Consider the following 127,500-nt stretch of genomic DNA (forward strand, 5'->3'; position numbering starts at 1 on the left):
ATATATATATATATATATATATATATATATATATATATATATATATATATATATATATATATATATATATATATATATATATATATATATATATATATATATATATATATATATATATATATATATATACAATATATATTAATAGTATTGTATTCGTATATTGAACAAAGTACTTACATACGTACAAGTTTATATGTATTTAGTATATATTATATGGTTTTTCGTGAGTATACTGAAAAATTATACAAGGGCCCAAAGCAGCCGTTTACTCAGCTTTGAGAATAGATGTTTGATTTCATGACAAATAAGGAAACACTGCGTCAAGAAAAGGTGATTCAGTTGGCTAGGCCATGTACTTCGCATTCCTCTTGAGAGCCTCAATCAATCTTGTTTCTTTTACAAGGCATCAGGTTCCCGCCTCCAAGGACACCCGCTGCTAATAATTCTTCGGCAGTTCTCGTCTGAACTTCGGGACGCGGCCTGACTTGGGAGGATGCAAGCGAGCTGGTAGCCGGCAGAGGAGCTAGGAGGCATTTTGTGGTCTCTATTTATTATAAGTGAGTAAGTGTGAATCGGGTAAATCTAATAAAAAAACCATATTTTTTTAGTACGTGTTAGGTCCTTTTAAGGTCATTTATTTTCGATAGTTATCTGCGTTCTACAAAAAATTACCTAAATACGTGAATTAAATGAAAGCAAATGAAATATGGTCATCTATACCCTATCATCTGATGAAGTTATGGCATATAAAATCTGTAACTTTGCTTATATTAGGTTTGAAAAAACATGTCTGTGCATGTGTGAATATTTACCTGCGTTTTAATAGAAAAACAATTTTTATCAAACGCGCGAACATCTTCAAAAATGCAAATATTTCTCTGAAATAATTTACGTTTTCATTTCTGAGTTTTCCACAAAAAACAGTTTTCTTTCTCCCATTGTAGACCTGTGGTTAAACAATCAGAACTGTAAACATGTTTACTGCATCCAAGAAGGCAATATGAAATAAAGTATCACGCGTATACAATTTTCTCAAGGCGAGCGACGTAAGCTGGTATATAAAATGAACGTAAGTCAATTTGGTTTATTTTATTCATAAGAGGTAAAGCAAAACATAACATTTTATATAGCCGGAGGTTGATATAAACGTCAGTTATATTTTTACAACAACACTTAACGTTTTGTTAGTGTAACGAGAACCATGACGCTGCAGGTAAAAAAAAACCCTTAGAAATTATTCATAAATTTCAGTGAATAATAATGCATCTATACTTAAGTACGAAAGTGGATAATTTTATTTTTAAATACATGTTGAATTGAAACATAGTAGGGTTGTAAGAAAAATGTAAGAAAGCTATTCGGTAAACGTGAATATTCGAAAAAATAGTACATTCCCCGATTTCTTAAAAAAAACTTTAAAAAAATAATAAATGTAATTGTCCGCCTCCGTAGTGTAATGCTCAGCACGCTCGGTTACCGTACTGGATGTCCGAAGTTCGATTTCCGGGGGGGGGGGGTCAGACAAAATTAAGTGATTTATTCACTCTAATATTTATTCAATATTATTACTCCGGACTGGTACCTGAAGCGGAGGGCTGATAACCATTCCTTCATGTGTTAACGATTAAGATAACACTGAGCCCATACGATGAAGTGCCCTATGCACCGGGTGTGGATGAGGGGTAAAAAAGCTCATAGTTATGTTTTATCTAATAGATAATATTTTAACTATTTGTTAGTAACTTTATAAATTAGTAATAAATATAATAGTAATTAAATGAATAGCTCATTTATGTTTGTAGCATTTAAAAATGAAAAAAAAACGATTATTTTGTAAAAAATAGTAATTATTAAAAAGGTATATTCACAATTGAATTGAAAGAACGAGCTAGTAGAGAAAATATAAAATTCAAGGCGTAAAACTGAAATTGGATTTTCAAATAATTTAATTCCAAACTTTGGCCGTAACTACGCACCACGTTTACGGACCAGGAATTCTTGAACAAAGAACTAGGCGTACACCTACGCTTTTGACTAAAACATATCCCGAAAATGAAGGATTTCCGTAATAAAAGTGTGATTCCGTCAATAGCTGGTCCTAAATTAAACCTACCCGCGGTGAATGGGTAGACCCCGGATAAGTTGAGGGTCTGGAATAAGTAATAAAACGAACCAACTTTGGGGTCACTTTTCATAAACAATGGCCACTCTTTCCACGCAAGTGTCAACTTATCGGGTTATCTGACATCTAATATTTGTTCTAAAGTATCAACCCTGCTTTTGTAATGTATCAAACACTGTGCGAGTTTAGAGATACGCTGGACTGTAAAAAAATAAATGGCATTGTTTAAAAGGGTATTATTATGTAATATGGAAGTAGCTGCTAAAGTGTAATGTACGTATCTGACAATTCGAAAAACATCCTACAAGGTAAAAAGTTTTAAATATAATTATCACATTTTAATGCTGAATAACGAAAAAAAAATAGTTATCATTAATTAGAAATAAAAAAGCACTATCGTTTCTTTGCAACAAATTTTTTAAAGATTTTAAGTAACCATTTTTTTGTTTTTTTTTTTACAATAGATGCATTGATCTGTTTATTAATTTTCTCAAGCAACATTACAAAAAAACACTATTGATTTTAATAAACAATTGATTTTTTTACATTTTTATTTCCATAGATGCATTGAATTGTTTATTTATTATGTCACGCAACACGACAAAAACAAACTTTATGTAATTTTCATAACACAAATAGAATATATAAAAAAATGAAAAATAAAGCAGCGTTGTTTGTGAAAATGTCGTCTTTCCTAGAAAAACAAGATTGAGATTTGTAGGTTTTTTCTGAAAGTCTTTTCTTAGAAAAATATTTAAAAACATAAAAATTATGTATTTTTTTTAACAAGAAATACACACAATATATAGTTAGAAAAAAAAAAACAATTAAAATATAATAACTTTTCAAAGGAAAGGACGTAAAAGTAGCTAAATTTTTAGAGGAATATATATGAAGAAAAATATAAAAAATATTAAAAGAGACTGATTTCGAATTAATTTTTTTAAAGTTTACATTAACGATAAGACAGTTTTCTTTTAAACTAACCTTGGAGTTCCATCGGTATCGCTATAGACTTCGAGAAGGAATTGTTGAGGAAGGCCCCCATCAAAACCAGCTTCGCAAGCTATTTCCGCTATTCCATGTGTCAGGTTACTGAGGGTGCAGTTTCCTACTGGCTGCGGTTTTCCTAGGAAAAATATTTTATTTTAATGTCAAGAGCGGGGTTAGTACTAAAAGTTATCTTCAATTCGATAACTGTTGATATTTACCTGCAGCCACCATTTGAAACATACAAGGAACAGATTGATGTCCAATATCATTCATCGCTGTACACGAGAGAGTCCCATAATCTAGGTCAGCTGTAGGGGTATAACTGCAAAGAAAAAAAATCAACGAAAATTAGTTAGGAATAAGTTTATTATTTTTATGTATGTAAATTGTTCGATAGGCTTTCATATGATTGTATTTAGAAAATTTAATTTTCATTTTTAAAATATATACGTAGTGCAAATGTTTTGAATAAAATTTTGTTTATCTGCATGTACAATAAAAATCAAGTACCTACCCTTAAAAATCTAGCGTAATACAATAATTAAGATACAGCGCTAAAAATGGTTTAATGTATAGAATTAACTCGTAAAAAATTTTGCCGTATCAAAAGCTTTCTCATCGGCTTCTGAATATTTTTCTACATGACTGACTGCTTAGAGAGTTGATGAAATCAATTGGAAAAAATATAACTTTCTGAACAATAAAAAACTATTAAAAGAAAATAACGATTTGAGACACCTTAAACTTATTTTTTTAGAAAAAAAAGTTTATTTATATTTAATCTATTTCATTTACAATATTTATTGACTTCGTATTGTATGAAATATAAAAGTGAATCACTTTTATAATACCACTTTTATATTTTCACCTGTTGATGAGAATATCTGTAGTTCTCGAAACTAGTCGTGTTTACATTAATAAACGAAAAAATAGTCCCATCTAAGTTTTTTATTTTATCTTATTTTATAAGCAAATATTTTTGATAGATATTGTAAAATATAAGTAGATATTGTTCATGAATTGACAATTACGTGTAGTCACTGAGGATTTAAATGATTAAGGCATTATTAATATTAGACCCCAGATGTACGACTTTCTTATTAACAGAGTAATGTTAAATAAATTCAAGCTTAAGTATTGAAATTGCTAGACTAGAAAAAAAATTATTACCCCAGTATGCTTGAACTGCCGTTAGACGAGAATTTTTCTGGTCCGACGTTGAGCGTTTCTCCAGAATTGTTGAACTTCCACTTGAAGGCTCTCGCGGGAGGATCAGCATCGACGTCACAGAATACTAGAACCTTTTCCCCTCTCGCTGCTCCAACTGCTACTGAACCAGTTTTCTTGCACACTGGAGCAACTGCATAAAAAATATTGAAATAAAAATAATGAAACAGCCCTAATTCATAATTCACAACATTTTGAACTTTCCCACATTTTCAGGCGTCTTCTGAAAAACTTCGGGCTGTAAAAGAATTCGGGAAAAATCTTACATACATTTTTAAGGGTTTCTGCTTAGTAAAAAGCTTGCTCAACTCAACCATATGTGAGAGAACGTCTCAGTTAAAGGATATACGAGTTCCGAAATTTGAGTAGGAGGCAATCATGGGTAGAATGGTGAATGTTACACGTATATGAAGGGATTGCTTATTAAATCAGCCTATGAAAGATCGTAAGCCCTATAAATAACCAGATATAAGTATGATTTTTCATTAGTATTTAGATAGCAATTAAAATTTTAATTGTTATTTTTTTATGAATGTCTTGTGCAGAAATATACTCGTAAGGTAAAATATTGAATTATTTTCACGGTAGCTGTTTTATTGTACCACAAAGTATCTGCAAAAAATATTGAAGAAAACTTAATAATACACTTGAAATATAAATGTCCAAAAAATATACATATTTATGGGTTTATTCTGTTCACGTTGAGATATGGATTCATTTATAATAATTTTATATAAAATACCATTACACTTTTTGCTTTATAATTGTATGAAAAAAACTACGATGTACATTTTAAACAATTTGAAGTTGAGAATGTTGGAAAATATTTTTATAAACCGCGCTAAGCTTCGGAGGAAAACAAACCTTTTAAATATCCAATTTGAGCACTTTTCCTGAACTAATGACTTGGCGCGTTGTGCACCGTGGGAAGCAATGGTTAATGGGAAGGCAGTCACTAATGACCCAGCTTGAATGCCTTTACTGGGGGATGAATATTTCCATACAATATTCACACATTAGGCGTACATATATAAAAATACTTTAAATTTAATTATCTCCTTTTTTCAATGAAATATCCCGAAAATATTTTTTATTATAGATTTAAGATTTAAAAAAAATATTGGTACCTTATTATTTAACTGGTTTGTAACCGTTTAACAATTATAAAAAGCTTTCGTGATCAGTTACTTTATTTTATTTTTTTAACTCTTTATTCCAGCTTGACTAAGTGGTGGGTGCAATACTTAGCCAGCCATATATGTTTTACAACATTTTATTTATACTTTAAATAAGTTATTTATATTTAAAAAAGAATTTTATAACTTTAAGCCTTTAACAATATTAATATTATTTATTAAATCTGATACTGGATTATTCACCCTACGGATGAGATGTCTATTCAAAGGTATCTCAACATGATATGAGACATGTATTGTTCTTCCCTTTTTTCACGTATCAAAAACCTTTATGTAAGGATCTGTGATCATTGGATAATTACAGGTTCCAAGAATTAATGCAATATAGATGTTCAATAATTGGGAGAACGGTGAACGTTACAACGTGTATAAAGTGATAGCTTAAACCCACCAAATGCCAGGTCGTAAGCCCTGGGATGTTCCGTCGTCTTTCGTATAAAAAGGGAAGAGACAAAGAGTGTGTGCAAAGACAGATTAATGTTGCATTATATTTTATCTGCCTACCCCTGCGGTAAGTTAGTTATTACATGTTTGTTTTTAGGTTTCTTGTTTAATAAGTACTAAGTAATTTTTTTACATATAATACATGTTTCAGGTGTAATTAGTTATTTTATGTATTAATTGTTTAAAAAATACATAAACATTAATACTGAAAAAACAAATGTTTAAAAATACCATAACTAGGCGAGACAATTATCACAATATTAATTCTTATATGTTTTTTTAACAAAAAACATATAAGAATTAATATTAGTAGACTCTGTGTTTGATTTGACAATTCATACGTAAATTAAAATGGAGTTCTACAAATTCAACGCCAAAATAAATTATTAGTTATTATAAAAAAAATCTGGTTGGTTACTTTTTTATTCTTCAAATATTTTAAATTTGGTTGATCAATGGAAGAAGGGTTATTTGTAAAAAGGTTTCTACTTACACTTGACTCTGAGGTGCAGTTCATTGCTGACTGTCTCCCCTTCTGGATTGGTGGCGGAGCAGGAATACCTTCCCGCGCTGTGCCTCGCTACGCGCTGCAGTACAAGACTTTGGTTACTGCGGACGACGCGGGCTGATACGTTGTGATTTAAGAGAACACCCTATAACAAATAGAAAAAACAAAATATTTTGAGTGTGTTCAAATCTTTGTTCACAAATCTGGGTTTGTCCACTTAGGAAATATATATTATGATAACTATTGACATATATTGATATCTATTGACATATATTGATATCTCAAAAAAAATGACGGAGGACATTGGAGATCATGAATTGTTTCGGCAGTCATTTTGAGGTTATATTTATCCATTTTCAATATGAATTTTACTTGGTCTATAACAATATTCCTTACAATCTAAAATGACACGTATTTTGATGCATTTCGCATCATACAGTGTTGGAAAATGATGCTTAATTTATCGAAACATGAGTGAAAATAGATTATGAGAAATACAATAGTAATATTTACTATTTCATTAAATATTTATATTCAGATCAATCAGAACCTAAAATCTGGCGGTGTCAAAAGTCTGCGTAATCGGAGGGCATGTATGACTAGATGTATGGATGTGAAGGAGGCGAGGAGTGTATGTCAGGACAGAAGAGTGTGGCGTTCCATCCTCTCTACCTACCCCTGCGGGGAAACGGCGTGATGGTAGTAGTAGTAGTAATATTTACCATATAAAATTTAAATTAAAAAAATGTATGTATGTATTTACAAGGCTTACGATCTGTCACAGGATGGTTAGGTCATCATTATAAACATGCACAACATTTACCGTTATACCTATGTTTGACAACCACACTACTCAAATTTCGGAAGTTATGTTTATGCTTCAATCAAAAATATCTGACGCATGCTACTTCTTTAGCACCATCTATGACTAATGAGTAAGTTTTAAGTACAAAAAAATATAGTTAAGATTCTTTCTGCATAATTTAACATACAAGGAGACACCTAAAAATAAATATATATGTTTTTTTAAATATATATTAAAAAATATATGTGACCGATTACCGAAATCGTTGTTAAAAGTGTTCAAATATTTGATCTCAAACTCCAAAAAGGAGTTTGTTCCAAGGGTTTGTATCAATTTTTTTTATTGATGTCTCAACATATGTGAAAAAGAAAATGGAACTCTGGGCATTTACTGACATGAGTCGTAAGCCCTGTATCTAAAATTAAATAGGTTTTATCATATTTTCAATAAAAAATATTTGAATTTTTCAAATTTATTTTTCACTTCCATTTTGATATGCAAATACAAAAAGCGCAGGAAAGTAGGTAAGAGGAAAATCACGCAGAGAATTAGCGCGTCGAGTCACGTCCGCGTTAGGTAAAGTCCTGGGAAACGGTAATGAGAATCTGTGCTAAACGGTGAAGCGAATGATAAATTATTAAACGGGAAAACAGCTCTTATTGCCTTTCTCAGTGAACATTCAGTGTGCATGCCCTAGCATGTTCCATGCATTAGCTAGTTGAAGTACCGCAGGGATTTAAATATTGCCTCAATTGGCTTTGTGTTCCGCCCGCATTTTAACAGGAATACGAAATGGCTTTAAACCATGTTTTCAATATAGTGATTCAAGTGTTTAATACTTTGAAAAGTTGTTATGGATATGTCAAGTATGAAAAATCACATAACAAAAGCAAATATGCAGGTACTTTTTGACATTTCAACGTAAATGAAAATGAAAATGGAATTGAATGGTAACAGAAGCAGAAGAAAACCGAGGAAACTTGGCATGATCAAGTATTTCAAATACTTTAAAGTGGTCAGGTCAGGAATTGGAATAATCGGCGGGTATGTATTTTGTCCGCCTCCGTAGTGTAATGGCCAGCACGGTCGATACCCATACTGGAGGTCCCGGGTTCAACTCCCAGGGGGGTCAAATAAATATAAGTGATTTTTTCACTCTTATATTTATTCAATATAACCCTTCACTCGTACCTAAAGCGGAGGGCTGATTTCATTTCCTTCATGTGTAAATGATCAAGATTACACCGCGTTTATATGATGCAGTGCCCTATGCACCATAGGGTGCGGATAAGGGTTTTTGGAGATAAATGAGGAGATGCATAAATGTGGAAGAGGCAAAGATTATTTGCATCGACAGATTGGTGTGGCATTCTATTATCTCTGCCTACTCCTGCGGAGAAGGGGCGTGATAGTTAGTTGAGAAAAATATTGCAAAAATTTCGACAATTACCATTAGTTATTATTCCAAACATGTCAAAAATATAAGGCAATGAATGAATAAATTATTTTAACCAGCATGCTCAGTGAAAATTTTCATTTGAACAATTATTAATAATTCAATTTGAAAATATTAAAGAGTGATATAAATTAGTGAGTGTTCCGAACGTGGTAACAAGAGAATGAACTGTTTAATAATAAATTTTATTTTTTACCACTGAAACTGATTGTAAAGAACTGATATAACGAACATTATTTTCATATTTTATACAGCACATAGTGTAGAGGTTAGCGTGTTTGGCAATTAAGCTGCATCCTCAGGTTTGATGCCCACGGGTTATTAAAATAAATGTAAAATAATTTATCTTTCGCCGTAGTACTTATATAATATTATCCTGGACTGGTACTTGAAGTGCAGGGCTGATCACATTTCTTTCGTGTGGTTAATGATTAAGATAACAATGTGTGTGTACGAAGCAGTGCCCTATGCACCATTGGAATAAGAACGTTCATGTCATTGTTTTAAGAAGGAAATTTATAAAACACATTCATTGAATATTAAATGATGTTAACAAATTGTAAAGAACGAGTAATTTTTTTTAAATTTACTTTTTTCCGTGTTAAGTACAAAATAAACTACTACTACTATTACGAGACTACGCAGACTTTTGACACCGCCAGATTTTAGGTTTTGATTGATCTGATCGTGCCAAGTCTTTTTCGGTCGTCCTCGTACTGTTAATTATTTAAAAAAATAAAATTATTAAATAAAATTGATATTAGTAATGTTAGTAAATAACCACTCACCGACTACTTCTGTCTACCGGTTTCGAGACGTACCCGTCTCTTCGTCAGGACAAACACTACAATTTAACAATCATGCGAACAACACTACACCACACCCACTTAGTACTATTCACATACACTATCACTACACATGCAAAACATGCAGAGCGAGTTGTTAGTCCCACCATGCTTTTGGGAAACTTTCCCAAAAGCATGGTGGGACTAACAACTCGCTCTGCATGTTTTGCATGTGTAGTGATAGTGTATGTGAATAGTACTAAGTGGGTGTGGTGTAGTGTTGTTCGCATGATTGTTAAATTGTAGTGTTTGTCCTGACGAAGAGACGGGTACGTCTCGAAACCGGTAGACAGAAGTAGTCGGTGAGTGGTTATTTACTAACATTACTAATATCAATTAAAATGTTTGACCACAAAGTAAATGCTTTGAATATAAATAATTATTAAATAAATATAAAAAATTTAAAAAATTACACTTTTTTCAATGGTAATATTTTTTTTACATGTTAAAGGATATAATAAAAGTGTTTAAGTGAACATATTAAATAAAAAAACCTTTTTATTAAGTTCTTATAATAATCTGTTAGTCTGATAATAGTGTTGGAGACCATGAGATGCAATAATACATCTCATGGTTTTAGCTTACAAAATTAGAGTCTTAAAATTTTTAGATAACTAAACTAACCATTCCGAATTCCAGTATTATGGATGTCTATCGTGGGTAAAGTGATGAATATTTTAAAAAAATTAAACGTTTTTAATAAACAACTTAATGAGTTTAATTTTTATTCACGACTGAATTTGAAAACTTACAGATGTTTTCATCTACAGGTGAAAATTAAAAGTACTTAACATTTTTTTTAAAAATTAAACTCTTGTAATTTATTAAAAAAAAAATCAACATGTCATTCCACAAAGTTAATGCCGAATTAATAAAAAGTGATGAATGTTACACGTATATACATAAGATTATAAACTTACACCGATAAAAAAGTGATTTTTAGTCTTACATAAGTATAATTAAAATGTAACTTTGTTTAAAAATTACTTTAAATATTTTATTATAACTTAAATATAATGTCCACCGGTTTCTAAGCTAACCGCTTCTTTATCAAGACTGATTAATAAGTGTTGATAAAAACCGGTAGACATTATATTTAAGTTATAATAAAATATTTATCGTGATTTTAAAACAAAGTTACATGTTAATTTTAAAATAGAAAATCACAAAGTTAGTGCTTAAAACATAAATTATACTAACATAAGTGCTCATAATATATACAAACGTATAGGAATACCAGTCCGAATTCAAATATAAGCATAAATATTATAACAACTTGAATTCTAAAAATTACATTATTTTTATCGGTTTTGTATCAAACCAGGGCTCAATTAAAATTTACTTGTACGAAACATGTTCAGATTATCACACTAAACGGACAGTCATTATTTACCGGAAAATGAGCGGTTAAGCGACGTGCATATTGTAATGTTCGTTATTCGTCCGGCAATATGTATCTGTCGCACGTGTCGTGCCATCGAGGAGCACGCGATTCATGTCGGATTTAAGTCATAAGCGACAGTCACAATATCGGGCAGTTTACATTTTTATCGGCGATTCATGTCAGAGTACTATTACATTAACATTAGCAGAACATTCAATTTGCAGACACGAAGCTCTATAGCGAATAATGACACTTGAATCGACATGCGCAAAATTCATATTTTTTTTAAACTTTACTTATATTTCGCATATTTTCTGTTTTGGTGATATGTACATAGATATTTAGTCATCTGATAAAACGTATTTAAAATAATGTGATTAAAACCTCGATTCCTTTTTCCTATGTATTAAGACTCCATTTTGTACCCATGTAGCGCAATAGTAGTATAGCAGATGGACGCGTTGTATTACTTTATCGGTAATTTCAAACGAAAGGTAAGTGAGGCAATTCTGAGGTTCTAATTTTTTCTATACCTTAAAATGAAATAATATTTTTATTTTGCATGTATTAACCCGTAAAACCTCTATAAAAGAGGCTTCCCAGTAGGTAAGAAACTATGAATAGGGAATGTTGATGTTAAAATACGTCACTTACACTCGGACCATTATTTTTATAAATAATGAAATATTTGTGTTAGTAAAATTACAGAAATATTAAAAAGTTGAATAGTTTTTGTACTCCTTTGCGGCTCCATATGAAAAAAATACAAACAGTAGGTAGTGGTATAGTGGGAACGATCATAGAACTTCTGGCTTTGAGTTCTCAGTATTAACCAGGATAAAAAACTCGATTTTTAAATGGAAAATTGATTTTGTCAGGAATCGAACCCTCTATTCTTGCACTAACCTCCTCTTTACGCTAAAGCAGCCTGCTTGTTAGCCATTAGGCTATTGAAAGGCATCTTACCGCAGAATTTAAAAAACTTTTTATTTACATAACATACAAATAATAAAATACAATACAATAAAGAAAAAAGGACCAAGACGGACCATTATATATTTTGAATTTATTGAAGAAATGAACCCACGACGTCAGTTTTGAGTCGAGCGTTTACACTACCCACTAGCCAAGGCGTTTGCCGCGAAGTAAAGTGGTAGAATATGTTTGACGAGATACAGATAGTGAAAAAGAAGTAGTTCGAGGTGAAAGATATTACTGTTTTATGAAGAAAAAAGTATCTGAAAAAATATAAAAATATGTGTGTATCCGCAGAAAGAATTTTTAAGCCGCGAGATAAAAATACAACGCATAATTAACACGCCAGTAAAATAGCACGTTCGGGTTCCCATGAGCTTATGGCACACATGACGTGATGATGTAAGAGTGACGCCATAATTTGGGATTATAAGGGTGGCTATAGGTGGGGAAGGTGTAGAAAGTGGGTAGTTTAGTAGGCCAAGCTGTACACGGCGAATTATGTAGAATCAATATCGTAACAATACGCTTAAAATCGCGTGTTTTTGTCACACTTAGTTTACACGTCTCGAATTATTTTTCGATTAGTTTGTTTTAAAATTATGGGGCATTATAATATCACTCTTTTGCGTTCAAATTAATTTTAAAAAAATCAATGAACTCCCCAAAAAGTACATATTTTAGTAGTTTTTACCAGGTTTTAGAAAACATGATAAAATATTTTTTAAAAAGAGTTTACATCATAATAACTAACATCTTCCGTTAGTTGTACGAGTATAAGCTTCGTATTCTTTATTTACAATGCGAGAATATAAACGTCACGTTAATATAAATATTGTAAATATTTTAGACATTTATGTTTGTATATATATGTATATATATATATATATATATATATATATATATATATATATATATATATATATATATATATATATATATATATATATATATATTATATATATGTATATATAAATATATTAATATATATATATATATATATATATATATATATATATATATATATATATATATATATATATATATATATATATATATATAATATATATATATATATATATATATATATATATATATATATACTATATAAACATTTCAACCGTTTACAAAACTAAGTTGTTTACTCACAAAGAAAAACAAGTTTGAGCGTTATTTTCATGAAGTCTTCACATTTTCTTCAGGAAATATTACAGAACGTGGTGTAAATATTTTCATGAGAAGCTCAGAAAATTCAAAATCGCCATTCCCACTCGTATATTGAATCAGCTGAATTCTTATGATCAAATTCTACAAAGTGGCGGAATTGTTGGCTCGAAGGTCGCATCGGGGACTGGATGCAGCAGTAACGAACCATGATACTCGCGGATCCCACACGTTATTAGGAACTCGAACCGACATGTGGGGGCTAACACAATGTAGACTTGTGTTCGTGCATTAGTGACTGAAGAGTGGAGTCAGCAGAAATATTTTCGACTTAAACGATACATATCTCATTTTGATATGCTACTTTCGGCGAGTTTGTTGGGAAATTGATAAATTTAATACTTTACACATAATGTTTTATTTTACTATGTGAATTGACAAAATATTGTACCCTCAGATTAGTCAGCTAATAATGATAATAAATTGAGTGAAATTAACAAAAATATGTATGGCGTTTCTCATGTATGTGATTATACTCAAGGATTCGGACCTCCTAATAAAAGAGTTTCTGCTCAATAAAAAGATTATTTTCATCTAAGAGATTTCTCTAATGATGTTCTAGTAATTCAAGAACAATGTTTCGAAATTGGATTGTATATATAAAACTTCCAAGAATTTTAGTAGTGTGTTTGTTAATAATGGGTAGAATTGGTGAATTTTACACGTGAACAAAATATGTCATTATTATAAAAAAAATATAATTTTCCAAAATTGCAGTTGAAGATAAATACACTTATTAGAAACAGTAATAACATAAACTTACAAACTAGTCGTCACTTCTCCACGGAGATAGGGACAGAGAATAGAATGCGGTACTAATCCGTCTTTGCATATCTTCGCTTCTTTCACATTTATGCATCTCCTCAAACATACCCGCCGATTTTTTCGACTCCTGATCTGACCACTTTCAAGTATTTGGAAATCTTAATCATGCATAAAAAAAGCTTAAACCGCAATAACATAACAAAAATAAATACTCATGGGTAGAGATCGTTTTTTTTTCGAAATTCTGTTTTTAAAAAATCGACAGAATCATACATTGTGAATTTAAATAGAGCTATCCCTTGTGGGTTGGTTAAAATTTTATAGTTGTTAAAACAGTATGCACGAATACACCAAAACATTAAAATGAATATTAAATTTAACACATTAATCTTGTACAATTTTATTCCGTGTACGATATCAGTCAAATAGCTTTTTTATTCCTGATTATTATGAATCTCATGAAATTACCCATAAATTAAGAATTCCATATTTCCATTCATTTTGCAAAAGAAACTAAAGTGATGCCACCACGCTGAATCTAACCAAATGTGTTTTGTTCACTTTAGCTGGCCTTATAAAAAATGATAAAAAATAATATTTGTATAACAAATTAAAAAATATATAAATAATTTATCAAAATATGGAAAATAAATTTAATGTTTGTAATAATCATATACAGATATTGCCCATTTCTCAATGTTTGATTCGTACTACGTATTTTTTTTAAGGAAAAAAATTATTTAGAACAATTTTATAGCGATAATCTGTCAATGTGCTCAAATTTGTTAAAATAAAAAAGTTCATGTTTATTGAATCAGGATCACAACGTATCATTATTTTGTTTTTTTTTACTCTATCATAAATCGTAAAACGATACAGCACACGCCAACTACTAGAGAATAACAGGCTAGGCTAGAACAACATGTCCGTTCGGCTTATAGATTTGAAATTTAAATCACAGTACGAAATTTAGAATAGTGATTTGGAATACAAAAGAGCTTGTGATGGATACAAAAATACTAGAAATTCGCAGTACGTTTTTCCTTATAGGGTGGATCATAAATATCTACCACATTTAATACTTAACACAACTAATTAAAAATTACTGTTTAAAGATATTATGAGTTTTATTCAATAATTTCAATAAAATTCTTAATATAATTTATATTTGAAGCATTAACTTTGTGATTTTCCATTTTATAATTAAAATGTTACTTTGTTTTGAAAATCACTATAAATGTTTTCTTATAACTTAATTATAATGTCTACCGGTTTCGAAGCTAACCGCTTCTTTATCAAGACTGATTAATACTATATATTAATCAGTCTTGAATACGATAGTATTAATCAGTCTGGATAAAGAAGCGGTTAGCTTCGAAACCGGTAGACATTATAATTAAGTTATAATAAAATATTTATAGTGATTTTAAAACAAAGTTACATTTGAATTTTAAAATTCTTTGTATACATATTATTTGTAACAATCGGCGGGTATGTATGAGGAGATGCATGAACGTGGAAGAGGCGAAGAATGTTTGTAAAGACAGGGTGGTGTGGCGTTCTATCTCTGCCTACCCCTGCGGAGAAGCGCATATATATTTTTAACTACGTAATCAATTGACATGTTATTTCTGGAGGTAACAGAGAGATTTATTAGCAAACAGAATTTCTCGAGGTATCAAAAATACTTTGTCACTTAATTGCGTACAAGAGATTACAAATATACCCAAAGCATAATATTTTTGGGAGTAAACGCATCTACCTTCTGAATTGCCGAGCCTAGAGACGGCCTAGAAATCGACTGCTGCAAGAATGGATTTCCTAAATGTGTGGCGATCTTACATCCGATAGCTGTAACTCCATTCTGTTAAAAATATGAATAAAGTACAGTTGATATGTCCGCCTTCGTAGTGTAATGGTCAGCACGCTCGGCTACCGTTCTGGAGGTCCCGGGTTCGATTCCCAGGGGGGTCAAATAAATATAAGTGATTTTTTCACTCTCATATTTATTCCATATTACCCTGGACTGGTACCTGAAGCGGAAGGCTGATCACCTTTTCTTCATGTGTTAACGATCAAGATAACACTGCTTTTATACGATGCAGTGCCCTATGAACCACTGGTGTGCGGTTAAGGGTTTGAATGAATTATATGAAAGCTGAGTATTTCCAGAGAAACGAGTAGACTAGATAAGTTTTCCATCTTATACCTGTAATATCTTTATAAAAAATGCTAATATCTTAGAAAGTGGTGCAACAAGATTTAAGAAATGGATCGTTTGGATACGAAAAATAATTTTATTCATATTATTTCACCAGGAGCACATAAAAAGCAGTGGATGTGAAAGCTGAGTGTTTCCAGATATACGAGTAGACTAGATAAGTTTCCTTATACCTGTAATATCTGGTGCCCGTCTAGAATAGCGCTTGTTCCCCGGCACCCTGAGGAGAATTATTGGTCTAGGGATGAATGAATAAATTGATGCCACCGCGGGGCGTGTTCCGTTGCAGTGCTCTCTGCACTTGACAGCTTATAAAAATTTAATGCGAAGCTCTGTGGTGGCCTGCACCGGAATAACAAAGACAACTGGGGACTTATTATACTTGAGAGATTCATTTAAAAATCTATTAATTTAAAAATGAAACTTTCAGGCGTTTTCTAGTGTGTGAAATAATTCGGAAAATGATCTGAAATGCATTATTTAAGGTTTTTGCTAACTGCAAGCATTGATATTGCTTATGAAGTTTATTTGAACAAAAAATTGAGTGTTAAGTCTTGCAATGTGTGTTAAATTTTAGTCACACGATTGTTAATAATCGATATAATGGTGAATGTTTAACGTTTGTGTAAAATATCACTTTAAAAATTTAATTACAGGTCGTAGGTCTTGGTGATTTCAGACTTATATTTTCTTCTTGATTCAGTTTTTCATCCATATTGAATCGAAATCATAATTATGCATACATTTAAAAAATAAATAATGTTGTTATTCAGTCACATTTTTAAAAATCTTAAATACATAATTCTGTTGAATGATGTATATAAATATGAAATAAAAATTATATTATAATTAAAATATGTAAGTTCTATTGAAGTTACATAGGTATGCCAATTTTCAAAAGAAGAAAAATTCAATCTTGAAAAAAAATATGCGTCAACTATCAATACTTAAATCTGTATATAAATTTCCACTAAAATTTTAGTTAACTGGTTGCGGAAGATCACATGGTGATGAATATTTTATATAATTCTTGAAAAATTGATTTGGACATATAGTGTTTTTTGCATGCTAGTCTAGTGATTGTCTTGAAACAGGTAGACTACAATCTTGGTGAGTGGTTATATACTAATATTACTTAAGTATTGCAATATTAAATATAATAAAATATTCAATATTAAGCATTAATATAATTTATTATACTAAATATTGTAAAAATAACGCTTTAAGTATTTAAATAATATGTTAATGGTTTTAATTTAATCCTGATCAAAAAATGAAACCAGGATAATGTGATGACAATGACTCACGTCTTTTACGAATTGAACAATTGTTATCGAAAACACACTTTATAGAAATTATTAGAAAACCGTTAAGTTGAAGCTTCGAAACAAATTTAGCGTTGATTGGAAAATCCTCTTAGCTTATTAGAAACAATAATATAAGCGAAGAACGGGGGCATTCACAGCCTTAAAAATAATTTCATCTTACCAAACTTATTTCGCGCGGCAGGAATACAAGTTGTGGGAAGTGCTTTGATTAAGGCCAATTAAAAGTTTTGTTTATACACGGAGGAAGCAATATAATTTTTAAAAACACAAGGTTAATTACCTTCTAGTTGCTGTTTTGCACAAACTTTTGAAAGCCATTTTCAAAGCAAACTTTCAATAAACACACTTACCTACCAGTAAGAACTGGCATTCTTTATAAGTAATTGACTAAACTCAAGTGTTCAACACAAGTTTGGTATTATATCTTTAGCGTAATATTAAACAATTATGTTATACAAAATTGTAAAAGGAAGTTAATTTTGATTTATCCTTTCAAAAAAAGATCAAAAGTTTGTATAAAGTGCTTGATATTCTTTACATTGTTTTAAACAAAAATAATTGAAATCTTTTAGAAATAGGATTTTTTTTCTTTAGCCTTCAGTCCCCTACTGCTAGATATAGGTTTCTTCCTTATCCTTTCAATTTTTACAGTGTGTTCTGTTTGCATACAGTTTTTACCCATCACAGCAGCTATGTCATCGAACCATCTATTTTGAGGTCTTTCGACGTCTTTTTTACTCTCGCAAGGTCTCCATCATAAAATTTTACGGGTCCATCTTGTCGAATTTTGTCTTGCTAAATGTCCTGCCTATTGCTACTTGAATCTTGCTACGCAATCTATTTATTTATATTTTTTATTTATAAATATATATAATTAAGAAATAATGAGTTTTTCTTTTATTCTGTAGAATTAAAAATCGTGTTTTGGTTTGTATTAGGAATTTTACAAATTAAATGCCGATTCAGAATACACAAGTTTTTTTGTTGTTATACAAAACATCCCCGATTACAAAAAAAAATAAAAATCCCTGGTAAACCTGTAAACGTATTGCTATTCTCCGTCTTTTCTTACTCTTAGAATGGACGGCCCTAATTACCACCTCTTCTCAGGGTAATTTTTTTAGGTTTAAAAAAGAGCTAGGTTTACAATGCACCTGTTTCAAGACCTCCCTCGTTAGCACTACATAATAGCAAGTTTTCCTAAGTACGTTATAATATTAAAATGATGATCTACGTTCACAGTATTTCATATTTAACAAAGTGCTTCCTAGCGATAAAAATTCAACATATAAACATTATTTATAGTAATTGATAATAAAAATTTCATAATTTTGAGAATAATTCAAAATTATATCATGAATTTTTTAAATTATAAACGTTTAAAAAAAAGGTTTCGTCGAGATAAAATCATTAATTTGTTATGAAAAATGACTTCTATAGACCGCATTTTTTTTATTTTACAATAAAAGAATAAGGTGAAATCTATTTTAAATACAATATTCCAAATTTATTTATTTTATACACAATACTTCTGAATATATGTAATATTTTGAGTAATGTACACTTTTTTCTTTTCAACTTCATCAAATGAAATGTGTCACATTTTTAATCATACCATCTGAACATAAAAATGACTTCTATAATTGGAAATAATCCAGATTTGTGAACAAATATTTCGACACACTCAAAATGTTGTCCGAAATTTTAATTAAGTTTACTTTTATCAAGTTTATTAAAAAAAAAACAAAAAAAAACTAACACATTCACTTTTAAAATATTAAGAGATTTAGCAATTATTTAAAGATACGATAATGTGCGAATGTATTTATGCATAACAGCATTTTTAAAATTCAAGAATATTAACTTTCTTTCAAAAGTTTGATCCGATGACTTTTAGACACTAGCTCGAAATGTCAAGCGGATAGGGCGTCATAGCTAATAAAATACTTTTAAGTTAGCCATTGTTCGTTCTACGTGCGTGTCTCAGTGCTTTGGGCCAATATATAGAAGCAATAGGTTTTTACACATCTGTAAAGTATTGATAAATCTCAGGCCTAGATGTATCACCAGAAAGGTTTGCCAACGAATTGGAAACACGCGTATCTATAATAAGAAAATATATTTACATTTCTTAGATAAAAAGAAAAGGAAAAGTCGTAGTGTAAATTCGGAAATAATATGAAATCGTGAAAACCGTAGAGGAAATGAAATTATAAAGTATGTAAATTATAATGTAGAAAACAATAACATTATAATTGTTAAAGAATGTTTTAATATTCAGTTGTAGCCAATTTTTATCTGGCTGTATGGTGTAGTAGTCAGTACGCTCGGCTACCTTACTGAAGGTCCCGGAATCGATTCCCAGGGGGGTTCAAATAAATGTAAGTGATCATTTACTCTAATATTTATTCAATATTACTCTGGACTGGTACCTGAAGCGGAGGGTTGATCACCTTTTCTTCATGTTTTTACAACAAGATTACACTTCGTTATATGATTCAGTACCCTATGCATCATTGGGGTGCGGATGAGGGTTTGAGTAAAAATAAGTTTTTTTTAAACAATTACTTGTTTCGATTTTTTTTGTGAAAACTTAATAAATATTTTCATGTTATTTGTTGTTTCGGCATTCACGTTGAGGTAAGACATGATTACTTTTTTTTGGTAAAACACTTGATTTTTTACCACTTAATTATTACATATTTAACGACTAGATTTGGAAGGTACAGATGCTTCCGAATTTTGTTTGAATTCAAATTTAGTTTATATTCAAACCCGTAGGTAGAAGCACCTGTAGCTTCTAAAACTAGTCGTTAAAATATAATACTCAGGTGGTAAAAGCAAGCGTTTTATTTATATTTAATTTATAAATATTTTCCATGTAAACTTGTTACGAAAAGGCGGTTTGACGACCGTGGATGTCGATACATCCCGGGGGCTAGTTAGTAGGGCCATACAGGGGTGTTAGTATTCCTAGTCCTATTGATAGTTTACCCATAATGGTCCCTAATAAGCGCTACACATTGCCATTTCGTAAACAATAGACGCCCGATGCTATCTCGTCAATTTATTTGAAAGCTCATTAATTCAATTTATTGGACAAAACGAGAGTCAAAGGCGTCACGTGTGCGCGGAATAACGGCGATTGGCGAATTATCAGCCGCCGATAATCATTGATACATTGTTATTGGCTAATCTTATCGAACCAATGTCGGAATAAGTGTTGCGCCATCAATTCTCCCTCGTGACACGTCCCTTGTCGGATACAAAATTAAATCGCCCGTCGCTCGTACTCTGTCGCATTGTGTCCTAACATGATTTAGCACTCGCAAATATACTAAATGTGACAAAATCGCCAACGGATGACTAATCCGTTCTACGAATCGTTTGACTGGACCGCTTTTATTTTAATGAGCAAAAGACTCTTGATAAAATAGATAACATACAATTCTTGAATTTTCATTCAGACACTGGAGTTTTAATTTGAATACCTTACGGATCAATAAAGAAGTGTGTATTTATTAGTGTCATTTTTATTTATTGTTTCGGCATTAACTTTGTGGTAAGACATGTTACAATGATTAAAGAAAACACTTGTTTTTTACCACTTGAGTTTTATTATAGACTACATGTTTCAGAAGTTAAACTTCCATCATTCAGGTCTGTATAATAACTAAAATATAAAATATAAAATTGTTCTATAAATAAGGAGAGGGGAAAGTAAAGGGAAAGGGTTAGTCAAGGGGCGGAGTTTGAAAACAAAGGAAAAATGGAAAGCAACGGGGAAGAATTTTGAAACAATATATTATTTAATTAATTATTATTAGAATTAAGGTTTTTTTGGATTTCTAAATTTTCAAGATAATTCATAATTTGGCCTTTATATGGAACAAGGTGTAATAATTTTAATTTATGAGAGTGAAATGAGTGATTAGTATCTATTATGTGATTTGCAAATTAAATAAATTTCCATTTTTCCTTTGTTTTCAAACTCCGCCCCTTGACTAACCCTTTCCCTTTACTTTCCCCTCTCCTTATTTAAAGAACTATTTTATATTTTAGTTATTATACAGACCTGAATGATGGAAGTTTAACTTCTGAAACATGTAGTCTTTAATAAAACTCAAGTGGTAAAAAACAAGTGTTTTCTTTAATCATTTTATTAGTGTCAATGTTCACCATTCTGCCCATTGTTATACTCGTATATCCTTATTTCAACATTTTTAGAAAGATGAATATAAGCTATGGCGTAGATTTTCTTTCATATGTTAGCATTAGATTTCATATGTTACCATTGTTTTCTTTCATATGTTATTTTAATATAAGAGGAAGTTCGGTTGATGGTGCTTATAGCTTTCTTCAATTAAACATGTAGGCGAGATTCATTAAAAATAATTTCATATACATTTTTGAGGAAAAAAAACATTTGTAGAATATAATAACATTTCAATTTTTTGATATTTATAATTGGACTATTTAATAACACTCATGTACAAAGTGATTACTTAGCTAGCTAATTGTCAAGTTTTAAGCACTTAGAAGTTAGAAGTTAGAAGCAAGTTTTAAGCTCAGACTTCCATCTTCTTTCGTATGAAAAACGATGGATGTTTCGTATCAGTGAAGATACTTTAAATATTAACACCTCCTCTGCGATGGTGGGTCTGATCAGACCCACCATCGCGGAAAATTATTAATTACTTAATAGGTAATTTTTTTACGTCGTTTTCCTTCAGTGTAATCGTTCTTCAAACAATTACCTACAAATTGAGATATAAACAAAAATTATCGGACCAGATTCGAATGAGTTATTTAAAAAAAAAGAACAAATAAAAGATCAAAAATCATATTGAGTAAGGTCAGTTGTTCGCTATCAATGTGTTAGTGTGCCGTCTGCCGTGCCCTCGAACTCCCCAAAACAAAAGCAAACATTGTCAATCTTTGGCGATTGATTCTGTGTATTGTTTTTTTTACATTCGTTTTAAACTGATTTATTTGTTTACTTGTATGAAAAATACTAAGGATCACGTTTAAAAAAGTGTAATTATTACATAAGTTGTTAATATTTTCATAAATTGATTCGGCAGTTACTTTTTGGTAAAATCTAACCATTTTTAATTTAAGTTTTACTTAGAAAATACCACAAATAGTGGTAATATATAGTATATAATAGATTTATGTATATATACAACACCGACATACACAAAGTTACTAACTTCAAAACTTCACAATAAACTGTTTTATGTTTGAACAATTTCTAGTTTTTAAAAAAAAAATCTTTACGACACTTTACCACAATGAATGGCAGGAAAAAAATAAATATCTCATAACGAGATTGGACGACTTTTGGACAGTTCTAAAATTGAAAGAAAAGTGAGAAAGTAGTGTAGATGACAGTGATTTAGAATTCAAAAACCTTAGATACAGAATTTTAAAGTGAAACAGAAAACTTGATTTTGTAAGAAATATCAGTAAGTGATGAAGACATCGATTTTAACAAGAAAAGTAGCGATTGTCTTCTGATTTTTTGATAATAATTTACTTGTCAATATTAAAATTAAATTTGTTACCTATTATGTCTAACGAACTTGTATATAAAAATAATTTATACCCAAAAATTAGTTTTATTTAGTACCGTACAAAATTATATTCATAATTTCTAAGACCCGCAAATCTATGTAAGAAATGGCGAACATTAAATGAATATTTACACCATTTTGGGCAATTCTGTTTATATTTTTCAATGAAAAATTTACCATTTTCACTGTATTTAAAATAAATTTTAATTGCATTATGGACAAAAATTTATCTTGAATTATGAACTCAAGTCAAAATCCCAGAATCATTTTGTGGTTTTTGGAGCTAACCGCCACGTTTTATATTTGAAGATAACAAATAAAAGTTAAAAATTCTATCTTTTATGATGTTGACTTAAAATATAGTTAAAAAATTAAAAACACAAATTATTTGAATTCAGTAAAAATAAACATGTTTACAACCACTGCTTCATGCCGATCATGCCTCACGCGGATGCGACATGCTACGCGGTGGTAGTTAGCAGCTGCGCTCGGTCGAGTTCGCATGTAAAATGAAGCGCTTGGATAATTTAAATTCAAAACTATCAAAAACTTGAAAATTCTCATACAAAACTTATGACACATTATCCTATTGCTATGTAGCCTATTTTGATTAATATATAAAATATAAAAACCCGACAAAAAACGTCTAAAAGGCGATTTCTGTACTGGGTCAGATCAGACCCACCACCGCTGGGCGCGTTTTGTTTGAGGGCATCGCGCTTTAGGTGTTAATCACATCATTACCAAAGTATTTTTTATTGATCTCAGGGAAATTTCATACATGAAGTCATTATATACGACTGTGCGAGTACTGGTGCACAAATTTGAGTGTCCTAATCATTTAAGCATTTTTTATATTTCTCCTTCTTTACTAACAGCATATAAAATGTTTATTCTTAACATTCGATTTTTCATTCTTCAGAGACCAAGTTTATGGTAAATCATTTGGTTAGTTTAATCATTTGTATTCATATATAACAAAAAAAAGTCTAATACAAAAAAGGCCAGTACAACTTAAATACATGAAATCTTTAATTTTCAATAATAAATGGACAAGAAAAGAAAAACGGTTTGTTACTTTATCAACCAGACAGAGAATAAGGTACCTTTTCAATACCTTATAAAATAGAGATAATTTGAGATTTTCAAAAGCATCGGAAAAAAACTCAAACAGATAAAAAGGTATTTATTTCCTCAGGATTCCATTGACAACAAGGGATAAGATAAGATCAAAGAATCATAATAAGATTTATTTCAAATGTTAAATTTTCAGAATTCTAAGGCGAAAATAAACAGAAATCCACCATCAAGGCGAAATGGGAAAGGAAAACAAACAAAAAAAAATCCAAAAATATGATCCAAATAAAAATCAAACTGTACAAAGTTATTTTTTTATTTGAGAGAAAAATATTCACAAATGAAAATGGTTTGCTAATGTATAATAGGGAAGAGTTGGAACCTTAAAGTTACTCCACAAAGTGTGTTTCTCGATATAAGTATATTTTTATAGCAACCAGAAAAATGTAGATTTTTATCATATTGCAACGGTTTTACTTAAATAAAGATCAAATTTAAACCGTTCACTCGAAAAATATATTTAATTAAAAAAGTATTGAACAAAATGCGAAACAGAGAAATCAGATTTTTAAATGAGACTAAATATCTTAGATTGTATAATTTTTTAACATTTCATCAAAGATGAAGAAGAATATGGAAATCTGGGCATTTACGGGGCTGACGACCGTCAAAGTATAATTTTAATTAAAAACCGTCAAAGTATGATTATAATTAAAACATTTAGAGTGTGTTCAAATACTTGTTCATTACATTATTATTATTATTAAAATTATTATTAATAATATGAAAATAACTCCTGTAATTGGAGATAATCCAGATTTTGTGAACAAGTATTTGGACACACTCAAAATGTTGTAAATAAATTATCTGGTCAAATTATAAGCTTAAATAATAAAAATGAAAATGGTAATTTCTGGCGTTTCTCATGTGTGTGATTGTAATCCAGGATTTGGACCTCACATACTAATATATATTTCTCTAGTGCATACTAATATATGTCTCTAATACACCAATAGATGTCTCTAGTGAAGTTCTAGTGATTCAAGAACAAGGTTTCTAAATTGGTTCATATATATGGAAATTTCAAGAATTTGAGTAGTGTGGTTGTCAATAATGGGTAGAATTGGTGAATGTTACACGTGTGTAAAGTGATCACTTAAACCAGCCTATGGCAATTGTCAGCCCCGTAAATGCCCAGTCTTCCATGTTCATCTTCATCTTTGATGAGATGTCAAAAAATAATATTCATTATTTTCATTTCATTTTGTAATTTAATTATTTTTATGACGGACTTAAATAGGCATGTATTCGTATTTACCCGCGTAATAGCGTAGAAATAATGTTTGTGAAATGTGCATATATGCATTATGTACAAATACCCGAGTTTATTAATTGCACTAGAACAAAAAATGTTCTTATCTTCTTCATCTTTGATGAGATGTCAAAAAATAAAAAATATTATAATTAAAGTAATAATTGGAGATAATTTAGATTTGTGAACAAGTATTTGGACACACTCAAAATTAACAATTGTCATTTTTCGAAGCAAAGTATGCTGGGTACTATAAAGTATTTTTATTATTTAAAATTTATAATAGTAGGTCGTGAATAAAAGTTTTATAAACCTGTGACTAAGTTTCTAAACACGAGGTTTGTGAAGTTTTGTCATGTAAACCTTTTTCAGTGAATACACTTAAAAAAAAGTGATAAATAAAATTACTAAAACAAATTTGTTATTAATTAGTTTAAAGACATATTATTATTATAAATACATAAAACAATTAATGTAAAACATATCAGTTATGCGTTCTAAGAAAGCTGTCGGATAGTAAAAACATATTTAATATCATAAAAGTAGGTACTTCTAATTATCTACAAAAAAAACTAGTATGATAAATGGCAATTTCACTTCATTAATCGCGATGAACACAATTTAAGTTGAATTTATAAATAATCCAAAACGAAATGTTCGCATTTAATTTATGTACAAATACTTAATATACCATATTTAAAACTACATACCTTCCCTTAAAAAAGAAACTCGTATCTCGTCAAACGATTATTGTTAGCGGAATATACAATGCGCGGTGTGTATGTCTTCAAGCGTACAATTATAGATTTCCCAAAGACGAACCGGAAACACGGTGGCGCCTCCATATTATGATTTTACTATCTACTTCCCTTTCCGGTTGAACCGACCGAACCGAATTTGTTATACTCTGCGGAGCTGCATACGTAAATAGGAATCGGTCGTATAAATCTCTGCCATACTAACTGCAAACGTGTGTATACTGAGTATGGCAGTGATATAGTATGTCATGTTTCGGTTCATATTTTCACATTGGTACCAGTAGAAATTTTTAATATTCTCATCATATACCAAGTTTAAATGTGATTCATGTTTTTGGCGTTCGTCATAAATATTCTCAATATTATTAACATTTAAAGCATTTAATTTGTGGTTAGTCATTTTTACTTATTTTTTTTTACAAAAATGTTAATAATATTAGTATATAACCACTCACCGAGATTTTAATGTCTACCGGTTAACCAGCCAAGGGTAAACATGCGCTCGTAACGCATGTTTGTGCTGAAACCTTAAGTGCATGTTGTTCTTCGGATCGACCAAAAATTGCACGTGTTGAATATTTTGTGAAGTTTTAAGTAACTTATCTGCAGTAATCTATTCGCCTCCGTATTGTAGTGGTTGTATAATGTGCTGGAGGTCCCGGGTTCGATTCCCAGAGGGATCAAAATAAATCCAAATGAATTTTTTGACTTCAATATTGATATAATGTTACCCTGGACTGGTACGTGAAGCGCAGAGATAATTATATTTCCTTCGTGTATTTAACAATTAAGATAAAACGTATATTTTATACGATGCAGTGCCCTATGCACTATCGGGTGCAGATAAGGGGGTCAGATTAGATGTCTATACGACCACAGGAATGCAACCTCGAGTGCTCTAGCCATTATTCTTCTTCTGAATTCATGGTACATACACGCTTTTCTCCTTCTTATGAAATCCAAATATCTGGAGCGCTAGACCGATCACTCTACTTTCGTAAACTGATGATCAAGTGCGTAGATTGGATGATTTATCCTATGCACCATTATTGGTGTATTAGATACATTATTTCCACCTCCGTAGTGTAGTGATCAGAGCGTTTGTAAGCCGTATTGGAGGTCCCGGGTTCGATTCCTACGGGGGTCAAAATACGTTCGGTTGTTTTTCACTCTCAAATTTGTATCACCTTGCCCCATGCAATTAACAATCAAGATATTACTGCGTCACAACGATTCAGTGCCCTATGCACTATTGGGTGCAGATAAGGGTTAAAAAAGATACCTTAAAATGATAATTTGATTATCTTGCTTAATGTTTTGAAATCGATTCTTGAGAGGAATATAGAAGGATTTTTCTGAATATTTTCTTAAGCCATTAGATTAACCGTATAAATATATCAAGTAGCGAAAAGGGGATATTGAAGAGTTTACGTTTTCAAAATATCGTAAATACAGTTACAAATCGTTAAAGCTATCATCAAAGGATACTCGATAATCGGTACTAAAATACGGAGATTAAAGGAGCATCTCTCAAAATGATTATTGACACAAACGAACATAACTATAAAAGCGGAGTGTATTTTTATCAGCAATTCTATCACTTTACAACTTCGGCTACATTTTTTATGCCTTTCCCTTCCGCCCCCGAAATAAAACCTCAAGCTAAACGTAAACCCAAAAAAGATTACGCAACTTTAATAACACGGCAATAGCTTTACGATTTCTTGAAACACAACTTTCAGGGCGAAGTAAACTTATTAAGCGGTTTCAACTTTAAATAAAACTCTAAGTTGATATTATGATAGGCTTTCTAATAAAAGTTTTTTTTTGGAGGAGAACTTGTAAAAAGTTTAGTAGAGGAGATGGAGAGGCTTTCTTTCAAATGATTGCCGAAGCGCAAATATGGAACAAAAGTCTTACATAAATCAAATCATCTCATAATAAGTTGAACATTTATCATTTCAACGATAAATGTGTACCGGGAAATAATAAATTTAGTAAAATTGTGTACCGGGAAAATTATTTTGTTATCAATAAAATTATTAACATAAAAAAACGTTTTTTGAATTTTTTTTGCAGATACTTTGTGGCACATTTTATAAACTTTATAAAATAAAACAACTTTGTTTTAACCACTTTTTATTGGTACACTTTTTTAACCGGTTTCGACAAGAACCTTGTCATCCTCAGGATTAACTATAACCTAACTATGAGTATTTCAATGTTTTAAAATTAGTACATAAGCCCTAAGGATGTCAAGGTTCTTGTCGAAACCGGTTGGAAAAAGAGTACCAATAAAAAGTGGTTAAAACAAAGTTGTTCTATTTTATAAAGTTTATAAAAAAATTCATAAATTTTTATTGAACCGATCGTAAACGAAGGGGTTGTTGACAATAGATATGGATGTTTGTAAATTTATAGGTCAGCCTACGACCGGTTGGTGACTGGTTAAAGTGATTATATACTATATGTTATAGGTGTCTCAACTTAAAACGATTCATCTACCGTTTGAAAACGAAAGAAGCTGGAAGTCTGAGGGCTGACTACCAGGAATTTTGCTGGCTTAATCACTTTAAAGTAAATATGAAACTAAATTATGGAAATTATGGAACATCTTTATTGCATTAATTTTTAAAGATGTATAACTGCAATATGGATGTTCAATGTCAGAATCGTGAACGTTACGTGTATAAAGTGATATCTTAAGCGAAACAGATGCCAGGTCGTAAGCCCTGGGGTGCTAAAACTTTCATTTTCACAAATTAAAATAATATTAACTTGTTGGGTAAAGTTTGATTGTTTTAACTAAATGTTTATGTACGTACATTTCCTTCAGTTATTTTATTTATTGTTTTAGCATTCACTTTGTGGTAAGGCATGACACCTTTTTTATCACTTGAGTTTATTTTATTATGACGACTAGTTTCGGAAGCTATACTTCAAACTTCAGGTCTAAATATAAACTTAAACAAAATAAATAATTATGTGTTCTATAAATAAGGAGAGCAGTAAGTTAGGGGGAAGGGGGTTAGTCAAGGGGGTGGAGTTTGAAAATAATGGAAAAATTAAGACGGAAGCATAGCTTCCGAAACTAATCGTCTTAATTAAATAATTTCAAGTGGTAAAAACAAGTGCTTTTTATTTATTATTAGATTAAAACCAATATTTTTAGCTTTTCCACTTTTTTATGTGACCAGCGACCGGGTTTCGTCGTTACCGACATCATCAGACCAGTCTGATGATGTCGGTAACGACGAAACCCGGTCGCTGGTTAAATAAAAAAGTGGAAAAGCTAAACATATTGGTTTTAATCTAATAATAAATTAAAAATGCAATTCCATCACGAAGTGTCAGTGGATAATATAAATCTATTATACAAGTGCTTTTCTTTAACACTTTAATTCAGTTGTTGATGTTGTAAATATAAGCTTTTCAGAGATAAATTATTAATTACGCAATAAGGGTAGGTGTTTTGTGAAATATTTCTTTGTTTTGCATGTTTTGTGATACTTATAATATAATCGTTTTTATTTTATCTTAATTTTTAACATACAGTGATAAAAAATTGTATTTTTTACGATATTCAAGAGGTAGACTTACTCCCAAAACATAATTAATATATGTCATCAAATTTTATGGTAACTACACAGAAGTACTCCTAATGTCACGAAATATTGTCATTATGTTTGGGTTTCGGACATGCAAGATTCAGTCAAGGTAACATCAACATATCAATCGTATGCACATCAAAATCATTTACCAATCAGAATTGATGGATAAATTTCAATCATTTTTATACTAGCAAGTGAAAACGAAAAACGTCCTTCAATGTGCCGGTAGCGGTAAAAACGATTAAGCCGATATTTTCGATTGACAGGGTAGCTAGAAAATACCAATTTTCTATTTATTGATGAAAAGACAGTATGGCATTGTTTGATGGGGTGGAACTTATAATAACATACTGAAGTCTGTGAAAATAATCCAGAGAACAGTAATTGAAGTAATTTTGAAGAAAAAAAATATTTCCAACAAAATTATTATCGACAAAATTTTAATTCCCAAACCGAATTTCACCGTTTATATAGAAACCGTTTTGAAGAAAAAAATAAATTTTCAATTATTAAAGTGTGACAAATATTTGAATTTAAAAAAGCTTATCTCCAAAATTCCAAAATGGTTTTGCAACTCCAAAATGTCGTACTAAACAATTTCATATTTTTTAAAAAATATTTAGGAATTAAACACTTCAATAAACCCTTAAGTAATAAAAAAATAGATAAATAAAAAATTCTTAAGAAAAAAATTAATGCCCATTACGTGTAAATCTTAAAAAAATAAATAAAAGAAAAAGAGAAAGACTATAATACCATTAGTCAAATTAAACAATAAACCTTAAGTGTAAGTCACTTTCCAAGCCCAAGAGCTAAGTCTTTTTTTGGAGAGGCACAGCGAAACTAAAATTATAAGTTTGTCATTTGAAAAATGTATAGAAATTGTGTCAAATTGTATTTAAAAATATAACTTTATTAAATAAATTAAAATAATAAAAAAGAGAGAGAGAAAGAGTCGCTTACGTTATGCATCCAGTGCAGCTTTCTCCAGGGTGGGTTGGAGTGCACGTGGCACTCGAAGTACACGTCATCGCCTTCCTTTATGTCTCCAGCTGAGAGGGTGCTGCCCAGTCCGAGGCTCACCACTGGTGGATCTACCAATATTAAAGATGAATTAGTAATATCATAAATTGAGCACGATAACATAAAATTAAACCTGAATTGGGTGTTTCGCTCTGAGAAACACGAACGTATGCATTTAACATATCGCTCAATCCTTTCAAGAACGTCTTAAATCAAAAATCAACAATTTTCAGTTGAGCATGTTTTGGGAATGCCCAGAAAATGTACTATATCCCAGCAAAAGAGGCATATTTTGAACTTAATATTTACCCGCTACAGGGCAGAAAGTGTTGTTTTTGTATTTTGAAGAAAAGGTATTGTTTAATTATTTTTTTAAATATACTAAATATTTTTTAAATGGAGAAAAAACCTTCAGGTTTTACCTTAAAAGATCTGTTGCACAGTAAAAAGTTCAATAAGTGGCTTGATATTTATTTTTAATACAATGTATTATATTTTTAAACTTTAAAAACGTTATCCTGAAAAATCAAGTTTTTCGATTTATGACGTTCTTGAAAGGAGTGAGTGATATGTAACTTATTTAGGATTTTTTAAGGAAAAGTAATATACATATATTAATTGAGGAAATATTAAATTACATTAAAAATTTACTTGATTTATTAGTAAAAAAAATATTTTTAAGATGATATGTATTATATATACAATAAATTCATCATTATTTGTTCCTTTTTATCTTATATATCTCGAAAAAAAAATCTTTTTATGAATAATTTTTTCATGCAAATTTTATTTGGTAGGTACGCCCGTTGAACATATTTTTTTGCATTATTTCAAGGAATAAATTATGAGTAAAAAAAAAAACAAAGAAAAGCAGATGATTAAAATAACTAGTTGATGTATGATACTAAAATTTATGAGTTGTATTAAAAAAAATTCCGTACTACTCGTACGAGTACAAAAGGGTTTATCATGAGTATTCTTTAGTCTGTTTTAAGTTTTTGGGTCGTCGTTTAGTTTTTATGAGTCTCCGTTAAATATGAATTAAGTATTTTTTCTTCTAAAAATAAAACAAGAAGTCCATAAAAAAGAACAGATTGTTAAGTTTTTTTTTATTTATATTCATTTGTTTTATTTTTCAGCTTTATTGCTCCAAATTTACAGTTATAATTTCAAGTCAATATTATATAGGGCAGAGAATATTTTGTTCAATACTGCTTATACAATACCGTAGATATTATTTCAGTTTTATTTTTGAGCAGTTGAATAGATTATGAGACTCTCGAGTATCGGAAAATAATCATGTCAATCAAAAAAAGCTCATAAATATTTTGTACTCACAGACAACGCTGATGCTCCAACTGGTCTCCAGAAATAGTCCTGTCACATTAGGGTTCTCAGCTCGACAGGTTATTGGTTTTCCATCATCTTCTGTTGTTGGAACGAAGCTAAGTTCACTGATAGTAATGTTATCCTGTGTTTCTTCCTGCGAAAAATATTAAAATTTTGAGTGTTTTTTTTAACACTTTCTTGCACATTTTATTAACTGTATAAAAAAGTTAACTCAAGGTATGTCTGTTTTTTTTACACTTTCTGGCACATTTTTTTAACTTTATAAAAAAAAGTTTACTCAAGGTATGTTGTAAATCACTTCTATTATTGTTGCTGTTTGTCCAAACGGTTACGATATGCATCTTGCCTTCTTCAGAAAAGGATATGCACTAAACTCAATACAGAGAAATATTTATAGTCAGTAGTGATTTTTTTTTACTAAAATTAAGGCGGTTAAAAACAAAGTTTTTTAAAATTATATTTTATAACGTTTAATTTAATAAAATAATGAAGGATAGTTTTCACAATGAGTAAATGCGTATTTTACTGTCATACAGTATGTATGATACTTAAATATGCATTGATAATAATTGAACGAACATTGCTCTCATTGTATTTTTTGCAGTACAAAGTATTATATGAAAATAAAAGAGGAAGGAAGTCAAGTAACGAATGAGTTAGGGGTCCAAATATATGTAGATTACACTGTATCAGACCTTTTTTGAACGTCGTGCAATTTTTACATGACATATCGTAAAAACAATTGTGATAAGGGAAGTCAATTATTGATATTGTTCTAGATATTTAGTAAAATCTTTATATTTAATATTAAATTATCGCTCGTTTTAAATTAATAAGAAAATAAAAGAAGATAACATAATTCAGTTCTTATAATCTAATAAAATATATATATATATATATATATATATATATATATATATATATATATATATATATATATATATATATATATATATATATATATATATATATATATATATTTATTTATATATATATATATATATATATATATATATATATATATATATATATATATATATATATATATATATATATATATATATATATATATATATATATATATATATATATATATATATATATATATATATATATATATATAATATATATATATATATATATATATATATATATATATATATATATATATATATATATATATATATATATATATATATATATATATACTTATATATATATATATATATATATATATATATATATATATATATATATATATATATATATAATATAATTATGACTGTTAAACCTATTTTTTTATCTTTTCTTTTTTTAATGATTTCTGGCTCCATGAAAATGATTGCTTACTTATTTGGAATATACAAAATATTTAATATATTCCCTACAAAAAGCACTCTGGGTTATTGGTCACCATTTACAAAGTGGAGTTCAATTTTCAATGCATTATTTATTAATGTAGTGAATTGGTATTACAAATAAAAGTGAATTTCCCAGAAATATAAATAATACAATTATTGATGTATTTACGTTATTATTAGTATTTCAATTACAAAGCTGTCAAACTGATATTTCAACCAAGCACAAACAATGGACGAGATTCTCTAATTGGGTGGGTTGATTGATTGTTACTGGAAAGTATTATATTTCCGTTGTAACTCAAATTTCTGAATGCCAAAATTACATCAGATAACTAATTATTTTTATGATAGAAATAGGATTCATTTTTTAATTAAAATCGGTTTTGGATATGGATTTATATGAATTCTTAAAATGGTAATGATTTTTTAGATCATAAAAATAAATAAAATAATGCCCAAATTCTCAATTTCTGTAGGAATGAATTTTTTATAAAAAAATGTGAAAAATACAACACAAACAACCAAACTGGTTTGTATAATTTCTAGGAATCTCACTTGTGACTAACTCACATGGAATCTCGTAAGTTTCGCAGTTATACATATATACCCGAGAATGCTACGTTGGCTTCCTGAAAAAATGTTTTATTTTACATTATTACGGTGTTTTAAAAAAAATATCACCGATATTTTGTTTATTACATTAAAAAAAAGATAATTTAAAAACACGTTTTTAATCATGAAAAATAGATCCTTCTCCCTCTCTCTCTCTTTCGGTTGAATGTGTTCTATAAAAAAAACTAAATAACCAGTGGAAAAACGGGTACGTATTCCTAATTTTTAATTCTATTTCATAAGAATTTGTCCTCAAAAACAGGTATGAAAATCGTTTTTTTTTTAAACTTCGTAATTGATTACGTTATTGACAAATTGTCACAATAAAGGAACTGACATCTTTATGTACAGGGTATTGCAAAATCAGCGATATCATACGAATGGATATTATAGTGACATATTATGGGGGCTGTCCAGTACAATCGTGACTCTTTTGTTATTTGGAGGATCAGAACACCACCCTGTACAGTCCCCGGTGTGGGGAAGATATATCATTTTGGGATACACAATTTTTCAATATTCAATGTAAATGCTGGATGGCGCCAACAAGCGGAAACGTGCGTGTTTTGCGTCGTTTCATGCGAATTAAATGGATCATACTGCGAACGGATCCGTCGTCATTATTCGATTCCAGTTGTGTGGGTAACGGATTCGATTTCCGTAGTCAGAAATAATTCAGCAAAATATCGCGTACATTTCCTTTCGTTATTTATAAAACATCTTATTTGTCATTTTTGTGTGAACTTTCTGCTGTCATCGATACCGTTTTTTTTTACCAAAATAAATTGCTGTAATGGAAGAAACATACTCTAAGGATTGTGTTTTGATCTGTATTTTTATACATAAAAATAAAACACTTGTTTAACACACCTTTAAATTTATTTATTTAACAACTTCCTTTGAGAACTTCCCTCGAGATGTTCTGGAAGCTAATAGTTTTTGCATTCATAAACTCAAAAGTGATCTAGTACAAATATTTTATTTTTATTTAAATCATTATATTATTCAATAAAAATAATTCCAAATTAATAAATAATAAAATAGACCGCTGATGTGAACTCATATACGAAAATGATAAATATATGATATCTAGGAGATCCACACATTTGAGAAGTGTGGATGTCAATCATGTATAGGTGGAATTGGTCAAAACCCTGTAAAATTCCAGACTTCCGTATTCTTCTTTTTCTATGTTGAGATGTCGAAAATGTAAAAATAACTCCTGAGTGGTGGCAATCCAGATTTGTGAAAAAGTATTTTGACAAACTCAAAAATGTTGTAAAAATAATTTTTAAAATAAGTAAAAAAAATTAAACGAATTTTTCTTATTTTTTAAGGAATCGTTCATTTTTCTTTTCCTGAGAAGCCACAAATAAAATCCTTATGTCTTTGAAAATAATGGACGAAAATTAATAATGTTAAAGAAATATGTATGTGTGTATTTTTCGCTAGACGATCACAAAGGCAGGATTATTTTAAAGTGCCCTAGATTACGTTCAATTTGTATTCACTCTGTACTTCAACACGACAACCAATCACCTCAATTCTATTTTTACATTCAACAATCGTTTTGTTACGTCACACGATCAGGGTCGCACAGTTACATAGGGCTGTTCCATTTGTAGTGACTGTGGACTGAGAGATTGGGCAATATTCCATTTGTAGTGACAGGGTGAGGGGTTCCAACGCCAATGACATAAATCCAATAGCTTCGGTCTTGGTGATTGAATATAGTGGTATCGGCGTAAATTGGAATGAGCATTTAACGCGTGTCAAAGGAAAATTTCTGGATACGTACAGAATACTTAGATAGGTATGCACGTATTACAAGTATAAACTATTTAGGAAAACTAAGAGTTTTCCAATGAATAAATACGAATTAAATTATTTATCCTGGAAATATTTTAACCACAAATTCATCAATATAACCGCATATATTGAATTTATTCTTAATAAAATCCACGTATTTGTTTATCCAAATATCTTCTTCTTCTTCTTCTTTTTGTAAATCCTAGGGATCTGTCTGTGCCTCCGCATGCCGCTCTTGGGATGTTGACTCCCACATGTCTTTCCATCTTTTTGGAGGTCTACCTGGGGGTCTTCGTCCTTCAGGGTTGCCTTGGAGGGCGATACGTAGAAACCTGTCTTCTGACATTCTGTTTTTATGTTCCTTCCAGTATCGCCTTCGTTGTCCCTACCTCACGATATCTTCCGTCTTACACATACTCCGGATGTCGGTATTTCTTACTCGGTCTTGCAATGTGTTTCCGGTTATGGATCGGAGAGTCTTCATCTCGGAGGTTCAAAGTCGAGATTTTGTTCTGGAAGTATCTGCTCTTGCCTCAATCCCATAAGTGGCTATTGGTCGAACACATGTTTAGTTTTTTTTGTTTTTACTTTTTATTCACATGTGTTTTTTCCTCCACACCGAGTTTCTGAGGCATCCTGATATAGTCCAAATATGATACAAACATATGTGTGAAAATAAATATATTATATATTTCTTTGAAATCAAAGATGTACACAAACAAGTTTATTTTACCTTCATAAAAGAAATCTACGGTTTATTTATGATAAAAGATTAAATGAGAGTTAGATTTCAGTTTTGTTCTAAGATTTTTTTGTGGAACTGCATTTTATATAATGAAATGACAACATGTATACAGTTTTTTTCCACATATATTTTATTTGACTAGTGACCGGTTTTCGTCGTAATCGATATAAACAGACTAGTGGTGTCAGTAATGGTCCCAGTCTGATGATGTCAGTAACGTCGGAACTTGACACTGATAAATAAAATAAATCTGAAAAAACTAAATACTTAATAAAATATATGAATATTTAATGAGAGTGATATTGTATTAATATAATATTACAGGTAATTTATCATATGCTTCCATTTATTTATGTACAAAATCTAATGGTGAATTTTATTTAAATAAACAAAAGTATGGTATAATTATCACCGCTGATTTTCGTTTGCGAATTACTTGATTTTTACTTGTTCATTTGAATTCTGAGGTCATGATTGTAATTTCCGATTTTCGTACTTGTGTGACAGTTGTAAAGTTGAAAATAACTTTTGTTCTAAACAATTATTTATAATGAAAGTCTCCAAGCAATGCGTAAATAAGTTAAATGAGTAATTTAATATAAAAATGTGTAGTCAGTAAGTATGTTTAAAATGTGAGTAAGTATGTTTAACGATTAGTTAAAAATTATTCAAAATTTTCAAATTTGTAAAACAACTAAAATACCTTGGTATCTGAAATGGATCTTTAATGACATATAAATCACGGCCATTCCGAAAACTAATCTTATTAAAATATTGACAGTTTGCAAACCGCACGATTTCCGAAAATTGACGCCTGAAACCGCATGTTTTATTTAGCAAAAAAATATTTTTAATAATATAAGTTATTCATAGCAGATTTATATTATTCACTGACACTTCGTGATGGAATTGTATTTTTAATATATAATTAGATTAAAACCAATATTTTTAGCTTTTCCACTTTATTTTTAATTGACCAGCGACCGGGTTTCGTCGTTACCGACATCATCATCCAGTCTGATGATGTCGGTAACGACGAAACCCGGTCGCTGGTCAAATAAAAATAAAGTGGAAAAGCTAAAAATATTAGTTTTCAACTAATAATATATTATTCATAGCATTTTGAGTGTATCCAAATTCTTGTCCACAAATTTCGGTTTCTCCACTAAAGATTTATTTTGCACACTGGAGGATTTTGCATATAAGTAAAAAGGACTCTACTTAATAAAAGCTTTCTTAATCAAATCATAGAGGTCTGTTGTGAACTCAATCACGGAATTTCATAAGATGGATCGTAAAAGTACATGTGTATGACTTTTAAAAAAATTGGGTTGTGTAGTTATCAATCATGGGGAAAGAATGATAAATGTTACACGTGTATAAAGTGATCACTTAACCAGCCTATGACTAGTCGCAAGCCCTGTAAATGACCAAAATTCCATATTCTTTTTCATCTATGTTGAAATGTCAAAAATAATATCTGTTTTTGTAAAAATTATAATTTTAGCACGTTTGTCTATAGTAATCTTTCTATCTGTAATGAAATAATTAGTTGCGCATTTCTAATGGACTTATATTACATATAATTTTTGACATATCATCAAAGATGAAGAAGAATATGGAAGTCTGGGGATTTACGGGGCTGACGACCGTCATGCGTTTCACGTGTGTAAAGTGGTCACTTAAACCAGTCTATGACAATCGTCAGCCCCGTAAATGCCCAGACTTCCATAGACTTCTTCATCTTTGATGAGATGCCGGAAATAATATGAAAATAACTCCTGTAATTGTAGATAATCCAGATTTTGTAGGTTATGTATTTGGCCATACTCGAAATGTTGTAAAATTAAATAAATTGATCATTGAAATGTAATAAAACTTATAAAACTGTTTTAATTTAATTTTATTATTTTGTATCGATTTGAATTTGTTGAAAAGAAACGATTGAAGCGTTAATATCATCGTACAAAAATGATGGTATACCCTTGGAAAGGATTTACAAACTTGAAGCTTTTTCTTTCAAATAAGTTATATAAAGCTTTGTGTTTGAATTCGGAATATTATCAACCAATGAACGGATCCTTTTGCTATAAATAATTATTGACCTATAAATATATTTTATATCGTTCACATGCCCAGCGTGTGGTGATATTTTTATAAGGGTCAGATAGTGAGAGCCCTTTTCTTTCGACACATTTATCTCTGAGTAAATCATTGATTAAACGGCAGAAAGGTGCACAGGAACATGTTATTTATAGTGACATATAAATTCGACGCTGTAAAAATACGAGCTACTTGATAAAGGAGGAAATAATATATCTGGGTTGAGAGCTTTAAAATATTTTACGTTCATATCCCTTCATGATATTCACCAAAATCTGATTCCGTTTTATTTGAACTTCAATAAAACTTTACACAGGGATCGGTTAATTTTACATTTTGAAAAATACGTGTTTTAAAATATCACGTTGACGACGAATGTTGACTAACGTTAATTTTGTTATTTTTACGTGACCTACTGCCTGAAAAGAATTAACTAGGATGTAAGTTTATAAAAGTTTGATTTTTAATAATATATTTAATTTAATTGCATTAAATTTTGGTTCGAGAGAAATCTAATCCAAAACCTCATACATATTGATACAATAGTATCAACAGGTTACGTCTAAACACTTTTCACGTGTAAAATAAAGATGGTACACTAAAAAATAATAATTTAAATTGACTAAATTATTTAAAATTACAGAATCATATTTTGCCATTAATCACCATTGAAATATTAGCAGGGTTGACATAGTGCGTGATATTAACTAAGTGGACGAAATTACCACTGTGTGTGTGTGTGTGTGTGTGTGTGTGTGTGTGTGTGTGTGTGTGTGTGTGTATGTGTGTGTGTTAGTGTGTTTTAGTGTGTGTTTGTGTTTGTTAGGAATAAATAAAGAAATAATATTTTTATTCGTTAAATATACGCCAAAATATAAGAATCTGAGATGGTAAAATACAAATATTAAAATATCGTGAAAATGTAGATGATAGTGACAAAAAATATTATTTGTATTCCTCTGTCTTTCCCTATTCGTTTTTCTCAATCTCAAGGAGATTTTCATTCCCAATACATTATTTCATATCATATTAACATTCACAATCCTTAGTGAATTCTCGTTTATTTTTATGAAGATGTAAGGTTTTTCAATCCCATTGTATTGAATAAAAAGAAACGGGATCCCTCGAATACAAAAGAGATAAGAATATCTAAATAATATTATGATCAACGAAAAAGGTTTTTTATTGGTTTCACATGGAAGATCTAAAAACTTAAATGTTTTTAAGCATAGGATAATTCAATAGGATTTTAAAAGTGGTAACTTATGCGTTATCCAATAATTGAAGCCAAGACAGCAGATGGTAGTTTTACTTCATCCATATTCTAAACCAAAAAAAAACAAACAAAAAACTTTTCTTAGCAAACAATCCGCCGGCAGAAACGTAAGGATATCAGGCATGATACTATAATATTGATGGAAAATGTAACAACCTTTTTTATTAAGCCCAATAAAGGAAAATTGTGACGTACATGTCGCGTGAGTTGATCAGAAGTGAATAAAGAAAATATCCATTTGACATGTATATTGAGCAACATTTTACAATAATCAGACGTTATATTTTTATAATGAAATATTGCGGGGAAATTAATTACAGGCAACTCGAAAATTTACAAAGCTAAAATAAAACGAGTCTTTTAATCATTTATGGAACAATCGTTCAATTTCTAATTGCTTTGATATTTTTGACGCGTGCTGTAAAATTTCTACCCATTCATAAATTTTCCTTCATTACATACAATATGGTTGATATAACAATTCTGAAATACAGTTTACTTTACTATTTTATACATGTTATTTATAGATTTGATATTAACTACGTATAACAAAATGGTTAAAAAATTTGAATTTTTTGATGTTGGCACGACTTGTTTTGATAAGTATAGGTTTTCTTACAAGCGGGTGAAGTTAGATATTTAAAGAGTTTTTATTTTCATGTGTTAATAAGATCATCTGTGGTTCCTAAAATAATCGATTCTACATCTAATTAACGTAAATTCATCTTTAAAAAAAGTTTTATTTACATTGCGTTGCATCTTGTTTTATATATTCAATCTAAATAGTAAGATAACATGCATATCGTGAGCCTGATTTAAAATGGCGACCAAATCAGTCCATGTAATTTTCATATAAACTTTTTAACATGTTCAAAGGCTTTTATTTTTTTTAACTAAGTATTTTTTGTTGTTGTTAGATTTACCCAACGTTAATTTAAGAAATTAAAGGAATTACTTATGCCATTTTTTATTGATATCTCAATGATCGGAACAATTTAGTTCATAATTACCGTGTCTTTTCCACACAGTTGTGGTGCGCAGTGGTAAGAGTGAACTAAATGAAATGTATCTGGTAAACATAAAAAAATACAAACAGTAACACGGACTGTCCAACCATTGGATAAAGTACCGATAGATTCAACCCTAGATTGCGGTAATATTAATGAAAAAAATAATGTGTAGTTCGAATTTTTTTAATATTTTGAAACAAAAAACTACCGTAGTTTTATTATAAAAATTTCATAGAATATCATTGCTTGAATGATTATCAAGTAATCGAGTGAAATGTATCATTAATTGATTCGGCAGTCACAATGTGGTAAAATCTATCCATTTTTAAAATTATTTTTTTTAGTAAAACATTGTTGTGTTTACTGAGTAAAACTAAAATTAAGAGTAAAACGTTTTTTTAGGGGGATTTTAAATCCCTCTCGTAAAGGGTAGGAAAACAACTATATGCACTCATTTATGTTTTGATTTGAGTTGCGCTCGATCATCAAATGTTTAAAGATTTTTTTTGATAAAATGAGGATATCAATGAATTTCTTGAATGTTTTCCGCAGATACTTTGTGGCACATTTTATAAACTTTATAAAATTAAATAACTTATTTATAATCATTCTTTTAATTTTAAAAATGGTTTTGAAATACCACATTCTAATAAAAAGGTAAACTCCTTAATTTAGAGATTTTATAATTTAAAAAAAAAACTTTAATATTATTAAAAATTAATTAAATTTAAGTAACAATCCTATTTTTGATATTTTTCCAATTTCTGTTCCTAAAATTTCTGCGCAGTAGGTTTTTGTGTGTATTCTCTACTTTACGTATGCGTGCGCAGCTTCATACAGTTTATGGGTGATTCCATTAGTTGTTATTTGGGGTTGCTATGCAATGAATAATAAAAATAACATTTAGGGTTTTTACGGAGTGTGTGGAAGTTTTTGGTGAGAGTATTTTAATGTTTTTTAATTAAAATGAACCCTGATGATGACAAGGTTCTTGTCGAAACCGGTAGGTTAAATTGTATTAATAAAAAAGTGGTTAAAACTTAGTTATTTAATTTTATAAAATTTCAATTAAAATGAAATTGTAGATAATTTTATTATTTTTTCTTACCGTAGATCGCTTGAGCTGCCTTTTGCCTTTATACCACGTTATGATGGCAGGTGGTCTGGTGCCCGTAGAGCGACACGTAACCGAGTACCGCTTCTCCGCTACTAACGGTTGTGTCAATTTGTCTATCTCCACGGTAAGGGGTTTCACTGTTCAGAAACAAATCCAATTAAAATATCGAATAAAAACTGCATAAATATTGGTATAGTGCACTTTTATTCAAGGATAAATTGTTTTTAATTATTTCAGTATTTCATTGGATCATATCTATTTTTCAAATCAAATTTAAAACACATGGAAATATTTATAAAAATAAAAGAAATCGTGAACTTGTTATATTAACAAACAAATCTTATTCTCAGCTAATAGTGCATAGTGCACTTAATCGTAAATAAGCAATATTATCTTGATAGTTAAAAACGACGAAGAAAAATAATCAGCCTTGCGCTTTGGGTACAAGTTTAGGGTAGTATTAAATAAATATGAGTTAAAAATCACTTATATTCATTTCGATTTCCCTGGAATTTGAACCTAACCTAACATGATAACCAAACGCGGTAGTTACTATATATCATAATTTATTTGTTATACACACGACTTAAGTGATGCAATTGAAAATAAACTAATCATCTCACTGCTTCCATACGGATAGGCAGATATAATAGAATGCCTCACCACTCCTCATACATATACGCCGATTATTCCGAATCCTGATCTGACCACTTTCAAGTATTTGAAATACTTGGTCGTACCTCGGTTTTTCTCTGCTCTTGTTTCCTACTACGTCCATCTCATAAATTTTATTAAGAGAAATTAAATATAAAAGAGCTTTGAAAAGATTTCTGAAATAAAACATGAATCGGAGAAATTCAATAAATTTTCTAGATTTTTTTTTATACTTCATCCCTCGCATTTCAAGCTTAATTATTGATGAGAAATATTTTGAAAAAGCTTACGATAAATATCCAGGACAAACGACGTCTCTCGGGGTTCCACAAGGATGCTGTTTATGGCCTGGCAGGTAAATATAGATCCGAAGTCTTGCCTCCCAATAGCCGGCCACGAGAGTCTATTTTCTATGACGTCGCCAGTATTATGTTCATATTCTTCATCGACCAGGACTCCGTTGACCAGCCATCGGACTGTGGGCTCGGGGCGACCTGCGCAAAAATAAAGAGGTTTTACGATTTTTATAGATATCTACTTAAAATAATCATTTTCGTAGTAATTTTTTTTTATTTCGTAATTTATCCTCTACCATATCGTAGTCGTACAGGAGAAGGTGACCAACTAACAAAACGTAAAATGTTCAGGAGGGCCATTTAAGTCACTTTTGCTTGGCAAGAAAAGAAAATCAATGCAGTTAGTCATTTTTAATAAGTCAATAAATTGTACTTTGAAGTTTAAAATACTTTGGGATTTTTTTTCAGGGCAACATTGAGCTAATAAGATATCAAATAGTCGATGATCACGTTTTTGTAAAAAATGCACTTGGTCACTTTCTCCTGTATGACTACGATATATGTATATCTATATGTATCTTCTGTATAAACATATATAAAATAATAAATATTCAATTTGTTTCTTCAAGACATTAATTTTTTAATCAAGATCTACAATAATTAAATTATGCAATAATTCAATTTGATAATCATTTTCTAACAAGCTATACCTGGTGTTACTGTGGCTCAATCTGGTTAAGTCGAAAATAAAGCACCCCTATAATTTGTTTTATAATTTATATTTTTTATTATTATTATGAGGTCAAGGGATCTTGCATCCCTTATATTACTGCGACCATATTAGGTCTATCGTGACCTCTCTCTGTATTTTAGCTCAATCTCACCAACGTAAGTCATGTCATATAATATGTTTAGTTTCACAATGTTTGCAGCCATACTCTATTTTATAGCACCGAAAACATGCTGTCCGCCATGAAAAATCTTTATTGCGAGTTTTAGTGTTACATTCAACAGATGGCACTGCCATTGCGGAGTAAAAGGCTATTTCATAAATAAGGTCTGATTTTACCAGTTACAGATACATCACCTATCACAGGTATATAAAAACACATTTATTTAAATGCAACGTGGTGTTAAAATTTCGACCAAAGAGGTGAATGACTTTTAGGAGATTTAAAATAAAAATAAAACAGTTTTAATTTTTATTTGTATAGATATTATACTTTTTCCATGAAGTAATTTAACAAACTAATTAAAATGTCTTCATTTTCTAAACTGCCGAAAAGATTAAATATTTCCTTACAAAGTTAATTTTGAGTGAAAAAATAGGGATGTTTATTTATTGTTAACGGAAGTTATTATTAACCAACCGGCAGTATCCTAGTAGCTTCCCACCCCAAGTGATGGGAAAATTTTCAATATCCGTTTGTCTGATTTACATCATTTTCCGCCACCCTCCAATGCTTGCAAGTGATGTAACGTAGTTAAAAATAATATTGGGGATTACAGGAACTTTAATGAAAGTTATATAAGACGTGCTTTGGCGAGATAAGGGTAATGAAAATTACGTGAGGTTACTTCGTGGCGCAGGCGAATTTAATATTAAATTGTAATATCAGATTATTTAAATAATTAAATCTTAAATATTATTTGATATATTTTGATATTTCAATTTCAATTTCGATTTGAGTTTAAATTCAATTTATTCAATAATAATTCATATATTCAAAACAAATTAATATTAAAAGCGTTTGACGTTAAAAACGGAAACTAAAAAGTAAGCTAGAATATTATTTTTGACATCTCATCAAAAATGAAGACGAATATGGAAGTCTGGGCATTTACAGGGCTGACGACCGTCAAAGGCTATATTAAGTGATTACACATTCACTTCACCCACTATTGACAACCAATTGAATTTAATTCTACCCACTATTGACAACCACACTATTCAAATTCTTGGATGTTCTATATATATATATATATATATGAACCAATTTCGAAACATTGTTCTTGAATCACTAGAGATTCACTGGAGACATTTATTGGTGAGATGAATAGAAGGTTTTTATTGAGCAGAAACTCTTATATTAGTATGTGAGACCGAATTCTAGATTATAATAATCACACATGAGAAACGCCAGAAAATATTTTAATTTTTTTTATTGTTTTAGCTTAAAATTTGACCAGTTGATTTATTTACAACATTTTGAGTGTGTCCAAATACTTGTTCACAAATCTGTATTATCTCCAATTTTCATATTATTATTTTTTATTTTATTTTCATTTTTAAATAAAAAATAAAATGAAAAATAACTCCTGTAATTGGAGACAGTCCAGATTTGTGAACAAGTATTTGGAAATATTTAAAATATTGTACTTACCCTTTGAATGTGACTAGTGTAATAATTTGAGTGTATGTGACTCAAAAGATTTTTCGAAACAAGTCGTTTTAAAATTAAATTAAACTGAATTTGTGGTCCAATATAAGTGTTCCTTTTTTAATAATCAACATGTCGTTCCACAAAGTTGAGAACAGAAATCCATGAAGTAAAAAGTCCGTACCACGACTAACTTTTCATAATGTAGCCTGTTTATTTGAGTAAATGGATTATTTCTTTCCATTGCTTCCATTTTAGATCAAAGCGAAGTGCGGGCATTATGCAAATAATGATCACGACTGTACAACGCTCACTGGTAGGCGTAAAAAGCGAAATAGAGATCCTTTGAAAACATAGATAAAATGTGAAATGTATTCAAAATAAATATTTATTTTACTTGTTTTATTATTTTATATATTAATTTTTATGACTAAAGGCTTTTGATTTTAGAAACAAGTTTTTACTGTTGTGAAATTTAAAAAATGTAGCCGAAAATTTATGATAAACATTGTCAAGGATATTTCATTTATTGTTTCAGCATTCACATCGTGGTGTCCTACCATGATTAAGTTTTAAATAAAACAAATGTTTTTTTACCACATGAGTATTATATTGAGTTTATATTCAAACAAATTGTATCCAACACTGGTCGTAAAAAATATATACTCGGATGTATATTTTTTGACATGTCAACAAAGTTGAAGATGAATATGGAAGTCTGGGCATTTACAGGGCGTACGACCATCAACGGTTTGTTTAACCAAGCCAATGTAAGCCCTGTAAATACCCAGACTTCTATGTTCTTCTTTATATATGCTGAGATGTCAAATTTAAAAAAATAGCTTCAAAGTGAAGACATAAAAAAATTGTAAACAGGTATTTGGACACACTTCAACTATTGTAAAATAAAAATATGACATTCAAGTGGTAAAAATCACGTGTTTTATTTATAATTAAAGATATTTCAAATCTATGTAACTTAATTTTTTAACCTTTTAAAACTAACTAACTAACCATCACGCTGCTTCCCCGCAGGGGTAGGCAGAGAGAATAGAGCGCCACACTACTCTGTCCTTGCAAACATTCTTCGCCTCACCACGTTCATGCATCTCCTCATACATACCCGCCGATTGTTACGACTCCTAACCTGACCACTTTCTAGTATTTGGCACACCTGATCGTGCCATGTTTTTCTCGGTCTTCCTCTGCTTCTTTTCCCACTAACATTCGCCTCATAAATTTGTTTTACCGTTATTTCCTTACTCATTCGTTCTACATGTCCAAACCATCTCAGCACACCTTTCTTAATTTTATCGATAATGCTTATCTCAGCTTTGCATTCCTTAACCTTTTACGTAGACATATTTTGCTTCAACGTTAGTACAATAAAATTAATTCAAGATAACGAGAGGCACTTACCTCCAAGAACTCTACAATTGAGAACTAGATTATCCCCTTCCATCATTGGCCCTATTAGGGTCCCATTCAACGTGCCTCTGGCATCTACAACTGTTGGTTTCTCAGGAGGAACTAAAACAAACAAGGAATTCATGTAAATAGTTACCTACACAAAAATATATTATGAAAGGGGTATTATGGTACCTACACGAGCGTATTACCCATTAACTTTTATGGTAATAGCGTTGGGAGTTTTCAGTACGTTAATATTTGTGTTTTTAAAGCTTAGAAACTTATTTATGATTCGTACGAAATGGTGGAATTCTCTTTTCTCTTTGTAATAATGTTTTGCCAAATTTGTGTATTATGAATTGAGATAAAAAAACTAGTTGATTAAACATGCATTTATTACAATTAAGATAAAAAAATTGTCGAATGAAAGGAACAAATTAAAAGTAATATAATATATTCTCAATCTTGTTGGATTTTCTTTAAGAGAAAAATCTAATGTCTGAGAATTTTTTTTATACTTACCCATATAATTCTCGTTTATAAAATATTTTATAAATACTTTTAGTATTAAAATGTAATACTGCTTTGTATCTACCAAAATTTTTATTTTATTACATAAACATAAAAACAATAATTTTGTGACAACGTGGGGGTATTTTCAAACTTACGTCAAATGCTTTAACAAGGCGAAAAATTGTCACAGAATTATTGTTTTAATGTTTTCAAAATATAATTAACATTTCAACTCAAGTCAGTGCGTGATTTAAATATTAAAAGTAAAAAAATTGAAGTTTTTTAAAGTAAAAACCAAGTCAATAAATTATTGTTTCATTCCAAGTTCCAAAACTTGGAATAAAAAATAAATGTTAATAAAAAATTAACCGCCCAATAAAAATTACTCAACTTCTGTGTTTTTTCAGATAAAGATTTTTTACATTGAACATTTTGAATTTAATATTATACCGTTTATTGTTATACACTAAACATTATTTTGAATGTGTTTAAATCTTTGTAAGAAGATAAATACTGGATTTATCCTCAGAGGTATCGTTACTATGATTTAGCATACACAATTTCAAAGCGCAAAAAATCGAAATAAAAAGTACTGGCATCTTCTAGTAAGATAATAAATCGTAAAGATTGTCGCATATAAAGATGTAAAAGATTGCGATGTACTTCACAAAAAAGTAAGTTTAAAACTCCTACACGAATAGGTGCTTAGGTATTGTTTATATACAGCTTCCAAAAAGTTTAATGCCATGGATATTCAAACATGGAAAAATGATTAACGTAACGCGCGAATGTTAAATGACCAATAAAGCCAGCCGATGAGAAGTTGTTAACCCTATAAATGACTTATAAAATATTACAGGCATCTCAACTTCGGATTAAACATACATGGTTTTAATACGAAAGAAGATGGAGTTTGAGCATCTCAGGGCTTACGGGCTGGCAATTGGCTGTCTTAAGTGATATTTAATATCAACCTGGACTGATACAAGAAGCGCACGGCTGATCACCTTGCCTTCATAAGAGATTGCACTTTGTCGCAATGAAACAGTGCCCTATGCACCATTTGGTGCGGATAAGGGTTAAAAAATAGAAGAAAAAAAAATTCTCATATGATTTATTGATTGGTTATTCAATTTGTTGAATTACCTGTTGATAATTTAAAAATTTAAACACTTGTATAATATTAGTTATTGAGTTTTTTTTATTACACACGACTAGTTTCAAATACTAAAGTTGTTTTCATCTTCTTTGTATTCACGTGTTGTTGAAAACAACTGAATTTTTCGAAACTTGTCATTTGAATGAAATAATACTCAAAAATGGTATCATACAAGTGTTTAATTTTTAAAATGATCAAAAATACATTTTGTATATTAAAAGCATTGTTAACTTTGTGGTATAGTAATATAACAATCTTCTTATCATTCATTGTTTACTTTGAGTAATAATACTTTTAAAAAGTCATAATCAAGTGAACTATGAAAGATAAGGAGAGTGTCATTTTATTTATTTATATTTATTATTTAAAATGGTTACAAAAGTTTTTTTTTTATAATTTTGATTCATTTTCTAAACATTTCCACTTACAATATTAACATTAAAAACGCAGTTCTCTTCAATAAAAAGACTGCGCTATTGTGCTTGGAGAGGGACTTACACTTGTTAGTTACGTTTGTATACAGTAATACACCTTATTTTTATTTTAAAAAAAGTTATACAGTTTATTTTTATATAAAAAAAACCTGTTTTTTCTTGTTGGGTTATTCAAAATAAACAAGGTTTAATGGATTGAATTCATCATTTATTTATGTATATGTTAATACGTGACGTGTTTCGTCTTATTAAGACATCAAACACTGAGTAGAGTGTTTGATGATGTCTTAATAAGACGAAACGCGTCACGTATTTTCATATACATAATTAAATGTAGAATTCAATCCGATAAACTTTGTTTAATTTTGGATATATTACTGAATAATTCAATATTTGGATATATTAATCAATAATTCAATATGGAATTCTACCAACTGTCTGCTGTTACAATAAATAAGTGTTTTTTTCTTTCTTAGATTAACAAATATACTGTGCTTAATAAACAGTTGGTGAAGACTCACCTATCACCGAGAAGTTGTACTTGAAGCTCATCGTCTGCGTGTTCCTGTAGTCCACCCTGCAGCGGTATATGCCCTCGTCGTGGCGCTTCACGTCCTGCAGCACGAGGGCGGCGGGGGCGGTGGTGGGGCGGAAGGTGGCGCGGGGGCCGAACACCCCCGGGGCCGACCAGTGCCGCCCCTCGGTCATGCCCACCCCCCTGACGTCGAAACTGTACAAGAAAATATCGCAATTATTGATGTATATCGATTGCGTTTGGAAATATTTACACTGATGCAAACGCGCAGAGATATATTAGCCTGAATTGATACACACGATTTTATAATGCGAAGCTTGGTATTCACTATTCTACGGAATACGTAGAGCTTTGAATAATATGATTTTTGCATAGATTGCGTTCAAATTTTGCATTGCGAACACCAATGAAAGCTCCTCCCAGAAACCTTGAACTGTTTTAAAAACTAATTGAGTCTTATAGTAAGATGACTTAATTTAAAAACACTTCAAGGTTTATGAGAGGAACTTTTAAAGATAATCGCAATACAAGATTCAAACGGAATGGATTACTTATCTCTAAGATACTAGCGGAAATTGCTTTTGACCACTTATTTTTTTTATTTTTATTTTATTTTATTTGGGATTTTTACAGCCAAAACAATAAATTATACAACATTAATTAACCAAACTATGGCCAATTAAAAAAATCCTCGGATAATATTATTTATGACCATATCGATTTTATTTTTTATTTTAATGATATAAAATGGGTTTTAATGCGTTTACCATATATCTCTGCACACGTAAGATGAGTATATAATAATAATAAAAAGAATAGGTTAGTGAAAATAAACTAAACATTATTAACATAATTTTTAATATATTTTTTTAAAAGCATTTCTTAAGTAAGCAGTTGTGTATATTTGAAAAAAGTATTATGTTAAAAAATAGTATGAAAGGTGGATTTGTTAACACATCGATCTGTTAGTGGTTATAATCAAACTTGCATTAAATTAGGCTTTGTGAGACAGTTTTTTTCTTATTTGACCATTTCGTAACAAGCTATGCTAAAAACAATAATTAAAAACACACAAGTAGGATTCGATGGTAAAAATATATTGATAAAGACAAAGAATATGTTAATGAGAATTAAATTATATTTTTTTATTGAGGACATAAAAGGTTAAAATACATATAACCATTTTCTTTGTGAACATATTTTTATTTAAAAGAAAATGATTAAAATATATTTTAAACTTTTTAATGTACTTATAAACTATATAATTCTCCATTATTCCAAAATGCCCGTTCACAACTTTGTTTCCGTAATATTCACAACTTCCTTACGGATAGAAAACGTTTTCATTTCATCATTTTTCATCAAAGCAAATATGAGAACATTGATAACGATCTTCTTGTGGCGGATCACCGCGACATAGCAGAGTTTCATGTGACAGAGAAACGTGGGAGGCTTTTGATCAAGAAGCTATGAAAATTAATAATTGTCGTAGTCTTCAGTTTCTAGAATATTGTGTAATTCAGACATCGGAAGGTGTAAATGTAACTAATACGGCAAGAAGGGAACTTTAAAATGAGATTTTGGATATTATTTTTTTGCCGATGACGTTTTTATTTCGTTTTTAAAGTTCATTTTAAAGCTATTGGAATTGACTATCTGAAATATCAATCATGGGGAGAATGGTGAATGTTGCACTAAATTGATCACTTTATCATCCTATGACAGGTCATAAGCCCTGTAAATATATACCCTAATTCCATATGTCTCTTCATCCATGTTGAGATGTCAGAATGTTAAAATAATTCCTAAGTGGAGAAAACCGAAATTTTTGAACAAGTCGCTCACTCCTTTCAACTACGTCATATTTCAAATATCGTTAACATTGAGTTGTACATGTTTTCGTAGTGCCCAGAAAATGTACTGTATTCCAGCAAAAGTGGCATATTTTTTTGCTTAAAATTTCCCCGCAATAGGACAGAAAGTGTTGTTTTTGCATCTTGAAGAATAGGTATTGTTTTTTTTTTTTTTAAATATACTAAATATTTATCAAATGGATAAAAATCAGGTTTCAAATCTGTTGCACAGTAAAAAGTTCAAAAAGTGGCTTGAGAATTATTTAAAATACATTTTATTATATTTTTAAACTTTAAAAACGATCTCGTGAAAAATCAAGTTTTTTGATATACATATGTCGTTGTTGAAAGGAGTGAGCAAGTATTTGGACACACTCAAAATATTGTGAATAAAAAAAAACTCGTTAAATTAAAAGCTATATACATTTATATATTATCTTTTTTTAAAAAATAATATCTATCTTTAGCTTATTTTATAAGACACATAGAAGTATAAAAGACAAGATACACACTCTTGTTTATATATATATAGATATATATATATATATATATATATATATATATATATATATATATATATATATATATATATATATATAATATATATATATATATAAATATATATATACATATATATATATATATATATATATATATATATATATATATATATATATATATATATATATATAAATATATATATACATATATATATATATTTATATATATATATATATATATATATATATATATATATATATATATATATATATATATATATATAAACAAGGGTGTGTATCTTGTCTTTTATACTTCTATGTGTCTTATAAAATAAGCTAAAGATAGATATTATTTTTTAAAAAAAGAATTGTGATTGTGACTGATCAGTATTATTTATTGTAAGCAATCGAATCGAAAGCTAACAGCATTACGGATGGCTGTGTGTTTAATGGCTATCGTAAATATGGATTCTAAATAAATATTGGCAATCGAGACCGCACCCGATGCTGATAATATGTATAAGAGTAGAGCATGTAAAAAGGGACGTTGGGTAAAACGATCCACTAAATCAAATTGTGGCCAGTGGGAAAATGAAAATAAAGGTCCATCCCGTGATTAAATTTAAAATTCAATTAAGGACCTCTTTTTAATGGTTGTAGCCAAAGTTCGCGTTCGGTTACGCTTGTAAACAACGTTGAATGAAATTTATCGACTTTCATTTGTGAGTTTCCCTTTCTTCTTGAGGGTAAGGTAAAAATATATATCGAAGACTTTTTTGGAAAATATATGCGAGCTTAGCACGATATTTCTTTCAATGAAAAATATGTTATGACATTAAGATATTAATTATTACAGATGCTTCAACTGAGGTGAGTTTCCTTTTTTTCTTTAGAGTGCGGTTGAAATATATATTTATGTAGAAATTATATGTATGCTAAACATGAGATTGAAATTTAATGGAAACTATTTTATGACAGAAAAATATAGGTATAGGTATAGGATATAGGTGTTTTAACTGAGACAATTTTCCTTTTCTTTAGAATAAGGTTTAAATAAATACTAAAGAGTTAGGCACTTATTTGGGAAATAAATATACGCTTAGCGTGTGATATGAATACAATGCAAAATTTCTTGTAATATCAAAATATTTCAATTATTTTCTTGTAGTGTTTCAAATGATACTAAGCATGTTTCGCTTTTTTTAATACCAAGAGCGATATAAGTCTGTAAATTCCAGGAATTAAAAACTGGCATTTGGATTGCTTAAGTGATCACTCGTTTACTTGTTTAATTGAAAGCGTTGCTGTCAATCGTACTTACAAATCTATCAAATAACCATTAGCATGTGAAAGTAATTTAACAACATTGTATTTATACATCTTTAAAAAATTGATGGAATATATTTAAAGTGATCACTTAAGCCAGTCAAATGCTTTGTGGTACCATGGGATAGATGGAATTCCATCTCTTATTAAAACGGTAGACGCTTTATCTCAAGCTGAGATATTATTCGTTAGATAAATAACCCAGCGTCTGATGTATCACGTAGATAAGTTTGGGTTAATATCTAAAACATATTTTTTATTTAATTAAAAAAGCGGATTGAATCAGCATAAAATAGCTAAAAACTTATTTGAAATCAAAATATGAAAAGTTGGCTAAAATGAAAATGTATTGGGTGTTTTTTTAGAGATTTGGTTTTTAAACTGGCAATTTTGTTTCTACAGACTGTCAATTTGACAGTTGACAGTTGATTTGTAGTCAGTACGTTTTGCAATTTCACTATGAATACACAGAATGACCATTATGCGCGTCGCAGGTTCGGCGAATGGGCTAAGACAATATTCTATTAGACTCTTTTTCGGATGAGGCACATTTCTAGTTATGTCAATAAGCAGAATTGCCGAATTTGGAGTGATGAAAACTCAAAAACCTTTGTCAAGACGCCCTTACATCCATTTAAAGTCACTGTTTGGTGGGCAGTTGGAATCATTAGCCAGTATTCTTTTAAAGACAATGCAAGACAGAATGTTACGGCCAATGGAGAGCGCTACAGAACCATGCTTACTGACTTCTTCGTACCTCAGTTGAATGACATTGAAATGACAGATCTGTGGTTTCAACAAAATGGCGCAACATCCCACGCGGTGGGTGACGCCATCAATTTATTGCAGGAAATTTAATTTTTTTACCTCTTTTTGTTAAAACCTGTTTTATGAGTAGTACAATTAAAGTAATTGAGAAATCTTAATCTGTTTGAAAGGAATGACGAAATTTGTTTCTCTCCTAAGAAAACGTAACGCTGGATATATTGTAATATATTATATGTAAGTACGTAATACATTGTGTTATTTGACACAAAGCCCCCGAGTGTAACACCCATGTTTCGTGTGAATATGAACCATTTCCTTTCACTTGGTCACACTTTTATTGTTACTTAGCTAAGTCAAGCATTACCGAGCTACGGTGAATTGAATATTCTGTTAAGTGTGAACACAAGCAAGCGATGATAAGTTTCACGAAGTTGGGACTAAAGTTCCCTCAATATTCTAGGTGGAATTATCGGTTTCGGCTCCGGGAGTTCCCGTCATCCGACGGCGAGTTTGGCTATCAAGCGACAAGTCTCCTCGGACCACGGGAACTTTTCCTGTTACGACATACAGTCCTGATAAAATGTACAGATCTATAAATTGAACACGTCATATTTCTGATAAAATTTAACATAGTGCATTATTGTAAAAAAACACTTGTTTTTTACATTATTCAATTATAACGCTTCCGTCTTTTTTTCCGTCTTTTTTTTCCGTCAAATTTTTCATATTACTGAGTGTTTTGAGAATAATAAGACGGAGACAAAATTCAGTTTATGAAAATGCCCTTCATTGTCCACTTTCATTTAAGTACAGAAATGATAATTTAAAAATATAATAATTTTATTTGAGCTTGTAAAATCAGATATTTTCTTTTGAATCAACGAACTTAACTGGTGTTTAGGGGATAAATCACGCATTCATCTCAAAACCATTAATTCCTCAGTATTATAAATGACTTCTTTAGCCCAGTTGATAGCTATGTTGAAACTTTTCTCAGCTTCAGAAAGTGGAACAGAGCATTCAATAATTGTGGATTTTCGGCTGACTTTAAAGTTTTAATCCAAAGCAACATTTGCACGGTGAAATAAATGATAAAATTTTGTAATGAATTACATATTTCATTACAATGATTAAAGAAAACACTTGTTTTTTACCACTTGAGTTTGATTATAGACTACATGTTTCAGAAGTTAAACGTCCATCATTCAGGTCTGTATAATAACTTATTAATAATTTGTATAATAGCTTTTAAGTTATTATACAGACCTGAATGATGGAATTTTAACTTCTGAAACATGTAGTCTATAATAAAACTCAAGTGGTAAAAAACAAGTGTTTTTTTTAATCATTGTAACATATCTTACCACAAAGTTAATGCCGAAAAAATAAATAAAATACATATTTCATCTTCATAACGTTTCTATTGAACATCCTTACGTTTAGCCACCAGTGTTCGAAGATTAGAACAACTAAACAAGTTTCCACTGTGGTCGTTGTTAACATCATATTACTCAGACCATTAGACCAAGACACTCAGTGGGTCAATGTAGTTTGAATAAAGAGAATGCAATATTGCACTTCAATTGTTTTACAGTTTATACCATAAAATGCACGTACCTATTGATCAGTATGTAAGACATTAACAAAAGTTACCTAATTCATTAAAAAATATATCATTTCTTACAAAATAACTCTAATAAAATCTTATATGGTGATATATATATATATATAATAAAACAAAGCTAATTTTTAACACAAGATATGAAGATCCATAAAATAAGCGATTCAAACAATAATTTCAAACAAATATGCAGTTACACAGTTGTCTTTATGCAAACAATGCGGTATCTAGTTTGGTTGTGGTCCAGTGGTTACTGTCGGAAATTAATGTCTTTTAGACTGTGACTTATTGTTCAAATATACTCATTGAATGAAAATATTGATGTGATTGTAAAAACAACAACAAATAAGAAATAATATATAACAGTTAAGAACCGTGAAATTGTAAGGTTTTTTTACAGTTATAAAAATACTTTATGAACTACAAAAATCGTATTATTTCCTTGATTAAGTACAGTAAATAATCATTCAGTGTAAATCTTTTGCCAAGCGCCAAATATTTTTTTGCAAACAAAACGTAGCCAAAATAAGATATTTTATATGTAAGTAAAAGTGGGTGGTTATTAAATAAAAGATAAATAATTTTTGTATCAATATTAGCACAATAAAAAAATATCAGAATGAGGAAATATTTAAATTAAAACAGAAAAAATACACTTGAAATTTTGTTTTTTCATTTGTTTCCTTTTTTTAAAATATATTTTGTAAAAGTATGTAGTTTTAGACATTTTGCTCTCAACATTTTGAGATTTTTATTGTAAAAAAGCTCTCACAGGGGAAAAATTTAAAGATTAAGATAAGTGAGCGTCTGTTAAGTTTACTTTCATGATATGTAAACAGCAAGTTAATTAAGTCTACGGGTTAACACTTTACAGTTTGTTCGCAGTGACAGATTAAGGAGCGCCATCTCCGCGGAAAACTCATTTGGTTTTGAGAAACATTACCGAAATAAATTGAAGGAATCCACTGACGAATTAATACAAAATTATCTCCAGGTATCTACTCGTTACACCAATTTCAGTCCCGAGAGTGCTTTCATTTTCAATTAATAATAAGAGATAATAAGTTATTGAACGTTTTAATACGATTTAACTACATTTCAATTAACGAAATGTACATATCCAATGATAATTACTTTTTGGTTATAATCTAGAGTAGAAGAGTATTAAAGCATATTATCTGTAATTATTATTTACTTTTTTTGGTTATTTTTAGACACAAATTACAAAACTTTGCGTGGAAATAACTGGAAGACGTAATCTGAAGAATAGATACGTAATTATAGGAACTGACATGAACGATCTAACTGTCTTTTGCCTTTTGTACGCTGACTACGCAATGTTTCTTGCTGACAATAAATAAAATGCCCCTCAACAAAACGTTATTTGCTTTAATCTGGAAAAGAAAATAGAAATCTATTACTTTTATAAAGCTACGAGTCGAAGACTTATGTATATACAGTATAAATATTCATTAACAATATGTAATATTTTATATCGCATCTTTGATAAAAAGGACTGTAAGTATTTTCAAAAGCCCTTTTACGTATAAGTTTTGTTGATATTATTGCTCAGTTTGACGTTAAACCAATTAGTGCTTAATCTTAAAGTATTATAGTTAGGTTCAAGTAGTTTATTTATCATTTATGAACACATGACGTACTAAACAAAGCTTTTAAGGGTATTATTATTTTCAAATCAACAACAAACATAGAGACTAAGTATTTATAAACAAAAAGTTTTTACTTTATTTATAATTACATTATTAATAAAGTAAAAAGGACTAAGAAGTAAATATTTGCAATTTACAATTATGAGAAGAAGAGTTAAATAGTTAAAATAAATATTAAATAATATATATATATATATATATATATATATACATATATATATAATATATATATATATATATATATATATATATATATATATATATATATATATATATATATATATATATATATATATATATATATATATATATATATATATTCAATATTTGTAAAATATATCGTCTAAGATTGATTATTTTAATAATACCTATATAAAGTAAGTTTTGAGTGATCTTGAACAACTCAATTCGAATTGCAATACTTCTACTCTTATTATAAAATAATTAGTTTCTAGGATATTCATGTTATTATTTACGTGTACTAGTAGTCAAACATTACATCAAAAGTCAATAATGATTTGCTTTTGTTAAACGTTCAAATATGACCTAATTTTGATTAAAATTATTCTTAAATACTCGTAATTACTTTTATTTAATTTTATATAAAACAATGCGTTTTTTCAGTTACCTGGTTTTAAAACACGGTAAATTGAAGCATTAACAAATAAATATGCAAACAATAAATATTTCCGTAAAACATTGAAAACCAACAATAATATAATTAAAGTTTTTACTGGAAAAGTAAATAAAGCGTATTTATAATTATAAGTGAAATTTTAGTTGACTTGACAATTAAATACTAGAAAAAAAGAATCTTGGTGATCAAACACCGAGATCGAAACAAAGTTTTTACTTTATATAGCATGCGTATTAAGTTAAAAAGAGCAAAATTGCAATTTTTTTAAATACAGAGTTCACTTAAGTAGTGGTTTTAAAACTATAAAATATTGACAGATGCTAAAAGAAGAAAAACAAAAGTCTAAAAAATTAAATAAATAAAGAATGCTTTTGTTATTCTCCATACGTGTAATTAATGTTTTGTTCATTTTTTCGGTTTGTAAATGATTTATTTGAAAGTAATATATTATTTAAAATTTGTAAGCATATTTTACTATCGGATTCAACGTACAATACTGTGTCCAATTAAATAAATTAAAACACGATTATTTAGTTTACATGAAAAGCTAATCTACGGGTGTCATTGGTTTTAATTTCACAACATTCCTCAGTTTGAAGTGATTGCATGTTGATCGCACTGATACATATTAAACACCCGTTGGACTTATATTGCAAGTACCAAGAAATTGTGTAATAGGCGAGTGTCGTTTCCTCTAGGGGTGGTGAACCATTTACTATGGAAATTATGATAAATGTTAAAATCAAAGAACCATGGGAGATTAAAGTTAAATTTTAAAAAAGGTATGCCAGTATCGTAGTAAATACGAATTTATTTCAAAACATAAATTTTTTGGGTTAACTATGTATTTTTCCCCTGAAGCTAATGAGGAAATGATGAATTTACGATATTTTTATTAATTTAAAAGTCATCATTTTTAAACAATCTCAGAAAAAAAAGTTTTTTCTTTAAACTGAGTATGTTCTATATATATATATATATATATATATATATATATATATATATATATATATATATATATATATATATATATATACATATACATATTTATATATATATATATATATATATATATATATATATATATATATATATATATATATATATATATATATATATATATATATTTATATATATATATATATATAAATATGTATATGTATATATATATATATATATATATATATATATATATATATATATATATATATATATATATATATATATATGTATATATATATATTTGAAAAGCCAATAAGGGGGTAATATTTTAAATCTTAAAAAATCATCTCGTAATTATTATTATTTGCAAATATGTTATTTGTTTAAATTACTTATAAATTACTTGACAGTATACAGAATTTTATAGATAATGGAGCATAAATTAACAAGTTATAAAATGTTTTGTAAAAACACATAGTTTTAATAGGGTATATACTCCCATTGGCTGACAAAATATGTAACGAAACCTGTTCTGGCGCGACTGATTTAAGCGTTTACCTTCGAACTTTTAACTGGTTGACCAACTGTCTGGAATTTTCGTCAAAAATAGCCAATCAAAGTCTAATACAAATCTATAATAATCTTTTAATTTAAATTATCAGTTGGGCACGCAACATTAAATTTATCCACAGTTTACTTATTCATCGAAGAATTAAGAAAAAAAATGAAAAGAAAGTTATATTTAAGAATATTTATGAAAATCAAACCCTTCTTCTACCAAAGTTTCTCCTAGAGGTTCCCGAGAGGGTTGTTTATACTTATTAAAATACCAACACTTTAGTAAATATTATACAATAAGTTTTGGCAAGATATACATTTTTTGAAAATATACATTTACAATTCTTTTCTAAAAAAATAAGAATAAATATTAACAGTCAAGAAAAAATTAAACGCTTATGTGTTAAACTGAGTAGTTTCGATTTTAACGATTATTACGAATTCTATGGTTAACAATACCTCCCCTATTATATGGGAAGGCTTGTGTGAACGTAGGCTTAGGGTGATTGATGCTTTAGTTAGATTGACTCGCGCGAAGCGATAAGGCATACCTTCCTTTGCCTGACTATTATTAACGTAAAAATAAAGGTAGTTTAGGCTAAATTCATTCTATACAACGAACTAAATGGGAAATTGGCATATAAAATGGTTGGAATTAGAAATGAGATGATGAAATTACAAGAGAGTGATGCGGAGCAAGTAAAAATCAGAATATTATAATTTTACTGCGTAACAAATAATATTTTAGTTTTACAAATAAAGTAATCATTCTTGTTTGATAAGTTAAAAACGAAAATTTATTAATTGATGAGAATTCAAAAACAACTCCCATTATTTCAATTCAAATAATATTTTTAGGTCCTCCTCTTTCTTATAACCCTCATTCGAACCCAATGGTGGATGGGGCATCGCATCGTTTAACGCAGTGTTCTCTTGATCGTTACTTTCATGAGGGCAAGGTGATCAATCTTATGCTTTAGCTACCAGTTCAGGGTAATATAAAATAAATATCAAATATGGAATGAAAAATCAGTAATTTATTTTTCATAGACTCAAAAACCTAATTTTTTATTAGTTATTTTTAAGGACTCGTAATTATTAAAAGTGTCTAAGTGACACAAGTTAGTATGCAACTCCGAGCGAAAAAACCTTTGTTTTCTCATTTTTCTACGTATTATACATCCTTTATTTCCTTTAACATGAACAATAATGTTCTTATCCCCGAATTCTTACACAAACATCATCTGTATTCATCTAAATTCCCTGTATTCTCTCTTAGATCTAAAGTGCGGGACTGATCATCCTGCAATCATGATATTTACGTTCAAGTTAACACCGCGTCAATCCAATGCCCAATGGGCTTAGAGAGGGGCCTTAGAATAAAAAGAGAAATGTATATTTTTAAATTTGACATTCCAACATTTTCAATATTTTAGAACAAATTACTATACTGTGATTGATATTTAAAAATTGCGATAAACCAGGGACCATTCTCCTTAATCAAACAGTGTCAATTATTTTTCCCTACTCGACCCATGTAATTATTAAAAAAAAAAAACAAATAAAAAAGATTTTAGACAAAAGCATTTGATTCATCCCGAAAATCGATGAAATAAAAAATGTTTAAGCAGCTTTATTTTTTTTGTTTCCCGTAATATTGAGTTTTTAGTTAAAAGTTTAGAGTGAAAGATGATCTCATTTATCGTATCAACTACTACTTCTTCTACTACCATCACGCCGTTTCCCCGCAGGGGTAGGCAGAGAGGATGGAACGCCACACTCTTCTATCCTGAGCCTTATTACCCCGCAGGTGTAGGCAGAACGGATGGAACGCCACACTCTTCTATCCTGAGTCCTTATCAAAAAAGCTATTATTGCATTTATCGGATAGGAAAAACTTATACAAATAAAAATACATTCACCTGTACAAGGGGATCCCCGCATCGTCTCTGAACCAGAACACCATGTGAACTTTATCCTGATGTCCCGAGGATATGTCACATGGAAGTTCAGCTATTTTGCCTTCCACAGCCTGAATGTCGATTGTTCGAACTGTAATAAAAATGTCATCGATAAGCATTGATGCAGTCATCGTATTCCACAGATCTGGGTACTCGTATAATTTACAGTTTAATATTTGTTACAATATTTGAATAATTAAGAAACTGAGAATGAAAGAGATTCAGGTAACATACTCATATAATTTTAAATATAGAGTATGTTACCTGAATCTCTAAAAGAGATTCAGGTAACATACTCACCTTAAGAAATTTTAATATTCTATCTATTTTAAATTAACGCCAGTCACAATATTTATATTATTTTATCATATTTCATCAAAGATGAAGAAGAGTATGGAAGTCTGGGCATTTACGGGGCTGACGACCGTCATAGGCTGGTTTAAGTGAGTATACACACGGATAACATTCACCAATTCTACCAATTATTGACAATCACACTACTCAAATTCTCGGAAGTTCTATATGTATATATATATATATATATATATATATATATATATATATATATATATATATATATATATATATATATATATATATATATATATATATATATATATATATATATATATATATATATATATATATATATATATATATATATATATATATATATATATATATATATATATATATATATATATATATATATGAACCAATTCAGAAACATTGTTACTGAATCACTAGAACTTCACTAGAGACATCAATTGGTGAGATGAAAAGAACTTTTTTCTTGAGCAGAAACTCCTATATTTATATTACAATTATGTGAAAAAAAAGGATTTTATTTGTTTTGGACTAATATTTTTGATACTCACAATGGATATTAAATATTCAGCCCAACGAGCTCGTCTTTTAATATATTTATTGGCCTATCCGGAAAAAGCGCATTTGTTAAAATATTAATCTCAGCGGTGAAATATTGAAATGTAAATGGAAAATAAACTCTTTAGCGGGTAAAATGATGACGAGCATTTAAATTTGCGTATTTGATAAAATATATCGATAAACTTTGATGAAAATTAATTATTTGGTTACGAATTGAGTAACGAATTATTTGGGAATAAACGGTTTGAACCTGAATTCTATTTTGAATAATTCAATCTGGAATCAATTGATAATATTTAACATAAAATATTTGATGGATGTTTTGAAAATATTACATTAATAAATAACAATTATTAATAGCAATAAATACAATAATACAAAATTATATTATTTTTTGACATGTCAACATAGATGAAGAAGAATATGGAAGTGTGGGCATTTACGGGGCTTACGACCGTCATAGGCTGGTTAATAGGTGATCACTTTACACCAATTCTACCCACGATTGTCAACCACACTACTCAAATTCTCGGACGTTCTGTATATATGATCCGAATTCGAAACATTGGAGATAATCCAGATTTGAGTATTTTGGACACACTCAAAATGTTGCTAAAACAAATTAACATTAAATTTTTCTGCCTCTTTTTTAGTATACTTGCATGTCCACTTGTGAAAAATTCTTTTGCAAGCAATCATTGATTAACTATATAAAATAAACCTTTGGCATAAAATGCATAAAGCTCGTCTAAGCAAGCTGTGTTGACTAATAAAAAGTCCATGAGATAAGGTAATGAAACACCCCGACATCTTCTCGCTCAAACATTTAGCTCAACTCTAGGTACTATTTTTGCCGTAATGTTTATAATAATGCATTTGAATAAGAATATTTTAAATGCGGATCGTTTTATATTAAAGAATCTGTTGTTATTACTTTTTAATAATGCAATGATATTTTATTACTATATATATATATATATATATATATATATATATATATATATATATATATATATATATATATATATATATATATATATATATATATATATATATATATATATATATATATATATATATATATATATGTATGTGTATGTATATGTGTGTGTGTGATGATATAAACAAATCTAATGTTAAATTGTCAAATATTTAAAAATAAAATGATTATCAATAAAACAAAACATATGTTTCTGCATAAATTGTAAAAGAATTTCATTCTTATTTTATTAAATATAGACTTATAATTACACAAACATTTTTTTCTAGCATACTAACCAAAGTGATCACCAGAACATACACATACACACAAACTAATACTTACAAATATGCTTGTGGTTACACAATATTTTAGCAGCTATGAAGAAGCATACTGTCAGCCATGAGTAAAAATTAAGTATTTTGTGCATTGCTGTTTCGTTCAACGGATGGCGCTACCATTGCGGTCAATAAAGCCGTTTTCTAAAAATGAAACATGTTTCTACCAGTTACCGGCAAAAATATCTATTTGAGATGTTTGTGTAAACACGTTACATTAAAATATCAAAGTAATCGGTAAAACATTAAAGGAGACTTAATATTTAAAACAAACGAACATTAACATGTTTATAAATTTTTTGTAATATTAGTATAACACCACTCACCGAGTTCTTGGTTTACCGGTTTTGAGACATACCCGTCTCTTCGTCAGGTCGATCACTGCACTACCATGGTAACAACATTATAATCGCTACTATAGTATTATCCACACACTTTTAACTAAAAGCGACTGACTACAAAGTAAATACTTCAAATATTGAAAATAATGAAAACATTTAATTTTCACAGATTGTAGAGGGCATGTATGACTAGATGAATGGATATGAATGAAGCTAGGAGTGTATGTCAGAACTGAAAAGATTGGCGTTCTATCCTCTCTGCCTACCCCTGCGGGATAGCGGCGTGATGGTAGTAATAGTAGTAGTAGTTTAAACAGTTTTTTTGTGATAATAAGATTCTATTACTTTAAACGTCAAGTTACATGTAATTTAATAAGGCTTTCATTAAATTCGATTATCTTCTAGTTTCAAAATAATAAAAGAGTGGCTTTTGATACGTGATCGACTTTCGTACTCCGTCCAATTATCGGATACTTAAATACAATGCAAAAACTCGATGTCAAAGCTTTGCAAATAAGAATAATGCTTAAACACGACGGTACCTTTGAGAAACTCTTTTATATGATTTTAAAGTTCTGGATTTAAACGAAATTGCTCCTTAATGCTTTAATTACCATTCCTTTGAAAACGAAGACTGTAGAGACAAAAGGAATGCACCAGTATGCGGCAATCTGCCTTGGGTTTGGTTTAATTACTGCCTTACGTACTACTAGAATTAACTCCGGTTAGTATTAGCTTAAGTGATTCTACTGAAACGGTATCTTGATCTTGAAAATTCTTTTAACACAACCATGACTTTTGGACAAACAAAAAAAATGGTTTGAATTTAATTTATTTGTTAAAACCACTGTTGAATTAATTAATGTATATTGAACACTACTAGTTTCAAGAACTGCAAATGTTCTCATCAACAAGTGAAAATACAAAGCTTGAATTGTCACCTGTCGATGAGGAAATCAAAATTCGTCGTAAGTACTACCAAGTACTAGAAGTAAGCCATATTACTTTTAATATGTAGATTAAACATTTGGTCACATTTTGTATCCTACCCTCGTTCATTTAAAATCGTCATCGTCTCCAACGAATCTGTGGCTGAGAATTCATATAATATATTGAATACTCTGCTTACATACATTAAAAAAAACATATACAAACAAATAAAACATATATATTTGTACACTATTGAGTTTATTAATGTAAACATGACTAGTTTTAAGAACTATAGATGTTTACATCAACATGTAAAATTACAAACTGAAAGTATAAAATTTACATTTTTACTTGTCGATGAAAACACCTGTAGTTCTCAAAAGTAATTATGTTAACATGTTTAATTGTTAAAAGAGAAATATTTGGTTTTTTGTTATTTACACAAATATTTCAATTTCATACTATTTCTGTGAGCCTAACGTCTCATTATTAGAATTAGGTATCAAATTGTGGTAGAGTGGGTTTGAACCGAGAAACTCTGAAAGTCCACGACACTAACCACAAGACACATTTAAACTATTTTTTTATGTATATATTTAAATCACTATGTCATTCCACAAAGTACATGCCAAGCCAATAAACGATTTTGATTTGGTAAACGAAAACGTGTTTCAAATTATGATTTTTATAACTACGTACATAAAATAATAAAAAAATACACTTCTGTTTTGCTTCAAAAGATGTTACATTTGCTAGCTTGTTTTGTCGTGGTGTGTTTAAAGTTTGGAGAGAATAAAGCAATATAGAACACAACAAAGAAGGCGACCTTTTGAAGAAACTTGATTTGAAATTCCAAACACAAAAAAAAAACTTCCCATATTTATTTCCGGTAAGTCAAGAAATACATATATATTTTACTGAAAAGAACTGTGAGGGATTACGAAATGGATTCAATCAATGTTAGGATATTTTTTGAAAATGTTTTTGTTTTTATATTTGCGGTTGAACGTGATTTTTTTTTGAATGAGTACAGATTAATGCTCATTCCATTTATGCCATAAAATAAACACTAGAAGTAAAATCACTACATTATTATCATAAAAAAAACTAACTAACCATCACGCTGTTTCCCCGTAAGGGAAAGCAAAGAGAATATATTGCCACAACATTAAGTTTTTATACGCAATTTTCACCCCTTCCACATTCATACATTCCGACTCCTGACGTGGCCACTTTTAAGTATTTGAAATACTAAATCATGCCATTATTATTTATTTTTTGTGACATATATTGCATTATCAAATAGTTTGTTCTCAATTTTTTAATAATTAAATTTAATAATTTACTTTGTGGTTAGTGATTTTTACTTTTATATTTTTTTTACAAAAATGTAACTAATTTTAGTATTACTAACTAACTACTAAGCAACTAATTATAAGTGTGTGAAAAGTGCTATGGTAGTGACATGTAGTGTTGTGTGTTGTAGTGAATGTCCTGACGAAGAGACGGGTATGTTTCGAAACCGGTACACAAAAAATCTCGGTGAGTAGTGATATACTGATATTACTAACATTTTTGTAAAAAAAATATAAAAGCATGAAATAGTTTGATTATTTGAATGCAAGGTAAATAGCTGTCACAAAATTTAAAAAAATCGGTAAATTCGTAACACTTAAAATTTTAACCCTGATTGCATGAAGAATTTAGTTGAATTAAGTGAATTGCAGTGAAGAATTAAATTAAGATACAATGAATGCAGTTGTATTTTTGTAGCATTTTTACCTGGTTTTTCTATGCTGTGTTTCCCAAGAGTGGCTGGATCTGCAGTATTGGCCATCAGCAAGCAGGACATGATGACCAGCAGCAGTCTCCTGCACCACATCCTGAATGTTTGGTATTCCGCCACTTTGAGGTGAAACCCCTCAATTCACTTCACATTGTGTCAAATCATTTCATTCCTTTCGAGAAATTTTCAAACACATTTTATTATTTTTTCACTTTTTGATATCAGTTTAAATTTTCATATTCACCAACACAATTTTGTTTTTATTTTAAAAACTATACTTTTCTTATTATTTTTGGATTGAAGACTATACAAGACGAGTATTGCATCTGAAAAAAGAAAAGAATTCATTTGCAAAATAATAAAAAAAATCGCGGTAAAATAAAAGGGAAGTTTATATTTTATTTCACCTCCGCACGTGGAGATTTTTAGTTTAATACCCAAGAGGGTGAAATGAATGGAGAATATTTTTCAATCAAAAATTGATTTCAATTACTGGTTCCTTAAGGACAGGACTGATCATCGAGTTTTCAAACAATCAACGATCTAGTTAATATTGATCTGACCGATCTACGATCTGACCCACTATCGTATGCACCATGGTGGGGATAATGCACAGAATTTTTTTTTGTATTTCTTTCATGGAAGCTGTTTATTGTAATTTTTTTCATTAATACCAACTTATTGCACTATCTCTTTTCAGGACCGTCGAAATCTTCTCAAAAGTACAGATTTTCAAAACGTATATTTTTACAATGTCATTTTCAACATCGAAAAAACACGTAACCCATTTCTCCCTGGTAAAACCGAGTATTCTATTTCTTCTGATCCTACATTTTTTTATGTAAACAAACTAATTATAATTAGTTAAAATTAAAAAAAAATGTATTGATAATTATCAACTTCCTTATATTCAACAGAACATGTTTCAATACTGACAGTGATTAAACGTAACAATAAGTATTATTTAAATGATAAAATATATCATTTATATAATAAAATAAAAACTTCATAAATAGTTATAAAAAAATTAAGTTACAATTTTACTATGCTTAAATGTAGTTCCAATAAGAAATTTAAATACAAAACTTACAAATTATGTGTAATTTGAATAATATTAAATGCAATTGACAAAAATTTAAAGAGTTTAATTTTCATTAACAAGTAATATATTTATAAAAACAAAAATGCTGAACAGATTTCAGTAAAACTTGCAGTAATTGCAATCAACTGCCAAAGAGGGTGTTAAAATGATTTAACTGAACCCAAAAGTTTAAAATTGGAATAATATACTACCAGTAGAAAAATCTTCACTTGTGAAAATATATTTCAGGGGCCATAAAAACGGCTGGATTTCACACTGAAATACACGGAACATAAATAAAGAGGTTTAACTGGGGGCAGTCGAAATAGATGAAGAGCTCTACGGGTTCATTTAAAAGCCTTCAATTTTAGAAATAAAAGCACTTACGCACATTCTCGTAACAACAACCAATCCACAAGTTCATTACTTATAATTTGAAAATGAAAATTTTCATGAGGAATTTACAGATCCAAAATAGAATTGAATAAGATAAGTAATTTTATTTCCATATCGTGATCACTTAAAACAGCCTATGACGGTCGTCAGCCCCGTAAATGTCCAGACTTCCATATTCTTCTTCATCTTTGATGAGATGTAAAAAAATAATTTGAAAATAACTCCTGTTATTGGAGTCCGCCTCCGTAGTGTAATGGTCAGCACGCTCGGCTACCGTTCTGGAGGTCCCGGGTTCGATTCCCAAGGGGGGTAAAATAAATAAAAGTGATTTTTTCACTGTAATATTTATTCAATATTACCATGGACTGGTACCTGAAGCGGAGGGCTGATCACCTTTCCTTCATGTGTAAACGATCAAGATAACACTGCGTTTATATGACACAGTGCCCTATGCACCATTGGGGTGCGGATAAGGGTTTTATTTTATTTTATATTGGAGATAATCCAGATTTTGTAAACAAGTATTTGGACACACTCAAAATGTTGTAATATTTTTTTCCGTTTTAGAAACTCAGATAATACGTAGTTTTTGTCGTTAATTTTTATAAATGTTCTGTTGATTATTTTAAATCTAAGGTTTAAACTTTAATTTGTTTTCCAAACAATAAGTAACATTTTTATTGTTTTTATTTAACGTTTGTGCTTAAATTCTAAACTAAGACGTTGTTTTTTTAAATTATTAAAAAGAGTACATAAAAAAGAACTCGTCAGTAGTTTAGTAGTCGTTAGGCACCTAAGCTTACAATAAATATACGATGTTTTTTTTGTGTTATCGTTTTACAAGTGAAATATAATTATTAAATAAAGAAGCAAAATAAAATTCAGTTTCTCTACACTACACAAAATAATAAAAACTATAAATAATGGAATCAAGGATAAAACGTATTTTTTCATTTGCTTTTTAAAAAAATTCTTCAGCCAAAAGCGTGGCCCTTTTTTCTGTCATTGTGAGGTAATAAATAATAAAAGTGTAAATTTATTTTTTCATAAACTCTAGGGTGTAGTGAGTATGTAAAAAAGTGAAATTGGAGTAAGGGTGTGTCAGAGATTGAGCTTAAATAAACATAATAGATAAAGCACGTAATGTATAAAATACCTTTGTAATTTTGAACGAATAAACGTAACACAAGAACACATGGACAGTTCTTTCTTTTGTTCAATTTAAATATTGTAACTATGCACATACTTTATTTGTATTTTAAAAAACTTTTGCTTAACATACTATATTTGTACATTTAAGTGCTTTTGAAATATTTTAGACGTCATGTACAAACATGTAAGTTTTTTTTTACGAAAATAATCCAAGTTTATTTACGGGCGATTTTATTTTTTTAAATTGTCTAGTTTTTTCATCAATCTATTCGGCAGTCACTTTGGAGTTTAAAAAAAATAAATTTTACTTGATAAATATAACTTTTTCTTAAATTGTTTACACATGTTACACGTGTTTTATTATTGAAATATTTGTGTATTTGTGTTAATGTGTTTGATAATGATTCGAAATGTATGAAATAATTGTCACAATAGATTTGAAGAAAAATGGTATTAACCAAGCAATGTTTTTCTCAACCCACTGATTTAAAATAATTTATTAATTATTGATTTTATTTTTGTGTACAAGCAACCTTATTTTATTTCGTGATTATCTGTTATTTACTCTTAGATTTGCATATTTTTATTATAATTTTGAATTAATGCATACCCCCTTGAAGGTCTCACGCGGTTAAAAGGTAATTAAAACTTCGTTTACAAGAAAATTTATGCTGTCAATAATTAATTAATATCAGCAATTAATCTAAAAACTTTAGTCGAATGTCAGAACTTTTTGAAGGAATCACAATGACGGTGAATTATGATGAAGCGGTTTGAAGAAAGTTGATAATTTAAAATTAAATTTGATGACACGATGGAGACAAAATGTCGGGTTCAGTATTTATGACAGATCAAATGGCAGAGAACTATGCTTAAGTAGTTCATTATGGAATTATAAATAGGTAAAAAAATAATGAAAATAAATAGAAAAAAGAGACAACTTATGACAACAAACGTTGCGGGATCTTCATTAATAAAATATAAATCATAAATAAAAAATACACAAATTTTATGACACAGGTTACTCCCACTCAGCTACGTACATTTTTGTCAAAACAATTTATTGTTTATTTTAAATGCATCTTCAAATACATTACGAATCATCAAATATGTATGGCGTTTTATTCTTCCACGCGTACCTGTTCGGGAGTACAATAATTATTGACCGACTTTTTCTGGGGAGTGGATTTTTTTTGACGAAAGATTTTTTTACGAAATCTTTGTATTATGAAGATAGAAGTTATGTAAAAATAATAAAAAAAAAACTCACGATCTCAAGGTTTTATTTTATGATAAAATAACAAACAATATGAAATTAACGATGTATATAGTTAAGTACATAATTATAAAACACAATTTTGTGTTGGAAAACTTTGATTGTCATATTATTTAAGGAGCTACTTTGGTTCATCCCGGCCCAGAGTTTTCTTGTTTTGAACTATTAATCCGGGTTATCCTGTATCGGGTTATTTATACCTTACCCCAACCGTGAAAAATAATTAAACTCTGAATACTTCAGCGAATGTTTTTTGTTTTGATTAATTTTCAATGATATTTCTCACATTTCAGCTAAAATGTTTTATATATTAAATAATTTATTTATTTATTTCGGATGTAAGTCAATTTGTCCTGTTGGTTAATAGCTGAACAATTTTTTTCCAACATTTTGAGTGTGTTCAAAATATGGGTTTTCTCCAGATAGGAGTTACTTCGTTACTTAGATACGTAACTAAGTTAACTCCTTAGTAGAGAAAACCAAGATTTGCACATAGGTACTGAAAATGTTGGTAGTAAAAATAATTGGTCAAATTGTAAGCGTTTCCCAGAATGTAAAAATAATACGGGGTTCGGATCTTGAAAACATCTAAAAAAACAGTCTATGCTAAATAAAAGCTTTTTTAATCCGACATAGATGGCTTTTGTGAACTCATATGTACTGTGATGTGAATTTAAAAAAAAATGATATAGCATGTCACCACTGAAACACATAACAATTAACAAAAAAATCTTAGTTAACAGCGTGTACCTACTAATGTTAAAAACGTCATTTTATTTTTACTTTTACAGTTTTGCCACACGGTGCCATATAAAAATTACTAGTGCCAGCGTTTTGGTTGAAGTAAAAAATATTTGTATTGAAACGATGTAATGAGTAGATGGATTGTCACCACTGAAATACGTTATAAATAACATTAGAAATATTAAAAAAAAATAGTTAACAGCGGACGTCATGTACTACAAATGTTAAAAACGTCATTTTGTTTTGATTTTTTTAGTTTCGCCACACGGCGCTTTATTTGTGGACACTGCACAGTGTACAGGATTACCATTTTTCTTTCATTTCGACACTCTGAGTGTACACCAAAGGGAGGTTAAAAAATGACTGCATACCATTTTTAATAATAGCCTTATGAGGGTAAGTGGTCGCACGGTGACCAGAGGTACTTTGCATAATCCATTTTGAGGTTATTCGTAGAGCTGCCACTTTTGGTACATATATTGTTTGTACTGCTACACTCTAGCGCTCTTTATAAAAATCAAAAGCGGAGTTGTGTTATTTTTATGCTGCATACAGAATTTATATTTATTAAACATATGTTATTATATTGTATTTTGTTAGACCGGCAGTGACGGGGATATGGAAAACTATAACATGTAAATTACAGTGAGATTGGGATGAATTTTTCTTTAATTAAAAAAAAATCACCGTTTAATTTTAGCGTACATAAAAAAGTTGAATTTAATGATACAATTTTTTTTAAGATTAACCTGTCAGAAAATACATAAATATGTCTTTTTACATATTTTCTTGAAACTTGAATATCAGATAAATAAATTATTGAATACTAAAAAGTTAAGTGATGCGAACAAAATACAATATTATTATGGTCCTAGGTCAATTGATTCAGAGGGTAGACCTACATAAATCATGTAATAATAGTATAACATGTAGCGTTATAGTAAAAACAAGCAGTGATAAAATAATATGCCTGATATTGTATACATTAGTGATATTGAACAGTTTGATTGACATGTCATATATTTATAATACAATCTGAAATAATGAATTTGGGTTACAACATTAGAATGTTTTTTTTATGCCATTATTTAAGAGTTTAATTTTAATTTCTTTTCAAATCATTATGTTAGAGATAGTAGAAAAGTATTTAGTATAGACTCGCATCTTATATATAGCAATTAAATGAAATTCTGGAAATAAATACACAAAAGTATCTAAAAAAATAGAACCCTTTTCAGATATATTACCTAATACCCAATTATGTTTAATAAGACTTTATGAATGTTTATTTTATATTTTAAAGCATTGTTAATTTTGTGGTATTGTAATATAACACTCTCTTTATCATTCATCGTTCAATTTGTGTATTTAAGTGGTATTTCACAAAGTGAACGATTTTGTTTTTTTTTTTAAATGTAAATTTGAGGGATGAACCCAATCCCAATACACCTCATAAACTGAAAACAATTGGCGAAGTCACTGTTATTGAAAATAAGTTTCATGATAGTTTGATAACAACATTCGTGATAAACTCATTATTTAAAATAATTTGTTCTTACATAAAACAAATTTTAAATTCGTCGTTTGTTGCTTCTATGGTTAGTGCTAAATATCTCTATATAGAGATTTTCAACCAAAACCATCTCATAATTAAGCTCTTGGTAATTGAGAAATGATAGCATCCCGCAGTACAAGAAGAGATGCTCGCATCAGTTTTACCCTTTTAAAGTTAAATTGATACATAAGTCGACTGTAACTGGCGTTTTAGAAACCGCCATGTTTGTCTTCTTCCCACCAAGTACCCGTTTAATAGGATTAGCTCACAAAGCAGAAGGAAACATGGATCTCTGCGAGATGACTTAGCCCACAACTGGCCCTTAGCTGTTTTCATGGTTGTTTGTACATTTAGTTCAATATAGTCTGAGATGTATGTACCATATGTGGGTAACGCCAAAATAAAATTAATGAATTCGCTTTAACAATTCGAGAAAAAATACAACTTAAAAACAAAAAAAATAAATATTAAAAAAAACTTACTTTCTAAATAACCATCACGCCGCTTCCCGGCAGTAGTGGGCAGAGGAATGTAACACCACACCACTCTGTCTTTTGCAAATTTTCTTCGCCTCTTCGACATTCTTGCATCTCCTCATACACACCCGGCGATTATTTTGACTCCTAGCCTGACCCGTTTCAAGTATTCGACATAACTGATTGTGCCAAGTTAAAAAAAAGTAAGAGTATTTAAAGCATTTTCATTGTTTTTAGTCATTTTGACTTTTTTTTTTACAAAAATGTTAGTTATGTTAGTAAATAACCACTCACTGAGATTTTCGTCTACCAAGACGTATTCGTTTTTTTGTCAGCACAATCACTACAGCAGCATGTAAACGGCCAAAATCGCATATGCTGAACATTTTGTATAGTTGTAAGTGTGTGAATAGTACTATGGCAGTGAGGTGTAGTATTGATTGCACTATTGGAGTTATTGTCCTGACAAAGAGACAAGTACGTCTTGAAATCAATAGAAAAAATCTCGGTGAATTGTTATAAACTCACATTTTTCTTAAAATTACCAAAAAGAACTAAAAAATAATTAAATTGGCGCTAAAATACGTTACATTTATTATCTTGCCTTGTTTATTTAAAGAAAAAGATCGAAGTGAAGATCATTATCAATAATGCATATCACATCAAAGAATATCATTAAAAAATTAGATAATAATTAATTTAAGAAAAACATATCAGATTTATACTTTTACAAAAGACGGTATTTTTAAGTATAATATTGTAAAATAAATTTTACAATTTATACTTGGTTTAAATGTAAATTATCACGGTTGCAATGGTTTGATAAAATATAAGAATAAGATATGATAAGTTTTAAGAAGATAGGGTCTTGCTATCCGGGCAGCCAACCGGGAAATTACCATAGGGAAAATCTATTTTTCCCGTATTAAAAGATTTTTCTCGATAAAAATTGTTTTTCACGGCTAGGAGCGCCAAGGGGCGGCGTTATGACTAAGATGGATGCTTTATTTGCGCGAGAGTCACCGGCGTATACATTCATCGCGGCCGCCTGAAATATAGAGCCTATAATCGCCTATAAAAACTTTTTCGTTTATTGTGAAAGAATATTTTTTTCACTGCCATAGTATCGAGGATTTTAGCGTCGAGCTCTGTCGGGGTGCGTGTTTTGGGTGACGTCGGAAGTCAACCGGCATTCGAGTGAATGCGAATCAAACTGAAAATACACCAGACTTAGAGAACCGACTAACTTCAAACCCAGCTAAAATGTCTTTTTTACATAACCAAGAAAATTAGAATTTTATTATTTTAATGGATTTTGGTTATTCATGGGTTTGGAAATACCTTTTGGTTTTGCACAGAACGTATTTTTAAATAATATAAAAACAAATCAGATTTATTATTTTTTTATTCATTTTAAAACAACCTATGATATAAATTATCGTATTTTCAAAATTATATAAAAATAATATTTATCATACACATAGTCTACTAATAGAACTCTAATATGATTTTTTTAACTGAAAATATCGTGTTATTTCACATATTATTTTTGAATATATCCTCTTTTTCAGTGTCAATAACATACAAAATTTATGCAATTACAAGATCATTTTTTAATGATTTGTTACTTTCTTAGTCTTAATCTTATAACTCTTTTTTTTTAATGCCCAAGTTATCAAAATGAGTCTTCCTTAATTATCAAAGTTTCCCCAATATAACATAATCCAAAGAAATAAAAATACTAATTTTAAATTCATTTTTTATTTTCAATTTGTGACCAATGTTCAATGATAAAAATTGTCAAATTTTTTGGTATGTCAACATAAATGAAGAAGAATATGGAAGTCTGAGTGTTTACAAGACTGATGACCTATCAAAGGCTGGTTAAGTGTTATCAATTTACATGCGTGTAACATTCACCATTTTACCCACGATTGACCACCAAACTTCTAAAATTTTTGGAACTCCTAGATATGAATGGTGAATTTTGCATTTGTGTAAAGTGATTATTTAACCAACGTACGACTTGTTAAAAGCCCTGTTAATACCCAGAATTACGTATTCTTTTTAATGTATGTTGATGTGTCTAAAAATAAGAAAAAAAATAACTGCATTCGTAAAAAATAAGTGAATGAAGTCTAGATTAAGAGAACAAGTATTTGGAGACACTCAAAATGTTGTGAATAAATATTGTTGTATATTGAAATATATTTACTGTACAAAGGGTCATTTCCCAAAAAAAAAATGTTTTTTTTTGTAAAATTTGAGGTGTGAATTTATTAAATTGTTTACGAAATTGACAATTCTTTTGAATTTGAATTTAAATAGAAAACGAAAACTTGTGGAAGAAACCTTTACTGCTGCATGACAGGAATGGTCATCAGTAATTCAGGTATCCCCATTGGATTAGAGAGGATGATATGTTTAGGGCAAAGGTGGAAACAAGATACTTTTATCCGAAGGTTAAGGGTATAGGATGCCTTTGGTGCGCATTTATATAAGAATTTATAACAGTTAAAAGTTTCCTCAGCCCTCACGTGTTCGATTACTCTAGGGGAGGTGAAAATAAAGAAAACGCTTTTCGGGTAAACTCTTTCCAGGCGAGGATCATAACAGTTAGAATTCATCGCTTTGTTTCATTAAAGGGGAAATTATTCTCATAATGTTTATTTTCCTCTTTCTATAAACTAAAAGAAAATAAATGAGGCCTTGTTCATTATTAAATTCTTATTAAAGGAATGGTTGGAGGAATATAAAATGTAACATTTATTTCATTTGCGGTTTTTAAATACGTAAATTTAGCAAAAAAACATCTGAAACTCAAGGAATTAAGTTGTGCAAAAAAAACAACGTCTACTTAAATGATAAAGGTATACAATGAAATAATTTTTCATGTGTATTGGATGATTGTATTTTATACGTTCATCAAAAAATAAAATATACCAAAGCTAGACAAAATACGTATAGAAGTTATTAATGGCGTCAAATGAATGATGGCGAAAAATATGACATTTGTCATCTTGTGAAATGGATTTTGATGTTGGTGGTATGAAATTTGGTAGTATTGCAACGAAAGTAGAGATTAGTGAAAAAGAATTGGATAAAAGCCAATAAATTTAGACATTTAAAGTAATAGAAGAAAGACGAGGGTTGATTTCTTTATGATTTTTTTTTACTTTATTAAAATTGAATCGAATATTACAGTGAATACACTTGTATTAGAGACCGTAGTTCCGATTAATTGCAAATAACTCAAATGCACACAGCGATCCGTTGAAAGATCTATGCCCAAGAGGTAAAATAAGAAATAAAAAAATAAGCAGAACCAGAAAAGCAGATGTCATGGATCGCGTAGCAAGACTAAAATGGCAATGGGCAAGATATCTTGCAAAATAAAATACCACAAGATGGACCCCGAAATTTTAAGATTGTGACCTTGAGAGAGTAAAAGAGGCGTCGGAAAATCTCAAAAAGATGGTCCGACGACATGGTCCGCCGCTGTAAGGGGTTAAAACTGGCTGTACGCAGCAACCAACCGAAAAAATGGAAGCATTCCATATCCAGCAGTGGAGGACAGAGGGCTAAAGGAGAAGAAAGAAAGAACCATTTACTATCGATTATCTACGACTTTGAACCGCTATTTAAAATAATTATAAATTCTGAAATATAATATGATAAGAACGCAACGAAAATGTTTGAGTCAAATTAATATGCGATTTGCGGATAAATCATTTGTGTTTAACGATTTACTGGTAAGCCGCTTGGTGAAGAAATAATATCCCCTGTTGCGAAGTTTGCGCTTTCTTTCACAGTTACGTCCCATGGACATAGTTGATTCAAGTTTAATACTAATGGAAATATAGAAAACTTTGAAAAGGTTAAAGTGGATACTGAGAGGCAAACTGAGTTAGGCTTTATTTCACAATGCCTTAACTTCGAGCATTTTGTCCTTAGAGGATTACTCACTCCCTAAAGTTCGGAACATTCTTTAAGGATTTGCGTATTTTTGGAAAAAAACGTGTTTTCCAAATCCATGTTTCACAAGACCAATATTATTGACTTTTTCAACACCAAAAAAACTTTATTTTCAAATACTCGTAGATGAAAATTGTACAAAAGAAACAATGAAAATAGTTTATCGCGTAGAAATTCAATGAAATAAGGGGTGATGGAATAATATTGAATTTTTCTAACGTTTGTATACATATTTTTTTTATAATGTACTCGTATGTAAATATAAATCTTCTATTTCTATTTACGTAATGTTTTATGTGAGATAGAATGTTTTATTATATATGTAAGTAGAACATATTATATTAAAAAATTCTAGGAAAAAAAGTCGACCTTAAAAGCATATTTACACTCTCAATTTATTTTTCTTACGGAAATTTCATGGTTTATTTTTATTTTAACGATTACTATTTTAAATCTTTTTCACATCGCAGCATACATGAAGAAAAATATGTCTTGGTATTTACAGGACTTGCGACCTGAATCATGGTATAATCATAGGTGGAATAGCACTTAACAGGCTAGGATGGGTCATAAGCCCCGTAAATACACAGACTTCTATATTATTCTTTATAATTGTTGAGATTTTAAAATGCGAATATTTATTTACTCAAATGCAAGTTAGACAAAACGTTCTTGTTGCTAAATCATATCGACTATCTCATTTTCCCCAATTCAATCACCGTGGAGCGCCCTTGAGGCCTAGTATTTTACGAAAATGGCGCTATGTAAATAACACAATTTAATTCTTTTTAATTTTGTCCGCCTCCGTAGTGTAATGGTCAGCACACTCGGCTACCGTTCTGGAGGTCCCGGGTTCGATTCCCAAGGGGGGTAAAATATATGTAAGTGATTTTTTCACTGTCATATTTATTCAATATTACCCTGGACCTGAAGCGGAGGGCTGATCACCTTTCCTTCATGTGTAAACGATCAAGAAAACACGGCGTTTATATGATGCAGTGCCCTATGCACCATTGGGGTGTGGATAAGGGTTTTATTTTTATTATTATTATTTTTATTATTATTATTATTATTATTATAATTATTATTATTATAAATATTTATGGACACTACACATTCTCCAAGCGGTTATACTATTTTAAACTTTAACAATTACCACCAACGACAAAAAATATAGAGCAGCATTATTTATACATTCCATAAAAATGCATTGAGTGTGACAAGGTATCATAAATATGTATGTTCTTTCGCTTACATAACGTGTACATGAATATCACTGAACTTTACTTTTCCCAAGTGTTACGGAGGGTGGCGTTATATGTAAAAAGTTCGACATTTGTGATCCCCGTTTACTCGATGCTTACACCGTCCTTAGCCTTGCTTTCAAGAATACATCGGAACATGATACCTCAACATTATGTGCATATCATTAATGTGATCAAAATGAAGTACCAATACGCAATTTAGTAGTTATTTACCAAACGTCTCCAAAATCATTAATCTGGCATTTTTTGGTAAATAAGAATCTTCTACTTCATCAAACCCTTATCCTCACCCGATGGTGCAAAGGACACTGCATGATATAAACGCAGTGTTATCTTGATCGTTAACCCTCCGTTTCAAGTACCAGTTCAGGGTAATATTGAATAAATATTAGAGTGGAAAAATCACTTATATTTATTTTACCCACCCCCCTGGAACTTGAACTCGATGCCTCCAGTACGGTAGCCAAGCGTGCTATTGTTTTTAGATACATATTAAGTGCCTTTATAAAAAACATTTAATATAAACAATATTGATTTAGTTTATTCATTACACGAAAAGGAAAGGTATAAATATAAAAGTATCATAATATATTTCATATTATTTTGCACATATGTATTTCATAAGTGTGAGGAATGTGGGTATGTTGTGGACACATAGGTGACACAACAAAATAGAAGCAATCGTGTGCATATCAGTATAGTCTGGTAAGCAGATTTTAGATTTGTCTCCTAGAAACCAGTCATTAGTACAGTCACCTAGTAATACTTATTTATTATAAACTCAAGTCAAAGTATTAACGAGTTATTACTGATTATCTTCCACCACCTTAGTACCTATCAATAAATAACGCACAAAAACAAAAGTTTTATTATGTTCTGTTGATAAACATATATGACTTTACCTCAAAGGCCAGTAGTTATATGCATTTTGTATTGCATTATTTTAATACACGTATTTAAAAATGATTACAATTATTAAACTACTGTTTTCAAGCAATTCAATTTCAGCAATTTGATGTAAAAAACCAACTGGGCTCTTTACAATGTAATCCAAATGTGATGAATTTTGAATTCTACCAACTGTCTGCAGTTGGTAGAATTTTGAATTGTTGGGTAATATATCTTTAATTTACCACGGTTATTGGATTGAATTTTACTTTTATTTACGTATATATGATAATATGTGACGGGTTTTGTCTTAATAAGACATTTTTATGTACTTTTATTTACACATATATGTATATGTATATGATAATTTGTGACACGTTTCGTCTTATTTGAGTATTTGATAATGTCTTAATAAGACGAAACGCGTCACATTTTATCATATATATGTCAATGAAAGTAGAGTTTAATCCAATAACCGTGTTTAATTGTGAATGATATATCCTATCATTCAGAAGATCCATGTTCTGATGATCAGTGTCACCTAAATGATTCGTTTATTCAAACCAGATCAACGGAACAATGGATCTATTCGGATATTCTGAAAATCATTTCTTCAGGAAGAGAAAATTATTTGAGAATAGTGAATTAATGAATCTGTGAATATCGAGACCCGGTTGCTTATTCACTGTAAATGAATGGATCATTAAGATTCGGTTGTTCACGAGCCGAACGACTCAAACTGTCTGTAATTTTAGGTATTAATTTTTATTATTGCGTGGCACATCGATGCACAATATAAAAATATACAATTTATTTATATATATATATATGTATATATATATATATATATATATATATATATATATATATATATATATATATATATATATATATATATATATACATATAAATATACATATATATATATATATATATATATATATATATATATAAATATATATATATATATATATATATACATATATATATATATATATATATATATATATATATATATATATATATATATATATATATATATATATATATATATATATATATATATATATATATATATATATATATATATATATATATATATATATGTATATATATATATATAAACTTAACTTTGTAAATCAGACCGACATGATTAACAAGATTTTCGTGTTTTCCTACTATGACGACCATAGCACGCAATAAAAAATATGAATTCTAATAAAAATTTGAAAATTCTTTGATTTTAAAGCTCTATATTAGGCAAAAATAATAAAATAATAATATGAGAGTATGTATAAAAAATCGTATCGAAAATTTACTATCAAATTTCATTTAGTTATTTGGTACAAATCGAGTGCCAAAATACAGCGTTTCGTCAAAACATTAAATTCTTTAGGTAATTTTTTTCAAATTTTACAACAAAAAAATCTGATGTTATTAAAACATTTTTACATTTTATTTAATTTTCATTTTGTTTTAAATTAACAAAAATTTCACAAAAAAAAACTTCACAAAATTCAATTAAATTTTGTATTTTTATTACTTGTGGAATTTTACGAATGATGTTTTTTTAATGTGGAATTTTACGAATAATGTTTTTTTTATCAATTAAAAATAATAATACAAAAGTAATATTATTAAATAACCAATGTAATTTTCCTTTTTTTTAAATTTGTATTTTAAAATTTATATCGTTTAATCAATAATGGTGAATAGATTCAGTATTATGTCACTACTAATGTCAAATATTATGAAATACTTACTAAACTAGAAAATATAGTACGTTCACATAATATGATAATATCTTTTATACTACATTTATTTTGAGTTGTGGTTCTGTGGTTAGTGTCGTGAACTTCATCATAGAGTCAGAGTTTTGTGGTTAGTCTGCCATTCTGTCACAATTCCTATTTTCAACAAAAACCACTAAAACTAGTACAAACTTAACTTAAACTAATAGTGAAATAGTATATTTCTGTGTATCATAAAATTCGAAAAGTAAAAAAAAAAAAAACACTTTATAGAAGAATCGTATTTAAATAATTATTGTTTATTAATAATTCTCGTACTATTTTGTATTAGTTATTATTTATAACTAACAAAAGATAGTACAAGTACGATAGTATAAGTAAGTAAACAACCTCATGTCTCTAGCCATAGCTGCCTGATTTTCCTGTTTACCTGTTTTTTCCTTAAGACATTCCGTATCATTAATCGTTCACTTTGTGTAAAACCACTTTAAAAAACACAACCGTGACTACTAGTTTCGGAATAATCATTCCATCATCTGGTCAAATGTAGTCTACATAGTTATGTCAAATGAAGTCTGTGTACTAGTTTTTTAAAGTGATATTACACAATGTGAACAATGATTGATAAGGATAGTGTTTTACTGTTTTTGTTCTTTTATATTACTTTCTGTTTGCTATAGTGAAAGAAGGAAACTTATATAATTAAGTGATAAACTCAATTAAAATAGAAAACAAAACTGGACACTATCTTTCCTCTTTATGTATAGTTCATACGTGTTGTGATATAGGCAGCATTAACTTATTTAAATAATAAAATAAAATAGAATATTTTTGACATCTCATAAAAGATGAAGAAAATATGGAGGTCTGGGCATTTACGGGGCTGACGACCGTCATAGGCTGGTTTAAGTGATCACTTTACCCACGTGTAGATTCACCAATTCACCATTATCAGTAACCAAACTACTCAAATTATTGGAAGTTGAGTTGGAATAATTGGAGATTTTCCAAATTTGTGAACAAGTATTTGGACACACTCAAAATGTTTATATAATTATATTATTGTACAATAACATACTTAATTACGATTATATATTTTTCAAATATGTTTTACTGTACGGATTATTATAAATATAATAAAAAAAGCTTCGCTTTAATTAAAAGTAATGGGGAAATTTTCTGTAACGCGAAGCAATTTACATTTTTTTTCCCAAAAGAATTTGTTATTCCATAAAGCATTACTTTGAACGTTTACAAATGGCGTCGGAACCTGTGAACGTGTATTAAAATATGTTTTCATTGTACCCTTTGCGTTATTATAATTTTCACTCATGTTATACATGGATAAATCACGAATGTCAAACTCTCGCACTGAGAAAAAATTGCTGTTCATGTATTGAAACAATTAAAAATTGATTCAAAATAGCGGCCATAATTTATTATACTGGACGTCTGATTTTATTACTCTGTAATCGGGTTGATGCCGACGAGTCATCGGTATCATTTATCAAAAAAAACATTGTTGAAATACGTAAAACAATGGAAATATTAACTGGAGTCATATTTATATATTAAATTTCAAAATCAAATACTGATTTTTTGATTATACAATATTGTATTTTACCATAACAAAAGCTCATTAAAATAAAATTTGTGACAATTGTTACTCCTTTTTATGACATTTTCAAACTAATGTGTACAGTATTTATAATGTAAGTATTTAAAAAAAAATAATGTAATAAATTTAAAAAGGAGGAACAATTTTTTTCAAATCTTATTTTAATGGTTTTTAAATAAAAAAATATAATTTAGTAGACCTTAAAAATCAGTGTTTGATTTTAACATTGAATTTATAAATTAAAATAGAGACAAACAAATTTAACTTTAAAATCTATTAGTATAGTATCCTATTATTATGATATTGAATATCAGCGTGTATTATAATTCCATACAATGAATTACATTATGCAATGAAGTACTTAAGCACCTGAGAACTTAATTATTATCTAATTACAATTAGATAATAATTAAAGGGCTTTTTGTTGTATCAAACCCCCGAAGTAAATAAGTTTGTTCATTCGGTTCCATATTTAGTAACAGAAATTAATATTCGTATAATTACAAACGCTTTTATAAATAGTGATATAATATTGGATAATTTACAGAGTGCTATTTTCGTATAATAGTTCGATTAACGTTCGATTAATGATGTTATTAGTGATTGAATTGCCAGTGATTGAATTATTTTGCTAGTATAATATGTATGTACAGTGTAAGCCAATCGCACCATTTTGTAATACCTTGTATATAAAGAGGAAAATACTGTTTTTATAATATAGACGTTAGTATTTTGTGTATGAATATTACCCTTTTTGTCGGTATACATAAACCATTAAAAATACTGTTAAAATAATATCTAATATTTATTGGTAACAAACACAATGCAAATAACGACATAGTGCATAAAACAAGAACAAAAATTTATATCGTTACACAAAGTACAAATATCCATCAAAATAATATTTTTTACTCTTTATATACATCTATTCATCATATGGTGCAAATGGCTTTTACTTTGCTTTTTACTAATTTGATTGTTTATTACAAAAAAAAAATAAGTTCACAGGAGAAATATTGGAACGTTTGAAGGTACCTCATATTTAGTATGTATTATATTTACCATTTTTTTAAACAGTCAAGGATAACGTAACAAAATTTAATAGTAAAAAATCACTTTGTCGAAAATACCTTTTGATAACTATAAAATTTTTATTAAAAATCAAATTTTATTGCGCGCTTGTTGTATTATTTTTTAAGTGTTCCTACTTTTCTACCAATTCAATGTGAAAATGAAATAACTTTCATCGAACATTTCTCTTTTTTCAATTTCTTTCATTTGTACTTTAATCAATCCTATAATGAACACTTTCTATTTGCTGAGTGATTTTTGTTTTAAGTATAATTCATTTTTTATCAGCGCTCAAAGCATTTGTGATGAACATTAAGATATTAGAAAGTACCCATAATAAACGCAAATACAGAACAACATTTAAAAGCGTATATTTGAAACAATGCTAGACCAAACAAAAAAAGGTTATGTGAAAAAGACAAGAAAATAATAGTTTATTTATATAAATAGTTTATATGTTTATGTAAAGGGTTTGTGGGCCTAATAGGGTCAAAGTGAGCGGTTCAAGTGTTGTTGTGCAAGGGTTAATTTATCATTACAGTTTTTAATTAATACGTAACCCCCGGATGCGTGTACTTTATACTGGTTTGTAACATATGAGGCGAGTCCAGCTAAAGTATGATGCCTTGAAGGAAATGCAAATCAGACATTATAGTGGCAGCTGAGTTGCATGAACTGTACTTGGCTTATATTACACATATTATTAAACTAAAAGTTATAGTCCTTAAGCTCCGCTAGCACGAGAACGCCACTACGTACGCCATTACGTACAGTACATGATACTGACCAGTTTCTAGAACATGCTGTATATTAGCCGAGCGGAAGGCGAAATAATAATTCCACGTAGCATGTTATCGAATTTAGGTAAACGCTACCATGAGCCATAATTTGTGGGATAAAATAAGCATATAAAATTGAAAAAGGATTTTTATTAAATAACTGAAATTTTCCCAACGTTTGCATGTAAATAAACACAAACGATAAAACCTTTTCGCACTGAATTAGAACGGCTGTATTTCAAGCAGCATATAATACATGGTATTTCGATCAAATAAACTTTACAAATTAAACTGACGGTATAACGTGCGTTATTAAAAAAAAAGTTCTTGAGGTTGTAACTCTTTTCGTAAATACAGTAAATTTACAATAAAACGGATCTCTATTTAACGAACTTCGGATATAACGGACAAAAATCCGAGTAGGTGAAGTGACCCTGGGTATAAAATAATGATTGTTAAATAGCAAACAAAGTTATAAACCTCAAAAGCGAAGAAGAAAAAACAGCACTGCCAAAAATAAAGTTATCAGTGGTAAGATCACATCTAGTGACATCTAATACCATTTATAAATTCAATTACATTATACGCACTTTCGTAGTTTCAGAGAGTTGATTTTTTAAAATAAAAAGTTGTCTTCAAAAGTGCAAACAAATCTTGATTCCCTTTGCAAAACAGGATAACTGAAAACAAGCGGGTTGATATCAAACAGCAACGTCACTTCACGACGAGTGGCCCAAGAGAATAAATACAATTTTGTTTGTGTTTTTTTATTGTTTGTACGAGTATTTTTCTAAATACAGTGTTTCTATTTTCAAAAAGTAATTTTTTATTTTGTTTTTTACATAACGGACTTTAAGCTTTCATGGACACAATTACTCCGTTATATCGAGGTTTTTCTCTATCCCATATCCGCATCCAATTGTGCATAAGGCGTTGCATCGTATTGACGCAGTGTTATCTTGATCGTTACTAATATGAAGGTAAGGTGATCATTCCTGCGCTCCAGGGACCAGCCAAGGGTCATGAAATAAATATTATTTTGTAAAATCACTAATATTTAATTCCACTCCCCCACTAGGAATCGAATCCGGGACGTCCATCACGTTAGTTAAACACGCTATCCGTTACATCATGGAGGCGGAGAAAACTAGTAGAATGTTTTTACTGCATTAGTATGTATATTACAAACAAAGTGGATAACAATGGCTGAACCATAATGCAAGAAAGCACATTCGCGAAGTCTAGTTGAGTTTAAGATAGAAAAGATATCAAAATCCAGCGCAGAGGGGGAACTGATTATCTGCAGACCTATTTGCAAACTGTTACAATGCAACACACTGTGCAGTAGCCTTAGCACTCAGTAAGGCCCATACAGTTGCCGTTCTGTGGGATTCCCCCGGGGCGAGGCGTGCGAGGATCGCCGCCAAATGAACCGCCGACTTATGGAATTACAGGGCGGGTTTTTGCCCTGGAAGATAAAATGAAAATTATGAGCCGCAGCCGCCCCTCGCGGGAGGCAAATATTTACCTTCATACTGCAACTTGAGATATGGATCTGTTTGAAAATAAATTGAATGTTTGCTCCGGCCCTGCGATCTTATCGGCAGCTTGCAATCAGCGAGCAGGGATGCCCCACACATAAAAAATGAGTATTAAATAAAAAAAAATAAAAAAAAAAAACAAAATAAAATTAACTTTAAATTTAAATCGTTACAGGCCCTGTGCATGTCTGTATTTATAAATTCCGATCTTTAAAAAATAAAAATTCGCCACCATAGTGTAATGGTTAGCACGCTCGGCTACCATTCTGGAGGTCCCGGGTTTGATTCCTAGGGGGAGTCAATAAATACAGGTGATTTTTTCACTCTAATATTTATTCAATATCACCCTGGACTGGTACCTGAAGCGAAGGGCTGATCACCTTTCCTTCATGTGTTAACGATCAAGATAACACTGAGTTTATATGCAGTGCCCTATGCACCATTGGAGTGTGGATAAGGGTTTGAAGAAAAAATGAAAATAAAACTAGCTAACATTGTAATATAATACTTGTATGTTAACCATTTTGAATCACAATAACACACGATAACTAACTAACTAACCATAACTCCGCTTCCCCGCAACGGTAGGCAGAGAGAATAGAGCGCCCAATAATTTGTCTTTACTCATATTTTTTGCCTCTTCCACATTTATTTTACTCTTTATGCATACCCGCCGATTATTGCGACTAGTATAACCTAACCTAACCTGACCACTTTCAAGTATTTGAAATAATTATTCATGCAAAGTTTTTGCTAGATATTTTTTGCTGCTGTTTTTTATTTTTATTTTATTCTACAGGAAAAACCCACAAAGCATCTATTTTAGATGCATATCTGCAGGTAGGATACTAAGGATAGGGAAAGTAAACGTGAAAAATACATCACAATCACCCAGACCAATTGAAAACATTTTTTTCTTGAATTCATTTTGCATGGAATCAAACCCGCGACGCCTTTCGCTACATTTGCATAATAAATTTATTGTCTGTTTCTATTGGTGCATAGGGCACAGCATAATGTTGACGCAGTTTTAACTTAATCGTTAATTGCATAAAGGCGAGGTGATTAGTACCATGCGTCTTGTATTAATCCAGGATTATATAATATAAATATGAGAGTAAAAATTACTTATTTTTTTTATTTTAACCTCCCTGGAATCAAACTCAGGACCTCCAGCATCGTAGGCAAACGTTCTTTCCACTACACTTTGGAGGCGGACAATATTTACCTTGACGAAATATAAATGTATTTCGTTTTGTAATATTTTTTTTTTATTTAAAATGAAACATACTTAATTTTTTTCAAAAGAAAATAAATATGAGACTACATACAACGATTCTCTGATATTTATTGCGACAGTAATATGATATACTAAATGTACTGAAGAGAATAAAATTATGATTCCACGGATATTCTATCAGTAAGAAAAACTCATTTTTTATTGAAACCTTTTTAGGAATCAGCATAACTTACTCAAAATCCCATGAATGATTTATTTTCTAGAAGAAAAATACATCCTTCTTACAATATACATTCTTAAACCATTATTCGTATGTTGTAAAAAAGTTGTATTCACTGAAAAAAATTAATGCTATGTTTATAGATCGTACATCTTTTTTAAAATTAAATTTGGTTTATAAAATATAATATATCACCGGAAACATTAATGAAAAACTCAATATTTGTCTAAATTATTTTCAGAGACTTTTTTTACGTGGAGCAAAAGTGAGATTAAAGGAAAAAAAATGTCTTTATAATTTTCAAATTAGAAATAGACCAATCTGATTTACGCATTAAAACGTTTTAGTGAAACACATTTTTTTATAAAACTACAGTATCGAACAGATTAATTGAAACAAAACTTACATTTCGTATTTTCAACACCCTGTAAAAAATGTTTTATTGAGCAGAAACTCTTTTATTAGTATGTGAGGTCCGAATCCTCACATGCTAATAAAATAATTTCTGCTCAGTAAAAAACTTCTTTCCATCTTACCAATAGATGTCTCTAACGAAGTTCTAGCGATTCAAGAACAATGTTTCAAAATTGGTTCATATATATAGAACTTACAATAATTTAAGTGTGTGGTTGTCAATAATGGGTAGAATTGGTGAATGTTACACGTGTGTAAAGTGATCACTTAAACCAGCCTATGGCGGTCGTCAGCCCCGTAAATGCCCGGAATTCCATATTCTTCTTCATCTTTGATGAGATGTCAAGAAATAATATATGAAAATAACTGTAATTGGAGATAATCCAGATTTTGCGAAAAAGTATTTGGACACACTCAAAATGTTGTTAATATGTTCGTTTTAAAAATACTTTAGGATGTAGAATTTGTGAGTATTTTTTTGACGAAGGGTAAAATTAAAAGTAAAATTTTACATGAGAAGAAGGGTTCAATTGAGTAGTTAAAAAGCCCTTAACACTCAGAGGTCCGGGTCTGGAATATTTAGTCGGATAAAAATTTTAGGTATTTTTTTCACGTCTACTCGTAGTAAATTTGATTTTAGGTTTGTGTGCCATCTATTAAATTGATATTGTTACACAGGTTTAATATGATTGATAATCTTAAGGGATTGTAGGTAATTTTTTTCATATATTTTCTACCATAGCAAAATATTTGAAAGGTAAAATCACATTTCATCTTAACCTGACACAGGAATAAGCTGATTTATTTAAGAACCAGAATGAAAAGTTTTATCACTTTATTCAAAATTAAATACTTGTTTTAGACGATATTTGGAATTTTATTTGATTTCACACGAGTAGATTCGAAAACTACAGACGTTTTCGGAACTAGTCATGTGAAATGAAATAAAACTTAATACGTGGTCATACATACATATAAGTGTTTCATTTGGAATAATCTACATAACTTTCTTTATAGTAAATGCCAAATCAAAAAATAATAAAAGTATTATAAAACTTATTTTAATCACATTTTATTTATTTCTGCAATGTAAAAATGCCTTAAATGAAGGATTTCATTAGCTTCTCCGCATGGGTAGGCAGAGAGAATCAAACGCCATACCACTCTGTCTTTGCAAACATTCTGCGTCTCTTCTCCATTCATGCATCTCCTCCCACATACCCGACGATTATTACGATTCCTGACCTGGCCGCTATTAAGTATTTGATATACCTGATTGTTCCAAGTTTTCCTCGGTCTTCCTCTGCCATTGTGTGCCATTTAAATAATAACGTTTATGGTACACTTTAAATTACTTGAACAATTTTACTGATTCTTCAAAGTAATTTTAATATCAAAGTCCGTTAATAAGTTCAAGCGCGTGTGAAACAGGGTCTTGAAAGGCATATTTTATTTAATAGGAATGCAGATCCTGACAACCCTGAACGGTTTCAAGTATAGAATGTACGGAGAAATACTGCTCAGTTGGAGGTGAAAGGAGCCTTTCACGGATGACCCTTTGCATCTGAAATTCTCAGAAGAGAAGCGGACAAACATGGTCGGTGGGGTGGAAAGCAATTTCAAATTGTTTAAAATTTTAAACAGCGAAGAGATAGGCGGCTATTCACTCGGCAAAGCGGACTTGCTTTCAACGATGTTTTAATATTATTATGAGCTAATATTAAATTCCACGTTCAAGTTGTTTGATGTTGAAAAACTGATTTTGATTATTTTCTAAATATAACTACAATATTATATATAAAGATATAAAAAAAAATAAAAAAACAAGTATTTTCGTAAAAATTTAAAGCTATTCGTTAAAAACAAAAAAATCTTGTAAAGATAATACCACCGTATTTAATTTTTATATTAAGAGACATCATGCAAATGGATAGCGAGAGAATGACTAAGAAAGTATTTGTAAAGAATGTGAGCAGAAAAAACATAATGAAGATGGCCAAAAAAGACTTGGTATGAAAAGATTGATCAGAACCTAAAATCTGGTGGTGTCAAAAGTTTGCGTAATCGGAGAGCGTGTTTGACTATATGATGTAATAATAATAATTAACCCACGATCCGCACCCCAATGATGCATAGGGCACTGTGTCGTATAAACGCAGTGTTATCTTGATCGTTAACACATTAAGGAAAGGTGATCAGCCGTCCGCTTCAGGTACCAGTCCAGGGTAATATTGAATAAATATTACAGTGAAAAAATCACTAACATTTATTTGACCCCCCTGGGAATTGAACCCGGGACCTCCAGAACGGTAGCCGAGCGTGCTGACCATTACAATACGGAGGTGGACAAATGTCTTAATAAAAGACTTTATGTATGGATGTGTATATCAGGACAGAAGGTGTGACGTTCCATCCTCTCTACCTTCCCCTACAAGGGAAATGGCGTGATAGTAGAAGTAGTTAAAAGTACCATAATATGCCTTTAAAGATAATGTCTTTACTCATATTTAAAAAGATATGTTTTTTCTAGAAAAAATAAGTGCATTTCCTGATTTGTTTTCACATGTTAATTGAGAAGTTCCATACTCTAGTAAAGTTGTGTAACATAAACACTGGTAATTTGTACGAGTCCCTTGAGGTAAGCTACTAATAAATACTTCACATTACCAACTCACATATGTATTTAAACACTTCCAATATTTTCATTTATTTAAGCGACTATGTGTTAAAACTATGCGTTAAACTAAGTTTATTCAAATATTTGTGCAAACGTAATAGATTTGATGCCACAAGACGTTGTTATTGAGTTATTATTGAAAAATCTTTAAAGATATGAAGATGATTGAAACAATAATCTGGAAATATGGGCATTTAAAAGGCTTAAAATCATTCATACGCCTTTTTTTGTAAACATCGCGACAATGACCCCCTTAGATCAAGCATTTTCTACTACTACTGGCCTTTATCCGCACTCAGTGGTGCATAGGGCACTGCATCAAATTGCCACAATGTTAATTTTATCATGAATTATATGAAGGCCAGGTAATATTTATAAATCTTTGAGTGAAAAAAACATTAATATTTATTAAGAACATAATTAATATTTATTAATTTTATTATTTATTAATTTATTAAAAAAATATTTATATTTATTAAACACCCCTGAGAATCGAAACTGGGACCTCGATCATAGTAGCCAAATGTTAATGTGCTGACCACTACTACACTAAGGAGGAAGACAAGGAAGATAGGTATTTCCTTGTCGTGAAATTATCTCACATGCAGATATTATATGAAATGTATGAAGTGGTTATAACCAATGACAGGTTAAAAGCCATTTAAATACACAGACTTTGATATTCCCATTTCAATTACTTCTTTGCCTCTGTTAATTATACTACAAAAAAACATTCACGGAATCCCCAATAATGAAATGTTCCGAAAAAAACTATTGCTTAAAGTTTTTAATCGTAAAAAGTTTTTCCATAACTTAATCATAAAATATGATATCCGATAAGGAACCCCCGCGATGTCAATAAAAAGCACCTGGTCTGTGCTTGTGTCTTTTGTTTTATGATCGTCATTTAAGTATTGATTAGCCTTACCTTGAGTAAAGATATTGATTAAATTATTTTAATAATGGTTTATAAAAGTACAGATTTGAAGAAACTTCCAATTATTACGTCACTGATACAGTTGGAATTGGCAATTTCTGTTTGTGACTTATCATTTATGTTGAGAATTTTGAGTAACTTGAATATTCACTTATTTTTACTGCCTTCGGGACGCTTTCTCTACTCCACGCTAAATTGGCGGTACATCGAGAAATAAAGTTCATTTTAGTGTTCTAGATATCGCTCACTCCTTTCAACAACGTCACATATCAAAAATCGAAAATTTTCAGTTGTGCATGTTTTAGAAATGCCCAGAAAATGTACTATATCCCAGCAAAGACGGCATATTTTTAACATAATATATACCCGCTACAGGGCAGAAGTGTTGTTTTTGCATTTTGAAGAAAAGGTATTGCTTAATTTTTTTTTAAATTTGCTAAATATTTTTCAAATGGAGAAAAAACCTTCAGGTTTTACCTTAAAATATATTTTCCACGGTAAAAAATTCAATAAGCGGCGTGATATTTATTTCAAATACCTTTTATTATATACCTAAACTTTAAAAACGATCTCCTGAAAAATCAAGTTCTTTGATATATGACGTTGAAAAGAGTGAGCGATATGTATTTTTATGAAATTGTAGTTGTTAAAATAATGATAAAAATTTAAGATAATTAAGAAAGTGAAATACTATCTAAAGAATACATAGATTTATATTATCCACTGACACTTCGTGATGGAATTGCATTTTTAATTTATTATTAGATTAAAACCAATATTTTTAGCTTTTCCACTTTTTTATTTGACCAGCGACCGGGTTTCGTCGTTACCGACATCATCAGACTGGTGAGAGGCTTTACAAATTTGTATGTTATATATAAAAGAAGGCAGGAGTTGATAACCATGATTTGATATAATTTTATGAGAAATTAATTTAATTTTAGTGAATTTAAGTATTGTATGATATTTTAAATATTTTTTTTATAAAGGTTTTTTGTATTGAAAGCACGATTTTATATAAAGTTAAAATAGATTTGTATTTTTTGTAAATGAATTTAATTTAAATTCATTTACAAAAAATACATTTAAATAATTTAAATTCATTTACAAATTTAAATTCATTTACATAATTTAAATTCATTTACAAAAAATACAAATCTATTTTAACTTTATATAAAATCGTGCTTTCAATACAAAAAACCTTTATAAAAAAATATTTAAAATATCATACAATACTTAAATTCACTAAAATTAAATTAATTTCTCATAAAATTATATCAAATCATGGTTATCAACTCCTGCCTTCTTTTATATATAACATACAAATTTGTAAAGCCTCTCACCAGTCTGATGATGTCGGTAACGACGAAACCCGGTCGCTGGTCAAATAAAAAAATGGAAAAGCTAAAAATATTGGTTTTAATCTAATAATAAATTAAAGAATACATTGTTAATTCTTAGACAAAACCATAGTAAAAGTTAAGTCGAAGGTTAACTTTCTTTTAGGTATAGCGTCAGATTCCTGGTCAAATTCTCTGGGTCCATCAGAATCAGAAAGCTTAAAATATATATTAATGAAGATAGTTAACATTTTAATTTTTAATCGTTAGAAATATGAAAGCGTTGAAAGCCATTTTGTCATTGTATATTAATTGGCATTCAGTGATATTGGGAACGGGGAGTGCCTAACGGGAAAATCAATGTTTCAGGTTAAATATTAATAAACAATAAATGTACTCTATTATAAAACTCTATAGCCAAAGTAAAAAAAAAGTTGACTCAAGTATTTAAATACATTTGATCACTGGGCTTATTGACTCACTTAAAAGACATAAAGTAAGGGGTTTTCATAGAGTAAAAAAATGCTTGATTAAGTTTTTAATACACTTTATCACTGAGCTAGTGGACTCACGCAGATAAAATAAACAAACCCAGAGAAATTGACCAGTCTCATGATGTCGGTAACGACGAAACCCAGTCGCTGGTCAAATAAAAAAGTGGAAAAGCTAAAAATATTGGTTATAATCTAATAAAAAAAATAAAAAAAGATAAAATAAAGTAAGGGCTTTTAATAAAGTAAATGATTTTTCGGTCAAGTTTTTTCAAATATACTATATCATTGACTCGTACATTGGAAGACATAAAGTAATGGATTGTTAATGGATACTACAATAGTTGACTCAAAGATTTGAAGATTTATTATTATTATTGCTCCCTATTTTTTTTAGCTGAAATACTAAAATATTTGATATGATTTCCGCCGGACACCAAATGCTTGGGCACACTGTGGCTTGATTTATTATTCCAAGATGGAAAGCTCGCGTCTCCTCCATTGTGTTTTTTCTTTCGTAATTGTCATTCGGAGAGCAGAGGGCACCGGCTTACAAATGGCGTCCGGACACGTCGGCCACATCTGCTAGCAAATAAAAGCACGTCCTCGGGGCATCAACACCAGCTCGATGTTTTGTTTGCCACCTAGACGATGTTACGAATTCTGACCGCAAGCTAAATATTGAGTCGTTTTCTTGGATGGATCACGCCGCATAAATTTGCAACGAGAGAAAACGGCGCGCCAGAGCCACTAGAGATACGCCGCCATCACTCTGTGCACAATACTGTATATACTGTAAACTGAACAAAACAAGACAAGGAACGGAAGGAAATTGATCTAGACATCCAAATTATTGGAACTACAGAATCACAAACCATTAGTATTTCACAATATTTTGAATGTTTGTATTTTTTTAGGCTGAGAAGCATTATCAAAAAGGTGTGTTTTTATAAAAAAGGTGATAGTTTGGGGATGTGCATCGAATGAGTTAAGAGAAAATAGTAAAACAAATAAATGCGGCGAATGTTGTTGGCAATAGAACAGAGGAAGACCGAGGAAAACTTGGCATGACCGAATACTTTTAATACAATACAATCCAATACAAGGTCGCAAGTTCTATAAATATCCAGACTTTCATATTCCCACCCAATTTAACTTTTTCATGGTTGTTGATATGTATATCAATACTTGATTTGATTTTGTGATATTTCAAAAGTTGTATTACAAGTCTAAGAGCGTAGAACAATCACTTTAATTTAATTTCTCAATCCTTAAAATTATTTGATTATTTTATTAATTTTTGTCCGCCTCCGTTGTGTAATGGTCAGCACGCTTGGCTACCGTTCTGGAGGTCCCGGGTTCGATTCCCAGGGGGGGTCAGATAAATATAAGTGATTTTTTCACTGTAATATTTATTCAATATTACCCTGGACTGGTACCTGAAGCGGAGGGCTGATCACCTTTCCTTCCATGATGACACTGCGTTTCTATGAAGCAGTGCCCTATGCACCATTGGGGTGCGGATAAGGGTTAATATTATTATACTTGTTAATTACTTTAAATTCAATATTCAAGTATTCAAAATTGCTATAAACAAATATAAATATTCATTTTCTGTAATCGTCGGGGTGGGTCGTTGGTAGACTAAATATAGAATTTAAAAGGTCTTATTGGTTTAGTAACCCTTTTTATAACATTTATTTGATCATTCTGCTGAAAATTAAGAATGACGAGATTATATATTATTGTAAACTTTTGTTATATTTTTATTACAAAGTTACAAAAAAAAGATCAGTAAAAGGTCGTAACTTTAAAAAAAATTGATTTTATAATTTACCCTCACATTTTTTGTTAAACACATAGTTTATGTTATTAATAACGCTTTGTCTCCACCACAGCGCGCTCGTATTTGACCCCTTCGATACACTTTTGTTCATGGTAGCTGTCCGCGGTTTTTCTCACCCTTACACCCATCCATCTTCATAATACTTCAACCCCTACAAAAAGTTCTTAACATATCCCTTTCTTTATTTGAGTCATTTTTTCATATAGATTGAGGAGTTTAGACATGTAGTCTATTGTTCACGTTTTTGTGAGTAGACGAAACTTTCATTCCATTGTTATAGCATCGACAACTCAGCTAAATATGATATTCACACAATACTTTATCTTTCTCGTGTCTTAAACAAATGTCAAAATACAGTTATACGAATGAGTCGGAAGGCTTTATTTATAAAAATATTGTTTTCATAAAATTTTAACAAGTTCCCTTATCTGTTATATTGAAAACATTTTTTTTTATTGTAAAAACTAGGTGTATCTTGCCATGCGTTGCTGTGGCTTAGCTTGATTAAAGTAAATAGAAATCACGCATTTCTAATATTTTTCATTATAAAATAATTTTTGTAAATTTAGAATGTATGAAACGACAATGCCACCGTTAACAAATAAAAATGCTTAGTGACAGTAGTGTCAAGAAGCACCCTATCCGCCATGACCAATATTAAGAGAGTGCATCTGAAATAGATCACTTGACCATGTCGTATTTTGTTTCACGTCCCCAAAAATGTTTTTTTTACAAAGTGCCTTTTATAAATATTAACCAAAAATAATAATAAAAATAGCGCATACCCACAAAATATATAAAACAAAAACATTTATATCATTCATAATTCATTATTTCTTTGTCCTCCGTGGTGTAATAGTTCACGTGTTTAGCTACCATGCTGAAGGTCCAGGGATCAATCCATTTTCATCAAGTCATTTTTACACTCTAATATCATATTTATTTAATATTACACTGGACTGGTCCCTTAAGCGCAAGATTGATAAACTTCCTTTGTGTTAATAACGATTAAGATAAACTTGCGTTTATAGGATGCAGTGCCCTAAGCACCATCGGGTGCGGATAAAGATTTGAATAAATTAATGAAAAAATATATTTTAAAAGTATTTTTTTGTAGAGGAACAACGTAACTAGTATCAATATATATTTAAGGTTGAAATGCCTAGCAAATAAATTAAATGATAATATTTTTTGGTTGTTTATTAATTAAATAAAAAAATTGTTTTATAAATAGGTACAAATAATGAAGCCTCGGTACGGGAAAATCTCGTAAGGGCACATTATTGTAATTTGTAAATATGTATAACGCTCACTCCTTTCAAGAACGTCATAAATCAAAAATCGTCAATTTTCAGTTATGCATGTTTTCGGAATGCTCAGAAAATGTACTATATCCCAGCAAAAGCGGCATATTTTCAACTTAATATTTACCAGCTACAGTGCAGAAAGTGAGCGATATGTTGAAAAATAAATAAATAAATAAATAAATAAGGTATTTCTTAAACATATCAGTTTCAAAATTCGTGATATTCACGAATAGTATTCAAGGTAAACCGTATTCTGGATATACAAGATTCAAACTGAATATAAGATGGGTATAAAAATAATAAATAACAAGATACGAAAAACGGTTTAACATCGTTTGAAAATCCGTAGGGAATTTGCATAAAAGGCCTCTTCATTTGCATATTTCAAATTTATAAAAATATTTCCATACTCTTCTGAGCTCATCAGTTGGTATTATATTATAATATTAAACCCAAGGTATTTATTTGTTCGGAATAAAATATACAGAATGGATCATTATCAGATGGGAGGAATATCTAATTTTACATACTCAACCTATAAAGGATTGTATTATACTCGTTTTGTGTTTGTAACAGCCGATATAATCAATATTTTCATTTAAATTCTTGTTGAAAATTTGCCTTCGTAAATACGTTGTTTTCGTAAAATGAATGACGTCACAGAAACAATGGACATATTTTAATATTGGTAACATTGCTAAAAATTATTGGCGGCTCTATTTGTTGATGTCTATGGTCCACTTTATATGTCATACATGTATAACACAAATGGTAGTGTAGTGATAAACAAACAATCCACAATACTACTATTGCAGCTCTATAAACCATAGACAATAAACCATATGACGTCATAAAACGTTCTATAACGTATGCGAATGCACGTTTTTCGTTTTATTCAAATGTCTAAAGTTTAAACCTTTACATGTATCTGCCTTAGTTCTCTACAGATTTAAATAAGAATGTTATCGATAGTCTTATGATTTTTCATATTAATTTATTAGCTAATAAACCAATTTCGTGACAAAAATCTATTGATGAAATAATGTATTTTCATATTTCATCTGAATACCGACATTACCAAACTATGAAAGATTGTATTTTAATTCAATAGTAGTGACGATTAGGAGGTATGCTTTCATTATTTATATCCCAACATAGATGAAAAAGAATATGGAAGTCTTGAATTTAATCTTAGGCTGGATTAAGTGATCAATTTAAATTGTCTATAACATGTTGTAACATGGTCGTAGTTTATCACACCTGTAACATTCACCGTTTTACCCATAATTGACAACAATACTACATTACAACAATACTCAAATTTTGAAAGTACATACATAGTACATACGGTATGCTTCAATTGACATATTTTTTTACTTGCTTGCTCTCGGCACCATCTATGATTGAGTTAAGCAAGTTTTAAAGTAGGCAAAAAAAGTTACTAATTTTTTAATTTGTAAAACTTTGTTGGCTTAAAAACTTACTAAACTTACTTTACACACGTATTACTCGTACATTCACCATTCTACACATGATTAACAACCACACTACTAAAACTTTGGAAATTATATTTATGTTTCAATAAAAAATACTTTGAAGGATTTGATTGATAAATTATAAAATAAATGAATAACTTACAATAATTAATATGAAGCAATTTGAATGATTTATTTTTTAAAAGAAAAAAATTAAATGTTAAAAAGGTCATATTAATAGTTAACTACTTTTTTTACCTTATTCCTGATATGACAAAAATACACACGCACAGATAATATATGTATGTAGTTTCCTCGACACACGTCCTTCGTTTTTATGATCACTGATATGCCCGCAAGACCCAGAATCACGTGGGATGTTATCTCACGATGATAATATGAAAATAAGTACGAGTATCGCGCGCGGAACACGCGAATTCAACCCGTACGGACGGATCCAGGATAAAACAGGACGCGCCGGGAACGAAGGTTGTATCGCACTACCAAGCGGTGTTTCCCCTTCCACTACCAACCCTACAGTTGCTCGGCCAGAGGGTGGCTGGAAATGCGCATGATCGTTACAAGAAAAATTAAGAAATTCAGTACCGAGAAAATGAACGTTATTTTTGAAAAGTGCATCCTACGAATATTTAATATATTCCTCTATATGCCACTGCTATAACAATATTTTTATTTATTAATTCTTTTTCTTAACAAAGATGAAGAAATATATGGATGTCTGGGCATTCACAGAACAAGGTTTCTTAATTGGTTCATATATATATATATAAAAAAATATATATAAATAAATATATATATATATATATATATATATATATATATATATATATATATATATATATATATATATATATATATATATATATATATATATATATATATATATATATATATATATATATATATATATATAACACCCAAGAATTTGATTAGAATGTTTGTCAATGTTTCAGCATTTACGAGGCTTACAACCGTCATAGGCTAGTTTAAGAGATCACTTTTCACATTCACCAATTCTATCCATAATTGACAACCACACTACTTAAAATCTTGGTTTCATTATACGATTTCAAAACATCCTACTTGAATTACTAGAACTTCACTAGAGATGTCTTTTGTGAGATAAAATTTGTTTTTTACTAAGCAGAAACTCATATATTTGTTTGCATAAATTTGAGATGATTCAGATTTGTGAAAAAGTATTTAGACATCTCAAATGTTCTACGAATATTTAATACATATTCTTAGATATGGCACTGCTATAACATTCGATAAACGAGCAGAAATAAAATCTTATGATAATCTTTGCTCAAATATTATTTAATTTATAGGTGTCTCAACTTGATATGAAACATCTTTCGTGCCTCATTATGTGAAAGAAAATAGAAATTTGAGGATTCTACGCCTTACGACCTGGCATTTGGCTGGCTTAAGAGATCACTTTGTACACCTGTGTAATGTTCACCATTCTGCCCATTATTAAACAGCTTTATTACATTTTGTCCTACTCCGTAAAGGAATGGTTAACGTGTTAAGTTACCGCACTGGAGGCTTCAGGTTTGATTCTCAGTAGGGGTTCAAATAGATGTAAGTGATTTTTTTCATTCCAATATTTATTAAATATTATCCTGGTACCTGAAGCGGAGGCCTGGTATTCTTTCCTTGATATGTAAACGATCAAGATAACACTGCATTTATGCGATGCAGTATCCTATGCACCATCGGATGCAGATGAGGGTTTGAATGAAATGATTACGAGTAGCAATTTTATAATTTCATAAGCGCTAAGAGTGTCAGAAATGAAGGAGTAAATCTGGCAAGAGCCTACGAGATAGAATAAGGAACGCCAGGATAAGAGAAATATGCGACATCCAATACGTCGTTAGGTATGGAAGATAACGAAAAAGACAATTGTTTGCGCATATGAGGACAATGAACTCCCCCAGATCGCATTACATTTCCAAAACAAAAGGTAGACGACCCCGGATAGAATACCAAAGAAATCTTTTAAAAAAAAACAACAACAAAAATTATTGTCACAATAAAAAAAAATAATAATTCGTATAAAAATTGTTAAATCGTAATAAAATTTATATTGAGTGAATTAATGTTAACTCAACATACCAATATTTTGAGTGTTTCCAAATTTTTGTTCCCAAATGATGGACTTGACCACAGAGTCTCACACTCGATGTATAAGGTATGTAAATGTTTAATCTAAAATTACTTTATAGCTTTCTACTATAGAGGGCAACTCTGAAATTTTGAAGTTACTAAGATACATACATATTTGAATTACTAAATAATATCAATGTTTTCCCGGAAACCTTTGAATATATTAATATTTCCTCTATGTAAAATTTAAATTTGCTCGAAGTAAATTGAAATCACAAATTTGTGAAATAACTACGTGAGAACTACCTCTAATCGGAATTTTCATTTAGTTCTACCCTAGGGATCTCGTAAAATATACGAGCATAATAATATATTTAGATTGTAGAAATTTAAATATAAATTGAACAATAACTGCTGAAAATTTATAAATTTGGATTGCTCAGCAATTATTTCAAAAGAATGTTAACGTGAATTAAATGGGAAAGATAACCTTAAACAAATAAATTTCGAGACGTGAGTCAATGATCCAAGTATCAATGTTCGCTGTACTATAAAACTTTGAATGCCGTTCTTATATGTTATAATCAAGAGTTTTATGTTTTAATAAAAAATTCGAATTCTGCGAGTGGGTACTTATGGTATTTCTAATAATACTTTTTAATACAACCTAGATAGTGCGAAAATAGGCAGATGTTGAATGTACTAGAAAGAGGCAAAAGTACCTGGTTGGTTTGCCTCCATACTATCAGATAAATTTCTAATTTCTTGGATTTATCAACTTTGGCATATATTAAAAGTGTATTTTATATTTTATCATTATATAACTTAGCCGAATCTTAAATTCTTAAATACGAGTATATTAATTTGAAAACTTTTGTTACGATATTTAGGTTGAATTATGTATTTAAACAAATTATAATCATATTATTTTATGACATCTCATCAAAGATGAAGAAGAATATGGAAGTCTGGGCATTTACAGGGATGACAACCGTCATAGGCTGGTTTAAGTGATCACTATACACTCGTGTAACATTCACTAATTCTACCCATTATATATGAACCAATTTAGAAACCTTGTTCTTGAATCGCTAGAATTTCTCCAGAGATATCTGTTGGTGAGATGACAAGAAGCTTTTTACTAAGCAGAAACTCTATATTAGTATGTGAGGTCCGAATCCTGGATTATAATCACGTACCTGAGAAACACCAGAAAATATCATATTCATTTTAAATATTATTTTAGCTTAAAATTTGTCCAGTTAATTTATTTACAACATTTTGAGTGTCTAGATACTTGTTAACAAATCTGGATTATTACCAATTATAGGAAATAATTTGAATGAAAAAAAACTTTCATATTATTTTTTGTCATATCGTGATAAAAAAATAATGTGAATAATAACTCCTAAAAATAATTCAAAAAGTATTTGGACTCACTCAAAATGTTGTAAATTATAATCAAAGTTGATTAGGGGATTTACATTATAAGAACATTGCTTCAGTTAGATATTTTTTTATAATTACGTTATAAAAGCTGGATGTGTATTTCGGGATAAGAAAAATATTCGAAACTCAGTTTAAAAGTTCGTAAGCTAAAATGGGCTTTTATTTAATTGAAACATTTCAAAGATGTTGTTAAGAAATTAATCGGGTCTTTTGTTCACAACAAAGGAATTTTTCCGTTTGTCGGTTTGGAATCATTTTAAAGTGTGTTTTAGTAAGTACTGGATCCCTTATCGATTATTTTTTTCAAACGTAGCAAACATCCAGGTTGTGAGTTAATTGTTATTAACATAATTCTTTTGTGATACGCCTTCTTTAAAACCTTGAATACATATTGAAAAAATACCTTTTCAGCTTTGAATCGGAATCGATTATACTCAATACGATACAGATGGCAAATATATTGAGATAAGTAGAAATAAATTACGAAAAAGGTTCACTAAGTTTAATTCCTTTGTGAAATAAACTCAGTCCAATGGTCTTAGAGAAAGAACATTAAAAAAAATTAAACACTTGTATAATACCACTCAATGAGTTTTATTTTATTACACACGACTAGTTTTACTAGTTTTAGAGTTTTACTTTTTACCTGTAGATGAAAACATCTGTTGGTTTCCGAAACTAGTTGGGTAATGAAATAAATCTCGTTTAGTGGTATTGTACAAGTCTTCATTCCACAAAGTTAATGCCGAATAAATAAAAAATATAAAATTTTTTGTTATATTTTCCATGTAAATTCATCAAAAGTAAAATATCTCATTCACTCATCAAGATGCAGCTTAATTCCTAAAAATGCACATCAATTATAAATAAATTGATGTGAAATGTTTACTGTTCAAAAAATTGATTTAAAGTGGTAATTGATTGATATTTAGACGAATATATTCATAAAAATATACACATATGTTATTTTATTTATTGTTTCGGCAACTTTTATTTATTTATTTACTTTGTGATAAGACATGTTACAATGATTAAGGAAACCTTTGTTTTTATACCGTCATTATTATTCTGACCTGACAATGGAAGTTTAGCTTCCGAAACTAGTAGTCATTAATGAACTCAAGTAGTATAAAAACAAGTGTTTCTTTAATCATTATAACACATTTGTTAATATGCGCATAATTAAGTACGAGTTTATCATTTATTAAAATCATTGTTACTTTTAGTCTATTTTTCTTCTTTCATTTTATCCACATGTGTACTTACGATATATGTATCTTATTTATTATTTATAACATTTTAATATGAATTTTTTTATAATCGGTGAAAATATCAGAGATTAAGATAAAATGTGAGTATAATTTTTATCTGTTAATAAAAATATTTTTGTAAAGAACGTGTGCATTTAAAAAAATACTTTACTTTATTTATTGTTTCAGCATTAACTTTGTGGTAAGACATGTTGCAATGATTAAAGAAAACACTTCGTTTTTTACCACTTGAGTTTTATTATAGACTACATGTTTCAGAAGTTAAACTTCCATCATTCAGGTCTGTATAATAACTAAAATATAAAATATAAAATTGTTCTATAAATAAGGAGAGGGGAAAGTAAGGGGCAGGGGTTAGTCAAGGGACGGAGTTTGAAAACAAAGGAAAAATGGAAAGCAATGGTGAAGAATTTTGAAACAATATATTAAATATATTAAACAATATATTATGAATTCTAATAATAATTTATTAAATAATATGTTGTTTCAAAATTCTTCACCGTTGCTTTCCATTTTTCCTTTGTTTTCAAACTCCGTCCCTTGACTAACCCCTTCCCCTTACTTTCCCCTCTCCTTATTTATAGAACAATTTTATATTTTATATTTTAGTTACTATACAGACCTGAATGATGGAAGTTTAACTTCTGAAACATGTAGTCCATAATAAAACTCAAGTGGTAAAAAACGAAGTGTTTACTTTAATCATTGTAAAAAAATACTGTTTTATTGACAACTGCAAAATGTCATCTTAAGGAATTACGTGACAGCCTATATATGTAATTATATCTAGGTAGAACATAACGTTTAGACCAGAGGTTCCCAAACTTTTTTTGTCTCGTAGACCCCTTGCAATGTTTTTCGATTTTTGGTAGATCTCTCCTTACCTGATATTGTTTTTCAGCAAATTCACTATCTTCTAATGTATTTTTGAAAGTCGATGTATGAAGTGCACATTGAAAGCTTGAAATTTATAAAGTGTATGATAATTTATAAAGTGTAATGAAAAAAAAAAAAAAACACATGTTAGGTTAATTCAAATTAAAATTAATCTCTGTTAAATAAAATAAAAAAGCAAAAAATAAATGCTTTTATAAAGGAATAAACTTGATGTCGTTGACCTCCATTTCTTTTTCATGGACCCCCATTTTTTTTTCGCTGACATATACCCCTTTCAAGTCGTCGTAGACCCCTGGGGGTCGATATAGACAACTTTGGGAATCACTGGTTTAGACTGAGTACGTATTCTAAATTAAGGTATTTAACACATATTTCAATCGATAGAGCATTTAATCCATTTAAGAGCGTTGCTAATGACAGTAAAATAATAATTAATCTCCAAAAGACGGAGAAGCGAACACAATAGCGTTAAGTATGTTTGAATTAGTTTCTCATTGGGGGATGATACGTTCGTACATGTGTGCTTTCGTCTACCGCTAGCATATGTGACCGTTAAAATAAATAACACAATATGTGGTAAGCCTGCTTTTTATATTAAGCCTCGGCATAAGACCATTGAGGAAAACATACTTCATCATTCGCATTTTGGTGAGCCATTTTTCTCGGTTATCTGTTCGCTTGAACTTTAGAAGGAAAATGCAGCCTCTTCAAATTTTTACGATCAATCATCGTCATCATGAAAAAGATTCAAGCTTCATGACTTAAATAATATATTAAATAAAAACATTGAAAGTGAGATTTATATATGTACTAACTAACTAACTAGGCAGAGAGAATAGAATGCCACACCACTCTGTCCCGCCAATTGTTTCGACTCCTAGCATGACCATTTTCAAGTAATTGGCATACTTGATCGTGTCAAGTTTTTCTCGGTCTTCCACTGCTCCTTTTTCCAATTACATTCGCCTGATATTTTTTTTTACTGTTCATTCCTCGCTCATTCGTTCTACATGTCCAAACCATCTCAACACTCCTTTCTCAATCATATCGATAAACACATATAAAAGTTATAAATATATACACACAAATAATAGTTAAAATATTAATGTAATATCAGTATAATTATAAAACAAACAAAATTAAATTTCCACTTCTTTCAACTCGATAATACTTCCAGCAGTATTAAAAAGGCAACGCATTTTAAAATTATGTTGTTAATTAAATGAGGACACGACGATTAGTCCTACGCTTCAAATACCAGTCATATACACATGAAATAAATAAAAAAGTAGCAAATCTGGTTATAAAATTATTTTGACCTAATGAGAATCGATTGTTTGAAACCATGTATGATAATATTCAAGCTTAAATAAAGAAAAAATATAAATATTCAACAATTTACCAATGAGTTAGGATAATGATTCATGTTGTCAACTTAGTAGGTTCAAAAGCCATTTTTAAATTACCTTTTAAGTTAATAGTAGTTTCCTCGTATTACCTTTTAAGGGCTTAAAAAAACGGTTCAATATAAAAAGAGGTCTTAATAATCTAAGAAATTGCTTTCAATAGAAATAGGAAAGAATGTAAGAGTACAGATAACTAAAGATCTCTTAGATGTTAAGTTAAGAAAAGAAGTTGGTAGCGTTTCATTAAAATTACTCACTTCGGTGAATATTCTGAGGGAATAATATATTTCAACGTAAGTTTATTTTTTACGGTATTAAACTTTCATTAAAATGTATGATTAAATTGTATTCTGCGCGTCTTAGGAGTGTGTAGTCTTTCAGGTTCACTTTTTGTATTTGGAGAGGTAATATATTTTTTCTACATAAAACTGCTTGTGGAGCACATATGGGGGTTGGAATTGTGGCAGCACTAGAGTTTAGTGTTGCGATTAGCGGCGAGTTGATCTTGTTACATATTTTTAAGGGTGAAAAAAAGATTATAAAAAGTTTATAGTAATAATAATAAAACCCTTATCCGCACCCCAATGGTGCATAGGGCACTGCGTCATATAAACGCAGTGTTATCTTGATCGTTTACACATGAAGGAAAGGTGATCAGTCCTCCGCTTCAGGTACCAGTCCAAGGTAATATTGAATAAATACGACAGTGAAAAATCACTAATATTTATTTTACCCCCCTTGGGAATCGAACCCGGGACCTCCAGAACGGTAGCCGAGCGTGCTGACCATTACACTACGGAGGCGGACGTTTATAAAGTGCGCTGTAATCTTCAAATAAGAGTTACTTTATCTCTCCAGTATTATAATTCATTTATATATTTTATCAAGTATTTCAGCTGTTTTGATCATTTTGTTATTAAAAAAAATAAAACACATATGTACCTTGTGTCACATTTGTTGTCACAATGTTCTTAAACTCCTATAGGATGTTTTCAGAGCACTTTACAAACATTCGTTCTTAAGTTTTTTGAGAAGTTTAAAATGTATATTCTTATTAAATATTTTATAAAAAAACAGCGCGTGAATTGACGTACGGCTCTTAGCGTTGCCGAACGCTGAATGAGATCTGTGATTGCGAGTATGGCCTTAAGTTTGCCGTTAAAGGGTTAACAATTAATAAATTTGGGATATTTCTCTATTGTAATGTCATCTTGACTGACTTGTCTTAGTGGATACGCTTTTAAATTACAAACACTTTCTAGACTTTCAATTTTAGTAATTTATTAAGTTTAATGTGAAGCATGTTAAACTTCCACTCTAATTAACTCTTTATGACTGTTTAATTTTATTTATTACTTAACAGGCTCGTGAAAATGTAAACGGTGCTAGATTTAACTTATTTTTGATGTGTTGGTACAATGAGTTCATATTTAGTGTATGTAAAAAAATAAACACACTCTTGGAGGAGTAATATCACCGTCTTTTCATTAAAATAGATGCTTAAATAAAATACCTTTGCTGATATTTTTTCTTTTTAAAAAAATAGTATGAAGAAATTTTTAATTTTATCTACAGGGTTGCACAAAAATAAGCACCCTGTCGGAAGTTGCTAGAATTTTTGCCAATGGCGTTGTACGTCAATCATATCTGATATTTGTATACTAGACAACTGCATAATACAAACATATTGATAAAAATGGGCACAAATATGTATTTACACTGGCGTCAGCCACTTGTTGGATATCATCTTTTTAAATTAACAAAAAAATATAAAGGTCCAAATAAATATTATTTTTTGACATCTCATCAAAGATGAAGAAGAATATGGAAGTCTGGGCATTTACGGGGCTGACGACCGTCATAGGCTGGTTTAAGTGATCACTTTACACACGTGTAAAATTCGCCAATTCTACCCATTATTGACAACCACAAATGTGGTTGTCAATAATGGGTAGAATTGGTGAATTGAAAAAAATAATATGAAAATAACTCCTGTTATTGGAGATAATCCAGATTTTGTGAACAAGTATTTGGACACACTCAAAATGTTGTGTCCAAATAAATATTTATATAACTCAAATTTTTTTTTTATTAGTTTGTTTTTATTATTTAAAAACAAAATTGGATGAATAATTTTGCACCACTTCAAATTTGTATACGGCAGCTGTTCTTGTTCACAAATATCAAATTTGATAGCCGTACAACGCCATGTGCAAAAATTATAGCATCTTCCAATAGGGTGATTAATTTTGGGCCACCCTGTACAACATCATTATTTCAGATCATGTCTTTTTTGATACTCGTATATTTAAAGAACAAAAATTGCTTTATTTAGTAACGTATTGTCAAAGGTTTTTATCAAAGGCCGAAAGTATTTATTCCTTCGAAAGAAATAACATTGAAAGAGCTTATTTTCACATTCATTAGTGTATGATAGAAAATGGACAAAATACAACAATCAATTACAGAACACGATCATAATAGAAACTTTGTGTCCGTTAAAAAGAAATTCTATATTGCCAATCATTAAAACAAGATTATTTTAATATTTCCCATAGAAAATATAAAACGTACACGATGGGTAATTTTTGGGAAAATTTTACTTTTTTACATCTCAACTTAGATGAAGAACAAAATGAGAATCCTGGATTTACAGGGCTTATGACCAGTCATAGACTGGTCAAATGATAAATTTACACTATTCACCATTCCACCTATGATTGACAACCATACAACTTAATATTTTAGAACTCATAAATATGTCATCAATCTCATGACACTTCACGAATGAGTTACAACAGTCTGTACATTTTGAATTAACGATCACTAAACCAGATGACAGGTCAAAAGCCCAGGTTATACTTAAAATTCCATATTCTTCTTCATCTTTGTTGAAATGTTAAATTAAATATAGAATGTAATAGCGTATTAACTTTTTGTTTTTATTAAAGAATCGTTATTATTGCAAAAGTAATAGAAATTTATAAATGCTGTGTGTTCATATATTTTCTATAATTTTTTTTTATTGTTTTTTGTGTACGAATCTATAAAAATAAAATTAAGGGCGGGAAGGTTTAACTGAGAAAAAATTATAATTGTATCTGAGTAATTTGATACAAAATTTTAACAAACGAAAAAATACGATTAACAAACAGTGAAATTGTTCGATACAAGTACTCTTGTAATACTTTATACAAGAGAATATTTAAATGTTGAACAAAATAATAAAGCACAGTATCAACTTAATACCGGAAAGATATAAAATAACGCTTTGTAAGGTTTTTCATCACATACATATACTAATTAAAATCAATAGTAAATGAAGCCGCAAAAATGATGTAAATTTCCTTTTGACATTTTTGGGCTTTGCCTTTAGTAGTGAAATCCCAAATAATATATTAATCTTTTTTTTGAACGATTAATACTCAGTAGTATATTCGTCTCACTAAATAAGTGGGCATCAAGTTTAACCACTATAAGATCGCGGGTTCTATTCTCAGAATGTTGAAAAAGAAAACAAGCTCACTTGCGCTTCGGGTTTTAGTAGAGGGTGATATTAAAATAAATATTTACTCATATTGAGAAAGATTTCTTATATGCATTTTGACACAAAACAATTGTTACAATATAATTTTTTGTGTTTTTTTAACAATAAAATACAACTTAGTAGACTCAAAAAATCTGTGTTTGATTTAACAAGCAATACTTAAATTAAAATTAAATTCTATAAATTAAACGCCAAATCAATAATAAATATATTGTAAAATTATTTAGTTTTTTTTTTGTCTTTCTTTCATTTAAATTTAACCAGACTATACTACATCAACGTATGGCCGAGTACAGCTAGTTTAAATTTAAAATCCTGATATTATCTTTCACAATCTCATAGTGAAACGGAATACTTTTAGAATGTGATTCGGGTAGCATTATTTCGGCGCATGGACGTTCGCAAAACATCACCAAAAATCGTGAATTTCGTTTTTACTAGCTGTGAGTTTTGTATCCGCTTATATTGTGTGGCAATATGTATAACTCACGATATCACAGAGATATTTGTTTTATTTTAATCCATACATGGGAGTGGGTAGTAAAACACGTATCATTTTGTTTAAAATGAAAACAATCTCTCTAATGGAGAACCTCCTCCACTGTTTTAAATAAAAATCATTTTGAAATACTCCATGGAAATTTCAAATGTAAAAACAATTGTGTTTTATTCAATTATACGCAATTAACGAAGAATCATGAATTTTTTTAGTCCTTTGTAACAAAAAATTGAAAAAGTCTGTTCTTTATTATTTTAAAATCGTTGTTTACTGACATGCTATAAAGTGCAAATTATATTATTTATTGATTTGGTTTTGACTTTGTGGAATGACATGTTGATTATTTTGAAAAAAAAACATGTGTAATACCATTTATTATTTTTTTTCATTACACATGACTAGTTTGTAAAACTACAGTTGTTTTCGTTAACAGGTAATTACAAAAACTAGCGAGTAAAAAAATATGTATATAAAGAGATGGACGTATGATTGAATTGAACTCAAATAATAATTTTGAAAGAATTACTTCCTTAATTTGACCTTTTTTTGATTTGATCCTTGTACTCTAAAAGTATCTTTTACTCTCATTCTACATCAACTTTCAAATCACTATTTGTCTAATGTTCTGTAAAACAAATGTTTTAAAAACAAATAGCGGTAGAGATTTGGTAAAAAAATGTGAAAAAAGCATGTCATTCTTCTGTTGAAACAATAAATAGAGTTAAAACGTTTGTTTACAATACACGTGTTATATTTGACAAACTGCTCAAACCTCAAGGTTTGGTCGTAAGTAAAGTATAATATTGAACCAATCAATAGAAAACCGACATTTACATTAAGAAAGTAACCATTTCTCTCAAGATGAAAATTCATATAAATTGTCTTTGAATAATTTTTTAAAAACAACTTTGGCTACAATGTTTTTAATGCTTGGCATGCAAAGGAACAACAATTTACAAAAAAAAATATTTTAAATTGATATCGGGAGGGTAACAATGAATATCTCCATGGTTTTATTATGTATGGAAGTGAAACATGGAGTTGGCAAAAGAAGGATTAAAGTAGACTGAATGCAGTCGAAATGCGATCCCTCAGACGAATGTGTGGCTAAACGATGTTTGATAGATGTTCGAATGATGAAATAAGGAAAAAATGTAAGGCTGAGATAAGCATTATCGATAAAATTAAGAAAGGTGTGTTGAGATGGTTTGGACATGTGGAGCGTATGAGTGAAGAAAGAACGGTTAAACAAATTTATGGAGCGAATGTAGTTGGAAAAAGAAGCAGAGGACGACCGAGGAAAACTTGGCACAATCAGGTATGTCAAATACTTGAAAACGGCCGGGTCAGGAGTCGTAATAATCGTCGGGTATGTATGAGGAGATGCATGAATGTAGAAGAGGCAAAGAATGTTTGCCAAGACAGAGTGGTGTGGCGTTCGATTCTCTCTGCCTACCCCTGCGGGGAAGCGGCGTGATGGTTAGTTAGTTAGTTAGGTACTAAAAATATAAATGAAGTTACAATTTAATTGGGGATGAAATATTAAAAAAATGTTTTCTTTAATTACAATTTTATAATTCATTGTTGTAAAATATCCCCTTAGCACGAGAAACCTCAGTGAGGGTACATTATTGGAATTAATGATTATGTTTATGAACAACCTCCTATTTTATAAATTTATTTTCATGCAATTTATTTATATACAATTCTGTTATTTAAATTCACAATGCCTGTAGTATAAATTTGACATTCAAACATTGTTTTATATTATGTATTAAAATTTATTGTGCATATTACATTTCACACATTGAATATATATTAATTAGATGAGGGTTTATATTAATTGGTGAATTGTATATTTATTAAATACTTATTAAATTTTACCCTGGACTGGTACCTAAATGTACCATTGATCACCTTGCCTTCATTTAAAAAGAGATCAAGACAAGACTATGTCAAAAAGATTCAGTGCCTTTGCACCATTGGCTTTTAAGGATAAAAAATTAAAGAATATTTAAATGTTGCATATATGTATATATATATAAATATATATATGTTTATTTATATATATATATACATATATATATATATATATATATATATATATATATATATATATATATATATATATATATATATATATATATATATATATATATATATATATATATATATATATATATATATATATATTTATATATATATATATATATATATATATAAATATATATATATATATATATATATATATATATATATATATATATATATATATATATATATATATATATATATATATATATATATATATATATATATATATATATATATTTATGTATATATATATATATATATATATATATATATATATATATATATATATATATATATATATATATATATATATATATATATATATATATATAACATTTTTTTATTTTTCAGAATTAAAATATGAAATACATTTATTTATCAGAATCTTTATTTAGAATGACATCCTGAAATCTTGTGAATCAGAATCTTTTCATTGAAATATTTGAAATTTTGCAGATTATTCTAAAAAAGCTTTTGATGGAAAAGCCTTTCTTCTACATAAGTTGAAACACAGTTATGAAAAAATATAATTTTTTCGTTAACAAACGTTAGCCTGACTCATAAATTATTCACATTTTATCGATTTAAAGCATCAGTGATTAAGTTTTGATAAATATGCCAATGAAGCATTATTTCGTTATTCTTTGATCATGCAAACGAAACTTCACACTAAAAATTATAATTTTGCGCTATCAATTTTTTTTTAAATTTAACGATTACTGCGTTGTGCATAGGTAGTATGTTTATAATAATCGGCAGATTGGTCCTGTGCATAGGAATGTGAAACAATCTATGCCGACGCTGTCTTAGGTAACTATCGGGAACATACAGACAAATTTTCCGGATAATTTTAGGATTATCGACCATACCGCGCAACAATCGATAAAAATGCGTAATCAAATACATATTCCTTCAAGTCTCTAAACTATTGTAGCCAACCATACCCTGGAGAAACTCGGCATTTTCGACTCTTAAGTGGAGTTTGGACACATCAAAATGTTGTCAATGATCTTTTGACCAAAAAAGCATATATTAGCTTTTGTTTGATGTGTTTCTGTATTTTGGATCTTGCAGTTAGCATTGTTTTACCATATCGGTCACTCCTTTAAACAACGTCATATATCAAAAAACTTGATTTTTCAGGAGATCGTTTTTAAAGTTTTAAAAAAAAAGTTTTAAAAATAAATATCAAGCCACTTATTGAACTTTTTACTGGGCAACAGATCTTTTTAGGTAAAATCTAAATGTTTTTTCTCCATTTGATAAATATTTAGTATATTTAAAAAATATTTTAACAATACCTTTTCTTCAAAATGCAAAAAAAAACACTTTCTGCCCTGTTGCGGGTAAATATTAAGTTAAAAATATGCCTCTTTTGCTGGGATATCGTACATTTTTTAGGCATTCCGAAAACATGCATAACAGAAAATTGACGACTTTTGATACATGACGTTTTTGAAAGGAGTGAGCGATATACAACAGAACATTTAAGTGTTGCGTAAGATATATTCGTTCACAATACACGCAACACCGTGTCTAGTAATTATCAGAACTCCCCCTCCCACTGCTAATTATACACCTTCAGTACAATCAAATCAATTTCTGAAGTCTTAATACAAGTAAAAGGTAACAGTAAAATTGTACACACTAGTATTCACTTTTTATCGATTGACAGTTGAATTATAAAGAGTAATTAAAAACGCGGTGAATGTGGTGATTTTAACAGTAGTACACAACGGAGTCCTGGTTACAACCCTAATGTATGGAGTTGAAGCATGGAGTTGGCAAAATAAGGATGAAAGTAGACTGAATGCAGTCGAAATGCGACCTCTCAGACAAATGTGCGGAACAAGGTATTCGAATGGCGAAATAAGGTAGGAATGCAAAGCTGAGATAAGCATTATCGATAAAATTAAGAAAGGTGTGTTGAGATGGTTTAGACGTTTTAGTTTGTGGAACGAATTAGTGAGGTAAGAATGGTAAAACAAATTTATGAGGTGAATGTAGTTGGAAAAAGAAGCAGAAGAAGATCGAGAAAAACTTGGCACAATCAGGTGTGTCAAATACTTGAAAGCGGTCAGGTCAAGAGTCGAAATAATCGGCGGGCATGTATGAGGAGATGCACGAACGTCTCACAAACGAGGAGTGTTTTCCAAGATAGAGTGGTGTGGCGTTCTATTATACCAGCCTATGACAGGTCATAGGCTGTATAAATACCCAGACTTTCACATAATTCTTTCTGCATGTTGAGATGTCAAAATGTTATTTTTAACATTTATTATTAATATTCACAAATCTCGTTAAAATTTGACTTCATTACGAAAACTCTATGCTGTAATAACAGGTTATTTCAGTTCTCACCACCTGTATTCTACCCTTATCAAATTAAAATCTGCTTTTGATATTAGTTTTTGGCACATGGATCTAGTGCGTCGGTAATTTACTAGAAATTATGGTTTTAACCGGACGAGGGTAGGATACGGACGAGGGAGGAGGATCGGCCTACCGTTTTTTTACGTGGTTTTTGTGAAAGCCAATTATGATAACGCCCCATGATTTCATTGATATTTTGACAGATTGGAGTTCAAATAGTGCCTCCTAACATGTAGCGCAAATTAAAAACATTTATTATTCCAAAGTGAATTATGGTGTGTGAAAAATACTTAAGTAATGTCAATTGTATAGTATTTTGTATGTTAAACGCATTGTTAACTTTATGGTATGGTAATATTTATTTATTTTTTAAACTGCTAATGCCGTTAACACAATACATATAAACAGTATCTTATATAAAAATACACTCATGAATACACTAATAGAGAATCAAAAAGTCTTAAATATAAAATAATAATAAAATAACAAATAGTAAGCACTGGTAAATACACGTCTCCTTCACACGCTATCAGCGAGCACCGAGAGAGAGTGAAACACAACGTTTAAATTTATCCATTATAACATGGAGAAAAAATTCTGAGAAAGTACAGACTTCAAGGTGGATAACAATATATTAAATAAATCTAAACATTCAAAATCATTGGCTAACATGTGAAGCCGCGGAATCGGAGAGAACATGGCATAGTTTGCATTATGTAAAACCATACAAATTAAGGATAAAAATAAATGCTTAAAGAATCCTTCAAAATAATAATGATTTATAGTGGAAAAATCATTTATGCATACTTTGGTCCCTGGGATTCGAATTTAAAACCACACATAGAGTAGCCAATCACTCTTACCACTAGACTACTGAGACAAATGAAAGATAATATACTCGTATGTATGTTACACTATGAGAGAGTTATATTATTCACAATATGTTGAGTGTATCCATTTTTTTTCTCCAATTTACGAAGAGTTATTTATGTCAATTATTTTATTGATATTTTAAATAAGTCTGGACATGAACAGTGCTAACGACATGTCATAGACTGGTTTGCATATTTTTTAGACTTCTAAGTTCTTCTTTATCTATGCTGAAAAATCAATAAAAACTAATGAGTTGGTATCTTTCAATTTGTTGACATATTTTTTATGTAAACTACAGAATTATCAAAAGGTTTAAACTAAGTAATGGAGTAGACAAAAATTGTAGATCGGTTAAACAGTAAATTTTTCATAGAATTTTGAAGAAAAAATATGAAACTGAAGCTAATAGTACCTTTAATTGATTTTTAATTAAATTTATGCTTGGTAAATACCACTTTTCCTTCAAATGTATTGTGATAAGTGTTTTGATGTGTTCTGCATCATTTTCAAACATGGTGCTTGAAAATGATGCAAAATGCATCCTAACATAATAAATAATTTACAATAATTTATAAAAAATAGTGGTTTTTTACAAGTATATCTTTAATTCATTGAAAATAAATAATACCATAAATAATAACAATTTCAATGAATATTTTTTTTATTTATTTGAACAAAAACTTAAGAATCGCTCTAACAAAATTTTTTTAATTAACAAAATATTTAAATTATGGTTAAAAAATCGTTGGCTAAATTACCCTAGCAAGAAGATATTCCGTGATACTAGGTACTGAAACGTCATACCTACCTGTTTTAATACCATAATACCACACAATCCCTGACGCCGGGTTATTAATAAACCAGCCCCAAAGGAATGGATGGAAAATTTGCATTTTCTTTTAAAACATTCCGACCAACTTTCTTCGCCGGATTATGTCTCGGCTTCAATTTTCCACTCCGAAATGCCATATTCTTCGAGATTGAAATGAAGGCCTGATTAGAATATAAAAAAAGGTTTTCATAACCAAGTAAGGAAAATTAATCCCATTTCCCATACATATTATCAATACAATATTGATTTTTTGTCTTCCAATAGCACAGTTGCTATAGTATATTAAATAGATTATGACGTACCTAAGCATACGGAGATGAAATCGATATTTTTCTCACTAATGTTGTTGGTATTAACTGAAAACATACTTGATGATTATCGATTAATTATTATCTCCTTTTTTGACATTCTCACATAGATAAAGAATAATATGGAAGTCTGAGCATTTACAGGGCTTACGACTCTCTCAACACTTTCAAAATTTGAGTAAAATTTTTCAAAATTTTTCATGATTGACAACCACAAGGTTGTCAATCATGGGTGAAATTGATGGATGTTACACGTGTGTAAAGAGATCACTTAAACTAGCCCATGACGATTGTAAGCTCCGTTGATGCCTAGACTTCTATATTCGTCTTCATCTATGTTGAGATGTTATCTTAATCATTATTCCGCAAAGTGTGTGCCGCGGTACACTGGTGTACCGTGGTGATTAGTTAGTGTGCCGCGGAAAAAGTCTAATTTTGTGAAAATAACACAATTGTTTCAAATTTTGATTGCCTGTGCTCAGTTAAGTAGGCTCACATTTCGCATTAAAAAAATGTGTTAAATATGTATCTATAATACGGTAAATATGCACGTCTTATATTTCTTAATTTGGAAGGTGTACCTTGAATATAAAAAGTTTGCGGAACACTGAGCTACATCACTGTTATCTCATATTATCTCCATTTTCATCACGATTAAAATAATTACTTTTCTAAGGAATAATTAAAGTAGGGAAAGAAATAAAATAAACTGATAAATCAACAGCGTTTTTTACAGTAGTTATACTTGTACATTGATATATCCGCAACAATTAAACACCCTTAGTTAACATCGTAACATCGTTTGAGATTAACATTACTTAACATCTTTTAAGATTATTCTATTGTTCCAAGATCACAAGGAAAACTTAAGGGAATTGAACGAATCGTCTACTAAATAATAATAAATAAGGCAATATGAAACGACCTGGAATAATGAACTCTTACCCCACTTTGCTATTAAAATGGAATCGCGATATAACGAATCTTAATGTTATGGCAAAAACGGTACCTGGAGTGATTTGTTATGTTGAGGTAGAGATGGCCAAGGAACCGTTATATTAATGTCCATTATTTTATTTGTAGAAAATTATGTGGATTTTATTTTTTATAAATATATATACATATATATATATATATATATATATATATATATATATATATATATATATATATATATATATATATATATATATATATATATATATATATATATGTATATATATATATATATATATATATATATATATATATATATATATATATATATATATATATATATATATATATATATATATATATATATATATATATATATATATGTATATATATGTATATATGTGTATTTTTAAAAGGAATAACCCGCAAAGCCCTACTTTTAAAGGGTTGTCAGCAGGTAGGATAGTAAGGATAGGAAGGTAAGTGTGAAAAATACATCACAAACGCACAGACCAATTGAAAATAAGTACTTATTGAATTATTTTTTGCGTGAATTGAACCCGCGATGCCAGTTTCGCATTCGAGCATTTACCCAACTACGCCACGGCGCCTGATATAATAAATAATATAGAAAAGACACATATTAATTCATATATGTAAATACTACTTGTACGTGCTCCTTTTTATTTTACAAAGTACTACTGTTTACATAAGTAACATACTAAAAATACAAAAAGGGCATATAAATATTTACATTAACTTAAGCTTACTTACTTCCGTTGTATAGAGGTTTGTTTACATGCTTTATTTGTTGTAAAAAGGTTTATTTTTCATTTAATCCGAAGAACATCTCAACTATACAATGATTTGAAATATTGCTAGAGTTTCATAACATTTTCTTGATTAAAATATATTTTTTTGATGAGTAAAAACGTAACGATTGTAAGAAATATACTTTGATGTTTTGAAAATCATTTTAAGATTTAAATATTATTTTATAACTCCATAATATTATATATTTACTTGAATGTAATATACGAGTATTATTTGATGGATAAACACGTTACAAAAGCAAGAAGTATTTTTGTAAATCTGAATGCTGCTAAAAATTTTCAACTCACTTATATAGAGCGGTTAGTTTAAGTAACTCAGTATTAATGTTTTAATCAGAAGGTTTTATACTAGATGGCACAAGAAACATGTATTATTGGAAAATAAATAAATATTAAATATCCAATATTGGTGACTGTGTTTTAAGTGCAAATAATGGTTACGAATTTGGCACCAAAACTGATAAACACACTTACATATTACATAATATAATTTTGTAACTATGAGGATACACTGAGGGGTAGGTATTCGTGTTAGATTTGTAGTCCAATATTAAGAGTTGGGAACTCTGAGCCAGAATTTCTAGGTTCGAACCCACTCAACAACAATTTGATACCTATTTTTAAAAATGATCCACTTGGGATTCCAAAAAAAGTGTAAAATAAAAATGTTTATGTACATACCGAAAACTCTTTCTCTGTAAAATAAAGACAACACTTTCATTTTTACCACTTTTATTTTCGATAGTATTATTTAACCCAGTTTCAAAAAACACCTTACCTTCTTCAGTGATGAATACCTTTCAAGGTAATTATCGAAACAGGTTAGAATAATAGCACTTATAATAAATAATAATAAAAAAGGTTGAATTTTATCAATTTTAGTTAAAAAATATTATACAAAGTACTGGTATAAAGCAAATTAAAAAAAAAAATCTTAAAAAAATGAAGTTCTGATATTCTTGTTTCTATTTGCTAACATATCTCTTTCCTTACACATCTAACACGTCACATTCACGTACGTAATCTTAAAAGCCATTAATCCTCGGGGAATTCTAAAACAGAAGAGAAAAGGTGTAAAAAAGGAGGAATAAATGCATAAAACATTTATTATTATGCAATCGAATTTCACCGGGATGTGGCACGAATAGGATTCTGAGAGTCCGCCACACTTGCAAGGATCACGCTATCGAAAATTGAATTTGAGTTCTTCGTTTCGGGAATTTCATTCCGCTATTATTTGTATGGTAACCCCGCCACTGGCACGCAGATGGCGTAATGAAATAATCCCCGTAGAGTTTATAAGGGGCTCGACTTAGGGGGACTTAAATTCGATGAAAGCCTCTTAATCACTGAATATATACAAACTTACTGCGGAATTAAGCGAAATTGAATATGTTACAAAATAGAATAAATTAACGTCACCGCAACTTATTTACTCGCAAGATAGTTCGAATAACACTCGCTTTAGACAATTTATTTCAAGGCTACTTAAATATAATGATATTAAATGATTTATTTTCTTTGATAATTTTAATAATTTCATTTGTTAATTCTACAGTCAGTGTACTAATAAATCTATCCATTTTTAATTGGAAAACACCACTATTTATTTTGATCTACAGTGACACGTATTTCGATGCATTATGCATAATTTTCGTACGGCGTATTTTGGAAATGACACGGAATGCATCAAAACACGTGTCACAAAAGATTTTAAGAAATAGTGGTATTAACCAAGTACAACTTATTTTTTTTTAATTTTGATGAAACTAGGGTCTATGACTATTTAAAAAAGGGAAAGTCTTCAAAGCTTCTATTTCAGAGACTTGTCTGCAGCTAGTATAGAAAGTGAATGTAGAAGAAGAAATACATCACACACACTTAGGTCATTTAAAAATGGATATTAATAAAAATTATTTTGCAATTGGAAGGAAACGAAATCACAACGCAAGTTTTGCAGTTAAGCGTCAACCCGATTATGCTGGAGTGACTGTAACACTATCTTAACTAAAATAAAAAATTGTTTTGAATAATTTATACGGTTCCATTTCGTCAAACAATGCATTTAATTTTTTTCGTTTCGACTAAATTGTAACTTACAAATGTGCTATCAAATTGTGGTTATATTTCTTCAATATTTTTCATTATTGCTTCAGTTACTAAAAGATGTGAGTTAACTTATTTTTCACATATAATTACTGATCTTCGCGATAATTGAACCCATGACCTCATTGTATAGGGGAGGTAAATGCTCTTAACAATTTAGTGACAATATCGAATAATTCAGAGTAAATATTATGTAGTCAATAAATATAAAAATCATATAAATTTCCTTTTATTTAAATATATCTAATGAAAAATAAAGAAATGAAAAAAAACAAAAATCAAGAATCATTAATAAATAAAAAAATAATCCGAAATAAACGATTTATGTAACGCAATCTTTTTTGAGGGGAGATATATATATGTATATATATATATATATATATATATATATATATATATATATATATATATATATATATATATATATATATATATATATATATATATATATATATATATATATATATATATATATATATATATATATATATATATATATATATATATATTTATATATGTATATATATATATATATATATATATATTATATATATATATATATATATATATATATATATATATATATATATATATATATATATATATATATATATATATACATATATAATATAAATCCCTTATCCGCACCCGAATGGTGCATAGAGCACTGCTTCATATAAACGCAATGTCATCTTGATCGTTTACACATGAAGGAAAGGTTATCAGCCCTCCGCTTCAGGTACCAGTCCAGGGTAGTATTGAATAAATATTACAGTGAAAAAATCACTTATATTTATTTGACCCCACCTGGGAATCGAACCCCGGACCATCAGAACGGTAGCCGAGCGTGCTGACCATTACACTACGGAGGCGGACATATATATATATATATTTATATATATATATATATATATATATATATATATATATATATATATATATATGTATATATATATATATATATATATATATATATATATGTATATATTTATATATATATATATATATATATATATATATATATATATATATATATATATATATATATATATATATATATATATATATATATATATATATATATATATATATATATATATATATATATATATATATATATATATATATATATATATATATATATATATATATATATATATATATATATATATATATATATATATATATATATATGTATTTATATATTTATAAATATTTATATTTATGTTTAAGAGGTGAATCTCAAAGCTTGCCAATGAGTTGTTACAAATAAATTTAAATCGGTAAGGTCACTTCTGCGTTGGGTTGACAAGGCCAACAAACAACTAATTATGTTTTTGCAGATGCTGTTTAGTGTCGCTATAAATCATGAAATCTTGGCTTCGAAATGAAAATGAGTGGACTGGGAATCGACTTAAAGGGTAGCAGTTCCTCCCAGTCTGAGGACACATGAGATGTTCCAGGATGTTGGTAATCTGCGATAAGAAAAATATAAGGCAGAACAGAAGATAAGGAAATACGATATTATAAAAAAAATAATGATATTTTTATGCGTTTCCTTGTATGTCTAATAGTGCGGAAGAAAAATTCATTTTTTTACTGATTTTTACCAAACATCTTTATTCTAAACATAATATGAGTATAACAAATACAAATTTGAGTATATGGTGTCAATCATGGGTAAAATAATAGATATTACAAAGCTTTTAAAAATATCATTCTATATATTAAAAGTATAGTTAACTTTATATTTTGGTAAAAGAACACCCTCCTTATCATTCATTGTTCACTTTATGTACAATAGTACTTAAAAACACTACTTCATGACTACAAGTTTCGGAATTACCTTTCCATTATCATGTCAAATTAAGTCTACATTTCACCTGATGATGGAATGGTTTTTCCGATAAATACGATTTAGTGTTTTCAAGTGGTATAACATGAAGTGAACGAATGATAAGGAAGACGCCATAGAAGGATCACTTAAACCAGCCAAAAACACACCATTTTCCTTGTAAAAACCCAGATTTTCATATTCTGATCTCATATCTTTTTACATCAATGTTGAGATAAGAAAACTATAAAGTTTTTACAACACTTTGAGTGTGTTCAAATACTGGTTTACAAAATCTGGATTAAATTAATATAATCCAGGATTCGGACCGCACATACTAATAAAAGAGTTTATGCTCAATAAAAAACTTCTTTTCATCTCACCAATAGATGTCTCTAGTGAAGTTCTAGTGATTCAAGAACAATGTTTCAAAAATTGGTTCATTTAAATAGAACTTCCAAGAATTTAAGTAGTGTGGTTGTCAAAAATGGGTACAATTGGTGAATGTTACACATGTATAAAGTGACCACTTAAACCAGCCTATGACAGACGTCATATTCTTCTTCCCAGACTTCCATATTCTTCTTCATCTTTGATGAGATGTCAAAAAATAATTCAAAGTTTTTAATTTATATTCTAGAATATTCAGTTTAACAGATATTCGTTTTATTTAAAATTCTGTTTAAAAAATGGTTTTTACCGCAATTATTATTAAAACCGAAGATATCGGCAAAAAAATCGATAGAAAAAAAACTTATTAAATATATATCTGGCTTGCTAACAATACTGGAAACATGAAGCTGTCTAAAAAGCACGTTGAGTGACAAGCAAAATGTAAAATAAACATTGCGTGGGTGGGTGCCTCGGAATAAACAATTAGCTGAATTAAAATTATTTGCAAAGTAAAATTACTAAAGGCAAACAATCAAATCCGTCTTGAATCATTTTGTCTGAAAGTAGAAAAGTGAATTGAGTAAATTATTAAGTAATTTTGGCTGAAGGACTTATTTATTTAAATGAAATCAAGTTGAAACCAAACAAATTACAATACATGTGAAACATATTTATTGTAATTACACAATATATAAGTATATTTTTTGATATTGTTATTCATTTAACTGACGTTAATGAACCTTTTATAAAAATTACATAAATTGTACTTATTTATTTAAAAGAACAATTTTAAACATAGTTAAAATATTTTTGCATAGACCCCACCAAGCCACGTTTTGTGTCTTATCGGTGGAGTTCTTTTATCATATATTTTTATTGTTTTTATCCATTTTTACCTCATATACACACAAAAAAAAGAGAAAAAAATTAATACTTTAACCTTAAACATATTATAATCATACTACCGAATTCTCACAGAAATAAGACATTACAAAAAATATCAACGTATTTGAGATTTCCTTTCGTCTTAATACTCTCAAAATAATAATAATGATTTACAATAATGTTTAACTTATAGATTTTATGAAATATTGATCATAAATTTAATATATATATTTTTCTTACAGAATGTGAAATTTTCCAGAAGGTTTCTTGTCACAATTTAGTCACTAGTCACTCAAAACAATAACACTTTCGCAGTTATAATATTCACGAACTTCAAACTTTCAAAGTATAGCAACACAACTCCACATTCAAGTTTCAAAGCGGAAAAAATGTTATATTGACTTTACCTGCCGATACGTCACTCCGGAAAAGCGGGAAAAGTTTGTTTTCGAATACTGTATTAATGAGAGCGTTCGAGCTGGATTCCTGGGTTACACGGGGCAAAGTCGCCGCGACGCCTCTTTTGAGGCTTCACCGACGGAGTATCGCGTAGAACTGAAAGCCAGACTTACAGCTATAGCAAAAAGACTAGAGCGCATGCTCGCCAAAGAAGCAACGGACAACATCCGTAGGTGGACACAAATTTAAGTCCTAAGTGTCATAATGGAAGGATGCTTGTTAACCGTTCAACATCGGTTTACCTTTATTACCGAATATAATACGAGTGACGAAATGTAAGGGTGAGGACAGAAATCGGTTATTATTTTATTTTTAATTTATATATTTTGACTGTGGCAAAACTAATTATAATGTTCATACTTGTATACTTAAAAGTTACAACAACAGATGAAATGAAGTATATTTTATTAAGATCTTTGGATTGATATATCATTTAATTATTAAAGTGAAACACTGATTTTAAGGGCCTGTAAGTTGTTTATTTTATTCTTTAAAACGTAAAATAAAATAAAAAAAGCAAACAAAAATTCGTCGTGTCAATTGTTTCGCCTACTATATTAGTGCTTATTCAAACTACTGTAAAGATTCAATGGACTTAAGGACCTTATTTGGAGCTAAGCAATTTTAATAATTAGTAATATTAGGTATAATGTGTACAATAACGAATATATCTTTGGGTTTAGTCAATATTATGTACATATGTACAAGTATGTGCAAATAAATAAAATCATGTGTCAAGTAATTTAAAATTTTTGTTTTTAAGTCAATATCTGTGAAAATCAAAGGTAAATGTTCGTTTATTGAAGATCATAAATCTCCTAGAGCTATAAGGCGATTGATTTGAAAGTTTGTCACGGGTTTGCATTCAAATACAAGTGTGTTTTAATATATTTACATACATAAAAATATCACAGATATCAGGTAGAATTTGTATTATAATTTTTAATTTTAACCGCAACGGCTGTGCTATCTGCTAAACGTAACAGGATAATATGAAAAACGGAATATTGCTCATGGCGGACAGCATATTTTTTGACATTGCTGTCACTTTATCAAAAGTGCAAAGAAGAGAAATGTGTGTTAAGAAGAAAGTTGAGAAGTGTGGTTATCAATCATTTTTAGACTAGTAAACGTTGCATATTTGTTAATCGTTGCATACCACTTAACTAGCCTATGCGAGGTCATAAGCCCTGCAAATATCCAGACTTTTTCATTTTTATTCATCTATGACGAAATCTCAAATAATCTGAAAATTTGTTTAAATAAATTTTATATGTAAGGTATTAACAAAATTTATTGTCTATACAGTTTTCTTTCGAGTCAAGTCAGGTTTCCTTATTGACTTCGATTAGGTGTCATTACCCATTACTGAAGAAAAATAAAAGTGTGGTTTTTATTTTCATTTCTGCACAGCAGTAGCATAAAATATTTAATGGTTACCTCAGTCAAGCTTGTCATAGTTCGGAAACAAGCAGGTCCAGAATATTTTTAAATACGCCTGATCCTGGTACTGGCAAGCACTCTTGCCCTGTGACAGGTTCTCCAAGTTCATTTATATTTCAATTTTTTACTTTTCCAAAAGCTTTAAATATTTTTTTATCTTTCGTTTGACATTTATAGCAGTATTGGTGTCATGCGTTGTATGAGTAATGATATTAGAGGGTTCAGCAGATCATGAAAGATTGAGGCCCAATTTACGATAAATCGCAACTCAATTTTCTCTTAACCCAGGTAATATTTGACGTAATTGATTTTTTCTTAAAACACATTTTTTGTATTGAAAAAAAAAGTATTTCTTCGAAATAAATGTATAGTTTTGAAAACAAAAGAATTATTTAAATGTAAGTATTTAATTTTTTTCAAAACATGTTCTAAAAAATGTCCACTTCCAATTTATTTTTTAAAGAAATTGAGCGCAGAGAGACGTTTACCCCTCAGTGCACTTGAATGCGTTCAAATTTGAACGTTTAATATCTCGGCCTTTATCGTGGTTCTCGTACAAGATATGTATATTTATTTATTCAAATGAAAAAATAGTAACGAATCAATTATACGAGTATGTGCATTTCTAAGGTAACACTGCATTATATGCGCAACAATTATAAAAGTGATTTCAAATTTAAATATTCTACACATGTTTAACTTTTATTATTTTTATAATACAGTGAAAAATCGCTTTTATTTATTCAACTCCACCCTCGGGAATTAAACCTAGGACCTCCAGTACGGTAGCAGAGTGTACTAACTATTACACTTTTATTTAGGCGGATTTTATAACCTCCAAAAACATACTTTAACACTACTTCAATCTTGATGTCTTTCTACGAACAAATAAAGATTTTGAAGCATCAAACGGGCAAGAAAACTTTTCTTGAGTGAAAAGTTTTCTTTTACATTCACACGTGCTTACATGTGTACATACATCTTTATTGATAAATAAATTTCAATATCACGTAAACCCGATACATTTCAACTTGAATATCACACTTGAAAGATTGTTAGAAGGAGTAGGGTTGTTGTAAAAAGTTACTTTTGTTTAGTTCAAGATTTTCGGTTTTGATGTTTTTAGGTGTTGAATAAGCTTTTTCAGGAAAAATGTACCTAAACGCAGTTCAACCTGACAGTTCGAATGTCGAGAGCTCACTAGGGATGGTTATGTGCTGTAAAGTTTAGTAAAAGACATATGATACGCAAGGGAGACGGTATCTAAAGATGACAAAACCTTTGCAATAATCGTCTGGGGCGTGAGAGAAAACCTGAAAAAATACTAGAAAACTTTTTATACAAGCGTGAATAACAAATGGTTTAAAGAGTTAACGTTGAAGTCACTACATGCTGATTTTAGACATGCAATATTATTTATGTCTTTGATATTCATAATTTTAATTCTGAAATAATGAATATTGTTTTTCATGATGCTTATTCGAATTTACTTTAGTTACATCTGTATGTTATAACTGATTTATATTAAGTACATAATATTTGATTGGATTAATGATAATATACTACAATTGTGAATTATGACGTTACTTCGATTTAATTGGGAAAATAAGTATCAAATATTCACAATTTTGGCAACAAACAACGAAAAGTATATTTAAAAAAAATATTTGTTATTTTTATTTACATAAATTGTGTTCGTTTACGAAGTTAAAGAACAATTTTAATCATATTTAAAATATTTTTTTGCAGAAACCTACCAAGCGGCCACTTTGTGTGTCTTGTCGGTAGAGTTCTTTTTACATAATTTTTTTTTGTTTTTATCCATTTTAATCTAATTTTCACACAAAAAAGGGAGATAAGAATTAAAAATATAAACTATTTAACAATTTTCATAGAATTAACTCTTGACCATTTACCCATTTCTTTATTTTGCCTTTGTTCCATATTTTATTTTGACCTCTATCCTCCGTCGGCAACTAATTAAAGAAAATACTACCTGATATTAACAAGTAGGTAGGTATTTTTTATGAGAATTCTAAGTGAAAAAAGTGATTATAATGTAAGAAAATATTGTTAGTTAAATTTCATCTAACAAGGTTAGTACCTATGCAAATGCAATAAATACTTCGAAACCAAGTAATTGAATGTTTTGTTTTTAAACCGTTATGCAGGTGAAACTTGGGTTTTAAATTAACTATAAGTTAATAATTATAATTAAGAGAATTATAAAATATTTTTCTCCTTTAGGAGAAAAGTACCAAATATAATGTGGTTAAAAACAAAGTTCTAGTTTTATTTTATTAAGTTTAAAAAAAATGTACCACAATATCCTCTAAAAAAACATTAAAGAAAATAATTATAAAGCACCATTTTTGCAAAAAAAAACTACCTCAAATTGTTCCTTGTTATAACAATTTCGCTTTCAATTCACATTTGATATGAAATTTAATATTTTTTTCCAAATCTCGCATACTTCCAGTCCCTCACCAAAACATTGTTTTTTTGTGATACATTCTTTTTACGCTTACTGTCACGTTGAATTTCAAAAAATAAAAGAAAGGCGCTCTCAATAAAAAACCATAAAATAACTGAATCCTATTTTTATTTAAAAAAATATAATGTTTACCAAATGTGATGAAATTGCAAATATTTTATTACCTTTTATACGGAGCTTAGGGGGTGGGTATTACTTTATGTG

The 127,500-nt window shown here is 29.5% G+C and overlaps 1 protein-coding gene across 1 annotated transcript; it reads right to left on the bottom strand.

The window, feature by feature from the left end:
• Positions 1-3,109: 3,109 nt before the first annotated feature.
• On the bottom strand, positions 3,110-67,025 carry LOC148301489 (kin of IRRE-like protein 1; the record flags this gene model as incomplete). Its single annotated transcript, XM_088273172.1, has 12 exons — positions 66,710-67,025; positions 61,413-61,542; positions 49,602-49,810; positions 46,984-47,094; positions 43,178-43,381; positions 42,225-42,370; positions 32,189-32,333; positions 30,791-30,921; positions 6,476-6,635; positions 4,286-4,475; positions 3,334-3,437; positions 3,110-3,251 (listed from the first exon to the last, which is right to left on the bottom strand). Coding segments are annotated over exons 1-12 (1,772 nt in total), but the record flags the coding sequence as incomplete, so codon positions are not given.
• Positions 67,026-127,500: the final 60,475 nt, after the last annotated feature.

This window comes from Brachycentrus maculatus, unplaced genomic scaffold (genome assembly GCF_059751285.1).
Source record: "Brachycentrus maculatus isolate JH-2025_06_01 unplaced genomic scaffold, ASM5975128v1 h1tg000556l, whole genome shotgun sequence".
Classification (NCBI taxonomy): domain Eukaryota; kingdom Metazoa; phylum Arthropoda; class Insecta; order Trichoptera; family Brachycentridae; genus Brachycentrus; species Brachycentrus maculatus.